Genomic DNA, 105,536 nt, shown 5'->3' with positions numbered 1-105,536 from the left:
TCAGACCCACAAAAAGAGCATGTGATGCAGTGGTGTGAAGCCAGCCCTGCACCAAAAAGTATGTTTACCATTGATTGCCAACGCCAAAGAAGAAACCATTTCACCAATCCATTGGCAATATTTTTTTTTTGTCATTTAAAAGGGAAATAAACGCCACAACAATGCTGTAGTGTACCAAGTGTATATTTAAATTTACTGTATGCAATCTAACATCACATTTGGTCATAATTTATCGAATATACATAAATGATTGAAGTAATAAAAGAACTCATTTTCAATAGAATAGGATTTTGTGGGGGAAAAAAAAAAATACACAACAGAATTTAAAGCCAGGTCCAGGGTTCTAAGCTCCGAGTGAGTTTGCTCCTAATAAAAATGCAGATTTTTGTGAAATGTATATATTATATTTTTATATATATATATGTATATATTGACAGATCTATATGGAGCAAAATTATTTATACTATTTATAGGAGTCTACATGAGAAATAGAAAGGGGGGGGGGGGGATTAGACATACACTACTTACATATTCACAAAGCAGAACATAACTTTCACGTTTAAAATACTCTTTCTTCAGTAAACTAAATCTATTTTGGACCCCACCAGAAAAAAAAAAAAAAAAAAAAAAAAAAAGATATAGATATAATTAAAAAAAAAATATATACCAAATATTAACAAAACACATTGAACGTTTAGGAGGTATTAGAGAAAATATATTGATGGCAGAATCCTATTATAAGCCAGAGACCTTTACTCTAGGGGACACAATAAATATATTGCAATTTAGACAGCAATATTGAGACAGTGACATCCTAATGAACACTTCTGAAATATCTGTTGTCTGTCTAATATGCCTTACTTTATGGGGGGTTTATATTGTAGCTTATGTAAAAGGGAACTTCCCTTGTAGAGTCTGGATTTGGGTGAAATTTCATATGGATTGTAAGATTTATGGATTTATGAATAATGGGTACTTATGGCTGCAGCAACCGGTATAATATAGGTGTATGTCTGGAGACACAAAATAACGCTGAGCTGGAGTGATATAGGATAGCAAACTAGAGCGCACTAAATGGTACCCAACGATGACAGCAGCAAGGACCTAACAAAGACGAGGGATTAACGGGACTGTCTGGCACTACAAATATTTTTGTTGTATGGGCTTAGGCTGGCCTAAAAAAATACATAGGCAACCAGGCAGATACTGCACGTGTAATAGGGCCAGCAATCAGCCAATGAAAGAGTAAATGCCTGATTGCCCAATTTTGACATGCTTAAAGGGGTTGTCCAGCGAAAATCTTTTTCTTTCAAATAAACTGGTGTCAGAAAGTTATATAGATTTGTAATTTACTTCTATTAAAAATCTCAAGTCTTCCCATACTTATTAGCTGCTGTATGTCCTGCAGGAAGTGTTTTATTTTCAGTCTGACACAGTGCTCTCTGCTGACATCTCTGGCCATAACTGAAAATAAAACATTTCCTGCATGACATAGTAGCTACTAAATATGGGAAGACTGGAGATTTTTTTTAATGGAAGTAAATTACAAATCTATATAACCTTCTGACACCAGTTGGTTTGAAAGAAAAAGATTTTTGTTGGACAACCCCTTTAAATATCACCTGCCACACATAATTAAACATGTAATTCAATCTAGCGATCGTTCGTGCAGCCTTGGCCATAGTTTACTGAGCTGTGTAATAGGCTAAGTAGACGAACACTAATCAACACCAGCTGGGGCCATCTATATACTCGCCTGCACAATCCTTCTATCATCTCAACGGTACCGAGTCCCAATGCTATGTCTTCTCAGCCAACACTGGTGAATCAGTGACCAATCTCAGACAGTGATTGGCAGAGCAGGCATTTCCTGCAAGATGAAAGCAAGCAGTGCAGATCAGTAAGGACTGGACACAGTCAGTAAGGGATCAGGCGGGCAAGTATAATATTTTTTTACCTTAAGCCCATGCAAAAAGAAAAATCTGTGATACCAAACAACTCCTTTAATGCCATTTCCACCCAAAATTCAACTCTGAAATTCAGAGTTTCAGCACCAGGAGTATTTGTACAGAATCTGCAAACTGCTTGGCTGTATAGAAAAACCTCATGGTTTAGAAAAAAATAATAATCAAAAAGAAACACAAGATAGCGTGTAAGAAAACCGACTTCATTGTTCTTCTAGTAGATAGTCAATGCAATATTGCTCCCCAAAAATATATATATATAGAAAATAAATAATAGAACTGTAAAGATAATTGCAGTTTGTACACATCTGAAATCTCGACCTGACTTGATATTCCTATTAACAGAAAAAAGACAATCATAAAGCATTTATTTAACACATAAGATTTTTTTTTTTTATCTGAGCGACTAAGAATTGCCGGGCGCTCTACATAAAAACTTCAAACGGCTGTGACAATTCAGATTCAACCCATTATATAAAAACAGGAAATGTATACAGGGGGGAAACATATGACCACGTATCGGAGTTGTAGGCTAGCTTTAACTCTGGCTCATATCTGAAGGCTGCGGCACTTCTGGGTGATGGTATGGACAGGCTGGATGGGATCGGTATTCCTGCAGTCGGAGCGCCTGAATGGTTGTGCAATCTGACATTCATGGATGACAGGTACACATGAAATTCATCCCCTCCTGCCAGAATATTTTAACCATTTTTGGAAAAAATAGGACATGGCAAAGACTATTTCCTCATCTGAACGATTAGAAAATCGCCATCAAGACATTGGGAGAACTAAGGAGAGGGAAGAGAGTCTGCTTTTCAAAAACGTAAGTAAAAGGTAGAATTAATGGGAGGTGGGACTGAGCAATTGGCCAAGAGCTAAAGTCATACATATCATGAGAAAATATTGCCACGTTTAGTAGATGAGGATTATAAGAACCGGGAGCATCCTTTAGCTGGAGTCTACACTGCCTTGCTAGAAAAGATTACATTCAGCCATGTGTCGTGAAGAATCTTAACATTGATAATATAAAAAAGCAGCAATTCAGCAGCATGTCACTGAACAAAAAAAAAAAAAAAAAAAATTATATAAAACATCCTACAATCCAGAGTGACTTGCTGATCACCCCTGTTCAGTAATCCCTTTATATGCATAATGCTATGTAGACCGTTCTCCCAGCCGCACATGACCCAAAGACTTGTGACTTCAGCACTCGACTTGACCCGACTTCCAGGGACAGAGCAGTAACAAAAAAAATGGTGGCCACAAAAGACTTTACAGACAATAAATTAAATTTGATGAAAATCTGAATACAATTACAGTAAATTATACAAAAGAAAAAAAATAATTCTATGTAGCAGACACGAGATCTGACTACGAGCAGGGCGCCTTGCTTTCTCCTAGTCAATATTAATTACAAACCTCCCCCAGACCCGTCAGATATAGACCTGCAGTTTAGCTTAAAGCAGTGCGGCTGGATCCTTACAGTAAAATAAGGGTTAGCAATGCAAAAATAATAATTAAAAAAAAAAAAAAAAAAATGAACGTTGATTCATACCCTAGTAGTGTAAGGAACATCACATTCACACCTTGACTCATCTCTCCTCATACTAACAAAACATAACTGAGACACATATTAACATTACAATAGTAGTTTTTAGGCTCTGATAGGACCGACATAGCTATATCCTATAAATAAAAATACATTTCTTTGATAACTGATTGGAGATGTTAGGACCCAAACCAACCCAAATGGTTGTATTCTGTACAGTCCTGTGCAAATAAAAAAAAATAATAATTTTTTTTTGCTATAAGGCTTTGACCCTACAGTTTTCACAGCAACAACTATTGTCCAGCACAGTACCATGTTTTGCAAGCCTTTAGTCCAATAATGTTTCGACAATCAACGTGAACGTCCTGTCCAGCTGCAGCACCCTTGAGTTTAAATGTCCATAGGCAGTCAGTCATCTATCGTCATACAAACATCTCCTGACTCATCCCACCGCGGCTGAGGTTTCTGTCGCTCCCAATGTGAAGGATCGTTCTGCTCTCCCCAGCGTGAAGGGTCATTTTGCTCTGACCACCGAGAATGGTCATTCTGATCTTCTCCTTCATCAACTAGGTCATCATCCGCGTCCACTGTCTCCACAGGGTCATTGTCATCATACTCTTCATCCCTGGGGAAGTCTTGGTCTGTCACTTGCTCTACTCCAGCCTCCTGAAGGCCCGGCTGGGATTTATCCACACAGTCTACACATACTCCATAGCGTCTAGAACCATGCCGAATGCCAACGCTTGCTGCCAGCATGAAGATCTTTTTACATACCATGCATTTGTATTTCTTGTCTTTCTTATGCACCTAAACAAACAACAAGGGAAAAGTAGGTTAGACACGAGTTACATAGTTACAAAAGTCAACGTGCTGACTCAGCAAGGGACAGGATGTAAGTATGAGTATAAAGAGTGAAAATTAATGGTGATAGGATGCAATGCTGTAAGTTAAAGGGGTTTTCCAATGTTTTAAAAAAAAAAAAAAAAAAAAAAAACATGGCCACTTTCTTCCAGAAACAGCACCACTCTTGTCCAGTTTAAGTGTGGGTTTTGCAATTCAATTCCTTTAGAGTGAATGAAGCTGAATTGTAATACCACACACAACCTGAGGGCTGGGGTGGTGCTGTTATGCAAGAAAGTAGATGTGCTTTTCTATTCATGGATAACCCCTTTAACAGCTAGGTTCACAAATAGTATTTTGATCAGTATTTGTGCATCAGTAAGCCAAAGTGGAACAAACAGTGAGAAGTAGAATGGAAAGATTTGTTCCGTGTTTGGGGCCCACTCCTAGTTTTGGCTTACAAAAGAACTGATGCAAACTACTGAAGTATGAATGAGCTCGCCTTATAGAAGCAAGACAGGGAACAGAATACCAGCAAGCAGTAACCAAATACAGGTCAGATTTGTTATTTTAGCTTTAATTTAGCTGTAACCTGAAGTCTGAGGTGTAACATACCAGGGAATGTCTCTTGACGTGCTCTCTCCGAGTAAACAGCTTCCCACAGATATCACAGCTGAAAGATCTCACTCCTGTGTGAATGAGTAAGTGTCTTTTAAGTGTTCTTCTGTATTTTGCTACATAGTTGCAGTGAGGACATTTTAATTTGTTAAGCCCGGCCGTCGCGTCTCCTAAGGAAGAAGAAGACAAACTAAAATTTTAACTTTACAGAAACTATCCCAAGTCAAGATACCCCACAATGGTCAGCAATAGATCATAATAATGTAGCTCAGCTACAACCCCATCAAACCTTAGCCCCCTGCGTGATGCCCACCGCAGGGAAAATGTATTATAATGGTGGAAACTCATCCGTTGACAGTTCGCTGCATTAGGAGATGTTCATAAAAGGAGGCTCTCTGTCTTGGCACAATATTATTATGTTACTTTTGTAACTTGAGCAGAGCCCAGCCATAGTTCTACTCAAATAGGGGCACACAGATCTCTTATTCTCATGTGAGACTGTACCCCATGGAAGAGTAGCAAGCGTTTATAGTGGGACAGACCTTTTAAAAGTAACATTACACCTGAATAGAGATGAACGAACCTGGAGCATGCTCGAGTCGATCCGAGCCCGAACGATCGGTATTTGATTAGCGGTGGCTGCTGAACTTGGATAAAGCTCTAAGGTTGTCTGGAAAACCTGGATACAGCCAATCACTATATCCATGATTTCCACATAGCCTTAGGGCTTTATCCAACTTCAGCAGCCACCGCTAATCAAATGCCGAAAGTTTGGGTTCGGATGGACTCGAGCATGCTCCAGGTTTGTTCATCTCTACACCTGAACTATAACCGTGCTCAAGGTCTCCAATATAATGAATGATAAAATGAGGGCTGCAGTTCTTAAATGGTAGGTATTAAATGATTACCTGCCCCTGCACTTCTGGTCGCCTCTTTTTATGTAACTGTGCTTAGCGTGCCATAGAGACCGGACACTGCTGCAGTCAGTGATCGGCTGAGCCGGCAATTCCTGAGCACTTGTCTCCGAACCAAGGAGGAGAGAAGATAGGAACAGCCAAGGGCTGGAGCTAGGTAAGCATTTTTTTTTTTACACTATCGTCAGACTCCCCCTTTAACCCTATAATCTCTGTGATGAAGAAATATGTAGAAACCAACTTTGTGCGTAAGCCAGTTTAATATCGGCCACAACAGACCATCATGAAGGCCATGCTGAGAAATGTTCCTGTAGTACAAATGAGATTTTAGGCACTTTAGGTAAAGTCTCACTACAGTAGTTCTCTACCCAGTGTATTTAGTTTTTACTTTGCTCAAAATTAAAAAAAAAAAAACATAAAAAAAAAAAAAAAAGCAGATCTGTCAGTGAATCTATGCAAACACTTCAAAAGCAGAAAAGAGAATTTATGCCAAATCTGAAATGGTGAGATAGCGTGCAAAAATAAATAAATTAAAATTATTTATATTTACATATGTATGCAATAAATCACCGACTTTTTCACCGTTAACCTTGTGAGTGCCGTGGATTATCCATTTGCAAATATTTTTTTTCTTTTATTAATTTATTTTTGCACGATATCTCACCATTTCAGATTTGGCATAAATTCTCATAATATATATATATATATATATATATATATATATATATATATATATATATATATATATATATATATATATATATATATATATATATATATATACACACATACACAAGCACACACAATATATATTATATTGCACAGATCAGTCACAGCCCATTCACAATTGCCCATCAAACAAAGTGAGTAGAAAAATTAAAAATTATTAGTCTGCCCCAAAAAAACAACATGAAAAATTATGTGCAACCTCAGTTTACAGTCACAACCATCCATTAGCAAAAGATAACATCCCCCTTTATTTTTGGCTACCTGATCTGACCATACACTAACACAGCCATCTATGCTGACCCTCCATTACACATGCATGCTCAGCTGAGGGTGCATGTGTTCTAAACAGGGAGAGGGAAGTAAGCTAATGCAAGACTCTTCTGGCAGCAGCTTATCCCTCCCAGAAACAAAAGGATCAGGCATGTGAAATCCAATATGCCCAATCCACAGACTAAACTCTACAGGACTACCTGCATTTATTATGATGTGGTAAGCTCGGGAACAGTTATAACACTATGCTGCTGAGCTGGAACAGCAGTGTACTGTTGTGTATTATAATGAATTATGATGCATAGAGTCCTGATAGAGGTGGAGGGTACGGTCTGCGATATATAGCCAGCTTATGGAGCGTACATCACGGCTGTGAGAATCTGGCCTAAATCTCTGCTTTAGCATGAGTTACCATTAGGGCTCCAATTGAGACTATGGAAGGTTGTATAGTGGAGGTAACTTTACTGACAGGTAAAACAAAGTGATGAGACACGGATACATTACCATTTTCCCACGTTTCCCTTTGCCACGTCTCCGGGAACATACTGAACTTAAATTCATTTGAGGTCCCTAAGGGGGGGGAAAAAAAGAACCAACATTGTAATTTTTTTTTCTTTTGTCTTTTACATCACGGCAAGTGCGAAAATTAGCTACAACAACATTTAGGGTGCTAACACACACGACCAATGCACAGCAGATCAGATGGTGCAGATTTGATGCTGTGTATCTGCAGAAGAAAATTCACTGCGATATGGTGTGTGTGAGGCTACCCTTAATGTAACGCCAGCTGATGGCAGTCTATGGTATAGCACCTTTTCTGACAACCCTGTAGCATTGTGCTGGGTGTGCATAAAAGAGAGCGGCGTATTTATGAAAGGTTATGCCAAGAAATTTAGAACTCAAATTGTTATTAACAAGTAGAAGGATGAAAACAGCAAATTATTTTGGGAAATGGAGCCGGTACTTAGAAAGTCTGCCTTTGTGTGTAAGTAGTCTGGCTGGATCTCAGGTTACATACATAATGGAGGGCGAGGCGTCACCTCCGTGTACCGAGCCCCCAGGTGTGCGCCCTTATACTGTGTAATTATAACGGCCGACTGCTAACAAAGCAACGAGAACAATATAAACTCCAGGGCCAATTATATCAAGGATGGGAATAAATCTCACACTACACTATATAAGAACAGAACACGATGCAGGAAATCATCAAAATGCATGTAAAAGGCCAAAGACAAAATTGGTATTACGTAAAGCACGGTGCATTGCAACACACATTTTTCTCACCTACTAATAAGTCGGAGTACCAAATAGTGTAATATGGAGGCATTTATGCATCTATACCACAGCCGCCAGTCTGATGACCTGTACTGTGATAATTATGCAATATCAGTATTATGCTAATGTGACCATCTATCATTATCAGCAAATGCTTTGCTAGTAATATGCTACCCCCCACTTCCTCAGAAACCAGGGCTGGCCCACCACTTCCCCCCCATGTCCTCCCCTGTAACACGCTCCTGGGTTGCACCCTTTGCAATCGATCTCTGGTAACAGAAGAGCAGCACACATCACTGTCACTATATGGCACCTGCTTTGTGCTTCCTTCTGCTGAGAGATATGGACGCACGTTTACATTTCCTTGCAGAAGCCACAGGACAAAGCTCCATATATTCTATATAGAATAGAGGCTGATGGACTAGTAAAGGGGCACAGGGCCAGTCCAGCTAGTTTCTACTGGAGTAATAACCCAAAGCAAGATGATGAAGCTTCAAAATGCTATGTACAGTAAAAAAAAAAAAAAAAAAAAAAAAAAAAAAAAAAAGAAGAAGCGACAGCCTCTTTAGGAAAGATGGAGCCAAACACAGGAAGTCATCAACGCTTCCGAGCAACGCAGTGGAAATATCACAACATCACACATGGAAAGCACACAGGAGAAAGGCTTATTAGGCAGCAGACAATACAAATGTATCCGACCTTTTTTTTTTTTTTTTTTTTTGCCTGATCCAGATACAATGGGCAGAACATGACACACATACTAGAGAATAAGCAACAAAGAAGTGTTTAAAGGGGAAGACCGCCTAAACCAATCGCATAGAATGGATTCACTAACCCGAATTGGATTAGGTGGAAATCCAATTTATAGCCATGGGTGCCTAGACACTTGCCTGCCATGTTTTCACACAATCCTCTACATCTACGCCTATAAAGAAACCCCTCTAATGCCACATAATTTTACCCCAGATCTGGACAGATCTCAAAAGAAAGGCAAAACAAAGTGCACTGCTGGAAGATCAGCTCTGTTTTCTCTTGAGGCCTACTCGTATTGCTAAAACTATCACCACAAACTAAGTGCCTCCTGAAAACATCTGCCCTCTACCAGGTAGCACATTATACCTCCTTTCACTGTTCATCAACCCGTGGCCCCTCCAGCTGTTGCAAAACTACAACTCCCATGATGCCCCGACAGCCCCTATACCCAGACGACTGCTGCAGGAAAACAGTGGTCTCAATGTACAGCACCAAACCCCAGGGGGGAGGTGAAATAGCAATTATCTCCAGCATTCATATGGGTATAGGGGCCCATCAAGACTACAACTACGGTAACCGTAGAACAACAAAGAGTGCTGCTGGGGGATTTATCAGGGGAGTTAAAGGGCATTCACTGTAAGATGGTCTTCCTCCAAACTATCCTGGAGTAAAAGGTATATTGGTGCATATTCTGGTTGTATGTGCATCAGAAAAGGAAATAATGTATACTCGCTAAGAGTAGACGTAGATTATCCCACCCATAGTGTACATCTACCAGGTTGTGGCCCAATCCCATGCAGTTAGTGAAAGAAGATGCATAAAAGGTAGGGTGCATGAAGGCAACGATGCCCCTTTCAGCGAGGGTCCTGCATGGCACTGCTCTTGTGATGCAAGACATCGTCACCTTCATCCACCCCCTCCCTGGCCATAGCAACCCTTTAAATCTTAATGATGACAGATTTCATCTACAGGTTACCTTGCATGAACTCCCTTGGGTATATGTTGTGTGCCAACATACCCTAAAGCTGAACACATACAACAAACCACAAGCTCTTAGGAGAAGTGAGATATATTTGTTTTAAAGGGGTTATCCAGCGCTACAAAAACATGGCCACTTTTCCCCCTCTCTCGTCTCTAGATGGGTGGAGTTTCAAACTCTGTTCCATTGATGTAAATGGAACTTAATTGCAAACCGCACCTGAACTGGAGACGAGAGGGGCAAAAGTGGCCATGTTTTTGTAGCGCTGGATAACCCCTTTAAGGTGGTATTCCCATTTCAAGCAGTCATCCTCTATCTCTACAGACACTGGCTTTTCCTGTGTTGGTTTAACTCCAGGTTTTGTGAAACCAGCCTATATAGATCTATACCGAGAAGGGACCATGTCCTAAAACGTGCCAATTTTATTAATGGTGCTCACCACAATTTTGGAGCACAACGCTGGTTTAAAGTAAGCCACCCAAGAGGAGAGAGACAAGTGTCCACAACAAAACGAAACCACGTTAAGCTTTGTGCCAATAGGGTTATATCTGTATTACACACTAGGCAAACTTTGCTGCTTCTCATTAAGAAAACCTTACTTTGCCTCAAAGCCTTGACTTATTACTACACCAGCTATTAGACAAGTCATTTACCACTCCATACACAAAGCTGCTAATAAAACCTTGCTGACCACTGATCTCAGCTCTGCAGACTGATGTAGTGTATATGGTTGGACAGATACGTATGCATTAGTTTTCTCTCAGCAAAAGACATGGGGGGGCATTTATTAAGTCCAGCGTTTTTTACGCCGGACTTAAAAATGCCCCGCAGCTCCGGCGCTACGGAGATTTATGTAGAGGCGGACTGCCTCTACATAAATCCCATGTGCGCACCGCCGAAAACCTACGCCAGCTGAGGACTGGAGTAGGTTTTCGGCGTATATTTGGGCGGAACGGATGGTAAATCGCGCGGATTCTGAGTCCCCGCCCTCCGTTCCGCCCACTACACGCCCCCTTTCTGCCCCCCTGGCGTACTCGGCGGAAAGTGCCGATTTGCAAATATTTTATTCGCAAATCGGCCATTTGCGTATAAAATAATACGCAAATCGGCACTTTCCGACGAAAATCATCCGTTCGCAGGATGATACATGTGGCCCTTGGTGTTCTGGTATATCCTCTTCCGAGAGCAGGTACCTAATGTATATGTCTCACACCAAGTTGCAGCAATGTGTCCTGCTGCTTTCAAAGAGCTCTGCTAATAATCCGCTATGGGCCAGCTCAGCAGTACTCGGACGTCTCCTGCCAATCCTTTGTTTCTTCAGATATAAGTGGTGCCAGATGGGTCTCAAACCACTTTTCCCTGTCCCTAGAAATAAGAGGTCTCTTCAGCGATACCAAACTGGCATGACAGAAGAGACTGTTCAGCCAACACTCATCCTGCGTCTACGGCCAAATCTACCGAAGTAAGAAGGTCAGCACCAAATATACCTAATGTTTGAGATTTTGCACGTCTAGTAAGTGTGTGAGACAGCAAGTCTTATTCCTCAAGGAAGCGGCTATGGATGACTCTTCCTGCTTTGATGAAACTCCTACCTGTGGTTCAATCCCTAGGGCATGGGTGTCACACTGCGCCCCCCCCAGATGTTACAAAACTACAAATCCCATCGTGCCTGGACAGCCAAAGCTTTAGCTGTACATGCATGATGGGAATTGCAGTTTTGCAACAGTTGGGGGGTTGCAGTGTGACACCCCTGCCCTAGATGGGATATCAACCTCAATAAATAACTAAAATCATGTAGATGGAGGCAAAAATAAAAAAAAAGACATTACAATGGATCTGTGGTACGAGCCACATGTATAATGTGCAGGAAAAATCCACAAATTAACATGCTGTGGTTATAAAAACCTGCACTGCATGGTAAGATGTGGAGATTTTACAAGTCTCATCCATGAGCACAGTTCCATAACCCACTGTACATGTAGCCATAATACAAAACTCCTCCCAAGCACACAAGCTGGGAGGGAATGACCCACCTGCTGCATCCTGGAAGCATTGCACATCCTCCTCTTGGTAAGGGACAGGCTGCTGCAGCATTGTGTTACCGTCTACCTGAAGTTCACTATTTGGAGGGATGTTATAAACAAATCTCTTTGTGGTTTGGTTTTTCCTCCTTTGCTTGCTAGCCTCTTGCACGCCTACTGAGTTAGAAGCCATATCGTTCCATACAAACACCTTTCCCTGAGCTGGGGGCTCAATTTCCGTAACCTCGGGAGAACTATCCTGAATCCATGTTGAATCATTGGCCTGGAAGTTTTCGGTAGAGGTATCTTCCACACTAAACCCTTCTGTCTCTAGCTTTACATTGGTTGCTAAATTGGTAAGGTTACGGGTGGCCCAGAAGCTGGCGGATTTCTGTTCCCGGGAAGCATTTCCCTCGCTGTTCTTCCTTTTGTTATAGCTGACAACAACAGACTCCGGTGCTTCAGACTTTATGCTTATATTCAAGGCATCTTTGATGAAATTGCGACAGGACTGCACTACCTCGGTCATCTGTAGATAGCTGGCCACGGTCATCACCTCTATGGCGTTTTGGCTTGTAAGTACAAGGTTACCAGAATACATGAAGTCTAAGATGACTGAAAACCCGTGAACGGCGACAACGTCCAAGTACGTAACAGTGGTTTGGTCACGGCTGTCTTTGTTTGTGAAACAGTATAAGGTTTTAAAAAAGCGGCTGCCTGCAACCAGGATGTTCTTGTGAGCACGGAAAACCTTGCCATTTACCACGATGTTGACATCGCAGAGAATGCCCTTCTTCCTCTGGTCGTTGAGTTCCTGCAGAAGCTGGTAACAGTAGGAATTCTCATTTGGCTTTATACTATAGTCACTGTAGGATTCTGGCACTTCCTGTTTTAATTCAGGCTCCTGCAAAGAAATAGAAAAGAGATTTTTACTGTCTTTTTTTTCAATGGTGACAACATTTTTTTAATTATTTCTAGTTACATAAGAGATTTACCGTCCACTAATGACTGTGACAATATTCCCTATAAGACGTCTGCACATGATTATGGTCTAGGATATTGTCCCTGAACATGGGGCAGAACTACAACTCCCAGCATGCTATGACAGTGTGGGGTATAGTGGTCTCAGATAACACCAATAACAGGGAATAACACAATAGCCCACATAAAACATCAGCTGGTCCCCAGATAAACTAATGAAAGCGGTCTGTAGTCATTTTACATCTGGGATGGGGAACCTTCGGCCCTCCAGCTGTTGCAAAACTACAATTCCCATCATGCCTGGGCAGCCAAAGCTTTAGCTTTGGCTGCCCAGGCATGATGGGAATTGTAGTTTTGCAACAGCTGGAGGGCCGAAGGTTCCCCATCCCTGTTTTACATAAACAGTTACACCATAAGTTACACCCCCTGGTTGCCCTCCTAGGCACGCTCAGACCAGCAGCACAGGCTCTATTACAAGGGAGATAGGCCGCTGTACCGCACGTGTCATGCAATTGTTGATTTGTTCAGTTGACACCAAGAAACAGCAAATAAAAGGTGGTTTTCCCACCTACACGATGACGCTGAAATCTAGCCATTGTTACAGGTGGATGTGGCTGAGGGTCTTGGTGTGGGCAGCACGTGGTAGCCATAAAGTCTCAGGCAAGTCGCCTTATAACTCACTTCTATAAGGCTACACGCGTGAAATGAACGCTAATGTCACATTACAAAACCACCGTATCCAGTGATTATCAATATGGTCACAATGTAACACGATGTGACTGGAACATGGCATGGAATCAGACACTGGTGGAGTTTGGATCACAGGTCCAACTCACACAAGGCGTTGCCAGCGCTGACCTCAATGCAAGTTGAACGCTTGTGACCTTTGTGATTTCTTTTTTTTTTTATTTTATCGGAAAATCACAATTGTAATAAAGTCATGCAACAGAAAATTGCAATAAACACTTTGGTTGCGCCTTCTGCCGGAGGTCAATGGGCGGCTAAAGTTGTATTCTTTAGGGTCAGTCTTCTCATGTAGCAGGCTGCATCCTGACCCCACTGACAACCATCAGATGCAACGTTGTCATGTGACACTGTCCCATGCCATATAGCCCTAACCTTCAGGCTAATACTACAACTACAGGGTGGCTTTTGGCCACAACATGGCAAAAAAAAAAAAGAAAAAAAAAAAAAGGTAGTATCACACTGCTACATTACAGCTAATGAAAATAAATAGTGCCGCACACAACAGTTGCCAGGACCCCATTTATGCTCATTAGCTACAACGAAGCAGCGCAACACGTCCGTCTCCACGTTACGGCAAAGTCACCACGTACACCAAGACGGCGGCAGACACATCCGCCTGTAAAGACTCCTACAATGTGGTGGCCCATATGAATCACTGGTCATTGAAAGCAAAGCTGTGCAACTATATTACATGTTGTATCACAAGAACAACACTACCAAGGTGTGACCCTGAAAAAAGACATGCGGTGGACATTATATTATTATATAACGGTATATTGCTGTCATAATAGTGTGAGGCCACAATGCTGGGAGCCTGCACCTGCGTCCCTGTCATACTGGCAGCACATGGGCTCTATACACAAGGGTTTGCTTACAGTGAATGGAAACAACAGTAACACTGATCTGTGCAGGCTTCCCTATGGCTCTCTGGTTGTTAGCTGCCAGGGCATGCTGGGAGTTGTAGTTTAGCAACAACTGGAGAGCCCACAGGATTAGGAAAGTTTACCAGGGAGGCTTTGGCAAAACTACAATTCCCATCATGCCTAGACAGCCAAAGCTTCGCTTTGGCTGTCTAGGCATGATGGGAATTGTAGTTTTGCCACCGCTGGAGGGCCAAGGTTCCCTGCATTATTACACCAAGCTTTATTTCCTTACACTGTCACAAAACATTGAGATTGTAAAACGAAGCCTGATCTGCCTGTGCTGTCAGGAGCTGCTGGGAGTTGTAGTTCTGCAGGCTACCCCTGACACGTGACCTGCTCGGGGCAGCAGCAGCAGCAGTCACAGCCATCGGGGTGCAGCCACGTAGCCACCACCCAGGGCCCGAGGCGGCGCCCACCACCTGAGGACAGCAGGGGAGGGGGGTACAGGAAGGGGAGCCGACTTCCGGCCCTGGGCCCCTCTTGGAGAATGTAGGTCACCCCCCCCCCCCCCCTCCTATAATCGGCTTACCCTCAGGGTGGGGTGCAGATCACAGCTCCAAGGACAGGCACACGTGACCACAATGTTTAGAATCGGGGAGCCGCCGCCATTACTACCCTGGGGGAGGGGGACTACACCTCCCAGCGTGCCCTGAGAACAAAGGGGTGACTGACCTGAGCGGCGGGGTCGTTGAGGCGGTGCTCGGCCGCCTGGCAGTGGCGCACCAGCAGGGCCCGCTTGTAGTTGCGGGTGCCCTTGGCCAGCTCGTCGTGCTGCTGTCCGGCCGCCTCCTTGTGGCACCAGGCGCAGGACATGAGGCCGGTCTCCTGGCAGAAGCGCAGCCACGGGAACTCGTGCAGCCAGGAGCCCTGGAAGGAGCAGTGCAGGCTGGGCAGCAGGCTGCGGCCGGCGGGGAGGAGGCCATAGCGGCGGGGCCCGTCTCCCTGGATGGCGCAGTCCTCGTCCTCCGGGGCTGCCCCCTGCTCCCCGCCGCGGCTCTCCTCCTCCTCGTCTTCTTCCTCCTCTTCGTCGTCGTCATCCTCGCTGCTGTCCCCGGCCACGCTCTGCCGGGTCTCCCCCGGATAGGCCTCGTTCTCCTCGTCGTCGTCGTCCAGCAGGCCCTCGGGCTCCAGCTCCACTTCCACCTCCTCCTCGTCCCCGTTGCCGCCGCCGTTGATCTGCCGGCCGAGCGCCCAGGCCGAGGCCTCGTCCACCGCGGGCAGCAGCCCCGAGCTGACGCCATTGTTGTTGTTATTGTTCCCGGGGGCGGCCAGGCCTGCTCCTCCTCCGCCGCGGAAGGCCAGGGTCCTGCGGTTCATCTCCGCCATGTCCGCGCCGCTCTCTCACACACACACAGTCCCGTGGGGGGACCCGCCGCCTCCCCCGGTACTAGACGTGACGTGCCCGCTGTGGTGGCCGCCGCCGGAGCCGCGGGGGATTCTGGGTAGCACCGCCGCTCGCACGCTCCGGCTCCCCTGCGCTCGCTGTCCTCCTCCGCCGCCGCCGCCGGGTGTAGATGGCGCCCACAAAACGCCGCGTCTCCTCCTGCACGGCCGAGGTCGAATGGCAAATGAACAACGGACTGCGCCCACAATGCACCGGGGCGCTGTCCGGAGAGGGGGAGTCAGGGGGGCGGGTGAGGTGGGGGTGGGGGAGCAGCTGAGGGAGGGGAGGCCTCTACACACAGCGCTCTGCGCGGCCTCACCCCACTAGCAGGAGGCCGCCAGCGCTCCGCCACCCCGCACCCCGCCGCGCTGTCACCGCCTGTCACCTCCATTACCTGCGGCAGGTGCTGCCCCCCTGTCACCGCCGGGACACCGACACCGCACGGCTGCCTGTCACGTATCTACAGGAGGAGCGCTGCACTGGCTGATAACAGGGAGCAATGGCTGCCACACAGCCGGGATCCCCGCACCGCCTCACTCCATTCTGTACACATATATATATATATTATATATATAATGTATATAGGAAGAGACTGGCTGTTGCCCAGAGTAACAACTCATCAGCCAATTACAGCTCAGCTTTATTTCTAACTGCACTGTGAAAGCAGCGCTGTGATTGGTTGCTATGGATCATAAGGACAGGTCTGATTTATTTATCTGTTGTCCATAGCAACCGACCCCAGCACAGATTTCATTCATTGAGCTGCTCTGTGATTGGTTGCTATAGGCAACAAAGGGGATTGAGCTTAGGTGCCTACAAGTAAAGCCAAGTCATAGTAACCAATCACAGTGCAGATTTCATATTCTGCCAGGGATATAATGAAAGCTGTGCTCTGATTGGTTGCTTAGGCAGCATAATCCATATACTATAAGCAGAGGTATAACTAGTAGCTCCAGGCCCCTGTATAAATTCCCATCTCAGCTTGTTATTCCCTACTCCACTCCACTGATCCAAAGAACCTGAAGAGAGTGTACCATGGCAGTCTACCCTCCATTCATTCTTTATGGGGTCACAGAACACTCGCTGAACTTTGGCGCCCTATAGAGAATGGAGCGTAGGTCCGCTTAGCACGCCATTTCAATTGTATGATCAGCATGTTATCCCTTGTATTATTGATAGGGGGCAACAAGCAGAGATGGGAATGACCCTTAAATTGATCACTCTGACCACCATGTCCCACTTATATTAGTGGTGTCCTCTTATATGGTAAAGGGGCCTTGCAGCCCCCATAGGCACCTGGTCCAGGTATGACTGCTACCTCCACCCACCCTGGAGTTACAGCCCTGACTATAAGGCAGTTGTTAGCATCATTGCTTTTAGGGTCCTGTTACACGGAGCGATTTTCAACGATAAAACGAGATTGTTTATCATTAACCTGAAATTGTTCACTATATTAGAACGATGGTCGTTATTGTGATCGTTACTACGATCGTTTATTCCTTCTGATCCCAGCAAAACAATGAACAATGGGCAATTACACCGAACGATTAGTGAAAAAACGCAGAACTTGAGCGAACGAATGTGGAATTACAGTTAACAATTAACGATAATTTTAGGTTCAGATCTAGATCAATGACATACGAACGATTTTTCAATCGTTGCCTGCAATTACACAGACAGATTATCGTTTAAATTTGAACGATATAACAATTTTTCACACGATAATCGTCCCGTGTAATAGGGCCCTAACTCCTAGTTTTAGCTACACATACCGACCAGCGTGACCGTAACCTAAAGCTTATTACCCCATGTTCATGTACTGTGGGGCGCTGCCTCCACTGCTGTATATCCTTGGATAAGAAGAGTCAGGATCTCAGAACACATATCTGTAAGGATCCCAGTATATATAGTTTATATATAATAATATCAGTCCAGCTATTGGCTGCATACAGTACATTGTGCATGTGACCTCTCGTACAATAGCTTTTCTGTGTTACAGTCCCAGCGAGTAATCAATGACGACAAGAAAACTCGTAAGCAACTTCCCAATATATTATGACTAATGGAATTCATCTGGATTGGTCGGAGCCGATCTACACATAGTAACGTATGAGATATTCCTGTGTATGAGCACATCCAGAATGGCTCATCGCTTTGCCCAGGGAGAAGGAGACCAGCCGCTGTCAGACACCTGCTTGGCTTCTAGCACAGGGGTAGGGAATCTTGTCCCTCCAGCTGTTGCAAAACTACAATTCCCATCATGCCTGGACAGTCAACGCCTTAGTAGAACAAAAGAATGGGGCACATTCATATGATTTCAAAGAAGACTGTGGGGTACAGTGCTACCTCTGTGTGCCTCCAATACCTGCGTAGGCACAATATGACGCTATGGCAATGGATAAGGATTACATACTATTGGCTGTGTTCACACCATTTTTGAACAATTATACAATAGCATCTTCTGTTAAAGGGGTTTTCCAGGATGAGAAAAAAAACATGTCTGCTCTCATATAGAAATGGCACCACTGTTGTCCTCAGTTTGGGTGTGGTATTGCAGCTCAGTTCTATTAACGTGAATAGAGCTGTGTTGTAATTCCATCCTTAACCTGTGGACAGGGTTGGCACTGTAGAAAGTATCTGTATTTTTCTAGTCCTGGATAACCCCTTTAAATGGTTCACAAAAAATTCAATGTGCCGTTGGAGAGTTTCAGTCAATTTTTTTCACATATTTTTTAGACTAAAATTACAGACAAAAAGTTAGATTTATAAAACATGGTGTAAAGTGAAACTGGCTCAGTTGCCCCTAGCAACCAATCAGATTCCGCCTTTCATTTTCCAAAGAGTCTGTGAGGAATGAATGGGGGAATCTGATTGGTTGCTAGGGGCAACTGAGCCAGTTTCACTTTACACCATGTTTGATAAATCTCCCCCAAAATAACCATGTGTGAATGCAACCATATAGAGAGCTATAGAGTTTAGATTATAGGGATATTCACTTTGCAGAAAGACATTTTTACCATCAGCATAGGAAGATATTTTTTTGCTCAGTAACAATAGTTCGGCCATAGCTCCCTGTAGACATTACATCAGTGCTGGCAGGATTGGCCGACCATATATTGTGTATTGGGGGCCTCCCATCCTTCCCAGAGCAGCAGACATTTGGGGGATGGGGCGCAGAATGGACAAGGATAAGGCATGTTGGATTTCAACTACTTGATCCTTTCTTGTAGTAGGAGATAAGCAGCTGTCAGAAGGAGCTTGTCTCCCTCCCCCCATTGAAATAAACATGGTTGGCTGAGCAGAGCATGCACGTTTATAAGGGGGTCGGGGGAGATAGCTGGAAGCTGATGTCAGCTATTTCATGCCCTGCTCACACTACCACTGTGGCTTCCATCATCAACGGGATCTACAACGTTCTGACAGTTTTGTCATATTATACAATTGACTTATAAAGGTGTCTGTCATGAGGGGAACATACCGCTGCTCGCTGCACTGGTCTCCCAGTGAAATATGATTGAATTTCTGATTGAGATGTGAACACATCCCTATGTACATGGCCGATTTATGCAGCTTTGTGATGGTTGATTCATTTATTTCTTTTATTAGATAATCTGCTGTAGGACAATGAAGTCTGGGTAGAGATGAGCGCAAATCGAGCATGCTGTAGTCCGATCGTTTGCCTTGTTTTCCTGGACTCCCCGGGGCTGAATCCAACCTCTCCAGCCACTGGTACAATCGTAATATTGTTTAAATTTAAGCAATAATCTTTCGGTGTATATGCAGGCAGTGATCAAATGACTAACGAGAAGTTGTTCTTATATCGTTGATCGCATCTTTTAAGCTGACCATAAAATCGTCGTTTATCGTTCGCAAATCGTTCAAAAAGCATGATGGTTTAGGACTTCCTACTACAAATTATATTGGCTAAAAGAGAATAATGAAGCAAAAAAGGCCAAAAGTTTGGCAGGAATCGGACAGGTACGAAATAACGTTTAATTACAATAAAACCTAGGCGGCGTCTATATTCATCCACGTATTCTGTTGACGCCCATCGGAGGAGGTGCGACAAGATACGTGATACCTCTGAAGTCATATAAATTTTCCTAAAAAGGCGTGCTCTTCACCTACTTGAATAATAATCTCTAGGTGTAGTAACTCAGGAGCGAAAGATAACCCAGGACAGGATGAACGCAATGACAATCGTAAGTAACGACTCGTTCCGTGTGTTTGGGTGAACGATTTCAGGTCGTTAGATAAAGCGATCTTTTGCAACGGTTCGTTAATTGGAAAAAACAAAAAATCGCCACGTCTAACGGGACCACTACTCTCCTCCGTCCTGAGCCTGGTCTTCATCAGCCATGCTTCATGCTTGTATACATAGAGATCTGGGATCTGGATAGAATGTTGGGTCTCAGGCGGGTTTGAATACATTTTAATGTCTGGTCTGGGGTCTGGAATATTGCAAAAAATCACTGAAAACTCTCAGCCCCTGGCATTGTATTATGGGGGTCTTATTTCCTAATCACACACAAGGAAGTGCAGTAGAATCCCATTGGTAGTATGGGAGCCATGTTACATCTGTGCACAAAGGACGTGTTGTAGTCCCAGGTGTATACAGGAAGAGGGGCTCAAGCTGAACTTTAGACCCAGAGCCATGAGTTTTTGGCTATGCATTTTTGCTTTTTCTAGACAAACAAAAACAATAGATAAAAGACAAAAAAGAAAACCAGCTGATATTTTTTTCTTGAGAGAGGAGGAAACTTGTTCTCTGGAAAAATGGAGCACAAAGGGCGCGTGAAGCCAGTAGTCCATTCATTCGCTAAGGGGTTTCTGATCATTGGAGAACTCAGCACTCCACAGTGCTTAGAAGTTCTTGGCTAGGCATTCATGTGTTCTGAATGGAAAGAGAAGGGCTAGGGGTCCATTTACACAGACAGATTATTTGACAGATTATCTGCCAAAGATTTGAAGCCAAAGCCTGGAACGGATTTGAAAAGTTAAAAAATCTCAGGCTTTCTTTTATGACCTGATCTCTGTTTACAGTTTGTTCCTGGCTTTGGCTTCAAATCTTTGTCAGATAATCTATCAGATAATCTTTCTGTGTAAATGGACCCTTATGGCCCTATTCCACAGGCCGTCTAGAGGAGCAAACGAGCGCTCAGCGCTCATTTACCCCTTGTTCCCCGCTCGCTGCCGCCGCTATTCAACGCGGCTGCAGCGAGCGGGTGAGTGCGGGAGGGGCGGCGGGGGGCTGCCCGGGTGATCGCTGATCGTCCGGGCAGCCCATAGGATACAGCAGCGTCTGCTGCCGATGCTCCTATTCAACGGAGCGACAGCAGCAGATCGCTGCTATATCAGTAGCTTGTTTTTCAACATGTTGAAAAACAAGCGAATGCAACGGTCAGCTGACATGAACGATGTCGGCTGATCGTTGCACTCTTGCACGGGACGATTATCGTTCGTAGCGGAATAGAGCCTTTAGAGTTAGACAAAGCGAACAACTAACAATAAACAATCGCAAGTGAGATTATTTATCGTTAACCTGAAATTGTTCACCATATTACACAAACAGTTGTTTGTTATGATCGTTACTACAATCGTTTACTCCATCTGATCCCAGTAAAAGAAGGAACGATGTGTAATTATACTGAACGATTAGTGAACAAATGTAAATCTAAATTAACGACACACAAATGATTTTTTAATCGTTGCCTGCAATTACACAGGATGATTATCTTTTAAAGTTCCTGTGTATGGGGAGGATGGGCAGAGGACAGAAGAGATTATTGAAGGGGTATGGCCACCTTAAGAGACTCACACTCTACATCCTACCATAGAACGTACCTTAAATACAAATCCCTGGTATTGTGCCCTTATGGTGATACCATATGATTAGCAGGAACTGACCGAATGGCCTATCATTAGGATAAGCTATAAATGAGTGTAGGACCTGCTGAACCATAAGATACCATGAGAACATCTGCATGCCAAGAGAGGTTAATCTAATACATGAGTACAGGTAGAAGAGTCATCTATATTTGAAAGAAAACCTATTCATAGGTAACAGGGACAGGCTTCCATATTACAATCATCGAGACTCTAAAACGCTGCCTCATTTTGTATACATGTAAATGTGTTTCTCGCATTCATCTTGTTCACAATCTTTAAGGCGGCACCAGAAGTGAAGATTCACAGAGCCCCAATGCCAGTAAGCAATATTTTACTTTTCTCGATTTAAGGACATTCCAAGTCTTTAAGTGCTTTTGTTCTAAATCCATTGCTTTCAGCCTTTAGCTGACTTCTGTTTTTTTTTTTTTAAACTATATTAAATACTGTATCCTTTCAGATAAAATAATGCCATCTGGAACAAGGAGCGCACACTTTGCAAGTAATAAAAGCGATTTACGGAAGAGTTGCCAAGTCACTGGTTCTGTTAGCTATAGAGAATAGTGCCAAATCCTAGCTACATCCTTTTCAGTAATAAGCAGGATGGGCTGTGAGGTTTATGGGTCAAACATTTTAATTGAAGGAGAGAGGATAATAGATAGTAATTCCATAGTAGATAGTAATATAATCTTATTTTTGCCAATATCTAGAGAACAGTGAAATGGATTGGGAGATAATAATAAAGCATTTTGCTTAGGGTGACCTGGGTTCCTCCACCATACCAGCAGGTTAGTATGCCTCGACCGCGTGATAGATTCCCTTTAATACACAACAAAGTTTTCTCAGTATCAATGGATAAGAGATATTATCGGGGATCCTGGGTGACGGTGTGAGAAGTGAATGAAAGAATATGGTATTGTCCTGTGCTTCTGGCTGTGAGCTTTGGCTGAAGAAGTAATCCTAACATAGTGACTGTATTAATCTCCATTTACCATGTAAATTAATCTCCATCTCCGTCCTGCCCTCTCTGTTACCTGTAGTGCCGATCACTTCCTTCTTTGGTTAATCTCCATCTCAGTTTGCCAATGTACATTAACAGGTCCACATGGAAACCAGTCACAACATAGATTTCTTTTTTTTTTGTATGCAAAGCCTATTGTTAGTGATGTAATAGTTAACTAGAGATTTATACCAAACAGCCGTAATAGTTAACTAGAGATTTATACCGAACAGCCGAACGTTCAAAAACATGCATTTTCAATGGAAGGAGAGCGGTATGCCACAGCCGGAACAAATGTTGAAATCCAACATGCCCAAGCCCTAGGAGGTCACCATACACCTTAGACCAGTGATTTTCAACCAGTGTGCCGTGGCACACTAGTGTGCCGCGACACATGGTCGGGTGTGCCGCGGGGAAAGTTCCCCAAACTATGGTGCCCCTGTGAAACAGGAGAAAACAATGGGGGAGAGAAACCTGGGGATGGGGGAGAAACAGGGGAGAGAAACATGGGGATGGGGGAGAGAAACAGCGGAGAGAAGTTTGGTGGAGAGAAGTATGGTGGAGAGAAGCACAGGAGAGAAGCATGGGGGAGAAAAACAGGAGAAGCAGGGGGAGAAGTATGGTGGAGAGAAGCACAGGAGAGAAGCAGGGGGGAGAAGTATGGTGGAGAGAAGTAGGGGGGAGAAGTATGGTGGAGAGAAGCAGGGGGGGAGAAGTAGGGGGGAGAAGTATGGTGGAGAGAAGCACAGGAGAGAAGTAGGGGGGAGAAGTATAGTGGAGAGAAGCACAGGAGAGAAGTAGGGGGGAGAAGTATGGTGGAGAGAAGCACAGGGGGGGGGGGAAGAAAACAGGCCCAGGTTTCACACTGAGTGAGTATAAATACATTTAGAATCTATATTATTAACTATATGTATAATATGTACTGTTTTAGTGCCATTTTGGTTGGTGGTGTGCCCTGGGATTTTTTAAGTATAAAAAGTGTGCCGCGGCTCAAAAAAGGTTGAAAATCACTGCCTTAGACAGTCGTATGGGCAGTTGTATATATCAGGTACCTTGCCTAGGGTTTCTACTTTAACAGATTCATGGAGTCGCGTCACAGAGGGAAAGGGGTTTCTTCACACTGGGGGCCAGTACGCCTGCCTCCAGTGCTCCAGGGGCAGGCTTGTTGGAAGGTGGTCTCCTTGACTGGAGATCCCTCTTAGCTTGGTTGTTCCTTCTTGGAGGAAGGTCTGGCTAGTTCACTGATGTTGAGAAACGTGATGGTGTCTCCGCAGTATTTTTGCATATTTGATTTTCCAGGGGGCAATGTTCCTAGATTCACTGATGTTGAGAAACACGTGATGGTGTCTTTGCTGTTTTCGGTGGATCTCCCTGAGGTCAACCATCATTCTCTTGATTGCACTTACTAGGCATTGCTCCCACTAGCCCGAATCCTACTCCACACTGATAAGGGACAAATACCCCGAAAAACAGCTGTCTGTGGATGGATGCCTTGCTGAGGTATTTCGCTAGTCTTGTCATTTCTTTTATTTTGGCTTGTTGGATGGTGGTTTTCTACACTGGAGACCCCCTTGGCTTGGTTGTTCCTTACCGGAGAAAGGTCTGGCTAGCTCACTAACGTTGAGATACATGTGATGTTGTCTCCGCAGTATTTTTGCATATTTGATGCTTGGGAACAGATCAGGAACCAGGTGGCGGTTAAAAAAAAAAAGGACTGCGCCATCAGTCACCCCTTTAGGGTAAACAACATAGTTCAAATAGTCCCACTGTCTAATGTGTACTGGGGCAATCAGACAACCCCTGAATATATGTAAGAAAAAATGCAGACCTTGTCTTCCTTGAATACTCTTGAATACATCCAAACAAGCAAAATTGACAGTCAAATTATCTTATCATTTGTTCTGCTCACGGTCTATGCCATTGCTGGCTGCGGTAGTCATGTGACATGACATTTTAACACTTCACTCCCTGGTGTTCTATACAGAGGACAGGACCAGGTGATGCAGTGGATTGTGGTATTGGAGACTGACTCTATAGTTCAAAGGTTTTTTACTTTCTTATAGTAGGTGTAGTAAGCGTAAAATCACATACAGTAGTAAGTTCCGCGACAGTCCTATACATCTGAATGGGCCTTACAGAAGTCCACCAGAATTTTAATTTGTTGAAATTTTAAAGATTAGAATTATACATAGAGTGGGTACTGTGCCATCTATACGTAGCCACAAAAACACAGTACATATAAGTGGGACACACTTTTCTCTGCCGTCACATAAAACAATGAAGCGTGACTGGTTAACAGGGGACAGTTTTGTCTACTAGTGCAAGAGGTCAGACTATAAAACATAAAGCAGATGGTGAATAGCAGCTCTCGGTAGCAGTGGTCTTCCAATGGATGATATGTCATGTTGGCCATCCTTTGCCTTTATAAGTATGTGTATTTTCGAAGAACACTTCTACTATATAAAGATTTTAAATATCATGTACCACAATTTCTCTGCAAAGATGACAGAGCCACATTGCTCGCCTTCAGCCGCACGGATGATTATGGATAAGAGCGCATTTGGCGGCCTAATAGCGATGAACTCCCAATAGGCATATATTGGGTTGGAACACATATGGATCATCCGAATGAAGAAAATCAGAAGAAATGCATTTGTGGGATCTCAAATGGACAAACAACTCTCTATCTGTTCGGGCATCTCGGAAGGATATACGCAAATGGAGGGACAGCACAAAAGGCAGAAACGCGGGGCAGCTGCTTGCATTATAAAATATGATAGAAAAATGAATCCTCGTCTTTGTTAGAATAATGTGCAGCAATCAGAATGCTCATCAGGGGGAAACGCAGAGCGCATTACCATAAGGGGATGAGGTCATATACAATCTGTAGATGAGGATCGCAGATCATAATCAGCGTGTATTGGTAGTTTTTGTTTGGATGCCAAGCAAATTGACGAAACCACATAAATGACTTGAAGAATTTTCCATCCCGGCAGCCACTTCCCTATTCCTCTCTGCAGGGAGATGGCTGCCGGCGTGTGAGAGCAAAATACAGTATAAGTGCCCTGGATGTAAAGCAGAAGCAAAATTACAACAGGGAACCTTCTGGCAAATGTGTATTCCTCCAATCTTTGTTATATGGAAGAAAAATATAATATAGGAATTTTTATTTTTCTTTATAGGGAATCAGAGCCAAATTATTCAAAGGGAATGTACCATCAGGTACATTCACTTTAAATGTTACCCATGTATAGAACGGCGCGGGGAAGCCGGTGCCACTGTCCTTTTTTTTTTTTTTTTAAAAAAGGACCGCGGCACTGGCTTCCCCGCACCGGCACCGTTCTATACATGGGCCATACTTAAAGAGGATGTACCATCAGGTACACTCTCTTTAAAATCACAAAAGAAACGAACGGCACCGACACAGGGAAGCTGGGGTCGCGGTCCTTTTTTTGAACCGCAGCCCCGTTCCTGCATACCCCCAGTGGGAGGAAACCCCCGCCCCTCCATGACGCGGCTCTATTGATTCTAATGAAGCCGCGTCATGGAGGGGCAGGGTTTTTCTCCCAATGGGGGTGGGCTGGCCTGCCTCCAGTGCTTCAGCCCCGTCCCGTTAACAATGAATAGAGCGGCACCATACGCGGAAACTGGGCCGCGGTTAAAAGAAAGGACTGCAGCACCGGCTTCCCCGTGCGGTGCCGTTCCATTCATGTGTGATTTTAAAGTGTACCTGATGGTACATTCGCTTTAAATCAAGTTTTATGCTATGTAAATATTATTTAGGACTTTTTAGTGATGTTTTTCTAATCGTCCTTTGTGTTATCTGACTTTAATATCATCCTGAACTCTTGCAGTTGTCAGTCTGGGCACTAAGCCTAATAATAGGCTGACATTTTCTGTTCCGTAGAGATCCCTTTTAACAGTCTCTTCTTTACCATCACAAATTATACTGAAAAGTGATGCCAGTACATCAATGAGAGGACGCCTGACCAGCGGTCTCCTAGCTCGATAGGCAGGGCCTAAAAGGGGCCCTACCTCTTCTTCTAGAATATTTGCATACTGCACTTATATAGGTTGGTTATGGACAGTCATCAGCTGTAAAATAATTTTGCACAAAAAACTGTGTCCACTGCGCATGTCATTCTTTCTCCAATTATTCTGCTAGCAAGACTCATTGGGACTACTTCTTTATCTTTTTTAGTCAATTATTCTGTATATACATGAATATTTAGTACATAGATGAGACAGGATCAGGCTATTCACAATGGGTAATGGTCCGAACTGACAATGAACCAAGCACAGAAAGTACCTACAAAAAGTTTCCCTAGAATTCAACAGGGTCTGTTCTAGTCTATTGTGGCTATGTCCATGGGGCTTGCTATGAATCTCTAAATGATTGAAAGCAGCTCAAGTGAGATGACTGCCCCACAATGATATAAGTGACATTAAAAAATCACAATCAGAAAATGGAAACAGATTAGACAAAAACGTGTTTCAGTATCTGAGTCAGGATAAAGAAAAAATCTAGATAATACATTGTACTAAGCAATGCCTTGTGCACAATCATGGGCTGGACCCAAACTGTTCCAACAAAGTTGAAGGCAACAGTTGTTCTCAATGTCTTGGTATGCTGGAACATTGAAGCGGTTATCTGGCCAGGACCCCTTTGCGGAATGCCTGGGGAAGGGGTGAGTGAATAAAATAACATACACTTACCTTTCTGGCTTCCTTGCTGCTGCCTATACTCCGCTTCCCTGCTCCCTGTTGTGTTGACACTACGTGACGTAGCAGGCCCGCTCAGCCGTTCATCAGAGGCGGGACACTGGGTGCCTCCCTAGGCATTGCCCGAAAAGGGGTCCTGGCCGGACAAGCCCTTTAGGATTTTGCTTCACTGGAACTAAGGGCCTATGCCAACTTATGAAAACAACCCCATTACATTATCCCTCCTCTTCCTTAGGGTATGTCCACACGGAGCAAAAGCGGCGGAACTCTCCGCTGCGGAATCCCACCTGCCTCAGTGTGACAGTGTTTTTCTATGGGGCTCGCGTGCCTCCGGTTCCGTCGCTTTCCGCTCAAAGAATTAACATGTCAATTCTATAAGTGCAGAGAGCAGAGGCGTGCAAGCCCTCCCTTAAAGGAACAGTGTCACACTGAGGCAGGCGGGATTCCGAGGCAGAGAGATCCGACGCTTTTGCTCCGTGTGAACTGGCCCTTACTGCTGGTAATGTTCTCCTAACATTCACCAACACATTGTCAATGACAATACCTATAGAACACCAGCCAGGGTAGCATATAGTGACACCACTCACAAGGTGTAAGGAGAGATGAAGAATTATCACCAGTAAAAGCAATGATTACAACAGGTGGTTAATGATCTGAAGTCAGCTTATGCTTGTGCTTCATGGTGTTTTATTTTATATGCTTCATAACTGTAACCTGTAATAATAACTTCATAGCACCATCATTAAGTTTTAATAATTCTGCAGTCTTTCCTCACAATGAATAACTACAACCTAATGACATGATATTACATTCATCTACAGGACATTATGCAGACACTAACCCTGCCCTCTTTAATTAGTATTAATCATCGTTAATTACCCAAGACCAGCAAGAAGACTAATTAAAAGCAATGCATTTCTATTAAGTATAAGGAATAAGCATGCGACAGATGGGAGTAGTGACCGACCTTCACACTCCTGCCACCTCTCACCAGTCACAAGCCGCCACTTTCACAATTTCCTTCATTAGCATTGGAGCAATCAATAATCCGCAGCTAGAACACTAAGAAGTTAATTACTGAAATCCTAAATCTTTATCCCTGACAGGACTATAGACTCGCAGTTGGATGACTCCAATATATCTATAATACAGTGAAGATTGGCTAAGACACGAGTGAACAGGTAACCCCTGGGGGTCTACACCTCCACGGCAGATTTTGGCATTAATCATTGCAAAGCTTTTACAGACAGACCTGAAGATCAAATCCATACTATATGCTTAAAATTATTTAGGTCATGTTCACACAAAGTATTTCTTTTAAATTAGCACTGCCAGTAAAAAATTGACAATTTTTTCAAGCCATTTTTTAAAAATGAAAATCAGCTGATTTTATTTTTTCTTTACGGCTGAAAATACATGCATTCAAATCTGCAGTGTATCCGCCCTGTGGGCACGTACCTTAGGCTATGTTCACACTAAGTATTTTTTCGTAAAACTATGGCCGTTGTTGCACAACAACTGACACGTCAGCGGCCGCAAAAAACCCTGTCAGTGCACACTATGGGGCGAGCGGCTCGGGACGCACGCTCCATAGTGTGCAGTGGGGAGTTCTGATGAAGGAGTGATGATCTTCGGGATGATCTTTTCAGAGACCGGTCGTTCCGTGACCTGGCCGGGTCATGGAACGGCTGGTCTCTTACTATGTATGAACATAGCCTTAAAGGGTATTTTGGGCAAGGGGTGTTTTTTACAATATAGCTGGGCATGGGCTTTTTTAACATAATAAAGTAAACTTACCTCCCTGGCTCTCACGCTGCAATTGCCACTGCAATCCTGCTGCTCTGTCCCTTATTCGGCTTCTTACGGGTGCTGGGGCGATAACGGTGCAGGCTTGCCCAACCAATCATTGACTGAGCCCAACACTCCATACCCAGCTATATTGTAAAAAACACCGCTTGCCTGGAATATCCATTTAAGATTAATTTAAAAGTATTTTGGAAATATAAAAAAATGATAAAATTTATATGGTTTATTAAAGCATACATGTCATAAAAAAAATAAATGGTCATAGAGACACGTCAAAAGTTGAAGTCTTGGGGGGGATTTATCAAGACCAGCGTGCTTGTTTGTCGGTCTTAAATTTGCCCCCCCCCCCTTTTCCCTAGCCAAATTGACGTGGGAGGCGAAAAATTAACTGTAAAAAGGAGAGAAGAGTGCAGCTGCACCTCACACCTATGGCTGATGCTAAAGCCGCTAAGCTATTTTAAAAACAAACACCAGGAATTGGGTATACAATTTGATCAAACCAATATGCCCCGTGTACCATGTGCAGGTATCCTGGTTTACACGGGTCCCTACACTAACTGTACCGTGTCAGTCAGCGACTGCCTCCCCCGCAAAGTGTGCACATGCTGGGAAGTGAGGCCATGGAATGGCCCTGCAACCCCACTGTCACAGGACCAAACCCAAAATGCCCCACACAGACACTGCCGGCAGAGAAGGCTGCCCCCAAATAACACAAGTATGAATATGGTATTACACTCACCACACTGCTGCAGACAGAATGGGAAAACATGGAGGTACTAACGTGTGAGCACAGGTGTGTTCTGCTAATTTGGGTCACGTTGGTCTTATGAAGGGGAGTGCCAACTGCTGAGAAAGGGAGAATTACAAAAGGCCATATCATGGCCTTCCTTCCCTGCATGTGCACGCTTTGCGGGGGTGGCGGTCACTGACCCACACGGTGTGGAGTTAGCATAGGGACCCGTGTGAACCAGGAGACCTGCACGTTGGTACACGGGGCGATATGGCTTGATCAATTCATATTCCAACATCCTGAAGTTGGTTTTTTAAAATAGGCTTAGCAGCATTAGTATCAGCCATAGGTGTGATGTGCAGCTGCTCCTCTCTCTCCATGTCGGATTTTGTATTTTTCTCCCCTTTCTGGGCAGCTGGCACTCCCCTTTAAAAGACCCATGTGACCTAAGTCAGCAGAGCATATACCTGTGCTCACACGACAGTACCTCCATGTTTTTCCCATTCTGTCTGCAGCAGTTTTTGGTGAGTGTAATACCATATCCATACTTGTGTTGTTTGGGGGCAGCCTTCCTCGCCGGTGGTGCTGGATGGGACTTTTTGGGGGGCACTTTGGGTCTGGTCCTGTGACATGGGGGTTGCAGGGCCATTCCTTTGCCTCCCTTCCCTGCATGTGCAAGCTTTGGGGGGGTGGCGGTCACTGACCGACACAGTGTGGAGTTAGCGTAGGGACCCGTGTGAACCAGGAGACCTGCACGTTGGTACACGGGGCAATATGGCTTGATCTATTCATATTCCAACATCCTGAAGTTGTTTTTTTAAAATAGGCTTAGCAGCATTAGTATCAGCCATAGGTGTGATGTGCAGCTGCTCCTCTCTCTCCATTTCGAACAATTAACAATGTTCTTAGGGTCAGATCTAAATCAACGCTCAATGACACACACAAACGATTTTTCAATCGTTACCTGCAATAAGGACGATTATCGTTTAAACAATATAACAATTTTTCGCAAGATAATCGTCCTGTGTAATAGGGCCCTTATTCCTTTCAACATGGCAACTCAGCTCTCTATAATGATGGAGAGTCATGTTTTTTGCTTTTTTGCTTTTGACATGTGCAACCAACATTCTTCATTCTTAGAATCGTTGCCTTTCCCAAGTGTCGTACCAATATTCCATATTCCAACTTCATAAAAGTAACTCCCAGGATAATCCTCCATTGCTTATACTGTTTGTCTTTGAAGAACAATGTCACCATGGACCCCCTTCCCACCCTCTCCCAAGAAAATACAGTAATGGAATTGTTGGCCACTACATGTGTGAATAATTTCATCCACATGCAGCTGCTCTTCCTTCAGTTCCTTTGCATAGTAGTTACCTATAAACCAAGATGTATTTGAGCAGATGACAGAATCAGGCCAGATCTTTAGGCTGTGTTCACACATCTGCAGAGATTTTCACGAAAACCCCTGTAAAAATTCTGTTAACGTTGTTAAAATTGCAGTAACAACTTCAATTTGTGGCTTTTTACATGTTTCACATAATGCATTCACACATTAAGGGTGCCCGTACACCTTCAGGTTCTGTTACAGTCTTTGACTGTGTGGATGACATAAGGTGAGACGGTATAAAGAACGGGTTTCACTTATCCTCTTTGTTCTGGTATTATTATCAAAAACCTGAACATTCATGGGAAGCCTCCTCAGTGGAACAGGTTAATCGGTGACTGTTTGGTCAACTAGAGATCACCCCCATGGTGGGATCACCCCCAGTAGGATGAAGTATGCAGTTTCCATTGAACGGGAGCTTGAAGGCTGGAGAGTGGTGGAACTCTAATGGCTTGTACAGAGACCTGTATTTCAATATGTTTTGAGGTCCAGTGGTCGGGTGAATGAGCATTCCCATGAACACTTGTTCCTGATCATTGGTCAGTGAAAATGTTACAGTGATCAGTCAACAAGCTAACTCATTTGTCAACTAATCACACCCTTCAGGTGGACCTTAACATCAGTGTTTATTGGCATCGGATTTCCCTGTGTATAAAGGGAATGTGCTGCCAACAAAGAACGATAGGGCCCTATTACTTGGTGAGCTGCTGCCCTATGTAAAACAGTTTGTGAGCCACTCACAGCTCTAAAGGGTCAAAAACAGCTGTGTGTCAGCTATACATTGCCCCGTGTAACAGGGAACGTGCAGCGAAAAAATTATGTAAGCAAAGGGCTGCCCAAAACATCCAGCAACTGTATGTATGACGGCATGTAATGGGTTCTCTATATGACCACTGATCTACAAGATTGGTTCTCGCTTACTTGTTGGCCTATGTAATATGAATAGAGATGAGCGAAGCTGGCGAAAGTTTGGGTTTGCTGCCTCGAGAAGGTGGTTGCAGCCCGAGGACTGCCTGGAAAACATGGATACAGCTATAGGCTGGGTTCAAACTACATATATTTCAGTCAGTATTGTGGTCCTCATATTGCAACCAAAACCAGGAGTGGATTGAAAACACAGAAAGAATCTGTTCACACAATGGTGAAATTGAGTGGATGGCCTCCATTTAATGGCAAATATTTGCTGTTATTTTAAAACAGCTGTTGTATTGAAATAATGGCCGTTATTTACTGTTGTATGGCGGTAATCCACTCAATTTCACCATTGTGTGAACAGAGCCTTTCTGTGTTTTTAATCCACTCCTGGTTTTGGTTGCAATATGAGGACCAAAATACTGACTGAAATATACGTAGTGTGAACCCAGCCATAGGCTGTATCCATGTTTTTCCGGCAGTCCTCAGGCTTTCATCCACCTTCTCTGGGCAGAGGGATTGAAATGCTGATCGTTTGGGTTCATGCGAACCCCAACTAGTGACAGGTTCGCTCATCTCTAAATATGACCCTAAGGGTCCTTGGACCTTCTCCGATATGTGGATAAGAACATCCGCAAATGAGTGCTGCAGTGCCTTTACAATGCACGACTAATTGCTTGGCTGGGCAGCTCAAATGATTGCTAAAACATTTGTGCAACCATTTAAATACATTATTATCAGATGCACATGTACTGAAAACAGAGAGATGTATGGCCAATAATGATGATTTTACTGCCTGCAGAAAAGATGGAATCAGCCAAGGTGCGTGCGCCTGATTGCTCATCAGCTGATTGTTGGCCCTTTATCACGGCCGATTATTTGGTGAATAAGCATTTCAGCACCAGAAGGAAGCCGCCAGGCAAAATCCAGGGTCAGGCGAATGAAGAATATGCCGAAATATAACCTGTGGCCTATAGATCTGCTTTTATGCATTATGACCGCTTAGCATTCCATGTTTTTCTGAGTATAATAAAAAAAAATTTCTTGGAAAATGTAGGTATGTAGTGTAGTCGGCACTGCTGCAGTAACGCTGGGTAAGTTTACTGGACCAGACACAAAGGGGGAGATTTATCAAACATGGTGTAAAGTGAAACTGGCTCAGTTGCCCCTAGCAACCTATCAGATTCCACCTTTCATTTTCTGCGAGGAATGAAAGGTGGAACCTGATTGGTTGCTAGGGGCAACTGAGCCAGTTTCACTTTACACCATGTTTGATAAATCTCCCCCAAAATGCCTGCAATGGAGGTGCTCCGGGAAAGAGGTAAAGAGGCAAACATGTAACAATGAAGATGAAAGACAACCGGGGCGCTCACCGAATCTTCAGGCTTGTTACTCTCTATTCAGCACAACACATCAGAAGGGGTCAGGGAGGACAGGTGGACTTGCGGGCGCGTACACCCTTGGAACAGCGTTTCATGCTCACTGCCACTTTTTCCTGCTTGGACCCCGTGGTGCGATCCATTTTTCAAAATGCTGCCGGTTCCTGCAATCGGTGTCGGTTTCTTCATGTGCACTTAGGCCGTTCTATGCACTGTAGGCAGGCCCAACACCCCCAGTGTAATGATATCCCCTCAGTTACACGGGAGGTAATGCATTGGGGCTACACAATAGAATAAAACACATGTAAAGACCAAAACCAAACAAAAAGAGTACACAATCAATTTATTGATATATGTTAAGTCCAATAAAATGAAAAATGAAATGATGAAAATGATATGATGATGAAGAGATAAAAAGAATAATGTGATATACAAACAATGTTTGAGAGTCTTATTTGTCAAACAATGGCTTAGGTAAATTTCAGGCAAAGCTACAATGAGTAAATGTAGCAAAAACATTACTTTCCATATGGTTTTAAAGGAATCCTTACCAGAGATGAACGCAAGCATGTTCAAGTGCAACCGTTCCGCATTTGAATACAAGTGGCTAAAGAAGTTGGATGCAACCCTAGGGAGTCCAGAAAAACATGGATACTGCCGTATGCCACATTCTCACAACGTATAATTTTATTAAGCAACGGCCGTCGTTGCAAACCTGTTATATAATGACATCAGCCGGTTGCTTTAATTATGTCAGGTCAGTTTTTGCACCCGCTCTTCATTGAATAGTGGCCGCCTAAAATTGACTGTGCAGACTCTGGCCGCACTTTACATTGTCTGCTGTGGTTAATTGTAACGCGGGCACACCTGAATGTGCCTGCATTCCAATTCAAAAGAAATTATGTTCATCTGCAGTATCAGCTGGGGTAAACTTCACACAGCGGCCATTCGGTGACAAGGCTGTGTCACAGAACGCCCGCTGTTATACAGTGTGTAAATGAGGCCATGGGCTGTATCTATGTTTTCCAGGACTCCCTAGGGCTGCATCCAACTTCTTTAGCCACTGCTAATCAAATGTTGACTGATCGGAATTGAGCATGTTTGCGCTCATCCCTAGTGACAACCCCATTAGGTAATGGATTACACATTGTCTTTGTACTTCTCCCTCATATATATAGAATAAGCACTGCCTGACATAAGGAATATAGTTTTGGGCTGCTATCTGAAATGGCACCTACAATTTATCCTCAGAAAATAAAATACCATGTCTATCTAGTGAGATATATTGTGATTGAAAGAATGCAACATGTAAGCAATGTATTCATTTACTATGTATAATACAATCTGAAATCTCTACTCAGGATAAAAGGGTATATAGAAAAAGTGCACTGAAGTGACTAATTCACGCTCATCTCCGCCGCAAGTTTCTCTACATTGTGACTGATGGTGGAGAGCTGCTGCCAGGCCTCTTTGTCAGAAGAGCCATCCAGATCTCTGCGGAGCTTCAGGCTATCCATATCGTAGCACAAGCTGTCCACATGACCCTGCATACGCCAGATTTCATCATTCTTCTCTGCAATCTGAAAAGAATGAAAACATTTGTTTTCTGGTTCAAAGAGCTACTGGTGTGTTCAATGGCCGGGCGATGTAGGGAAGGAAGTTTATTAATGAATTCTGGGAGCCTGGTGGTGGGGTGGAGGACGCACACAGATGGCTTGTGACCTAAACCATGTTAACGTAGCAACAAATATGAAACACATGATGGTTTTCTATGAAGCGGGTCAATAGAACAAAGTCTAACCATGTTTAACTGGTCATGCGCAGTGAGATTTCATGGACCTCCATCCTTGGTGAGACCATCTACAGCAGGGGTAGGGAACCTTTGGCCCTCCAGCTGTTGCAAAACTACAACTCCCATCATGCCTGGACAGCCAAAGCTTTAGCTTTGGTTGTCCAAGCATGATGGGAGTTGTAGTTTTGCAACAGCTGAAGAGCTATGGTTCCCTAGCTCAGATCTACAGCATTACTGGGAAATTCTAAGAAATCTTCTCCTTACTTTAGCCTACCTATCAGGTAAAAGCAAAAAAGCAATGTTCGCCCATTTGTATACAAAACCTAGATTGAGATCTTCAGTAATGTATATATATATGCCAACTGAAATGTAGCAACCAATATCTGGCAGCTGCTACTAAAGCAAACGAATTCATCAAGTGTTGGCCTTTGCGCGCCCACTTCTTAATTTCATGCTGCACCCAATGGAGCGTGCGGCCATTGACAGGTTTTCTGCAACCGCATGTCAGTTTCTTGCGGTGCCGCTAAGGATCCCAGCCAGAGTGTATACTAGGTGTATACACTCCGGCCGGGATTCCATAGAAGGCAGCACTACGTAAGTTACGTAGTAATCAAAAAAAAGGGAATACGTCTATCAAGTTTAAAGGGGTGTACCGCTTAGGTAAAATACATGTTGAATCATCCCCCCTTTTGGAGACTAACAATTCTTTCCATACTTATTATCTTTCAGGCTCCTTCCCCCAGTTCTAAACTGCTGCTTTGTGCTGAAGACACAGAAAAATGTGTGCAAGCTGTTCACTTTGTCTCTGCTTTGAACTCCCTGCTCCCCTATCTCTTCCAAGATGGCTCATGTGAACAGTGTCCCTGGCCGGCTGTCTCTGCACTCCGCACTGCCGGGATTGTTAATCTGAGGTCAAATTGCTGATGACCCAACTGTAGTTAACCCTCCCAGCATTAGAAAGTGCAAAAACTGCCGGCCAGAGACACAGTTTACATGAGCCATCTTGGAGCAGTAGCTTACATCGCTGTACCCTTTTTTCCCCCTATGCATCTAGTTACTTCCTGGTTTCCTCTCTGAACGACCCTGCAGTTGCCATGCAACGGTGCAGACACTTTCCCACAATCCTCCTTGCTTGCAAGTGAAGTGAAAACCTACTGCCAGAATAGGACAGATCATGTGACTGCGATTCAACTAAGCATGAGTGACCCAGCCTAGTGGATGCCTGCAGGCCTTAAAGGACAACTCCAGCGCTAATAAAAAAAAAAACTGAACTAAAGCTCCAGTTGGTGGCTTCATTTTTTCTTCACTTCCTGATTTGGCCTTACCATGATGCACTTTTTCTCCTGTGATGTCTAACTGACTCTGTAGAACTGTTAGATGGCTTACACCTTGCTCAGCCAATGAGAGTCATATGACAAAGGGAGGCTGGCCTAACAGGGCTTAGACCAGTTTGCCTTCTGATAATGTCATTGTCACAAAATGGCTGCCACAGAGCAGCCTGGGGGTCAACAGTCATTAATGAATTTCCTTCACTTCCTGGTGGGGAGTTGAGGGGGGAAAAGATAGGGAAGGGGGAAGATAGGTGATTGAAGCATATTACAAAGTTATATAACTTTTTAATGTGTTTCAGCTACTTGGAAAAAGCTTTTCCCCGGAGTTGTCCTTTAAACATGGGCAACAAGTTATGAAAGAAAGCAGCACATAAGTCTATATCTCTCAAACTATACATTTTAAGAAATGCTTGTAAATGTGAAATATGTTACATTTAATATAATGCATCAGTATAGACAAATTTTTTGTGACACAAAACCTTTAAAATTGTCCAACTAAAAGCAGTATTGAATGTACTAGCTGCACTAAAGATCATACTCCCTTACCCCTGGTCTATTAACATACTAGTTGTGTCTGCACTGAACAGGGATGTTATCTCTATGGAGAGAGGAAAGTCAGACACCTCCAACTAGTCTGGGAAAAACTGGACTGTCTTGTTAGGCTGGCCATACATATTAGATAAATGATGGCCAAACCTGATGGTTTTGGTAGTAGTGACTTACCATGTTATGTGTATGGGGGCTGCCCAGACGTATTCGATTTTAACATTCCTTATTGTTCTGGAGTAAGAGCTGCCTGCAGTTTATTGGCGCTGTGTAGTGCCTCCTCAAACATTTGATACTGACCCCCTATTCTTTGAAATACTGCTTTGAAGAGAGGGTAGTTGCAAAGACAACATTTAGCTAAAGATAGATGACTTAGAGCATAAAAAAGCAAAAATCTAAAAGAAATAAAAAAAAAACTGCATCATATAATTTCAATTAGAACAAGGGGGTGTCAGAACTTAATGGATAAGACCCACCTTGCCATACAGACAAACAATGACATCAGGAAGTGCGGAGAGATATGTATAAGTTTATTATGTTACACTTATTAGGCAAAGACTGCATGGACATCACTAACTATATAAACAAAGCCCTTGGTGCACGATTATCAAGCTGTATAGGGGCTCAGTAAGCTAATGCTGATCTAACAGATCAGCGTTTGCTTACATTACATCATTGGGCCGAGTAATACAGCCCGAAGAGAGGGAAGAGAGAGAATGGAACGTTGGTAATTAGAAGAAATCAATAAGAAGAGGATGAAGAAGAGAGAGATACAAAGAGTCATCTAGTCAACTGATATAATATACAGTATATTGCTAGTAATTTGGCCAAGCAGAACAAATTCATAACGTGACGTGTAAACTAACTTCATGTTGTATAGAACAACAGGACTGTAGATGACAAGACTATACCTCCTGACAGCTAAATGAGCTTGTGAAGAGTCCACAGGTGAATTTCACCAAGTATCCAAGGTGCCTCTACACATCATCCTTAGGCTAAGTTCACACAACATATTAATTTATTAAATAACGTCAAAGTTGCAGTTTTGCAGCCACTGACATTATTTAATGAATTTGCTGATCACTTTAATTGCTATTGAATCCGGGCCGGAGTGCGTACACATTGTATACACTCCGGCCAGGATTCCATATGGCCACACAAAAAACTGACAGTGCAGATAATGTAAAGTGCGGCTCCGGCTATGCTATGGGTAATTGAAATGTGGGCACACCCGATTGTGCCCGCATTCCAATTAAAAATAAATGAAGTTCATACAGCGTGAGAACCTGGCCTTAAGGTTATTGTGAAAAAAAATCCACTTTGAATTTGGAACTCCTGGCATCATCATTTAAAAGGTTTTGGAGATCCTAGCATCAAAATGAATGGTGATGTTGGGAGCTCCAGACTCCGTCCAGTAGACATTACCCATATGTACGAACTGTGCACCGAACGTGGGAACACCCCCTTATTAGCACCAACTGGTAATAAATCTTGGAATACTATATATCACAGGAGCAGATATACAGCAAGGAACCTGAATTACCAGAGTAAATGTACTAATGTAAATCTATCAATCAATTGCAAAAGGGATCAGTTTCGGGCTTCCGCCAGAAATAGGCACTGTGCCCTTAATTTACTTGACAGGCAAATATCCCACTGTAATATCTCTTAACTATACTTTTCATAAGCTTTGTCAGATACAGGGTCAGGACTCAAAGAAGCCATTCATGTCACTGGCTGCCGGCCCCTCTAAAGACATTAGTGCTGTAATCCTCTGTGCCATGTCCATCTGTTGTACACTGGTCGCTGTGTCATAACTGTGAATAGGTCGCATATATCTGAAATTGTAGTGATCATATATATGATGGCTAATACCAGGCGGCCAATGGTATTATTCTACTTTTAGGCTATGTTCACACTATGTATATTTCAGTCAGTATTGTGGTCCTCATATTGCAACCAAAACCAGGAGTGGATTAAAAACACACAGAACGGATCTGTTCACACAATGTTGAAATTGAGTGGATGGCCGCCATTTAATGGCAGATATTTGCTGTTATTTTAAAACAACGGCTGTTATATTGAAAATAATGGCCGTTATTTACTGTTATATGGCGGCCATCCACTCAATTTCAACATTGTGTGAACAGATCCTTTCTGTGTTTTTAATCCACTCCTGGTTTTGGTTGCAATATGAGGACCACAATACTGACTGAAATATACGTAGTGTGAACATAGCCTTAGTTATATTGTATCTCATATATTGTAGAGCACATCATTACATAAAATAGGGATCACTACATTTACAGTTACATGTTTTATTCATAGACTTGTAGATTCTAAATTATATATGAGATACAACTTCAGAAAAGTTAGTTGTATTGTTTCGTTTTGGACCCAAAAGTTTGGAACAGAAGAGTTGTTATAAGACCATCACATTATTTTATATAATAAATTATTCCAACTACATACAATGTTCTACCAAAATGGAGAAAAAAAGTTAATTAAAAGGAAGCACTAACTCTGAGGGGATGAGTAAAGCAGGAAGAGTACAATGGGGGGAGAGGATCGTCCAGAGTTCTCTGGCGAGCGTCCTCCCCCACCTGCCCTGCTCACCAGCTGCCCATGAATAATTTGAAGAGGAAACAAGAAATTCAGGTTTACAGACCACACACTTCCTATGCCATATCTGCTTAGACCCCGAGGCAGCGCACTGACATCTGCTACCCAACCATAGATCCTATGTTGTGTATACCAACGGCAACCAGGGCAACACCACAATAACTTACCGGTATATAGCACTTTACGTCCATGTACTGGTCCACACCAGATGATGGGTATATAGCTGAACATAAGTGTATCATATAGAATTATTTCCTGCCTTTACAACATTTCAGAGAATATAGATCATAAAAAGTCTCATGGTTATATACATGTAGCAAGCAGCTCTGTTCATCTCTGAATGCTGGAAGCCATGTCCATCATTCATATGGCAGATATGCATAATGTCATAACCTCTCTTCTACACAATGTATATTTGGTGTAAAGATATACAGTGACAGAACATAGCCTTATACATTGGCAAATTCTATCATATATTTTCAGTAGATGTGTGCCGAGAAAGTATGGAGTAGGTTTTACGGCACATGCTGGCTGCCATCTGCTATGGCGATAACTCCAGTCCTGGCCTTTAAACCCCCTAGATGCAGCAGTCAATACCAACCTCAACATCTAGCGGTTAAGTGCCATGTGCCCCTCCCTTTTCACAACAGAGCATGGCGGCAAATTGTCAATGAAGCAGGGAGCTTTGTGAAGGCCTCATGGTGACCACAACTATGCTCAAATACACTATAGTATTGTGGTGTACTGTGATTACATGTTCAAGTCTAAGGAGGAGGCCTAAAAATGTAATAAAAAAAAAATGTTAAAGAGGACCTGTCTCCCCCCTTCATGATACCATATAATGTAATTCTAAGCAAAAAATTTGGGGAGTTGAAAAAAAATCCACACTTCTGCAACCTTCATTGAGTTTTGTTTTTATGTCATTGACTCTTTTTAATATGAGTTTATTTAAAGGGAAGCTGTCACCCCCGGTGCCGGGGTGACAGGCTCCCGACCCTCCGCTAGAGCACCTTATATGTACCTGATCGCGCCGGGTCACGCTTCTTGAGATGGTCGGGTGACGGAGATTTCAGCGCCCGAAGCTCGGCGCGCACGCTCCTGAGATGAGTACAACTCTCATAGAGAATGACTGGTGAGTCTGACACTCCGTCATTCTCTATGAGCGTTGGCGCGCGCGCCTGGCTTCGGGCACTGACATTTCTGTCACTGGACCATCTCAAGAAGCGGGACCCGGCGCCATCAGGTACGTATAAGGTGCTCTAGCGGGGGGTCGGGAGCCTGTCACCCCGGCACCGGGGGTGACAGGTTCCCTTTAAATAAACTCATATTAAAAAGAGTCAATGACATAAAAACAAAACTCAATGAAGGTTGCAGAACTGTGGATTTTTTTCAACTCCCCAAATTTTTTGCTTAGAATTACATTATATGGTATCATGAAGGGTATCAGAGAATGGAAAAGGGGATTTGTGGCGCACAACTCCTCCCGCCCTCTGGCTGCTGATTGACAGTTGACTGCCTACACACAGCATGGATCGATAACTGCCAATCAGCAGCTGGTGGGCGGAGTCTTCTCATGCTCATGAATATCTAGGACTACTGAGCTCATGCACAAAACGGAGAGGACTCCTTATTGTACATGTTATTCAGGAGGATATCTCAGAATCAGCTGCATCCACCTTTTTCTCACTTCAGATAATCAGTGGACAGTGTCATCTAGGCGGGACTTCACAGCAGTTGGGCCCATCTCCACGCTGGGGTGAAGGCCCAACTGCCATGAAGCTTCACCCAGGTGGCACTGTTCACTGATGAAATTAAAGTGTGACTGTCGTTTAATTTTTTTTTGCATAAATCAATAGTACAGGCGATTTTAAGAAACTTTGTAGTTGGGTTTATTAGCCGAAAAATGCATTTTTATCACGAAAAAGCAGTTTGAAGCTCTCCCCCCTGTCTTCATAATTGTGTATAGAGGAAGATGAGGCACCAAAACAGGACAACAAAGAGTTAATTTACAGCTACATCACTGGCTATCTCCTCTGACAGTCAACACTGACCTCTCTGATCTCTTAATAGCGCTTTCATGCAGCCCCCTGCTGTGTAATCCTTTGTTCTCTGCTCTCTGCTGCCGACTCATCTCCCTTTTTCCTCCTCCCCCCTCCCCTCTCTATAGAACAGACAGGGTTGTGTCTGATGCAACAAGACACAATTTCCTGATATTTTGCAGTGAATGAAAAAGAGGAGGGAGGGGGGGACCTGGGAGAAGGCTTTTTGAATGCAGATAATGGCATATTTGCCTAATAAACCAAAAGTTTCTTAAAATCGCCTGGACTATTGATTTTTGAAAAAAATAAAAATATGACAGTGACTCTTTAAGCAATTTTAGAGCAGAAAGAAGACACAGACAAGTTTTATACAGATATATATCGAATGTGCAACATCTAAGCTTGTGGGTGGTGTGGAGAACCACACATAGAGTAAAGAGGGTGACAATATCACTTTAAGGACCCTTCTGACATATCCCTATTGGGAAAAACTGAAGTCTGAGTTGTGATTTTACTGCATTTCTTGTCCGGTTGTACCTGCAGGCCCACAGACTGTTAAAGGGGTACTCCAGCGGGAGGGGGGCACTTTTTTGCTGGGACCGGGGAGGAGGTGGCTGAGGGAAAAGACGTCCACTCACCTCCCCGGTTCCAGCAGCGGGTCCCGTCTCAGGTCCGCTCAGCCAGTCAGTGATGGAGGCGGGATCCGTTTCAAGTCCGCTCAGATCCCGCCTCTGTCACTGACTGGCTGAGGAGACCTGAGACGTATCATCTTGGGCCACGTCAGACACCAGGAAGTGTCCAGGAACCGGGCACCGGAGCGCCGTAATGCGGGACCCGCCGCTGGAACCGGGGAGGTGAGTGGACGTCTTTTCCCTCAGCCACCTCCTCCCCGGTCCCAGCAAAAAAGTGCCCCCCCCGCTGGAGTACCCCTTTAAGTCCACAGCAGGTCTTTTTGAAAGGAATTGATGGTTTTTTATGTCCTCGTTCTTAAGCAGTGAGGTGTATATGTTTACTTACATTACACAATATGGAAGGCTTTCATAATGGGTCTTGTGCCATCGTCTTCACAGATATTATGGCACAATCATCTCCAGATATTTAAGATTACAAAACTCACCTCTGTGAAGTCTGCACTTCCCTGTTTTATCTTCTCCCGTCAGACTTCCCTTTACTGTGTAAATCATTATTGCTACCTATTGTTAAACCAGTTATATCCATGAACTCCATAAAAGTAGAGTAAGGAGCTGCTGCAATGTGCATCTCTGAAGGACTTATGTATAGTAATATGACTTCCTGTTAAACAGACCATACAATATTACATTTGAGGTGGTCTGCACCTTCCTCTGGTGACACCATCAGATTGGACGATCACGATTGGATTGGATTGAACTCCTCTCCTCTACACTATTCTACTCTACTTTTAACTGTTCAAGCACCACTACAACTACCTCTACTCTACTCTACTTCCTCAAGCATCTCCACAGTAGAAAGAGTTCAAGCACTAAAGTCTGTGTAAAGATTTCTCTACTGCTTCCAAAGTGTTTCTGTACAGTAAAGCTGTTATATTTTTCTATTACTCAGGGACTCAGTCATCTTTTCCTCCACACCAGCACCTATACACACTAGCCGCACACCTTGAGTTATTTTTTCCCTTTCTGTGGTCGATTGCCACTCAGGACTTTTGTGACAAGAGCCCAAGGGACCCATCACAACCCGGCAGGTCACCGACCATTGGGGGGTACAGCCAGCCACAACATAAAGCAGGTACCAATATCACACCTGTGTGCTGGACTAGCACTGGCGTCACGACTATACCACCTCTGGCTGAGCTGCACAGTAGCACTGATAGCAACCTTCCATCAGGGCCTTATACCACAAGCGTGCTACGAACACAGCCAAGCACCACACATATATAGAACGCTCAATGCACTGTATGTAATCTACTAAGTAAGCTGTAGTGTGTTAAACTTATAAAGAGTAGCTCTCGTTTTAGGGGTTCTTTATGTAAAATATTACACAACTTCATGAGCTGTAGCTGCAATTCCTGACTGTATATCAGCCCTGGTTCCTGTAACTAAACATGGAAGTAATTGAGCTTCTCTCCCCCCCCCCCCCCCTTTTCCTTCCATATGTGAAATATCCTTATCTGTTGGCAACACTCCCCACTATCCCCTCTATAAAAGCGGGTTGCAGAGGGAGAACATGTCAATCAGCCCTCACACTTAAAGCTGACCATACAACTGGCCAGAATATGACAGCACAAGTGATCAAACTATCCACACGTTGTTCCAGACTAAGCTAACATTTATTTTTCAAAAAAAGTGTACAACAATAAACCGCACTTGCAAAGTGACAAATGTTTGTGTGCAATTGGTGCTATAAATCATGCTGGAAACACGGAGATTTAGCCGACAATGGGACAAAAGTCCAATATCACAGAATGTATTAAGTTGCAACGCTGTCAGCTATTGCCCATAATTGTTTAAATATAAATATTGTTTAAAATCTGTCATTATATAAGATAAGGCACTATTACATGTGACGATAAGCTGCCAAATCAGGCAGATATCGTCCTGTGGAATAGGACCAGTGATTGAGCTGAGGCTTGGTCATTGCTTGGTCACTGATTTTAAACCTGTCAAAAAAAAATAAAAAAAATTGTTATCAGCTGCACATCTTCCTGTGTAATCGCAGATATGTAGCCGGTGGCTGAATAAAGCGAAGGGCTGCACGGCTGTATCTCGGGATTGTGGTGGGTCTCAAGAGTGACACCCGCTGTGATCAGTTACTTGTGACATGTTTGATGAGATGGAAAAAGATAGACTCCTACAGCAGCCTGCTTGATACAGACCCGTGTGGGTTGAAGCGTTGCTCTTTTTACCAGGTAATGGAAATAAAGCCTGCGTTCTGCATTTACTACAGATGCTGTAGGAGTCTACCTTTTTCCAAGCCATTCCTGTGTCCACTTTGGGATTGTGCACTTTCCGGGGTGCATCCACCTACTCTGCTTATAAGGCGCTTGGACTTAGTACCCAGGTGCTGTTGGAACTCTACTTTCTTGATTATGTCTGATTAGATGTTAAGTCCCTCCAAATAACAGTAATGCTTTAAGAGTGAAGACCAGGTGGTACCTTTGACAGCAAACCTTAGTTAATGTAGCCTAAGAGATTGTAGCTTAGAGCATCCACCTTCTGGTATGTGACGATAAGATACTCACACTCTCACACTTCCACATACAGGAATACTGTTGTGCCTCCCTTCTCTTCTGACACTCCCTCCCTCAGTCCATCTGACCCTCTGAAGCCCTTCACGCTTACCTCTTCTGACTAGACTATAAGGTAGTCTAAAACTGTCCCACAACCAGTTTTCCAGCACTGCTCCCACCTACCATACTTCTTTCCCTGATCTTCATATAGAATGTAAAGGGCCTTTTACACAGGCCGATTATCAGCCAAGAGCGTTGCTAGAAATGCTCCGTGTGAGTGGCCTGTGTAAAAGTGACAACGATCAGCCGAGGAGCAGGAAACGCCCCATCGGACTGCATCTTTTGAACTGGCTTTAAAATGTATGGCTATGTATGTATTGGCTGCACATCTTCCTGTGTAAGGCCATGTTCACACACTGGCTCATAGGTAGAATCACAGCCAATATTTTAAGTCTATGGAAACAACGACCGCTAGTTTAGCCAATGCATAGAATAACGGCTGTTGTTTGCAGTGGACATTTATTGGTGGCCGTAATTTAGCAAATGATCGCTGTTATTTCAGATTTTTTTTTTGGGTCATTCTTTCATCATCTTTTCAACAAAACTTAATGGACCTTTAAAAATAACCACACTCAAGCTCAACTAATGTACCAACGGCCATCATTGCAATAAGGGCCAACAAAGTATGATAAACAATGTCCGTTATTATATGCTCAAAACAACGGCCGTAAACACTCAATTTGTCGCCCCAATATAATGCTACATGCAATGGAAACTGCATTATATAAATACGTAATAACTAGCAAACCAAATGCTTGGCACTTGACTCCCAGTGGCTGGAAAACATGGATACAGCCATAGAAGTCAGAGCAGTCAGCGGGGGACCCAAAGAGCAACATGGGAGACCATGGTTGGGGAAGAATAGGAGGTCTGTTATTTTCTATGCTGCCCCAGCACCAAAGCAAAAATGTTAAAGGGTCGGAGTACCCCTTTAAAACAATTTTTTTGTTATACAGGAAATATAATAGATGAAGAAAAGTTAAAAATATCTCACATAACAAAAACCGAAGTGACATAAACAAACTTCTTCCTATTTTGTGGCTGACCTCAGATGTGTCCTGGTTAGCCTTTTCTGAGGGGTCACACATAGTAAGCAGCACTCCCCCCACCCATTGTGTGCCCAGTGAATAGGAGGTTTGCACGCTTTGAGCGCATACCTGTTTATGTAGCTGGGAGATGTGCTCGACCAAATGGTTCTTCTCTACACGCAAGAGGGAGTTTTCCTGCTGAACCTTGGAGTGTTTGTTCTGTAAATCTGTCAGCTGCTTGTGCAGTGAACTTCCAGTCATCTCTACAGATTTCCTGCCTCGCTGTAGCTGCAACACCTATAAGAGAAAGAAATGCAACCAGTATAAACTTACAAAGGTCAAGTTAGATTAAAGGCAATTCACACCTTTAGTATCAAATCTTTATTTTCTATTGGCCCAATGCAACCAAAACAAAAAGGTGGAACAAGTAGCAAATCTTAACTAAAATCCTATCATCCTGTATACACTGGTCCCATGCAGACCTATCTGTAGGCCGACACAGACCTAGTTACAAGTGCAACAATAATCTCCTTATCTCCTGGTGTCAGAAAGTACCAGAAATTTGTAATTTACTTCTATTAAAAAATATCAAGCCTGCCACCTCTGTCCATGTCAGGAACTGTCCATAGAAAATCTCTCCTGCTCTCTAGACTGGAAAAAATACACCACTTCCTGCAGGACATACAGCAGCTGATAAGTACTGAAAGACTGGAGTTTTTTTTTTTTTAAATAAAAGTAAATTACAAATCAAGACTTTTTTTTCACTGGAGTACCCCTTAAGGGTTTAATAGCCTTATATAGCCTACATTATCTGACACTAGGGATTGGCACCCATTAGTTTGCCAAAGGTGTCTACTAGAGATGAGCGAACCGGGTTCAGGTTCGAGTCCATCCGAACCCGATCGTTCGGCATTTGATTAGCGGGGGCTGCTGAACTTGGATAAAGCTCTAAGGTTGTCTGGAAAACATGTATACAGCCAATCACTATATCCATGTTTTCCACATAGCCTTAGGGCTTTATCCAACTTCAGCAGCCACCGCTATGCCGAAAGTTCGGGTTCGGATCGACTCGATCTCGAGTGTCTACCCCTTAACCTGACTCTATTACTGTATACCTTCTGATCAAAAAATGAATAGGCACTCATCCAGGCCAATCGTGTTTTACAATTCTACAGCTGATTTTTCTCAATTTTAACGCTATAACAGCCAGACCTGAGTTTAATGAGTGTGAATTATGAGATTTCATTATGAAAGAAAAGCAGACTGGTAGTAACAGAAGTAAGGGTGCCTTTTGGCCCTGGTAATGGGCAATGTGGCCAATTACTGCACAATTTTACTGAGAATGGCCATAGCTGTGTGACGCACATCCAGAGAGCAAGCACATAAACCATGTATATTACCTGTTATTTGGCACATGAGAGTGCACCCTAAAACTCAATTTTCACATTTTAGGTTCATTTTAACCTTGATAAATCGGTACATTGTGCTTTTACTATTACTAGTATTATGTATTTAGGCGACTATTATAACACCAGCTATGAAGACATATTACCAGACATATTAGCAAACCTGTTCCTGAGCGGCAGCAACCTTCTCCTTCTCATCGTGTAGGAGTCTTCTCCAGTGTGACAGCGTCAGCTCTAGATGTCTCTCCATCTCCTTTCCTGATGAGATCTCAGAAATCCTCTTTGTAAGGTTCAGACTTTCTTGTTCTCTGAGTGTTCGTTCCTGTAATGTGAATGTATATGGATGTAAAATTTAAAGGGCAACTCCGGCGATATTTTATTTCCATTCAGATCAACTGGCCACTCCAGCAAAACGTTTTTTCTTTCAAATCAACTAATATCAGAAAGTGCCAGAGAGCTGTATTTTACGTCTATTAAAAAAAACTGCAAGTCTTCCAGTACTTATCAGCTGCTGTATGTCCTATATGTCTATATCTATGTCTATGACATACAGCAGCTGATAAGTACTGGAATACTGAAGTTTTTTTTAGAAGAAGTAAATTACAAATCTCTGGCACTTTTTGATATTAGTTGATTTGAAAGAAAAAACATTTTGCTGGAGTGGCCCTTTAAGTAAGCATCATGTTTCAATGAATTCAGAAAATAAAATGTCAAGTCTGAAAGCATACCTGCATGGTTCTGATAGATTAACCAGTGGCGACTTGAGGAGAAAATGAGCGCGGGGAGCTGCTCAGGTGATCGTTAGATCAACCGGGAAGCCCATAGAGGATAGCGGTGGTCTGCTGCCACCGCTCCTATTCCACAGAGCGACGGGAGCAGATCGCTGCTATCATTGTCATTTGTCTTTCAACATGTTAAAAGACAAACGACTGCAACGATCAGCCGACATTGTTAACGTCGGCTGATCGTTGCCTTCTATTACACTGAACAATTATTAGCCATAACGGCTGAATACGGCCGATAATCGTTGCGTATAATAGGGCCTTAAGGATGGTCTGTTTGCCACTAGTACACACAGTTTCTTCCTCTCTTACGTCTTTGACCAATCACAGCACAACACATACTCCTCTCTGCTGTCATGGCAGCTGGAGGCAGAGAACAGGCTGGCAACCTGAGTTTCCTGATTGGAAAGAGAGAATCGAGAAGCCTTGATTTAACTTTCAGGTACAGTGTGGATACAGCTGATACAGGCTGATACAGCTTGCAAGTATACAACCCAGGATTTCGACTCCTTCAGTCTTGCACATAGTGGTAGCTAAGTCCCACCTCAGTTACATGCCTACATATTTTATATTAAAAATAAATCTATATATAGCATTATACACCAGGGTTAGTCCAAACTAGAAGAAAAATAAATTAATTCGATATTCCTTTAGAGCTGTACTGACCAATATAACTTTTCCTAGTGTAACTGGTAACTTACATACGGCTCCTGAACAGATGCCCAGGATGGGGAAATCTGACAGCTGCTCAACTGTGATCATATGGCGTCTATAGGTGTTGTGCCTGTACAAAAATATGCAAAAATGCCTTATAATCCTGCCCGAAAAAGAGATGTTTTCTTCTTCTTCTTATCCTACAAATGGACTGCAGATCCCAACCTTTTCAGTAGAATTAGGGTATGTTTTAGATGTGCACTACCCAAGGCAAGGTTAGATTGGACATGTCATGACCGATCCTTCTATATGCATCTAATCCCCCTCCTTCTTACACAGGGATTAAACTGCACAACCGGGTTACACAGGAATTGACATGGGGGCCGTGTTTATAAGTGATGGCCAAAGCAATCATTGACCGTCAGTCCTGTGAATAGAACCACCTTAACAAGAGACCAGACTGCAAGAATGTATAAAAGAAGTAAAAAATATGCAGAATAGGATTAATAACCCAGCAATTTATGGAAGTAGACTACTATGGCCACAAACATACTACATCTTCTTTGATGGGCTTTTTTTTTTTAGCTACCTTCATTTTGGCACCAAGCATGGTCATTTTCTGCAATCTACGGCTATAATTTGCATCAACCAGACGCCAAAATGATGTCTGTCCATAAAAAGGCTGTCAATGTGCAAATAAAAGATGTTGTGAGGTTGTGGTCTTAAAGTGACTTTTAAAACCTTCAAAATTCCCATTAATGTCTTGAGTTGCCACATTTCTGTTGTATAACAAGTGAGAAAAGATCCAGGACTATGAATAACCAGGTTAAGGCTATGTTCACACTAAGTAAAAAAAAAAATAACAAACTAGAGTAAGAACAGGTGGAAAAAATGATTGCATTTTGCAAAAACAGGTCATGTAAGCATATTGATTATATAGATGGTTGTAATCAATTACGGACGTTATTCTATATGGTGTGTGCAGCGCCAGACAATTGGACTTGGAGTGGATTATGGATTGCATTTGTCAGGGTCCCTGGGAACAAAGAGACACAAGACAAGTGGGCCCTATAGCTAACACCCCCCACGCTGTCCCTACCTACTTGCCACAATTCTCCCTAAGATGGCGGCGAGCAACTGGGCGGCTTTCCCTACACTGCAGTATGTGCAAACACAAAACAAGACAAGATGAAACTCACACAATAAAAGAATAGTCGTCGGGCAAGGTTGGCAACAAACGGGCAGCAGACGGAAAGGAGATACTAGGACAAAGGCACTATAACAGACAGTAGGCAAGGTAAACGGTAAAACAGAAGCCAGAGACAAAAACAATATGAACTGACAACAGAGCAAGGAACGCTGAACCCAAAAACAAAGACTAGAGAGAAACAGGCAAAGGGATCAGGAAACAGGCAGTATAGCAAAGGCTGGATCTAGCAGTACAGACTAGCTGGACAAAGCTATCAAGAGCCCTGAGTGAAGGAAGAGACCAAGGTATAAGGGAACAGAAGTCCCGGACTCCAAGCAGATAGGCTGAGCAGGAGAAACACACAAGAGAAACACAGGAAGCCAGAGGTGAGGAGACCTGTCAATCACAACACAGCAGAGAATTAGTGAACAGACCACAAGGAAAGTGCAGGGGGAACTGAGAAAACATGGACCGGATCACAAAAGACATAAGCAAAGAACATAGGAAAACCAGGCACGGGCTTAATGCCAAAAGCGAAGTCTTTGGCGCAGAGGTCGGATCTTCACCGCAGAGGGTGGCACTGATGCCTTTTCGGGCACGATCATGACAGCATTATTATATCGAAAATACGGCCATATTTTTAACTTAAAATTACGCCGATATTTTACATTTATTTTACGGTGTTTGAACAAAACCTTAGTATGTTTAATATATCAGGATCTTGTATAATTTAACAGTTCCAGAAACGGAAGGTTCCCGTACACATTAGACATGTTTCAGCCAAACCTACCAATATTAGCGGGTCCTCCCAACTCTGCCCTGACAGATGATGTCAGAGAAGAAAGATTGAACATACCGCATTTTAACTGCCCAATCCTTTTGTCCGCAGACCGATAAGCTGCCGCCAGGGGAGTCTATCATATGGGTGGATATAGAGAAACAGCTGTCGGCCAAATGCAGCTAGGGTACCTTTAGGCTATGTAACACACTATTGAAATGATAGCCATTTTTATTGAACAGCCATCATTTAAAGACAAATAACGGCTGTCCAATTCAATGGTGTGTGAATACAGCCTAAGGCTATGTTCACACAACTTATATTTTTTTATAAGTTTATTTGCAACAACGGCCTTGATTGATAGAAAATGTACGTTGCACTGAAATCTGAGAAATCCCGGACGGAGTGTACGCACATAGTGGCTGAACATAAATGGCAACATAAATGGCTGAACACTGCATCATATCCACAGCAGATACACTACTTGTCAATATACCCTGAGGACTATGTTCACACAGTGTAAAAATGACAGCAATTTTAATTGAAAGCCGCCATTTAACACCAAGGGGGTAAACATAATATGCTACTTACCTGTGCCTGTGCCAGAACAGCACTCTCTTACAGCTCCCAGGCCCCCCTGCCAGGCTCCGGGATCTCCTGCTTAAGCGATGTCACGACCCGGCTGATGGATTACCTACTCAGCCAATCAGTGGCTGGGGAATGACACCACTACGGTCACTGATTGGCTGAGTGGGCAATCTATCAGCCAGGTCTAAACGACAAGGGGAAAATGAGTTTCAGGGGGGATCCTGGTCCCTGTGATATGGGGCTGTGTAGGTACGGAAAAAAGTATTAGTCTTTACTATGCTCACCCCCCTGCCTGCAGCTGCATTTTTCTTGTTGCCCGGAATACCCCTTTAAGTTACCAAAAATACTCAGGACAGAAAGAACCCATACACTTTTTACTAAAATCGTCAGGTTTGGCCAACAGTATAAAGCCCCTTCTACATGTAAAGATCTTTGACCATCCATGGCCGCAAATGAGTGCTGATCAGTGAGATTGGCAGCAGTTTGCAGTGCCTTCCAAAGGCACTATGAATCGAGCGAACCGGGCGCGTGAACGATCACTGTATTGTTCGTGTGGCCGTTTAAACGTACTGCTATCAACTGCACTTTCCCGCTTCACACAGTGCACATAGCAGTACAAAAGATGTGATCATCAGAGGATCGGGCGTTTTCCCACTCCTAGGCTGACCGCTGTTCCTTTTATGTCAGTGATGGTTAACCTTGACACTCCAGCTGTTGCAAAACTACAATTCCCATTATACCTGGGCAGCCAAAGCCATATCTTTGGTTGTTCAGGCATGATGGTAATTGTAGTTTTGCAACAGCTGGAGTGTCGAGGTTAGCCATCACTGTTTTATGTGGACCAATTATCGGCCAAAGGAGTGTTTCTAGCAACGCTCCTGGCTGATAATCGGCACGTGTAAAAGGGCCTTTAGGTGTACGGGGGCCTCAAATGCTGTTGGAGGAGATACAGTTCAGGTGTGATGGATTTTCACTGCCCAATCCTTGTTCTCATAGGGTACTACTACACCAAGCAATTTTTTGACAACTAACGATAAACGATCTCAAACAACCGCTATGGCAAACGAATTGAAATCGTTCGCCCAATTACACAGAACGATGATCGTTACTTATGATCGTTCTTGCGGTTGTTTTGTCGTCGCTATTGCGTACGTTTCAGCTATGACTTCTTATTACAACGAACGATGTGCGAACGATTAAACGATAAAAATAGGCTCGAATTCGATCAAACGACCAACGATTTCTCGTTGGTCGTTTTGTTATTACACAAACTGATTATCGTTTAAATCCAAACAATCTAACGATCTTTCAAACGATAAACATTGAACGTCCATTTATATAGTGAGCACAGGGGAGCGAATGTTTGTCTGACAGTTACGTTCTAAGGACTTTGTGAATATAATGAGTGGAGTACGGAGAACAATTAGTGTGGTGGAGTACATTAGCACGACTATAGCTAATCCACCCCAGACAAGATAAATAAACTGAATAGAGAATGTGAGAAAACAGCTAGAAAGATCTAACACAAAAGGAGTGAATACCATCAGGGTCAGCAGGCCGCTCTGTTTATTTGTGTTTTTTCTATACTGGTTGTAAAAACAATTGGGCTCTGTTCACACTGGCATGGTCAGTCTGGTTTTCTTTGCCTCCGATGGGCAGAATACTGTAGCCTACTGTGCTATTCAACCCATCATATGTCTAGGGGGTTACAGACAGAAAACAGTGATAAGACGATACTGTAGTTGAGGCCGTCCTGGCAGTCCGGTGATGGGCGCCCACAGGTTACACTGTGCAGATATCCGTCTCTCTGCAACAATGCGTCTCTGTTAGCTACAACCTAATTCTGGCTGGCAGATCTTGTCCCCCCTAGCCAAATAAAGACAGATCACATTAGAGACTTTTCCAGTGATGTCATTGTGATGTCATGCAGCCACAGGCTTTATTATTCTACACGTGCTTACTGAGTTACACAAGGAGTGCAGTTGGCATAGAAGGACAGAAACGTGGATTATGTCATGGCTGGTGAACAGGGAGGCAGAAAACAGTGACAGCATGGCAGGGAGTTGCTATTTAACACCACTGCGGTGTAGTAAGCAGCTTACCAGACATGACTGTACTACTACAACATAGGACTGTGCAAACACAGACAACTGTATCTGCAATAGGAAACCACTCCGGAATATCCAGCCCCTACATACTGTATACCAGCGCTTCTCAAACTTTTTCTGCTGGAGCCTCACCCAAGAGACCAAGGCAATGCCGGTGCCTCACCAGACTGCCCAAGAGGGTGCCTGGGCCTCACCATCTGTGGTAAAAGTCCATTTAAAAGCTAAAAATAATGTTATGGCCGCCTTTCACGAGTCTCCCAAGCTCTTTATACCAATAAAGAAAGTACAAAATAAATTAATAATGTTGATAATATGGAGATTTTTGAAAACAGTAAAAGGACTGTGCAGAACATAGTTACTTTGTAAAAACTGGTTCCTCAGCTGGGCCTCACCAACAACTAGGGGGCGCCTCACTGGTGAGAAGCACTGGTGTATACAATTGCTACAGGGTCCATACTAGTCAAGCTTTATGTTACATATAACTAGAACAGGTCAGGGGAAGTTATACTGATAGCTAGATGTTATACATGGGTTTGTATTTCAGCCATTATCCCGCCCCTGTTGACCATTAACAGCTTCATCAAAGCTACAACCCACAGTAAACAAAGGGTGGTCTTGTTCTAATAGTTTTACAATGGGCACAGCGGAGGAGTTTGTATCTGTAGAATATCAAGAGACAATTACAGAGTGATAACGCCTGCAGGGAATTTAAGGCATTGCCCCCCTTCCTCCATCCACACACACACGACAAGTACAGCACGGCATCTCAATAATCAATAGCTTTTACTAGCAAACGCTCATACAAACACAACTCGGGTCTGGCCAAGCATGTATGGATTATCAACGGGGAGAGGGGAGTAAAGTACACGCCCCCGCCGTGGAACGCAGGCCCCGGGTGACATCAGGGGAACGCAGGTCCTTCAATCACGCCCCTCTGGGCGTGATTACAGCGCTTGCAACTGCCCTGGACCGTGACTAGATCGGCCCACCGTGACTACTTACACCTAATTACCATACAGCGCGGGACTTCAGAAATGTAAGATTACGGTGTAATTAAGGAGGGCACAGAGGGTACAGGGGTATGTTTGGGAAGCCTGCTGGGTGATGTACCAGCACGTTTCCTTATCATTAGGGGTATTTTCGCCATGATTGGTTCCCTCTAACAATGAATGATTATTTAAAGGAGAAATCCGGCCATTTTTAAAATCTGGGCTCTGGGATTTCCTCTGCTGCTGATGACATGACCCGGCTGATGGACTGGCTGCTCAGCCAGTCAGTAACTGATTAGCTGAGCGGCTAGTCCATCAGCCAGGACAGGCCTTTTTCCCCCGAGTCATGACGCCATTACAGCTCGGGGGGAAAATGCCTTCTGGCAGGGGTCCTGGGGCCGGTCCTGCCGCTCACTGCGGGCAAAAGGAGAGGTAAAGCCGTACTTGTTATCAAACTCCGCCTCCCCTTCCGGCTGCCGGATTTTCAAAATGGCCGGACTTCTCCTTTAAGGCAACTTATAACTAAGTGTTATCGTCTGGAATGAAGTTGTCTGTGCTTCAAATTTTTCAAGTGATGGTCGGATAGAAGATTGTGCTAGACTGTTCCTAGAAATGATGTGGCATAGAATGTGTATGGCTGCAAAACAATCAACCATCAGATTTGTTCAATGATTGTTCAAGCATCAATCTACTTCTATCATGAATTAGGCACATTGAAATCCAGCATGTCCAATCCTTTTCCCCCTGACATATGCTGGTCAAATATTGTCAAATACATTGGTCATAAAACTAAAATCAGATTCAGTCAACTATTTAAGCGATTTAGACCAACCAATTAACGAGAAACGATTGCAAACAAGCGCTTTTGGGAACAACCTGAAATCGTTCACCATAACACACAGAACGAAAGTCATTAGGGTCCTTTTACACAGACAGATTATCTGACAGATTTTTGAAACCAAAGCCAGGAATAGACTATAAACAGGGAACAGGTCATAAAGGAAAGACTGAGATTTCTCCTCTATACAAATCCATTCCTGGCTTTGGCTTTAAAAATCTGTCAGATATCTGTGTGTGTAAAAGGACCCTTATGCTGCGTTTATACGGAATGATAATTCGCCCGATCGTACGATTAACGATTTCGAAGTAACGTTTTTTTTATAACGATCAGCTTTTAGACGGAACGATATATCGTACAGGAGAAATCGTTTTGCGATCGCTTAAGCCTATCTCTCACATAGGTAAAATCGGTGAACGACTGTTTACACGGAACGATCTGCGATTTTTTTGTGAACGCCGATTTAAGAACATGTTCAAAGATCAAAATGAACGATTTCTTGCTTGTCGTTCGATCATTCGCTGCGTTTACACGTACGATTATCGTTCGAATTCTATCGTTATCGTGCGATCATTACTAAGATCTTTTACTCCTTCTGATCCCAGCAAAAGCACGAACGATGTGCACATACACCAAACGATTAGAGAAGATTAACAATAATTTTATGGTCAGCTTAAAAGATGCGATCAACGACACACAATTTTTTTATTGTTGCCTGTATACGCACTGAAAAATTATGGCCTAAATTTGAACGATTTTTTGCACAATAATCGCTCCTTATGTGTACTGCAGTCTTTAGTGCTTTGCAGTATACCCCTCTAACCTGTGTCTCAATAATTCCTCTCCATTGCTACTATCTCCGCTTGCTGTCAGCAAACTGAACATTCCTGTTAAAAATGCTGAGACCATCTGATCTGACGGATGTTATTATAACGAGCACACCACCAGTATGGGAAGATCTCCATCGTGAATGCCAGCAAATGTCATTGATGTTTAGAAGAAAACACAATTCACCTACCTCCTCTAGCTGTTTAGTTTCTTCCAGGACTCTAGACTGTAAGCGACCGTTCTCTCTGGTAAGCCGGCCGCAGTCTTCCATCATTTTGTTCCGCAGGTATTTATCCTCATCTGCCGTCAGCTGCTTTTCTTTTAGCTGAGTCCGTAACTTTTCGGCCTCTTTGCTATAATAAATATAAGGGGATAGCTACAGTGTCTAGTGAAGGGCACACAGAAGCCCAGGAACCACATGCTGCCCACAACATTTTTTGTAAAAAATAAATCATAATAATATTACTAATAAAGGCAATGACATTAAAGGGGAGACAATGCCTGCTGCAGCATCACAACCTTTTCATTGTTCTTAAAGGGTTACTCCGGCAAAAGTCTTTTTCTTACGAATCAACTGGTTTCAGAAAGTTATATAGATTTGTAATTTACTTCTGTTTAAAAATCTTTAGTCTTCCAGTACTTATCAGCTGCTGTATGTCCTGAAGGAAGTGCACTGTCTGACACAGTGCTCTCTGCTGCCACCTCTGTCCATGTCAGGAACGGTCCAGGGCAGTAGAGGTTTTCTATGGGGATTTGCTACTGCTCTGGACAGTTACTGACATGGACAGAGGGGGCAGCAGAGAGCACTGAAAAGAAGACTGGAAAATACAGCAGGACATACAGCAGTTTTTTTTTTAATAGAAGTAAATTACAGATCTATATAACTTTCTGAAACCAGTTGATTTGAAGGAAAAAGATTTTCACCAGAGTATCCCTTTAAATTGTTTTTGACCTGTATTTTGAAATTTTTGCTAGTTCAAATGTTTTTTTTTTGTTTTTTTTTTTAAACATGCACAGTAATTATTTTGTGTAACTGCTTTAAAACACTACAGGCATAGATCATGATTTGCAATGTACTGGGTACTACTACTAGGGGTGAGCTCTGACCATCTCCTATTATGAATGACCTAATCCTATATTATCTATATACTTGCGTCACCTTTCACCTTTATGTGTGATGTCCAGGCATGATTGGAATTGTAACTTTGCAACAGCTGGAGGCCGCAGTTTGACAACCCTGTCCTACAGACAGGTGACCGATAGACTGCCAGTCTAGTGAATGAACAGGGGTAATGCTTCTCTGGCCTGGCTGCCACTGGCAATATGTAAGCATCCACTACAGGTAAGGCTGATTTAAAGGTAGGTCTACTTGTCTATGCCTTAAAACACCAGAGGAGTGCCCTTTTAGCCTCTATCAGGCAGAATATGTCAGTATAGCACAGAGGAGTGCAGCAGACTGCCATAGGCCAGTAAAGTACACTACGTAGTATTATTTTATAAGTAATGGCTAGCTGTCACTTGAGCCATCAGTAGCCTGGCAAATACTACATGTATGGACTCAACGAAGAACAGTGCTTAGGGTTTGAATGGCCTCCAAAGAAGCCGCCCAAATTGTTACAGCCCCTTGTTAAGTGCAAATAGCAGCATTGCTATGATAATGATAGAGACACTGTCAATTGTCTACCAGCCCAGGGGTAAAACTGCTCCATGCAAATGTGTCTTCACTCAGTCATATGTAAAATGGATCACTGGATCTCATTCACATTGCTGCTATTCATCAACATGATCAATGATCCTTGACTGATCCTGCTAAACATACTGCATCACAACCCTGACAAAGAGCTAATATAAAAAGATGCCCAAACACCTTATATTGTGCTTCATCTGACTATATGGTGGCCTCCCGACCCCCTACTGGCTAGTGGTGTTAGGGGATGGATAAACCAGTGCTAGAGTGTCAGAGCGGCCTGGCTGTGGCTTATCCCCCATAGAGAACATATGAACATACAGCCATGCTGAACGTTCATGTGTAATGGGAGGTTGAGAGAGATAAATGTCAGCTGAACCTGTGTTTGGCTGACACTTATTGAGGCTATGTTCACACTACGTAAAACTACGGACGTTGTTGCCGATGGCAACAACGGCCGTAGTTTTTGCGCAGCGGACCACAACTTATTAAGCAATGGGATCCCGGCCGGAGCATACACACATCGTATACGCTCCGGCCGGGATCTGTGCGGCCCCGCAGAAAACTGACCTGTCAGGACATTTATCTCTCTCAACCTCCCATTACACATGAACGTTCAGCATGGCTGTATGTTCATATGTTCTCTATGGGGGATAAGCCACAGCCAGGCCGCTCTGACACTCTAGCACTGGTTTATCCATCCCCTAACACCACTAGCCAGTAGGGGGTCGGGAGGCCACCATATAGTCAGCTGAAGCACAATATAAGGTGTTTGGGCATCTTTTTATTATTAGCTCTTTGTCAGGGTTGTGATGCAGTATGTTTAGCAGGATCAGTCAAGGATCATTGATCATGTTGATGAATAGCAGCAATTCCGGCCGCATAAAGACCTGTCAGTTCACGTGAAGCGAGCGGCTCCGGCTGCTTGCTTCACTGTGTGCTATGGTAAGCTCTGATGCGGGCGCACACTGATGCGCCCGCATCAGAGCTCTGCGGCCGGAAAGATCATCCGTCCGGTACTTAAGTACCGGTGGAGATGATCCGGCCAGAGACCGGCCGCTCCGTGACCCGGCCAGGGTCACGGAACGGCCGGTCTCATACGTTGTGTGAACATAGCCTAAGAATGTATGGCCACCTTAACCTATTGTATACATCGCTGTACATTTTTGGGCCCTTTTCACTACCTGACCCTTTTGTGCATGAAGAGAAAAGGGCTTACCCCTCTCCTTTCTATATATAACTTGGGGAGGATTGTTCAGTCGACAGTTAATGAAGGTGTATAGGCACCTCCTAAAAGAGAAGTCCCACCAAATTCAAAAAATGAAGGAAGGCAAGGGAGTGCGGGAAAATAATAAATTATGCAAACCCACCCACCCTCGTGCCTCCATAGCCACTTCTGGGTTCTGCTGATGGCCGCCGGATGTCATTTTCTGCTGGAAACCGGGTATGTCACATACCCGGCTCTTCCAGCTGCAACATCACATATACACGGCTTTTCCAGCTGCAGCATCATATACCCGACTCCTCCAGCTGCAAAGTCACATACCCAGCTCTTCCAGCTGCAACGTCACGTACCGGGCTCTTCTAGCTGCAACATCACATACCCAGCTCTTCCAGCTGCAAAGTCACGTACCTGGCTCTTCCAGCTGCAATGTCACGTACCCGGCTCTTCCAGCTGCAAAGTCACATACCTGGCCCTTCCAGGTGCAACGTCACATACCCGGCTCTTCCATCTGCAGCATCAGGTACCCGACTCTTCCAGCTGCAACATCACATACCCGGCTCTTCCAGCTGCAACGTCACATACCCGGCTCTTCCAGGTGCAACGTCACATACCCAGCTCTTTCACCTGCAATGTCACGTACCCGACTCTTCCAGCTGCAACGTCATGTACCAGGCTCTTCCAGGTATAACATCACGTACCCAGCTCTTCCAGCTGTAAGGTCACATACCCAGCTCTTCCAGCTGTAACGTCACATACCCAGCTCTTCCAGCTGCAATGTAACATTGTTGCTGGCTCTTCCAGTTGCAACGTCATGTACCTGGCTTTTACAGCTGCAACGTCACGTACCCAGCTTTCCAGCTGCAATATCACATTCCTTGCTTTTTCAGCTCAACTTCAGGGCCTGGCTGGGCAACTGCCGTCTCAGCCAGTCAGTAACTGGGGCGAGACATTAATTGGCTGAATGGACAATCACTCAGTTACATGACGTTTCAGTTAAAAGAACTACAGGACAACCTGAGGTACCTGGCTCCTCCAGCTGCAACATCACATACCCAGCTCTTCCAGCTGCAACGTCACATACCTGGCTCCTCTAGCTGCATAGTCACGTACCCGGCTCTTCCAGCTGCAATGTCATGTACCCGGCTCTTCCAGCTGCAACGTCACGTACCCGGCTCTTCCAGCTGCAACATCACATAACCGGCTCTTGCGGCTGCAACGCCACATACTCAGCTCTTCCAGGTGCAACGTCACATACCCGGCTTTTCCATCTGCAACGTCAGGTACCCCGCTCTTCCAGCTGCAACGTCACATACCCGGCTCTTCCAGCTGCAACGTCACATACCCGACTCTTCAAGGTGCAACGTCACATACCCGGCTCTTCCACCTGAAATGTCACGTACCCGGCTTTTCCAGCTGCAACGTCCCATTCCCTGCTCTTCCAGCTGCAACGTCACGTACCCGGCTCATGCAGGTGCAACGTCACGTACCTGGCTCCTCTAGCTGCATAGTCACGTACCCGGCTCTTCCAGCTGCAATGTCACGTACCCGGCTCTTCCAGCTGCAACGTCACGTACCCGGCTCTTCCAGCTGCAACGTCACGTACCCGGCTCTTCCAGCTGCAACATCACATACCCGGCTCTTCCAGCTGCAACGTCACATACTTGGCTCTTCCAGGTGCAACCTCACATACCCGGCTCTTCCATCTGCAACGTCACGTACCCGGCTTTTCCAGCTGCAACATCCCGTTCCCTGCTCTTCCAGCTGCAATGTCACGTACCCGGCTCTTCCAGGTCCAACGTCACATACCCGGCTCTTCCAGCTGCAACATCAGATACCCGGCTCTTCTATCTGCAACGTCATGTACCCGGCTCTTCCAGCTGCAATGTCACGTACCCGGCTCTTCCAGCTGCAACGTCACATACCCATCTCTTCCTGCTGCAATGTCACATACCCGGCTCTTCCAGGTGCAACGTCACATACCCGGCTCTTCCACCTGCAACGTCAGGTATCCGGCTCCTCCAGCTGCAACGTCACATACCCGGTTCTTCCAGGTGCAAGGTCACATACCCGGCTCTTCCAGCTGCAACGTCACATACCCGACTCTTCAAGGTGCAACGTCACATACCCGGCTCTTCCACCTGAAATGTCACGTACCCGGCTTTTCCAGCTGCAACATCCCGTTCCCTGCTCTTCCAGCTGCAATGTCACGTACCCGGCTCTTCCAGGTCCAACGTCACATACCCGGCTCTTCCAGCTGCAACATCAGATACCCGGCTCTTCTATCTGCAACGTCATGTACCCGGCTCTTCCAGCTGCAACGTCACGTACCCGGCTCTTCCAGCTGCAACGTCACATACCCATCTCTTCCTGCTGCAATGTCACATACCCGGCTCTTCCAGGTGCAACGTCACATACCCGGCTCTTCCACCTGCAACGTCAGGTATCCGGCTCCTCCAGCTGCAACGTCACATACCCGGTTCTTCCAGGTGCAACGTCACATACCCGGTTCTTCCAGGTGCAACGTCACATACCCGGCTCTTCCACCTGCAACGTCCCGTTCCCGGCTCTTCCAGCTACAACGTCACATACCCGGCTCTTCCAGGTGCAATGTCATGTACCCAGCTCTTCCAGCTGCAACATCACGTAACCGGCTCTTCCAGCTGCAACATCCCGTACCCGGCTCTTCCAGCTGTAACGTCACATACCCAGCTCTTCCAGCTGCAACGTCAGATTGTTGCTGGCTCTTCCAGCTGCAACGTCATGTACCTGGCTCTTCCAGCTGCAACGTCACATACCCAGCTTTCCAGCTGCAACATCACATTCCTGGCTTTTTCAGCTGCAACGTCATGGCCTGGCTGGGCAACTGTCCTCTCAGCCAGTCAGTAACTGGGGCGGGACATTAATTGGCTGAACAGACAATCACTGAGACAGGTTCATGACTTTGCAGTTAAAAGAACTACATGACACTCATTGCTGTCAACGGGACCCAGACGTGGTGCTACAGAGCACGATGATAGGTAAGTATACTTTGTTTATTATTTTCCCGCATCTACCTGCCTTCCTGTCATTTTTGGATTTCATGGGACTTCTCCTTTAAGTGCTTTTGGGTAGTACAATACTAAATGTATATATCTGTATGCAATTATTACCAAAAGTCATACAATTTATCTATACAGAAAAAGTGATTGCTGTATAAAAATATCAAAGACAGATATGAAACTTACTAAAGAAATATTACATTCTAAATATTGCTAGATTTGGGATGACCTACCGAAGTTCTGACACAATCCGCTCCTGCACAGACTGAGCTGTGGAGAAATACTGTTCCTCTAGCTGATGGACGGCGGCCTGTAATGACAGGTGTTCTGATGTCTTCTCTGACAATTGTGCCTCCACGCCCTCCTGCTGCTTTATCTGTTCCTGAAGCTGACATAAAATAATAGAAATGATCAATGTTACACAATAAAAACTGGAATGGTTTCTGCAAATTTCACCCAGGATGTTGCTTCACTCCATTCTATTTGACTCCATTAAATATGAAAATATTGGGGGAGATTTATCAAACATGGTGTAAAGTGAAACTGGCTCAGTTGCCCCTAGCAACCAATCAGATTCCACCTTTCATTTTCCAAAGAGTCTGTGAGGAATGAAAGGTGGAATCTGATTGGTTGCTAGGGGCAACTGAGCGAGTTTTACTTTACACCATGTTTGATAAATCTCCCCAATTGTTTCTGCCTAAACTATAGGCCAATATAGCTGTGTGTTACTGTTAGGCTAAATAATCAAGGTGCTAGAAAAAATAAAAAAAAAATACTGTAAATGTTACTTACCTATTTGGCTCCCGTGCATAAAATTCAGGTGCTCTGCTAATCTGTGCCTATTCCTACTATGTCTCGGCAGGAATACCTGCTCAGTTTATTACTGAGAGAAGATTCCTCTGTGGCCATTTTATGGCTGAGCAGGCAGGTGGAAATAAGAACCAATGGAGACTAATGGAGCCTGAGGAACTGCAGGGGACCAAGGTCAGTAAGTATCATTTATTTTTCATTTTTTCCCAACCATAAACAACAAATATAAACATTCGGAATCCTGGAATACCCCATTTTAGCTGAATGTTTACTTAAAAAACACCTTCTTTGTGGTTAGCCTATACACATACCATGACATACATGACTGCCATGTGAAGGTCACTGAATCTAAAATTATATAGCTTAATTAGGCTGGGTTCACACTACGTTTTAAATTTTGATCTGTTGACTTCCACAAAAAACGTACTTGACCCTATTTTTGTGATTATGTTAAAAAAAAAACGGATGCGTTTTGATCCGTTTCTTTTAGAATGGAAGTCAATGGAAAAACGAATCAAAAGGGATAAACATGAATGCATCCGTTTTTCCACCCGTTTTTTGCAAAAACGGGTTTAAAAAAAGCGCATTGCACAAACGTAGTGTGAACCCAGCCTTACCAGGAAAAATGCATACCTCCATCTCCAGACGTAGGTTCCACTGACAAATATCTACAGTCTACAATAATATTTTTGTTTTACATATTAAAAAACGGAAGAACCTTAAAAGGTCAATGTTGGGGGACCTTCAAAATAATAAAAATCTCTTGGTGTGCATGATGTCCTAAGTCCTCCCCGGCCCTAGCTGTGCATTAGTGCTGAGAATTGTCCTGCCCTGACCCAGAATAGATCATTGTGCTATTGTAAGGAGGCAGACATTATTACTTGTGTTTGCAGGAGGCGGAGGTCTCGGTCTTTCTCCTTCACACTGTGAATGGCGCTGTGCAGTTGATGAAGAATGCTCTTCTGTTCCTCCTCTTTATGTGTGAGATCTTGTACAGAAACATCTGCCAGCTTTTTTAGTTGTGTCACACTCTCCACCAGGACGCTCTTCTCTCTGGCATTGGCATCTCGTAAGAGAAAGACAAAGCTGAAATTTATTTACCTGACACTCAAAGACTTTGGATAGTAAAAGATCGCCGCGCACAACCTACTTGTTCTTTACGCTATTCGCTATATTTATTAACAATTGTGATTCTTATTGAGTCAAACAAAGTATAAAACTACAAACGTCAACACAACGTTATACAAAGCAATCTGCCAGACGCATAGACTAAACAGCCATCTGGGGAAGAACCCGTGGGAGAAGCTTTCGTAGGTGATTGCGGAGACATCTCCCACCAATAACCCTAAGAACTGAGTGAGGGATCGAAAACAATTCATGATTTATGATATTTTCTAGAAACAAAGGAGAAAGGGAAGGAGGGCTTGGTGGAGAAAACAGTATGGCTCCCTGCTCTACATACAAAAACTGCCTTCTAAAATCTACAATAGTTTCGACTATTTTGTTTTCCACACACTCACAATAAAGGGAGGAGAAACAAGGTTAGAATTTCTTAAAGATAAACATTTCCTATAAAAGGTCTCCATACACCTTAAATAACCCATGGGCAAATGATGGATCAGCTGTCAGTTATCTCTCAAACGGCCCCGTACTCCCCATACACAAAAACGTTGTGTACGGCTGAGCGTTTCTGTTTTGTCTATGGGGAGGAGAGTGGCAAGCCACAACCAGACAGCTTTGGCGGTGGTTTATCTCTTCCAGAACAAAGGGGTTGGGTAGTGATGTTCCATTACACCCAACCCCTATCACTATCATCATGTGTTGGTGGTCATTAGGGAGAACCCCATAGAGTACAAGGTGTATGGAGACCTTTACACTGACAAGTAGACTTTTGTTGTAGAACCAGCCAACTGTATGTAGGCCTATCACGTGACAGATGACTTGACTCTCCCATGGCAGATGACGTCAGGGAATAGAAGGATTGGGCATGTTGGATTTCAGCTGCTTAATTCTTTTGTTCTTGAAAAGACAATATAGAACCAGAGAAATCTGGCAGCAGCTACCCCTCTTCTCTCCATTCACAATACAACAATTGGCCAAGGAGAACATCCGTGCAGACATCGGGAGAGATAGCGGACAGCTAAATGAATAATTGGCCAACAGCTATCACATGGTTAAAGTTAGTAAATTTTTTAAAAGTTATGGATTTATGAGATCTATATGCCATCTATAGGTAGCAATAGGAAGACAGTCTGCTTGGAAAAGTCCCAGCTGTAGGAAGAGTTGGGAACACTGGTCTTTTCTATGTCACTGGACCAGTAAGAGGAGGAATATTGGACATGGATGCTGTGGCTACACTTGCTGTTCCTACACAGTGTTCGTCCTTCTGGAGAAGAGCTACTGTGCATAAGTCAGAAGACAAATTGCCTTGAAGACTCCCCACCAGCTGGATTTTCAAAAAAAAGAATCAGTTCTTTTTGTGAGAAATATAGAATGGATGCGATTATGATCCATGCTGCATTAGAAATAAATGTTTACTTTAATAAAGAGTCTTTTGTCTTACAAGACTATGAATGAAAAGCTTTTCATGACCTCTTGTATCAAAGCCCCATTATTAGGCGGGATAATAATGTCCTCACTGTCCAATGTGCCCCTCCGAGTAAACCGTGTTTGGATAATTCTGTAATTTATTACGCGTCTTCAAATCAACCACAAATTCATCGTCCATGAGGAACAAAATTCTACTTCCCGTAACTGCTGTCTACAGATGGTGACTCTTCATTTTAGTAACATAGTAACATAGTAAATAAGGTTGAAAGAAGACAAGAGTCCATCAGGTTCAACCTAGGGAAACCCTACTGTGTTGATCCAGGGAAGGCAAAAAACCCCACGAGGCAGACGACAACCACCCCACCACAGGGAGAACCCCCCCCCCCCCCCGACTCCAATGGCAACCAGAACAATCCCCGGATCAACGTATCACCGGAAATCTAATGCCCATAACTTGTAATATTATATTGTTCAAGAAAAGCATCCAGGCCTCCCTTGAACTTATTTATTGAATCGGCCATGACAACATCATGTGGCAGAGAGTTCCACAGTCTTACCGCTCGTACAGTAAAGAACCCGTGTCGATGCTGATGATAAAATCTTCTTTCCTCTAAACGTAGAGGATGCCCCCTTGTCATGGTTACAGACCTAGGAGTAAAAAGACCACTACAAAGATCTCTGTACTGTCTATTCATATATTTGTACGTTGTGATCAGATCGCCCCTAAGACGTCTTTTTTCTAGCGTAAATAACCCCAAGCTTGATAACCTGTCTTGGTACTGTAACCCACCCATTCCCTTAATGACCTTTGTTGCCCTCCTCTGCACCCGCTCCAGTTGAGCTGTGTCCTTCTTATATACCGGTGCCCAAAACTGTACACAGTATTCCATGTGTGGTCTGACCAGTGATTTATAAAGAGGCAAAACTATGTTCTCATCTTTAGCATCTATACCTCTTTTGATGCATCCCATTATTTTATTAGCCTTGGCAGCTGCTGCCTGGCACTGATCACTAAAGTTGAGTTTACTGTCCACCAATACCCCCAGGTCCTTTTCGGAAGTAGTTTTACCCAGTGTTTTATTATTTAGCACATAACTGTATTTATTATTTCTATGGCCCAAGTGCATAACCTTACATTTATCCATATTAAACTTCATTTGCCATTTCACCGCCCAAGCCTCTAGCTTCTCCAAATCCCTCTGTAATGTGATATTATCCTCCTCTGTACTGGTTACTTTACCTAGTTTAGTATCATCTGCAAAAATGGAGATTCTGCTCTGTAGCCCCTCAACAAGATCATTAATAAAAATATTAAAAAGAAGTGGACCCAACACTGACCCCTGTGGTACCCCACTAGTAACTAAAACCCAATCTGAATATGTTCCATCAATGACCACCCTCTGTTTTCTATCACACAACCAGTTACTTACCCATTTGCATACGTTTTCCTCGAGTCCCAGCATCCTCATTTTGTAGACCAACCTTTCATGCGGCACAGTATCAAATGCCTTTGAAAAGTCTAGATACACAACATCCACAGCCTCCCCCAGGTCCAGTCTATAACTTACCTCTTCATAGAAGCCGATCAGATTAGTCTGACAGGATCGATCCCTCATAAATCCATGCTGGTGCAGCATCATAAGATTATTTTCATTAAGATACTCCAGTATAGCATCTCTTACAAACCCCTCAAATACTTTACCTACTATAGATGTTAGACTTACGGGCCTGTAGTTTCCAGGGTCACTCTTTGACCCCTTCTTGAATATTGGTACCACATTAGCTATGTGCCAGTCCTGTGGAACAATCCCTGTTGTAATAGAATCTTTAAATATTAGAAATAACGGTCTGTCTAACACAGTATTTAATTCTTGCAAAACTCTAGGATGGATACCTTCTGGGCCCGGTGACTTATGGATTTTAATGTTTTTAAGGCGTCTCCCCACTTCTTGTTGTGTTAGGCAGGTGAGATTTATGGGAGGATTTATATTATCCCTAGTCATGTCGTCTGTTATGGGATTCTCCTCTGTGAATACAGTAGAGAAGAATGTATTTAGTAGATTGGCCTTTTCCTCTTCCCCCTCCCCCATTACACCCAGATTATTTTTGAGGGGACCAACATTTTCAGTTTGGAGGCGAGAAATTTGTACTATCTCCATAAAGCATTGGGTCTCTTTAATAAGAACTAGATATGTCTTCTGAGCTACCCTTTTATCCATAGTCCTGTGATCCCTTTAGACGAACCGATCTGTCATGGTCTGATGATCTTTGAAGTTTTCAGCCTTTAGTCAGATGGAAGATATTAAGTTCATAAAAAATGTTCTCGGGAATAAAGACTGTCCTTCGTAAAGTACCAAGAGCAGCTGTAAAACAGCAATTGTGGTCATCTCACCAAACCGACAATGTGCACTGGGTCCTATGTTAAAGCACAGAGAAAAGGCAAGCAGGGCGACTCCCGGTAACACTCCCAGTAAGGATGTTCTGTCCGAAACGCGTCGGTTATTTTTCTTGTGAACATCAATGTTTTTTAAGAATATTTTTAAACATGTTCTAATAAAGACTTTGAAATTTTACTAACTTTGGAGCTAGAGAATATCCTTCATTATACTGTCCTTCATGAAGTGTTCATGATCATATATGGTTAGTATGAACAACTACACTCACCGGCCACTTTATTAGGTACACCATGCTAGTAACGGGTTGGACCCCCTTTTGCCTTCAGAACTGCCTCAATTCTTCGTGGCATAGATTCAACAAGGTGCTGGAAGCATTCCTCAGAGATTTTGGTCCATATTGACATGATGGCATCACACAGTTGCCGCAGATTTGTCGGCTGCACATCCATGATGCGAATCTCCCGTTCCACCACATCCCAAAGATGCTCTATTGGATTGAGATCTGGTGACTGTGGAGGCCATTGGAGTACAGTGAACTCATTGTCATGTTCAAGAAACCAGTCTGAGATGATTCTAGCTTTATGACATGGCCCATTATCCTGCTGAAAGTAGCCATCAGATGTTGGGTACATTGTGGTCATAAAGGGATGGACATGGTCAGCAACAATACTCAGGTAGGCTGTGGCGTTGCAACGATGCTCAATTGGTACCAAGGGGCCCAAAGAGTGCCAAGAAAATATTCCCCACACCATGACACCACCACCACCAGCCTGAACCGTTGATACAAGGCAGGATGGATCCATGCTTTCATGTTGTTGACGCCAAATTCTGACCCTACCATCCGAATGTCGCAGCAGAAATCGAGACTCATCAGACCAGGCAACGTTTTTCCAATCTTCTACTGTCCAATTTCGATGAGCTTGTGCAAATTGTAGCCTCCGTTTCCTGTTCTTAGCTGAAAGGAGTGGCACCCGGTGTGGTCTTCTGCTGCTGTAGCCCATCTGCCTCAAAGTTGGACGTACTGTGCGTTCAGAGATGCTCTTCTGCCTACCTTGGTTGTAACGGTTGGCTATTTGAGTCACTGTTGCCTTTCTATCACCTCGAACCAGTCTGCCCATTCTCCTCTGACCTCTGGCATCAACAAGGCATTTCTGCCCACACAACTGCCGCTCACTGGATGTTTTTTCTTTTTCGGACCATTCTCTGTAAACCCTAGAGATGGTTGTGCGTGAAAATCCCAGTAGATCATCAGTTTCTGAAATACTCAGACCAGCCCTTCTGGCACCAACAACCATGCCACGTTCCAAAGCACTCAAATCACCTTTCTTCCCCATACTGTTGCTCGGTTTGAACTGCAGGAAATTGTCTTGACCATGTCTACATGCCTAAATGCACTGAGTTGCCGCCATGTGATTGGCTGATTAGAAATTAAGTGGTAACGTGCAGTTGGACAGGTGTACCTAATAAAGTGGCCGGTGAGTGTATTATGGCCAATATGAACTTGTGTATGGCTGAGAGTTTGCAGAATGATCATTCATTCAACAGTTGTTTAACCATCAACCTATTTCAGCAATGCTTTGATGTCTCTGTGAAATATTTGTAAATCACTTCATTTACCAAGAATGACTCTTTTCCCCAGAAAGATGTTCTAAAATCTTGGCCACTGAGTGTCTCTGTAACATTCTGTCCGCTGCCTGTTGTTAATTAGGATCTGGTGACAGAGATCAGGATGGAACACAGGAGGTGGGGCTTAGCTTGTGCTATGTGCAGGAGAGAGGGAGTCTGGGCTGTGTACCTGGAGTCTGTGACTTGTCTGTCTCCTCCAGAAAGACAACACTGTGCCTGAGAGGTAAATCTTTCCTCTTATGTCTCACCACCCATTAAGTTCTGGGTAGTTCTCCCTTTTATTTCTACTAGTGTATGTGTACAGTACTGCCTTCGAAATGTAACCCTCCAGCTCTGGAGACCTCACCTACATAAAGATATTAATAAAATAAAACAGGTCCAAAGACAGGCTAAAGACTAAAGGATTTTGAATCTGTATAGTCTGGAGGAAAGAAGGGGGGGGGACATGATCAAAACCTTTAAATATGTTAAAGGACTAAGCAGGGATCAGGAAGGAAGTGTTTTTAGTAAACTAGACTCAAGAACAAGAGGTCACAGTGAGAGGTTAGTTGGAGAAAAGATCAGAAAATATTACTTTAGGGTACTTCACACCTACCGGATTCGCAGCGGATTTGACGCTGCGAGTTAGCAGCGAAATTCGCTGCGGATCCAGTACTGTGAATTTGAATGGGTCCCATACACGCAGCGGATCCGCTGCGTGTATGGGACTCGGCTCTTTTAACCCCTACGCCGCTGGCCGAAAGCCTGCCCGCCCGCAGCCCCGGCCCCCCGTCCGGCCGTCCCGAGCATACATTACCAGCTTGGTGCAGCGGCTGTGTGAAGCTCCCGGCTTCCTTCACTCCTCTTCAGCCAATCAGTGCACAGCAGCCCTGATTGGCTAAAGAGGAGTGAGGGGACCCGGGAGCCTGAATCAAGCCGCGGCACCGAGCTGGTAATGTATGCTTGGGGCGGCTGGCAGTGCGGACAGACAGGGGGCCGGGGCTGCGAGCGGGCAGGCTTTTGGCTGACGGCGCAGGGGTTAAAGGGGCCGGATCCGCTGCGTGTATGGGATCCATTAAAATTCACAGTACTGGATCTGCAGCGGATTTCACTGCTAACTCACAGCGTCAAATCCGCTGCGGATCCATTAGGTGTGAACGCACCCTTACTAAAAGAGTAGTAGCTTGGAACAAACTTTCAGGAGATGTGGTTAGTAAATCTATAATAACTGAATGTAAACCTACCTGGGATACACATATATGTATCCTAAGATAATATGAAAGGAATTACTAAAAGAGCAGACTAGATGGGCCAAGTAGTCTATGTTTCTACTCTGTTAATCTCAGTGCAATGTCACTAGCACTACGTCATAAGGTATTAATACTGGCAAACAGTCCTGCTCTGGTTCTGCCCTCTGAAATGTAGACTATAAGAAAAAGCTGTGTATTTGGGGGGGGGGCTTTATTGTTTATAGAGAGATCGGCTTCAAGTGTATGGCTCACTAATTTACATAAGAGTTAAAACTAAACATACTTTGTATTGTATAAGCAGCCATTGTTTGTGTACACTTCAGTGTGGATTTCCCCAAGAGCTTCCTGAGGAGTTTGTTGAGGCTGCTGTGAACATACGTCACTGTTATTACTGGGTTCAATAACTCGGCCTTGTGGTGTCACATTACTGTAGAAGCCTCGACATATGTCCCTGCATGGATGTGCGCGCAGCCAGCCACCTGATAACCACACATCATAATGGGAGTCATCATTTTGCAGTTGGAATTGACTTAAAGGTTCAATGTACTTGAAGGATAGGTGTTTTTTTTTAACCATTTAACACTAATAATTTTTAAACCTTTTTTAACCATTTAACGCTACTCATTTTACTGTACTTTACTGTACTTAAATGTTAACTTACTCCTTCAGACGGAGCTCTAGGTGCATATAAACCTTCAATAACTGTTGGCCGAATAGTCATTTGTCCAACAGTAATCTCTCATGTCCTTTCCATACACATTAAGGTTCAGTAAGGCCATATGTTCCTCTGTTTTCTATGGGGAGGAGAGGGATAAGCCGCAGCCAGACAGCACAGAACAAAGGGGTCAGACAGTAAAAATCCATACATCATCTGTGGGTGGAGATTTGGGAGGACTGCAATACACTCTATATTAATGGCCAAACCCGCCGCTACCAACATTAGTTTAAGGTGTTTGAGGACCTTAACCCAATAGAAGTAGGTTAAACACCCATTGAACAAACAATTGGTAAGAAATTGTTTTGCAGACACAGCCATACACACTTTAGTTCCATTGCTTGAAAAGACCCTCTCTCTGCCCTCTGGCTGCTGATTGGCAATTGTCTACCTATACTTTACTGTGTATATATACTATGTATAGGCAGACAGCTATCAATCAGCAGCTAGACAGTGGAGGTGGTGGTGCAGCATGAAGCCTTTTCTCCTGCGTATCAGGAGAACGACTAAATGGAATTATGTAAGTAATACATCATTCAGCATTTCTGTCACCAGTTTATGCTCCACCCATTTAAGGCAGCAGAAATCTAGTGACAGATTCCCTTTAAACTGCCCATACATTATCAATGACACACGACGAGAGTGTTTCTAAAAGTGTTTCTAAACAAAAGCTCTTTGGTCCAACCATCAAATGAAAATTTTAAACATGGGTGAGTTCTTGACTGCTGAATCCAGGTGTTTTATTTGGTTGAAATCTAACGTTTCCGATTCTTTTCTCCCTTGTCATCATCTGTAGCAGGAGAGTCAGGAGACATCTATACACATTTTGATTGTTGATCCAGACAGTCATTGGGTACAGCCAACAGATGCCTAATATATATGGGCTAAATGTCACCCCATAGCCACTACAGGGGAAATGTATTATTGCATGGTTCCCTATGAACTGAATGGGAGACCATGTTTGCATTGGGTTCTCAAGAGTGGGAGCTGCTGTTAATAAAATCCATGTTCTGTGCCATGACAGCTATATCTGTGATAGCTATATTTACTTTATCGATATCTATAGTGAGAACAAGCGAATAGTATACATTTTATGGCCTTCAAGGTGTAAAAGCCTTGTTACATAGGCAGATGTTTAGGAGAAAGCGAGCGCCAATCTGTCAGATCAGCGCTCGCTTGCTCCTTGTTAAACGCACCGACAGCGACTGGGGGGGGGGGGGACACGTTGAGCTGCAGAGGGGCTGCTGCCGCTGACCCTATTACAAGGAGCAACAGCCAGCAGATGGTCACTATCGTTCTCGTTTTTTTCAACATGTTGAAAGACAAGGATCAGCTGACATTGTGCATGCCTTAAGGCCCTATTACACAGAGCGATTAACGGTCAAAAACTCGCTAAAACGATCGATTGTTAGCAATTATCATTAGGCATATGAGGTGTAAACGAGTGAACGACAAACAAAATCATTATATTCTCATCATCATCTGTCGAAAAAAAAATACTTTCAATAATAATTTGCTGATCTGTTTGTGTAATAAGAAATCTTTCGGTCATTCATGAAAAAAAAACAATCGGATCAACCATTTTGCTCTTGCACGAACGGTTAAGCGACTATGTAACGACCGCAAAAATGATCTTTCAGTACAGCAATCGTTCCCTATAACGTGTAAATCGTTCTCTATAAAATCACTAGTTATCGCCAGCGATCAATCATTGCAGTAAATCTTTAAACGACAATCGCTTGGTGTAATCGGGGCTTTAAAAAATGAGGGGTCAGTGTATCCAGAATAAACACAAAGACCTGATAGAGGATAACACCCAAGCTGAAGGCACAGACAGATTCCCTACAGAGATCTGTCCTTATCTCACTGCATTGTGCTCCATGTCTGGAGAAACACTCCCCATAACAGCGGCTGAGACAGGGCAGGTGGCCTGTGTCCCCCAGACATTTGGTGTCTTATTTCCATTCTGTTTAGGGCACACCTTCTATTTAGGAGGGATACAGAGGAGGAGAAACAAAGAATACTCAATCTGCATACTGGGAATACCTGAGATGTCCCGCAGGTGCCTTCGCTGGGACTCCACCTCTCCTCTCATTGTACTGATAGTGGCTTCTTTCATACCCAGCTCCACCTGCAAGGTGTTAATCTGAGACCGCAAGTCCTAGAGGGCAAACAAGGCAGAGTATACTCTGTTATTCAGAGAGACAAGGTGACTTACAGAGCCATATATTACATGTAACATTGTATAGTAGCTTCTATCTCAGTAGTTGTATCAAGCCTGTGGCTCTACTGCTGTTCAAAAACGACAGCTCCCAGCATACACTGCCATATATAACAACTGGAAGGCCCTAGAGTCCTGGAAAACGTAGATACGGCCATAGGCTATGGTCACACTATGTAAAATTTCACAAATAACAAATGTTATTTCTACAATGAAATCCGTTGTTATAAAAGATGGCCGTCATTTATACACAGTGTTAACCTGGTCATAGGCTGTACATTTTTTAATCCCATTATGGGAACACTCCACTGAATGGGCACTCTATTACTGAAGCTTCCTACCCGAGAGGGCAGCATACTATAAAGTCAACAAGCTCCCTGTGGATTAGTTTCAGTGTTAAGAATAAAATGGGAAAATGCAGTGACATGAGAGACTCCGAATGAGATGGAAGTAGAAGTAACAACGGTGGCGCGTGCTTGGCTCACGGACCACTGCTGTCTAATAGGAACAGAAAGGGGAAAAAAAAAAGAGGAAAAATTAGATCATAGCAATGGAAAATAATTCCCTGGTCAGATTAATCCTGATATTATACCATGCTAATGGGAGGATAAGAATTTGGTGCAGATTGAAAGCAAGTCTGCAACTTCAAATCAGCGCCATCAAATCTGCTGCAGATCCTTTACGTGTGAACGCACCCTTAATCTCCTTGGCCTGTAACATCATGATAGTCGCCTGCATGCTCCTGTTTATACAAGATGGCGGAGACGACTGACTGTTTCAATTCCAGCATAAAGCAGGGCAATTGTCGACCGTGAGAGTTCCTGCCTCCTAATAACTGGTATATGTAAAGGGACCTTTCATCAGATAGAGCACCTCTGGCATGAGGTACAATAGTCCGTTCAGAGTATATCAGTATCTCCATCTAGTGTGAGGTAAATACCATCCTACCCACATGGACTGATAGTTCCGCCAAGTGGGGAATCCACTTTGAGGGTTAAAGGGGTTATCCACGGTTAGTTAGAAAAGGCACAACTACTTTCTTGCAAAAACAGCACCACCCCTGTCCCTAGATTGGTTGTGGTTTTGCAATTTGATTCCATTCACTTTAATGGAACTGAGCTGCAAAACCCCACACCCAAACAGGAGAGTTGTTGTTTCTAGAAGAAACATGTTTTCTAAGCTGCCATGTTTTTCTAAGCCTGGACAGCCCCTTTGAAGGGGCCCCAAACTATCAGGCATGGGACAAGAGAAAGCAGAAATAGTCTATACTTATGCTGCGTTTACATGGAACAATTATCGTTCGAATTTGCGCGATAACGATCGAATTTGAACGATAATCGTACGTGTAAATGCAGCGAACGATCAAACGACGAGCGAGAAATTGTTCATTTTGATCTTACAACATGTTCTTAAATTGTCGTTTGCAAAAAATTTGCAGATCATTCCGTGTAAACAGTCGTTCACCGATTTTACTTATGTGCGAGATAGGCTTAAGCGATCGCAAAACGAATTTTCCGTACGATATATCATTCCGTCTAAACGCTGATCGTTATAAAAAAAAATCGTTACTTCGAAATCATTCATCGTACGATCGGGCGAATTATCGCTCCGTGTAAACGCAGCCTTGGTCTTATACTGCCTTGTTGCCTCAGCGGGTGAATTAAACAGGTGTCACCAAGAAGCCAAAACACTACCGACATTACAAACTCCACCCATTAAAGGGGTTATCCAGTGTTAGAAAAATATGGCCACTTTCTTCCAGAAACAGCACCACTTTTGTCTCCAGTTTGGAACTTAATTGCAAACCACACCTAAACTGGAGACAAGAGTGGCCATGTTTATCTAATGCTGGATAACCCCTTTAATTCCACTGCAATACACAGTGCATTGTGTTTCGTCCTCCGTCCACTCAGAATTGTATTGCTTTCCACATGTGTCAATATAAAGGGTGGTACGGCTCTATGTTCCTGAACAATTTTTTATTAGGAACTTTAAAGGCACCACACAGAAATAAGGAATGAATGAACTAGGTGTATGGTAATATTCAGCGTATAACCAGGCAGATGCTTGATAAAGCAATATAGTACAATATAGTAAAGCTGAAGCGTTTAAGCAGTAAGGAGGAAATGATGGACTATGGTAAGTGGAGGGAAGAGGGACCCTGTATGATATACAGATGCAGCAATGCAGACAACACTCTGTACTAGTTTGGAAACGCTTGGCAGAGAAGAGAACTATAAACCCCCCTACATCGTATAACAGGCCATTTATGGTCACATTGCGGGGGTATAACTCGTGTTTCATCCTGCTGGATATCAGGCCTACACGTCTACGAGAGCCGCTCATTGTTTATATCATTCTGTATAACTTTCAGAACCAAAGTCTGTGCAGATGCCTCCTTCTGTATTCTGTACATCAAGACACCCGGTATACCAGAGGATAATACCAATTCTTTCATATTACCATTGGTCATTAGTAATGCTGTATAAATGCATTATAAATATGCATTATCAAATCCCCTACAAAGACAATGCAGGTACACAGGATATCTCTGACATTTAAAGTTCTCAGCCACCAGACAACCTATTATTTATTAATATTATTATATGTCATCAAATACATATTAGGGATGGGCCGAATCGAGTTCGGTTCGGGTTCGTACGAACCCAAACTCTCGGTTATTATTCCCGCTGTCTGCCCGCTCCGTGCAGCAAGCGGATCCAGCGGGAGGACCGCCTGGAAAACTGGGATACAGCCATAGCCATAGGCTGTATCCCAGTTTTCCAGGTGGTCCTCCCGCTGTATCCACCCGCTCCACGGAGCGGGCAGACAGTGGGAATCTGATGCCGAGCGTTCGGGTTCATACGAACCCAAACCTCGGAGGGTTCGGACCATCCCAAATACATATATATAATACATTCTGCTGTATGCCATTCTTTTTTCATTATTGTAAGCACCATGGATAGAGACATTGCTCTTAAAGTGACTCTGTACCCACAACCTGCCCCCCCAAACCGCTTGTACCATCTGATCCGCTTGTACCAGCTGCTTTTAATCCAAGATCTGTCCTGGGGTCCATTCGGCAGGTGATGCAGTTATTGTCCTAAAAAACAACTTTTAAACTTGCAGCCCCGTGCCAAACTGGCGTGGCCTAGAGTGTCTGTGCCCTAGGCCTGCACCACCTCTCGATCCCTCCTCCCTGCCCTCCTCATCCTTACAAATGCCCCTGGGTAGGATTTCTCCTATTCATCACTTGTGTAAACACTGCACATGGGCCTTAACGATCCGGCACCTGTGCAGTGTTCAGACAAGTGATGAATAGAAGAAATCCTACCCAGGGGCACAGTCCTACCCTCATCCTAATGATGAGGAGGGTGGGGAGGAGGGACGGAGAGGCGGTGCAAGCCTAGGGCACAGACACTCTAGGCCAGTGCTTCTCAAACTTTTTCTATTGGAGCCTCACCTAACAGATCAAGGCAATGCCTAGGCCTCACTAGACTGACCAACATGGTGCCGGGCCTCACCATCTGTGGTGAAAGTCCATTTAAAAGCTCAAAATAATGCTAGGGCTACCTTTTAACCATCTCCCAAGCTCTGTATACTAATAAAGCAAGTACAAAATAAATTAATAATATGGCTAAAATGGAGATTTTTGCAAACAGCAAAAGGATTATGCAGTTCATAGTTATTTTGTGAAAACTGGCTCCTCAGCTGGTCCTGACCAACAACTAGGGGGCGCCTCACGGTTTGAAAAGAACTACTCTAGGCCACACCAATTTGACTTAGGGCTGCAAGTTTAAAAGTTGTTTTTTAGGACAATAACTGCATCACCTGCTGAAAGGACCCCAGGACAGATCTTGGATTAAAAGCAGTTATACAACAGTAGATTGTTGGTCCAGAGTCGCTAAAATGATGAGATGAATCGTATAGAGAATACAGACAAGCTTGTTCTCTCAACAATAGTTAGTAATTGTTTGCATGACTATTGTTTGACTATTAGCTTTTACCCCTAGTTTAAACAACCACACCCCAATTTTTTTTTCTTTTAGAGTCGAGGAGCGTGCTCTCATCATCCGAGTGCTACTAAAAAAGTGTAGCGTGCCACACAAAAAAGTGCACTAGGATGCGGTCTATCGCAAGCCCAATCTGAAAAGAGATGGGCCCCCAACACACCTAATTTCCCCTCCCCTTCCGGGCCAAAAGGTACCTGCAAAGGTCCAGGACAGATGTCCACTCTCAGCCGAAGCCAAGAGCAGACCAGGAAATGTCTACGGCTTGCACCCAGGCGTCAACCCAGGCACTCACCGTTCTCCATAACCAATCAAAAAAGGTGGTCACTCCCGAAGGAGAACCGGGGGTGCAGGGAGGCAAGGAACACAGATGGCCACACATGCGACCGCAATCCGAAGTGACAAACAAATGTGGAAAGTGAACACACAGTAGCAAAAAGAATAAATAATTAGGTGTAAGCTGTGAAATACAGCCCGGACATCTGGACGGATCTATAAAAATTCCTCATAATTCTCACAGAGCCAGAAGCTGGAAAATTACACTTGATCTTAGCCAAAAGGCCTAGAAGAGATATGCAGGTTCACCAGAGATCACCAGGTAGATCCGTCTGCTGAGACCTCCAGCAACAGAGCCCACCTGAGCCCAAAATGAACAACACAAGGCTACAAAACTACAACCTCACTTTTATATGATTTTCTGTCTCCACCCTAAAAACCAGGTAACAGCTGCATTGCAACTAAGCATCTGACCAATGACTTAACTTACTATCTGTTTGCTATCAGGTATAAAAATGACGTCAGTGGAACATATAGCACATCCTATAGCCACGGCCATATAGAATAGTATGTCAGATAACCATCACGGACAGGCTGGTCTGGCTCATGTAAGTGCAGGATGTTTGCTCTCCATCTAAGTGACCCAGGAGAATTCCCTCACAGAGTGTACACAGAGGAATAAATCCTCCATTAGCCACACTTTACAATCAAATGCCTCATACAGCAAAACAGATTCAGTTTCAGGCCATAGAGGAATATCCTGTAGATAAGAGAACATAGAGAGCCATACTGCATAGCACAGGAGTCCGGATGATCCATGATAACGATGGGCCCTATTAGTCCCCCATAGTCCCATCTCCTACAGATCAAATATGTAATGCATACTATTTTTTTTTTTTAATAATTTGTTCCATTTTTGCTGGTTTTTTTTTCCAGTTTTTCTGTTTATGTTACAAAAACCATAGTTTTTTTTCTATTAGACAGTGTTTATTATATCCTTTATAATCTGTGGGGGAAAAATAATGTCACAAATGTTAAATGGTCACTGTCATTTCAACAGACTACAGTACGATTAAATATAGGAAACTATAATATATCTTATTAGAGAAAATTGCCTTTTTCTCCACTTGTCATGCTACTTTTCCTTTTACCTCTCACTCCTAGACTCATCATTCACCCTGCGAAACTGCTAAAAACCTGTGTCCATATTGTGACATATACGACATAATTTCAGTTCAAGTATTAGACAATTGAAATCAGCTTACTAAAGTATCAGGTTATATGCTGTCCATAGAAGTCCATGGATAGGAGAGAAGGATTTGGCTTCAGTGAGACAAATTCACTCAGAGAAGCTGCTGAAAGTTTTTGTAAGTGTTATATCTCACCAAAGAGATTGACTTACAGCTTACACTGCTTAGTACTGTTTTTTAATGTCTTTCATGGTAATGCTGCTTCTCATCTGTATCCCCTCTTGTGTGCATGTGTGTGAGTGTGTGTGCACACATGCAGTGTATAGGAGACATCATGGCAGCCAGTCTTGATCCACTAGCTCACACACAACTCAAAATTAGAGACTTGAGGAGGGAAAAACTGGTGAAAATGCCATATAAAAGATACATAATGTCCGGACATAGTACTATTATTCACATACATGCACACAATACTAAAACATTACCTGAAAGGGGTAGTCCAGAGAAATATTTTTACCTTTTAAAGGTGCTCATAGTATTAACAGAGAAGGGAAGATAAAGAAGCGCTGACAATGGGGAGCCACAGCAAAAGAGGATGTGTCAGGTGAATATTTTCTTTCTTTAAAGTAACACTTTTGCTATACAATATCCTTTAAGAGTGTTTATTATGCATGTGCAGTTTCTCCCCATGTAAATGAATAGTTAACCCTCCCATTGGCAGTATAGCTTACAGCGTTAGCAGCCAGACCTTGATTTTTGATATAATGATGGGACAACAAAATACATAATATATACCCACTTTTACTTCTGCAATCATCTGTTCAGCTTCTGCCGCAAGTTTCGGATGGCTGCTTGTGGCTTTTCGTGCCTTATCCCTTGTGAAATGTTGTTAAGTAATTTGTTTTAGTGTTGGATAATACAAACAGATTTCTCCATCCATGTTAAAGATCATGGCCATCTTTAAAAAAAATAAATAAATCTATATTTTAAAGTTTACATATTGGTATAATCCGCATTGGAACATGTGCCTGTATGTTGACCGCTGTACAGAATGATCTCATATATTTTTGATTGGTTCCTTGAATTTAGGGTACCTTCACACGTACCAGATCCCCTCGCTCATCAGCCAATCAGTGCACGGCAGCACTGATTGGCTGATGTGGAGCAAGGGGAGCCGTGAGCTTCACACACAGCCGCGGCGCCGAGCAGGTAATGTATGCTTCGGGCCCGGGGTTCCGGGCGGCAGGGGGTTAAAGGGGCCGGGTGGCATATCTGCAGCGGAATGAATTTTCCGCTGCGGGTATGTGACCCCCTAGGCCTTCATTATACCAGGATCCACAGCGGATTTCGCTGCAAACTCGCAGCCTGAAATCCGCTGCGGATCCGGTATGTGTGAAGGCACCCTAAAGGGGTATTCCGCCAAAAATCTTTTTCTTTCAATTCAACTGGTTTAAGAAAGTTATATAGGTTTGTAATTTACTTCTCTTTAAAAAACGCAAGTCTTCCAGTACTTATCAGATGCCGTATGCCCTGTACAAGTGGTGTATTCTTTCCAGTCTGACACGGTGCTCTCTGCTGACAGGAAACAAGAACTGTCCACAGAAGGAGAGGTTTTCTATGGGGATTTGCTGCTGCTCTAGATAGTTCCTGTCTCGGACAAAGATGTCAGCAAAGAGCACTGTGTCTGAGAGGATCCACCACTTACTGCAGGACATACAGCGGTTGATGACGAGTACTCATTAGTACCATTTTGGGGTACATGCAACTTTTTGATTACTTACTTAATCTGAGGCAAGAGGAACAAAAAATTTATTTTAATTACTACTTTCCCATGATAAAATGTCTTTTTCTGATCCTGACCCATTTACATATACATATACTAGTATAAGCCAGACAACAGTTTGATCTTTTTTCCCCGTTTATGTGGGAGACAGATGAGGGATGGCATTTACTGAGATAAATATTACAACTATTTCATAGACTGGGTTGTTATGTGACAATACCTGTCACCTCTGCAAGTGCCTAATAGTAGCACAAAGCTGGGAGACCTGGGATCCTTTATTAGGCTACTATCTACCAGTAACACCCACTGAGAGCCTGACACAGCAGTGGCGATGGAGTGATAGAAGAAGCCCCCTCCCTCTAAAACCACTTTGTTGTCATGTTCATTACTGACCTTGTCATCTAAGGGGTTAAATAGCCGGGATGGGCACTTTCTCCAATTCAAGCTATTTCAGTAGATCTGTTTCCCATTGAATTACATTATAAAAAACAAACATTGCAACATATAGGTTTTTTTTTTTCCCCGTATAGAGCCAAATTAAACGTAATGAAATGTTACCTGTAAAACACAAACATAAAATGCAGTGTAAACCCTCAGGTTCTGAGGCTGCTCTTGGTGACCGGTCTATCCGGGTCCATTGGCCCTGTCACTATTGCCCTCTGATACAATGATACCCTTTAATATCAGTAGACCCCAGCAATAATGTAGTAGACAGAAACACAAAAAAATTGTGAAAATATAAAAGGGCAGTACTAGCCTCTTCCATAGGACACACATTGTCAGTATAGTGGTTGGACATGGCCACTGGCACCAAGGTCAGGAGAAAACCAGGTTCTTATTGTGGGAGAAAACATACATAGTGGGGGGGGGGGCCTTTTCACTTGGCTTGATTTGAGACTCACAGGAACGGCGTATTCAGCATTTCTGATTAGAGGTTAGGGCTATGAAACTTCTAGGTAATGCTGTGGTGGCTAGATGACATAGGCGGTGTCACAGGGCTATGTCATAAAGGGACCATGTAACTATGGAAATATCCGCCTCTTATACACGTGGGATTTACAGTCAGCCTAAAGGAGCAAGCTGGCATTTTCTAAGGAAGCAACCATAGCGCCACCTGGTGATAAGAAATAGGAGAGAATAGAAAACAGAACAAAATTAACGGGACAGTAAGTTTTAAGAAAATGTATTTCTTCTTCTTATTGTTACTGACATCAATGAGAGTCTGTCTGTATTAGACTGAAATAGTTTAGCATGGCTCTGTTTCAATTACAGAAATACTCTGGGATTATCCAATTACTGAGCAAATATACTCAGGAAGCTGCAAGGCTGTGTTCACACACTGGCCCAAATTTATCAGTCTGTTGTCAGAGAATTTGTGGCCTTGCCGCTAGTTAAACTTCCAGTATGACAGACCCTGTAGTCGGGCAGGGGGGCCTACAGCCATGATACGGATGTGAGATGTAGGCTGTTAACAACCATGTGACCGAGGCCTTACACCATTTCTCTGTCTAAACATACATTCACAATGCAAATTTTTTAACACATGACTGGGAAGCGGAAGGGTCTGCACGTGGTGGTGGAGGTGCACTTCTCATAGGTCAGATTTCTGCCCAATAAACTCCCCAAAGGTCTGTTTAGACCTGACTTGCCGCGATCTCACCGCATCAGACAAGCTACTCTGTAAGGGTCCTATTACACAATACAATTATAGTGCGAAAAATCGTTATATTGTTCCAATTTAAACAATGATCGTTTTGTGTGATTGCAGGCAATAATCGTAAATTCGTTTGTGTGTCGTTGATCGCATCTTTTGAGCTGACCCTAAACTCATTGTTAATCGATCACTAATCGTGTAATTCCACATGGTTCGCTCTTTTGCTGGGATCAGATGGAGTAAATGATCATAGTAACAATTGTAACTAACGGCTAGTGTTCTGTGTAATATGGTGGGCAATTTCAGGCTCTTGTTTGTAAGTTTATCGTTCATCGATAAAAATCGCTTCCTCTAATAGGACCCTAAGGGCCCTATTCCACCGGACGATTATCGTTAGCATAATCGTTAACGATTAACGATCTCAAACGACCGCTATTGCGAAAGACCTGAAAACGTTCACTCATTTCCATGGAACGATAATCGTTACTTATGATCGTAATTGCGATCGTTTCTTCTTCCGTATTTATTCGCTATTGCGTTCGTATCTATTGCGAACGACCGAACGATGTCTTATTCAATGCGAACGATTTGCGAACGTTTTGCGAACGAGCAACGATAAAAATAGGTCCAGGTCTTATAAAGCGATCAACGATTTCTCGTTCGGTCGTTAATCGTTACTGCATTTCAACCGAACGATTATCGTTTAGATTCGAACGATTTAACGATAATCTGAACGATAATCGTCCGGTGGAATAGGGCCCTTAGTCTATGGAGCTTGTTTCCTGCAGTGAGGGAGTGAAGCGCACAGCCACGCACTTCTCCCTGTTTGTTCTAATGATCATGGGGGCCTGAACATCCAGACTCCATCCAATCAATCAAAACTTTTGACTGTTTTTACAAATGACAGAGACACTAATCTTCCTGCTTTGCTGATCACCGTTGTTCACTATACTGATACCTCCAGCCAGTCAGTCAGCTCCATTTCCCTACATGCTGTTCACTATACTGATACCTCCAGCCAGTCAGTCAGCTCCATTTCCCTACATGCTGTTCCTTTCCATCCCACTACTCTCACCTGTACTTGAGGGCTTCACTTACTGATCTTTACTGACACTGTAGTCTGGTTGCTCCACCACGCTGCAGTAAAACATATTCAGCTCAGTTAGACAAACACCATCTTAGTGTGCGTTTACATTTTTCTGACAATTTTTTTAAGCCAAAGCCAGGAACAGACTATAAACAGGGAACAGGTCATAAAGAAAAGACTAAGATTACTCCTCTTCTCAGATTCAATCCTGGCTTTGGCTTCAAAAATCTGTCAGATAAATCTCTCTGTGTAAACGCTCCATAATGTGAGTGAAGGAGACGAGCTAACTGTGGGCCTAGGCTGGGGAAAGGATATAAGTAGGATGTCTCCAGCTCCAGAAGGTACACTTGTTTCTGAAGATTCTTGATGTATTCCGTCTCAATTATTAAACCTGCCTCCATTGTCCTAAAATCACAAAAACAAACAGGTGATCAGGATTCTGGTCTCATAGGGACTTCACAGTAGGGAAATCATAATCATAACAGGAAAACACTGAGACGCCCTAAAGCAGGGATGGGGAACCTTGGCTCTCCAGCTGTTGCAAAACTACAATTCCCATCATGCCAGTCCAGGCATAATGGGAATTGTAGTTTTGCAACAGCTGGATGGCCGAAGGTAATCATGGCCGTCATTTTCCTACAGATATATAGAACTCACCTAGAATTTGTAGCGTCCACAGAAGATTTCAGACTCTGCATAGTTAGGGATTTCCTTAGTGTTTCTGGGCGAAAAAGAAAAACATACACATAACAGATGTCCGAAAAGGTTGTAGGATATATATACATATATGTCACAGAAAATTGTGAAAGTAGCGTATAAAAAATCATCGAAATGGCACAAGTCACATATATTCTGAAGAACTCGCCAGTTATATTACATTTCTCTTTACCATCTCATGTCAGACGTGATCTTCATGGACGAAATACAGGATACTATTATTTTGCAACATGTTCTTTAAAAGGGTATTCCACTTTAACGGGGAACGCTGGCAAGAGTCTATTTCAAAATCTTCAGTCTCTCATAACTTATCAGCTGCTGTATGTCCTGCAGGAAGTGGTGTATTCTTCCCAGTCTGACACAGTGCTCTCTGCTGCCACCTCAGGCTGTGACAGGAACTGTCCACAGCAGTAGCAAATCACCACAGAAAACCTGTCCTGATCCTTCTTTTCTTGGATACCCACTCTATTCCTCCCACAATCAGACCATTAGCTTGTTTACTATTCATACATGCAAAAATAGTGTTAGCCAGATACTGGAAAACTTGTAACCTCCCTCCGGAAAATGAGTATATAACAGCAGTAAACTCATCTTTCCATTTTGAAAAGGTTTTAGCATATGGCGCTGGCTCAACTCAACCTTTTCTACGCAAATGGGGTTTATGGATGGAATCATCATACTGTACACACACACAAAGAGCAGCTCACATATGGGCTTTGAGGAAATGTACATTATATTATAATATATTATTTTTCTCTCTTTACCTTGTATATTATCTTTACTGACAAACCAGTATACTTTACACCAATTTTCTCAGGAGGTGCTACACCTAATGTCATTCTACCATGCTGAATGTATGTTACCACAATTTTATATCTATATAATATACCGAATGTTATTCCTGTTGTTTCTAAACGTTAACTATACTGTTGGCACTAAAGTCAGTGCTCATAGATTTTCTCTTTTGTAATTTGTTCTTAAAAAAACCTAATAAAAACATTGAACCAGAAAACCTCTCCTGCTCTGGACAGTTTTTGACATGGACAGCGGGGACAGCAGAGAGCACTGTGTCAGACTGGAAATAATACATCATTTCCTGCAGGACATACAGCAGCTGATAAGTACTGAAAGACTTAAGATTTTTAAACAGAAGTAATTTACAAATCTGTATAATTCTCTGACACCAGTTGATTTGAAAAATATAATTTATTGCTGGAATATCCCTTTAAATAAACTCTTCCCCTATCCACAGAATAGGATCAACAACTTTGTTTTCAATGAAGCAGTGGTTTGGCTTGAAAAAAAAAATAAAAATGTTTGGCATATAGAGGGGACCCAGTGGTCAGACCCCATACTCACACTTATCCCATCCTGTGCATAGGGGATGTTAGAAAGACGTCCGTTATTGCCGCGATTTACCTGCCTGCAATGCAATGAATTGAAGTCAATGGAAAGACGGACGTCCATCGGACACAATGTATTGAATAACGGACGTTATCACCGCCGGCATCAAAAGAATGATCTTGACAATTATTTTTGGACGTTTTTTGATAGTTGTTGACACAGTGTTTCTTTTGTCACTGTTCTGTCTCCGTTTTTACTATTGCATTCAATGGATTTTTCAACTAAGCCGCATCCAAAGGCCAATTAATAACCCAAACTAGAATAATGTACCAACACCCGTCATTGCACTAAGGGGAGGCCAGACAGCTAAATAACGTCCGTTTTTTTAGACTCAAATGACCGACGTCATTTTAAACAGGGTTGAAAAAATATTGTGTGAACATAGCCTGTGCATTGTATATGGGTTTCAGAATGAACAGCTGTTGGCAGAAAGCCAGCTCTGATCTATGGCAGCTCAGATAAATGGCTCCGGCTGCGCTCACACGTTCCGCGAAGTTGTCCGTGATCATGGACAGTTTTATAGCCCATTGCTTTCTACTGCGCTAGTCACACGGTCTGTTTTTTTCCATGGATCCGTAATCTGTTCCATGAAAAAATATGACATATCATAACTGGGACGAGATCACGGCACAGATTCCCCCATAGAAGTCTCTGAGATCCGTGTTAATCATGGATCTGACATTTGTGTATGTCTGTGCAATCCATGAAAAACACGGATGAGATGTAATCAGTGTAACTTGAAAAGCTTTAAACAGATCCTTGAAATACACGGACACGGATGCAAAACAGATACAAGCGGATGTTTTTTTACGGAACATGGAGGTAAGTAGCGGACGTCATCCACGGACCTTGAAAATCACTGAACGTGTCAATGGAGCCTGCAAGGCCGCCCACCCATCTGTTGTGTATGACAGCAGATCTTAGGAAGAAGGATCAGGCATGTCACATTTCAACTGCTCAATCATTTTGTTCCTGAGGAGACCCCCCCCCCATCTCCACGCATGGAGCCGGGGGCATGTGTATACACAAAATATACGCCGGCCAAGTGAGCATCATATGTGGGAGGTCATCTTTAATGATATTCTGTCCTCTCAAGCTGTTGCAAACTACAACTCCCAGCATGCCCGGATAGTTTGGAGCAGCTGGATTGTGCAGCTATGGGGCCCTGTTACAATGGGATTTATCTCATACTTAATGAAATCCCCCCCCAAAAATATATATAAATATATATATATATATATATATATATATATATATATATAAAGGGCGGGGCTACAGACCACCACCAATCAGGATGCTGCCTGGATTTCTCATGGGCAATAAACTACAATACTGTGGCTGATGTCCGCATCTCTTCCAGTGTCCCCCAGTACAGCTGCCAAGTGCAGGACATGTGCGGTAACGCTACGTGCACTCACCAGCCATTTCTATGCGCAGTCAGGTGCACAGCTGTCAGTGTAAAGTGAGCAGGCCCGGCCATCACCATAGTAACGTATACAAACGCCGACTTCTTTGCTGCTAGGTGGAGCCTGCGCTACGGGCGGCCATTTTGGATGCGGGCAAAGGAGGTCTGCGGCTGCGCAGAGCGATATCTGTTAGCACGTGATGTTTTTTTTCCCTAGTCACATGAGCACGTAAGTTAATTGTCATAATTACTACACACAGGGCCCTACTTGGAAGCCATTTTGTTGTAGTTTATTTACCAAAACCTGGTATATTTCTACAATGGAGATTGCTCTAGTTAGGTCTAGCACATGCATAGAGTGGAGAAGCTGCAGCAGCACAGAGGTTCTGTCAGGACTTCCTCCATGCTTGTCACCACATAGCTGTTTTTGGCAACCATTTTCTCAGAGACTTTTCCCTGTAACTCCAATCTGGACAGGTTGTCAGTGAATTAATCCAAATAGAGTTGCTGAGGCATTTATACAGTGTAGTCCAATATTTCTTTAAATAACATGAAACTCTTTAAGGCTTTCTGTTGTGTTTGGAAAGCACCTTTAACCATTTAGAGGGATTGTCCAGCCCAACAATTTTTTGTTACAGGCACAGACAGGTGTTAAACTAAAAGTTTTTAGAAAACATATCAGCGGGCCATAGCCTTTATATTTATTTTGCGCCTCAACTACAGCGGGCTATGACCTTCTGATTTCTTTTAATTCCATAAGAGGTCATAGTATCAGAATTTTTTTTCAGGTTTATGGCATTCATTGTGCGGCATTTATAATATCATATTATATTTATGCACATGGCCAAATTATTATTATTATTATTTTTGTCGCTAAGAGAAAAAAAAATGGAAAAAAGATGTTTGAAATTTGGAATACTTTTTTCGTTTCCCAGGGGACTTGACTACATAACGGCTTGTATAGTACACAGCAATACTAATAATCTATGTATACTAATACTAATGTGTTACAGTGACCCATCTCCCAATATATTGTGTCTATGGCAGTACGGTCATGGCCAGCCAGGCGCACATGACAACCCTGTGATTATTCCAAGGGGAAGAGGGGTATTGGGGGTGACTGGCACATGGCCTGTAACCGCCTAGATCCTTCTGACTGCAGCACTTGAGTGGTTAAACAGTCACTGACAGGAGCTGTCGGGCTGTAGACACAACCGCTATGTAGTGCTGGAGATCCCTACTTCATCCAACTCCTCATAATGAATTGGAGCAATGATTCTCGTTGCTGAGCAGAATATCCAGGAGCGCTCACCAGGGCTGTATTAACAGCTGCTGCTGCCCTAGGCACTAAACCTGAAGACGCCCCATCTTCACGCACCGATTGGCGATACCAGACCTGACCAATACCACCATACCCCCCACCCCCCTGGAAAAGACACCAGATTTACTGGCAAATCTGAACGGGAGGAGGGAAACTAAAAAAATGTTAACTAAAAAATTAATTTTTTCTGTCCCCCTGCTCCCTGGTGCTGCCCCCCTGCAAGGTGCTGCCCTAGGCACCGGACCACGGATGCCTAATGGTAAATACGGTCCTGGCGCTCACAATGACTTGCCCCTTTGATCTCCATTGACAACAACCTATAATAAGTTTTCCAAAAGCCTTAACTTTCATTGTTATTATTTTTATTATTTGTCATCACTTTAGGGTACATGAAAGCTCAGTGTTACTGTTTCTCTATGTGTGGGGATTGAGCTTTTCTGTGACAAAAAATACCAATCTGTACCCCTAGAGGGCAGTACTTACTCAATACATATGGCAGATGTGAATTGTTCTTTCTCTTCTTATTTCACTACAAGGAGATGCCCCTTATTATTACATTGCAGAGACACATAAGTAAAACCTTAAACTTGAGGACAGTTTTTTTTTATTGATGTTCTTTATTCAGAACAGGTTTACACTCTCTAATGTTTATTCCTCATTTCAGAGGTAAGAGCTCACACAGCCATGTGTGTTATGTACAAGATTAGTAGATATCATGGACTATTGAACAGCCATAGAAAAATATATGAAACTCAGCTGTAAGGGTAGAACGGCCCACGAAGAAGGTAAAAAAGTTATCCCGAGGTAAAAAGTTACCCCCTTTCTACAGGATAGGTGATAACTCGCTAGACTCCCACCAATCATGAGAATGTAGGTCAGTTGTACTGAGTACTGTGTTGTACTGCTCCATTCACTGGACCCCTCACCTACTAGCTAGTAACCACCTATCCTGAATAACACTTAAAATAAAATAATATGCTACTACAACTTTTTTTTTTTTAAAGGGGATGTCCTCACAATATAATTTTACAGTTTTGGTGGCAACTTTTTGCATTTTTGCCCCAACTGTTCCATAACATAACTTTTTATTTTTCTGCAGGCATTGCCATTTAAAGGGGTACTCCGGAGATTTTTTTTTTCTTTTTTAAATCTACCGGTGTTAGAAACTTATACAGATTTGTAAATGACTTCAATGTAAAAATCTAAAGTCTCCAAGTACTTATCAGCTGCTGTATGTCCTGCAGGAAGTGGTGTTTTCTTCCGAGCCTCACATGACGCTTTCTGCTGACATCTCAGTCCATGTCAGGAACTGTCCAGAGCAGGAGAGGTTTTCTATGAGGATTTGCTGCTGCTCTGGACAGAGCTGGCAGCAGAGAGCTCTGTGTCATGCTGGAAAGAAAACTTTACTTCCTGCAGGACATACAGCAGCTGATAAATACTGGAAAATGTGAGATTTTTTAAAGATTGAAGAAAATTACAAATCTATATAACTTTCTGACACCACTTGAGGCTGGATTTCTAAACCCCCTCCCTCCTGTCTTGTCAAGATTTCTACTTTATTTCCTCACATGGTTTGCTCACAGCATGGTTTGCTGTTTTAGCAGTGTTTATAGTTTTTAAAGATCTGGTTTAGGCCCACGGGCCTTTGTAAGTGAACTGTGCTTCCTCTGGATTCTGGCTAGATGGGCCCCCTCTAGTGGTTTCCGCGCTGCTCCTCTCTGGCTGGGTACCCGTCTGTGCTGAACCTTGACGGCTCTTCTCATTTTCGTTGCCTCCTCTACAGCAGCCACAGCCCGCACAGCTCTGGGAGTCGGGTCATGACATCACCATGTTATCCAGGAAGTGACATCACCATGTTATCCAGGAAGTGACATCACCATGTTATCCAGGAAGTGACATCACCATTTTTATCCAGGAAGTGACATCACCATGTTATCCAGGAAGTAACATCACCATTTTTATCCAGGAAGTGAAGTCTTGATGCAGTAGTAAGTGCAGGGAAAAAAGCACTTTATAGGCATTTCCCGTAATAAGTGTATATTGGTGATTTGTATAACTTTTGGGGGTGCAATACTTTAATAAAATTTTTTGCTGGACTTCTCCTTTAATTAAATAAAAAGGACGGATTTCTTGTGGCACAGTATTCTTAATGGCACACAGAGCTGCCAGCAAAAAGGACGTATAAATAAGCCTATGGATAGATAAGCCTTCTCATCATGATACTGAGCATAACTTTTTTATTTCAATAATCTTTTTCATCAGCAGAATACAACACATAAACAAGGCTCAAGTGCCTGGGGGCGGTCCCCAGCAAAAAAAAAAATTGCCAGATAACTCCAGCCTCAGTGGCGTAGCCACCGTGGTCGCGGGGGTCGCCGCCGCGACCGGGCCCGCCACAAGGGGGGCCCGCGGGGCCCCCCGATCAATCACTCTTGTGACCGCAAGCATTGTTTTGCTTGCGGTCACAAGAGACTGGCTCCGTCTTTCCCACGGCTTCTGCATGGCTGCCGGGGGTGTCGCGTCTTACCCCCGGCAGCGCGCGCATCCCAGAACTCCCTGCGCGCCTTGGGCCCTGACTTCCGGTTTCCGGCGCGCAGGGAGTTCTGGGATGCGCGCGCTGCCGGGGATAAGACGCGACACCCCCGGCAGCCGCACAGCAGCCGGGGACAGACCGAAGGAGTGAGGATCAACGTGGGAGCGCGATGTCAGGTGAGTTAAGTTTTGTTTTTTTATCAGCCTGTACGGGTGGGGGGAAAGGAGGGGGGCATCTATGAGGGTGGGGGGAAAGGAGGGGGGCATCTATGAGGGTGGGGGGAAAGAGGGGCCATCTATGAGGGTGGGGGGAAAGGAGGGGGGCATCTATGAGGGTGGGGGGAAAGAGGGGCCATCTATGAGGGTGGGGGGAAAGGAGGGGGCATCTATGAGGGTGGGGGGGGAAAGGGGACCATCTATAAGGGAGGGAGGAAGGGGACCATCTATAAAGGGGGGGAAAAGGGGACCATCTATAAGGGAGAGGGGGAAAGGGGACCATCTATAAGGGAGGGGGGGGGAAGGGGACCATCTATAAGGGAGGGGGGGGGGAAGGGGACCATCTATAAGGGAGGGTGGGGGGAGAGGGGGCCATTTATAAGGGAGGGTGGGGGGAGAGGGGACCATCCATAAGGGAGGGTGAGGAGAGAGGGGGCCATTTATAAGGGAGGGGGTAGAGGGGGCCATCTATAAGGGAGGGGGTAGAGGGGGCCATCTATTTGGGGGGGCAACATAGGGGGAGAGGGAATACACAGAGGGGGGCATATATTAGGAGGTCACATAGAGTCAGGGCTACCCACTAAATGAGGGTGTAAAGGGGACAGTACAGATGTGCATTGTGTAGAGAGATGAGGATGGTGTCAGAGTGTGGAGCCTAATATGTCTGTCTGGCAGATTCTGTGGATTCGTGGCTCGGAGAAGTTCTCATAACGGCCCAGGACGGATGGAGAAGATGAAAAGGAAAGAACTCCGATCAGAGAAGACGTCTCCTGTGAGTCACCTGATATAACTGCAGTGTAATGTATATGGTATATAGAGCCTGTGTAGAGCTGGGGCCACCTCTATATGACTGGATGAGGTGATTTAGTGTACTGGATTTGGTCAGTAACAATATGGTGGTGATGGTAGTGGTTGTGGTGTGGCGGTAATGTTTCCTCCCTATATACTGGTATTACTGGTAATATTGGTCTCAGTATACAGGATTTGGTCGGTAACAGTATGGCGGTAATAGGTAATATCTGTCTTGGTGTGTGTGTGTGTGTATATATATATTTATATATATATATATATATATACAGTGGTACCTTGGTTTAAGAGTAACTTCGTTTAAGAGCGTTTTGGTTTAAGAGCTCACAGTTTTTCAAAATTGTGACTTGGTTTAAGAGCATTGCTTTGGTTTAAGAACTTCCTGTATTGGGTGGGAGCGCGAGTGGAGAAGGGGCATGGCCTGCATAGCGGGGTCTACAGCACTGTACTCTAAACACCTTCCAAATCATAGCAGATCCCCTTCAGGCTGGGGCTTACATCAGGGGACAGGACTGTGTGTGGGGGGGTAATCTCTCCATAGCTGTAACCTCCCCTCTCTCCCCGGGCAGAGAGTGCTGCATGTATGTGCCCACATCTGCCCTGCTCATTCCTTCCTGCTCCCTGCAGTCTCTGTCCGCCCTTGTGTTTCCCATCCTCTCCATTACTGTACAGTACAGAATAATAAATATATTTGGGGTGTGGAACCAATTGTCTGCATTTACATGATTTCTTATAGGAAAATTTGCTTTGGTTTAAGAGTGGATTTGGATTACAAGCACGGTCCTGGAACGAATTATGCTCATAATCCAAGGCACCACTGTGTATATATATATATATATATATATATATATATATATACACACACACACACACACAACAATAGCATCACTTGGTCGTGAAAGGAGGGGGGGGGGGCCCAAGTTGGCCTCTCGCACCAGGGCCCAGGAGACATTAGCTACGCCCCTGTCCAGCCTGTGTCATCTTTATCACTGCCCCATTTATATATATACTAGAAAATGTACCCGGCGCTGCCCGGGTATAAAGTGTCAGTGTGTTAATTAGATTTGTTCTAAGGTGCCCAGGAGGCCAAGCTAAAGGTATTATTTCATCTGAGTTAATCAGAGGAATTAGTGTATACCTGTAGTGCATAGTTGGAGGGGTTCTATATACCCACAATGTATAGTTTTTAGGGGTCTCCCATTTCTGTGGTGCATAGTTGGGGGGGCTGTCGACGTATAGTGTATAGTTGGGGGTCCTGTATACCTGTAGTGTGTAGTTGGGGGGGGGTGTATACCTGCAGTGTACAGTTGGTGAAGGTCCTGTATACCTGTACTGTATAGTTTGGGGGAACTGTATACCTGTAGTATATAGTTGGTGCTGTATACCTGTAATGTATAGTTGGTGGAGGTCTTGTATACCTGTAGTTTATAGTTTGAGGGTCCTGGATACCTGTAGTGTATAATTGGTGGAGGTCTTGTATACCTGTAGTATATAGTTCGGGGGTCCTGTATACCTGTAGTGCATAGTTTGAGGGTCCTGTATAACTGTAGTATAGAGTTGGTGGAGGTCCTGTATACCTGTAGTGTATAGTTTGGGGTCCTATATACCTGTAGTATATAGTTGGTGGAGTTCCTGTATACCTGTAGTGTATAGTTTTGGGGTCCTGTATACCTGTAGTGTATAGTTTGGGGTCCTGTATACCTTTAGTATATAGTTGGTGGAGTTCCTGTATACCTGAAGTATATAGTTGGGGGAGGTCCTGTATACCTGTAGTGTATTGTTTTGGGGTCCTGTATACCTGTAGTGTAAAGTTTGGGGTCCTGTATACCTTTAGTATATAGTTGGTGGAGGTCCCATGCACCTGTATACCTGCAGGGTCATATTTACCATCAGGCACCCATGGTCTGGTGCGTAGGGTAGCACCTTGCAGAGGGGCAGTACCCTCCCGTTCAGACTTGCCAGAAAATCTGGTGTCTTTTCGAGGGGGGTATGGTGGTATTGGTCAGGTCTGGAATAGCGGTGTTATCCAGTCACAGTATGGCGGTATTGGTCAGGTCTGGTATGGCAGTGTTATTCAGTCACAGTGTGTCGGTATTGGTCATGTCTGGTATGGCGGTGTTATCCAGTCACAGTATGGCGGTATTGGTCAGGTCTGGTGTGGCGGTGTTCTCCAGTCACAGCGTGGCGTATTGGTCAGGTCTGGTATGGCAGTGTTATCCAGTCATAGTATGGCGTATTGTTCAGGTCTGGTATGGCAGTGTTATCCAGTCACAGTATGGCGGTATTGGTCAGGTGTGGTATGACAGTGTTATCCAGTTACAGTATGGAGGTATTGGTCAGGTCTGGTATAGCAGTTTTTTCCAGTCATAATATGGTGGTATTTGTCAGGTGTGTTATGACAGTGTTACCCAGTCACAGTATGGTAGTATTGGTCAGGTCTGGTATAGCGGTGTTATCCAGTCACAGTATGGCGGTATTTGTCAGGTCTGATATTATGGTGTTATCCAGTCACAGTATGGCGGTATTGGTCAGGTCTGGTGTGGCGGTGTTACCCAGTCACAGTGTGTCGGTATTGGTCAGGTCTGGTATGGCAGTGTTATCCAGTCACAGTATGACAGTGGTATCCAGCAAAGTATGGCGGTATTGGTCAGGTCTGGTATGGCAGTGTTATCCAGTCACAGTATGACAGTGTTATCCAGCACAGTGTGTCGGTATTGGTCAGGTCTGGTATGGCAGTGTTATCCAGTCACAGTATGGCGGTATTAGTCAGGTCTGGTATGACAGTGTTATCCAGCACAGTATGGCGGTATTGGTCAGGTCTGGTGTGGCAGTGTTACCCAGTCACAGTTTAGTATACCTGTAGTGCCCTGTATATACATGTGCTGTATAGATGGAGTAGGGGGTCCTGTATACATGTACAGTATAGATGGAGTAGGGGGCCCTGTATACATGTACTGTATAGATGGAGTAGGGGGCCCTGTTTATACATGTACTGTATAGATGGATTAGGGGGTCCTGTATACATGTACTGTATAGATGGAGTAGGGGGTCTACCAGTTATTACTGTGGATGTTGTGAGGCAGCTTCCCTAGCAACCATTGCTCCCTGTGAAAATGAAAGCAGTAATCCTATTGGTTGCTAAGGCTCCAACTGCCGTGTCTGCTGCAGCTAATTATATCACCTGTGTTTGCAGTGTGGAGATTTTCCCATTCATCTCTATGGGGCGCTCTTTCCCCACCCCCTCCCCTCCTGTACATCTGGCGGGGACGGGACCTTCGCAATAACCTTCCCGGACACCCAATGTATCTGTGTGCCAAATTTGGGGTCAAACAGTTTAGGCGTTTGGAAGTCTATTTGGGACAGACAAGACAGACAGACAGACAGACTTTCATTTTTATTATATAGATATATAATTTTTATTTATTTTTTAAGAAATCAACAGGGGTTGTGATCGCAAGCAGTTTTGCAATATACTTTACTTATTTTTTTACGTTTTCTATGTTTTAATCAACGTTATACATATGACCAGGTGTCTCGCTTCCTGTCAAATTGCTGTCCATGCTCCCTCTATAATTTGGTCTTTTCTTTGTTTAAAAAAAAAAAAAAAAAAAGACCAAAACACAGACATTGCTTGGTATTGACAGCCAATTCTGAGCATGCACAGAGCGGGACAAGTCTTCACTGCTGCTAGTCTACATTCATTAGTAGAGAATCCTTGGGGTGCTCGCATTGTGTGGTCAGCTCTCCCATTGCACCAAACCCACACAGTGACATTATACTGACTGAACTGTTGTATAACAAAGAGCATTGTCTCCTTGTAAGTATGCATACATGATAATATAATTAGCCTAACTAATGCTGGGTTTACACGGAACGATTATCGGGCGAATTTGCACGATACCGATCAAATTCGAACGATAATCGTACGTGTAAACACGGCGAACGATCAATAAATCGTTCATTTTGATCTTTTAACTTGTTCTTAAATCGTTGTTCGTCGTTCGCAAAAAATTTGCTGATAGTTCCGTGTAAACAGTCGTTGCGCGATAGTCCGGCCGCCCGCAGCCCCGGTCGCAGCCCGGCCCCCCGCTCATCCGCAGCCCCCTGCGCTGGCTCGATCGCCACCCCCACCGCTCTGATCGCCACCCCCACCGCTCTGATCGCCACCCCCGCCGCCCCGATCGCCACCCCCCACCGCCGCCCCGATCGCCACCCTCGCCGCCGCCGCTCTGATCGCCCCTGCCGCTGCCGCCGCTCCAGTCGCCCCTCCGCCGCCCCCGCCGCCCCGGACACGAGCATAAGTTACCTGCTCCGCTTAGCAGGTCTTCGAAGTCCCCGACTCCCCTCTTCAGTGCATTGATTGGCTGAAGAGGGGAGCCGGGAATTTTAAACGGCTCTTCTTCAGCCAATCAGTGCTCCTCTTCAGCACTGATTGGCTGAAGAGGAGCCGTTTGAAATTCCCAGCTCCACCCTTTCGGCCAATCAATGCACGGCAGCACTGATTGGCTGAAGAGGAGCCGTTTGAAACTCCCGGCTCCCCTCTTCAGCCAATCAATGCACCGCAGCATTGATTGGCTGAAGAGGAGCTGTTTGAAATTCCCGACTCCCCTCTTCAGCCAATCAGTGCTGCCGTGCATTGATTGGCTGAAGAGGGGAGCCGGGAATTTCAAACGGCTCCTCTTCAGCCAGTCAGTGCTGCCGTGCATTGATTGGCCGAAAGGGTGGAGCTGGGAATTTCAAACGACTCCTCTTCAGCCAATCAGTGCTGAAGAGGAGCACTGATTGGCTGAAGAGGAGCCGTTTGAAATTCCCGGCTCCCCTCTTCAGCCAATCAATGCACCGCAGCATTGATTGGCTGAAGAGGAGCTGTTTGAAATTCCCGACTCCCCTCTTCAGCCAATCAGTGCTGCCGTGCATTGATTGGCTGAAGAGGGGAGTCGGGAATTTCAAACGGCTCCTCTTCAGCCAATCAGTGCTGCCGTGCATTGATTGGCCGAAAGGGTGGAGCTGGGAATTTCAAACGGCTCCTCTTCAGCCAATCAGTGCTGAAGAGGAGCACTGATTGGCTGAAGAGGAGCCGTTTGAAATTCCCGGCTCATCTCTTCAGCCAATCAATGCGCTGAGGTGGCGATCGGAGCGGCAGCGGGGGGGGGGCGATCGGAGCGGCGGGGTGGCAATCGGGGCGGTGCAGGGGGCTGCGGTTGAGCGGGGGGGCGGGCTGTGGTTGAGCAGGGCGGCCGGGCTGCGGGCGCGCGATCGCAAAACGATTTTTCTGTACGATATATTGTACCATCTAAACGCTGATCGTTATGAAAAAAAAAATGTTACTCCGACATCGTTAATCGTACGATCGGGCCAATAATCGCCTTGTGTAAATTTAGCATAAATAATATAATTGACCTAAGTTAATTGCCCTCAGTTGATATACAACCTGGATGATGAACAGGTGTCTTTCCTTGTGTGAGCGCACAAAGGACTGGGACTTCCTGGGTTTGGTCACTTTTTTTGAACAGAGAAAAGACCAAATATTAGAACAGAGGGAACACGTATAATGTTGATTTAAACAAAACTACTTGTGATCACAACCTGTTGATTTCCTAAAAACATGTTTTGTGACACTACCTCTTTAATCTCTCCTGGAATTCCAGTAATAATTATGTTTCTACTGTATGTGCATAATAAGTAATATATCAAATCTTTAGGTCTTTAGAAAAGAGCCCAATAAATCTTGTATGGAAGAGTCGGGACCCCCGGAGAGACTATAGAGGGTCCCGGACTCCCCAAGATATTTTAAAATTCAATTACAAGAATTAATGACAAAAGTCAATTGCAGTCTCCCCCGGAGTGTTCACATAGGAGCTCGTGACTTTGGCAGATGACATTGTAACTTCTGAGCGACTGACCCAAAAGACGGCATTGTTCCCCCTGTAATACAGAAGTAATATAAAAGCTAAGCAGCGTGGATCCATATATTTCCCTGGTCTGAAAGACTTCAATATTTCATTGGAAAAATCCTGATCACTGCAAAAACTAATTTGCCTTATTTTACATAGACATTTCTCATTTGATAACCATATGCTTTGTACTGGATGATCAATATAATCTTTCTAGTTATTAAGTCCTATACATTTCACAGGAGGCCTGTGTGCCAGCGTGTACAGAAGCCGACAGATAGAAAGAACCCCATGCATCTCTATAGGGGTCCTGCAGGTCAACATTTGTTACAGAGTAATTTGCTTCCCGTATGCGCACTGCTACTCCATTCATTGTCTACGGGAGCTGCTGGAGGTAGCCTAGTGATATATTCGGCTATCTTTGGCAGGCCAGTGGACAATGAATGAAGCAGTGGTACGCCCAGGAGCTTTGAGACTTTCAGTCTCTAGATCATAGGGGGTCCCAGTGGTCAGGCCCCCTCCCTCCTCCCTCTTTCCTTACAGTTATCCCTTATCCACAACATACCCAGTCAGTATACAGCAATTACTTTAAGGTTGTTTTTTTTTTACAACAGCCAGTACATGGTAGTTCAAAGTCAGTACATGGTAGTCAAATCAGAACAGCTCTATGCACTAGCCCATCACTTTACAGGGGATCCCACTCCAAGATGTTTATTTAAAGGGGTTACTTAGGCTTAGAAAAAACATGGCTGGTCTCTTCCAAAAACAGCACTTTCCCTGTCCTCAGGGGCCTATTCCACGGGAGCGATAATCGGCCAAATCGGCCCCATTCGGCCGATTATTGCTCGGTGGAATAGAGAAAACGATCAGCCGATGACCTAAAGTCATCAGTCCCCCACCGGGCATCGCTACGGTGGAGTAGCGGTGCACGGCGGGCGACCGACGATTGGAGAAGCAGCAGCATACATTACCTAGCAGGGCTTCTCCTCCGCTCCGTCTTCCTCCCCGGGTCCCGCGGCGCAGCATCAGCAGCTCCGGAGCGGTCTGACTGAGCAGTCAGACTGCTCAGCCAATCGCAGGCCAGGACCGCCGCGGCCAGTGATTGGCTGAGCAGTCCAACAGCTCAGTCAGACCGCTCCGGAGCTGCTGATGCTGTGCCGCGGGACCTGGGGAGGAAGACGGAGCGGAGGAGAAGCCCTGCTAGGTAAAGTATGCTGCAAGGACATCGGTAACGATGTCCCTGCAGCTCTTGCTCTACGATCATTGGGCCGTGGAATAGGCCCAGTAAACGAGCGCCGATTTAGCATTGGCCTATAATCGTCTTGTATAATAGAAGACAACGATCAGCCGACGTGAATGATGTCGGCTGATTGTTGCAGACATTTGTCTTTCAACATGTTGAAAGACAAACGACTGATATAGCAACAATTTCCTGGCGTCACCCTGTGGAATAGTAGCGGCGGCAGCAGACCACTGCTATCCGCCATGGGCTACGTGGACGATCTAGCGATCACCCGGGCAGCCCCCCACAGCCCCCCCCCCCCCCCCCCCCCCCCGCACTCACCCGCTCGCTGCCGATGTTTGTAATATCGGTGGCAGCGAGCAGGGAACAAGGAGCAAGGGAGTGCTGACAGCGCTCGTTTGCTCCTCTCCATCGGCCACTGTAATAAGGGCTTTACTGTGGGCAGTCAAAGGGAAAGCTCAAAAACCACTTGTACATTATGGGGATGTTTTGGGAATGTTGGTGTGTTCCTTGCCACAACCATGCCACAAATTAACCAAAAAAAAAGAGTCTGGCTGTGGAGTAAAACACTGCCCCCCAAAACACCCAAAAAACACCTCAGAAAAAGGATCCACCCAAAAAACTAAAAATGTTTTTTGGACTTGTATTTTAAAGGCAGAATTTATTCCTGTCCTTTTATACATGTGTGCTTAGTAACATTAGACCACACAGGACTGAATGGGGGAGATTTATCAAACATGGTGTAAAGTGAAACTGGCTCAGTTGCCCCTAGCAACCAATAAGATTCCACCTTTCATTCCTCAAAGACTCTTTGGAAAATGAAAGGTGGAATCTGATTGGTTGCTAGGGGCAACTGAGCCAGTTTCACTTTACTCCATGTTTGATAAATCTCCCCCAAAGAGCGTATACAGGAAACAGATGAGCTCCTTGACTATATACAGTTTAGTGCAAATGGAATTCAATTTATTATATAAAGAATAATAACATGTAAGCATTTACATTTAAAGGGTGTTTCATAAGAATCCAAACATAGCAATAGTTTCACATACAATATACAACTATAATGTATAGGGATAGATATAATGTATATATAATTACTGTGCACATAGAACTTTCTGCAGTCAAAATCATTATAGACCTTCCCGGTCCCTTAGTCCCTCTCTGTCCGGCATAGAAACAGGTATTCATGAAGTACTGCTAGTAAGGGTAATTTTGGTAAAATGCAATCTACATAGTACATTTCTTCCATCGCAGTTACTTTACATTCAACGTAGGGTTTGGCATATTGACATTTTGTAGTGATTGTATACAAGTTGTAGTACTTGGCGCACAAGACGGAGGTAGAATATTCTTATGGAATGTTTCTTGGTTATGATGTATGAGAAAAGGATTTTTTTTTGTAAGGTGTAAAGCGACAAAAATTGTACCGAAATTATAGGCTGTGCATCTAATCCTGAGATAGGCCTCATCCGCTTATGCACAGATCCTGTATAGATTCCCTATGGTCTGTATTACATAGCTGTAAGGGCTTCTTTTCTCGCTGTATGGTGCCTCCTTGTTATGGGACATGCAACAATTTTACGTTATTACAGATTCCATATTAATATGAGAGTCAGGGCCTCTGTATAAAATCACCTGCACACAGTATGGGCCTATAGATGTCTATACATATATCCATACATTACTGGCACAGGCTGAAACGTGACTGGCATAGTGTTACCACTGGCAGGCTGCTCTCTCCCTTCTTGGCGCCTCTGTCACAGGTTTTTGTCAGAAGTAATCCAGGGGGAGAACCTCTTTTATCTTCTATTTTAGATATGGAAATAATTGATAAAAAGGAAGCTGCGAGTTCACAATTATTTTTGGAGTGTTCTTTTTGTTCAAAGGAAAAACCATGCTGACAAATCTATGTAACCCAAACTGGTGACAAATTATATCAATTTGCATCAGTTCTGTAGTGATTCTTATACAAGATCTATTATAATCTTTTTTCTTCTTTTCTTATCATAGAATTAAATGGACGACAGAGCGACAAACTGATGAACTAAAGGCCCTGTTAGGCTGGGTTCACACTTACGTTGGGACAAATTTTGGAGTCTTTCCCACAGCGCTATAAGGGTCCGTTCACGCTACGGAATCAGCGCCGAAATTCTGTGCCAAACCGACGCCCAGCAGACATGTCAATTCTTTAAGCGGAGAGGCACGGAGAACGGAAGCGCGCGAGGCCTCCCATTGAAACACATAGCAGGATTCGGTGCCAATTCCATAGTGTGAACGGACCCTAAGATAGAGCTGGATGGTCCATTAAAGAACAGACACTAATGGATCCCAAGAGATCCCTTTGACTTCATACAGGTTCGTTGAGTTTCCATCTGGTGTCTATTCATTCTACACGATCTGAACAGACAAAAAAATTACTGCTTGCGGGATTTTTGTGTGCACTCAGATCCTGCATAATAAACAGAAGCTGCGACGTAGAACCTTGAATGGGCCTCCAACTTAAATGTAGTCATAGCCTTATGGTGCGTTCAAAAGAGGACAAATCTCAGTCTTTCCTTTATGACCTGTTCTCTCATTATAGTCTGTTCCTGGCTTTGGCTTTAATAATCTGTCAGATAAATCTCTCTGTGTAAAGGCACCCTTACATGGGGCTATTATCACCTGAACAGGATGATATCATCAAGTTGCTAGAAACACTCCTTTGGGTGATAATCAACCCATGTAAAAGTGTCTGCAACAGCCAAAGAGCGGGAAAATGCTACTTTTTGGCTGATCGCATCTTTTGTGCAACTTCAAAATTTATCTCTATCGGCTGCACATCTTCCTGTGTAAACAGGGGCTGTGCAGCCGATAGCAATATATGTAAATGGCTGTGCGAACCATACAGGGTTCAGCCAACAGCTATAACAGCAGAGGGCCACACGTACAATACAGCAATCGCTCATGCAGTCCTTATTGTCTGACACTTGAGACGACTGAAAAATGAGCCCTGATCTATAAGACTGATACTTATTTACAGGGTGATTTTATAGAGAAGCCCTAAGAGTTGTTTTCCCTCACAGATCCATTTGTAATATATAAGAAAAGAGAATTGTGGCATGTTCCATCACCTGTTGTATTATGGAGGTATCTTCCCTAGACAATTTGATGCCATACATCAATACCATACAGGCTTCAGGCATACAGCTTTGCAGGAGCCCTAACACTTACACTAACTGAAAGTAATGCATTGTAATAAATATATAGTATGCAACTTGACAGCTGATGTTGAGGTATAAGATAGCTCTGAGATGGACATGTATATATCATCGGATCTTATACAGACAACGCAAGGAAATCTTTTTCAACAAACACCCTCCTAGCTGTATCCCAAAGGGATTCAATTCTGTTCTTAACACTTAATATATTGCTTATGCAAATCAGATTGCAGCCATAAAGTACTTATGTGACCTCCATGCAGAAAGTCAAAATGTACCCTTATGTTTTGTTGGTTCAAACCACAACACTCACATATATTGGACCAGAGGACCCACTTGCTTCCATACTCTCTACATTTGTAGGGAAAAATGGCTCCATGGTTTGGGCTACATTTGGTCAGCATTGTTGGCTAAGACTAGGTTCACATCTGCTATGGAGGCTCTGCTGTGTAGTTGGAGATTTTGTTCCGGACAGACTGCTGAACACAAGTGGACCCCATTGACATTGGGTTTTTCATTCATGTCCATTATTTTGGGACCAAAAAATACTTCAACACTTTGTCGTATTCTCCAAGAAAGGCTTCAAATGGAGCCCCAAGGCAGATGTGAACATAGCCTGTCTTTATAGAGAAGACGACTTGCATAGGTTACCACCACCCATGAAGCTCACTTTCTTCTTGGGTCCCATAGCAGCTAGGAAATCTGCACCTACGCAGTTACTATCTGATAAAATATTATACTTGAGATTCAGGGGGTATGTAACAATACAAAAACTGGTACTGATACATAGTAAAATGGCTATTCTGGTCTGTCAGTCTTGTTCCTGTCTTTGTTTTCGCTCTATAACTTGTAATTAACAAATGTAAGCTAAATGTTAACACACAACATATAAACACTAACAAGACCTACATATATACATACTATAACAATACAGAAAGGACATCTATGGTGTGGAACCTCTAGAGCAACATAAATATAAGAACCAAGTCTATTAAGACAACAATAATAAGGAAAGACCCCCGGGAACTTATTAAGTAAAAATTCTTCAATACTTTTACCATGTAACATTTGGGACTAGATATTCATTTGCATAGTTAAATTAAATGTATTAATCCTCTCATTTAATTAGCATTTTTATTAATTTTTATTTCCAAGGTTATGGTGGCTATGGGGTTAATAACATGCTGCAAAGTTCGTAAACACGCAGTCGCTCAAAGCAACCCGGCAGATGTTAGCTTTGATCAGCGCGGCACATTGAGTAATGGATTGATTCATTTCTCATTGCTATGGGTTATAAAGAATTTTCCAAGAATTAAAGGAGAGGGTGTAAAGTGTGATTAGCGCTGCGTCGCTCGTGTTGTCACATTTGAAAATTAACTGAAAGGAATGAGTTGCAATAAATAGAAAAAGTCAAAAAAGTGCAAAAGATCTATTTGATTAGTATCATGTGCAATTCAAAAAGTGCAGAAAATAGTTAGACAAAAACTCTAATTCTATTTGCAAACTCAGTATAATTCGTCAAAAACTGGCAGGACCGCCCTTCCCAACCGCATGGAAAGAGTGGAGAGCTGGACGTGTCACTTGTAATAGTTGGTGTTGAGCAGGGTTGCAGAAATGTTCAGGTTCGGCAAAGTTCTCTGAACATGAACGCTCGGCATTTGACTGCCGGCATATGGAGAAGATGGCACCCTAGGGCTAGATACACATAGGCTGTATCCATGTTTACCAGGACTCCCTAGGGCATCTCCTTACTTCTCCAGACACAGCCAGCCAAATGCTGACCATGCAGGTTCAGAAAACGTTGCCGAACCTCTGAGTTCAGTGACTCCGCTCAACACTAGTAATAATTATAACCTGGAATGTATGGGTATCTGCTACCCTTATCTCTGGCCCACCAAAAACAATGAAAAGGGCCACCATAAGTGTCCAAAACTGTGTATAAACCCTAACAAATACAATATATTTTCCACAGACAAAGACGAGCAGACATGACAAAGATTTGGTCACGATCAGCCAAACTGCGTTGCTTACTTTTCTGATAAAAGTGCTAATATAGTAAAGTCATTAAGTAATCCTGGCCACTTTTCCTATATAATGATCTGTCGTCATAGTAAGCACTCAGGTAAGATATTTTAATTGCATTTGCTTATATAGGCATTAGAGGGATTTTCAAAAAACTATTTCTAACTTTCTAAATATGTACTCATCTGCTGCTAATCCCGCACTGGTGCTTCTCCAATGGTGCCAATCCCTGCTGCTCTACCCTTCCAGCTAAACACATTGGAAATTCCCAATCAGCCAGACGGGAAGGAAGCTATGGCCGATGATTAGCTGAGTGGGCAGCAGGGACCCGCATCATAGCAGCACTGGTGGGGGGCAAGCAGCAGGTGAGTACATTTATTTTTATTCCCCCCTGAACATGACTTAAGATAAAGATAATTCTTCAGAAAACCCCTCTAATGAGTATATATGTAGTTGGTAAATATCCATATTTGTTGTGTATTAAAGATTGAGCATCCTGTTTGAAAAAGGATTATTTGTGCATATTTATACACATGTCTAATTTGTTTCATTACAGATTTCTACACTGTTTCCTCTATTCTCATCCTCTTCTGGGGCAGTTATGGAAACAGTGTTGGACAGCCCGTTCGAATTATATTCAGGTATGACTAGTCAGGTCCCCTATGCCCTATAAACCCTACCCAGTACCTTGTAGATGTAAAGCACAGTGTTCAGACACTGTACGTATAC

At 43.8% G+C, this 105,536-nt stretch overlaps 2 protein-coding genes across 3 annotated transcripts; both read right to left on the bottom strand.

The window, feature by feature from the left end:
• Positions 1 to 2,330: 2,330 nt before the first annotated feature.
• On the bottom strand, positions 2,331 to 16,425 carry ZBTB10 (zinc finger and BTB domain containing 10). Its single transcript, XM_069957435.1, has 5 exons — positions 15,236 to 16,425; positions 11,925 to 12,816; positions 7,389 to 7,454; positions 4,969 to 5,141; positions 2,331 to 4,320 (listed from the first exon to the last, which is right to left on the bottom strand). The coding sequence occupies exons 1-5, from the start codon at positions 15,887 to 15,889 to the stop codon at positions 3,922 to 3,924; spliced, it is 2,184 nt and encodes a 727-aa protein (XP_069813536.1). The 5' UTR covers positions 15,890 to 16,425; the 3' UTR covers positions 2,331 to 3,921.
• Positions 16,426 to 35,093: 18,668 nt separating this feature from the next.
• LOC138783139 (paramyosin-like) lies at positions 35,094 to 87,718 on the bottom strand. 2 transcript variants are annotated; one of them, XM_069957433.1, is made up of 12 exons: positions 87,589 to 87,718; positions 86,126 to 86,189; positions 84,707 to 84,770; positions 84,365 to 84,454; positions 80,325 to 80,403; positions 73,875 to 73,989; positions 64,194 to 64,378; positions 62,736 to 62,890; positions 56,743 to 56,905; positions 47,962 to 48,120; positions 46,522 to 46,689; positions 35,094 to 35,349 (listed from the first exon to the last, which is right to left on the bottom strand). In XM_069957433.1, the coding sequence occupies exons 3-12, from the start codon at positions 84,745 to 84,747 to the stop codon at positions 35,167 to 35,169; spliced, it is 1,338 nt and encodes a 445-aa protein (XP_069813534.1). In that variant the 5' UTR covers positions 84,748 to 84,770; positions 86,126 to 86,189; positions 87,589 to 87,718; the 3' UTR covers positions 35,094 to 35,166. The 2 variants fall into 2 exon arrangements, with proteins under 2 accessions (XP_069813534.1, XP_069813533.1); XM_069957432.1 differs by lacking the exon at positions 86,126 to 86,189.
• Positions 87,719 to 105,536: the final 17,818 nt, after the last annotated feature.

This window comes from Dendropsophus ebraccatus, chromosome 2 (assembly GCF_027789765.1).
Source record: "Dendropsophus ebraccatus isolate aDenEbr1 chromosome 2, aDenEbr1.pat, whole genome shotgun sequence".
NCBI lineage: Eukaryota > Metazoa > Chordata > Amphibia > Anura > Hylidae > Dendropsophus > Dendropsophus ebraccatus.
Note: the sequence above shows the minus strand (reverse complement) of the source record. Positions and strands in the feature narration are given on the sequence as shown.

Excerpts from the sequence above, each read along its gene's own strand:
- LOC138783139 (XM_069957432.1), bottom strand. Across the intron at positions 48,121-56,742 it reads AAACTAAACAGCTAGAGGAG|GAACGAACACTCAGAGAACA; the intron begins GTAGGTGAATTG and ends TTCACATTACAG. Across the intron at positions 46,690-47,961 it reads TTGCTGCCGCTCAGGAACAG|GTGTTGCAGCTACAGCGAGG; the intron begins GTTTGCTAATAT and ends TTTCTCTTATAG.
- ZBTB10 (XM_069957435.1), bottom strand. The coding sequence starts at position 15,889 with ATGGCGGAGATGAACCGCAGGACCCTGGCCTTCCGCGGCGGAGGAGGA. Across the intron at positions 12,817-15,235 it reads TCAACGACCCCGCCGCTCAG|GAGCCTGAATTAAAACAGGA; the intron begins GTCAGTCACCCC and ends ATTTCTTTGCAG. Across the intron at positions 7,455-11,924 it reads ATGCTTCCAGGATGCAGCAG|GGACCTCAAATGAATTTAAG; the intron begins GTGGGTCATTCC and ends CCCCCCCCTTAG.